Genomic DNA, 116,194 nt, shown 5'->3' on the forward strand with positions numbered 1-116,194 from the left:
TTTCCTTTGCGCGTGGGATAGCTTTCATTTTGAATCATGGGACCTCTTTTGTACAACCATGGAGACAAGGATTAGGGAGAAACATCTCACATCCCATCTCTTTGTCCCCCCCTATAAATTACTGTATATCTCTTACAACATCTTAAAAGATAAAACCTTGAGTATTGATGCAAATTCCCAACTTCCCTACCTCTACTTACGCATAATCATCTTCTTCTTCTTCTTTTTATTGAGAATTAATGTTGAAATAGAATTTTTTCCCCCTCATATTTTTGAGATTTTGAAGATGGTCATGATGGTTACATTGCTAAGTGGTTAAGTACTTAAATTTGAAGCGTTCCAATGGGGTTTAGGGCTTTTGGAGTATTGGTTTAGGTTCTTAACATGTGGTGTAGAGCCACCCATACTATGTGAAAACTGAAATTTTTGACAAGAAAATTTGATGGGCCAAAACTCACAAATTTTATAATGTTAATTTTGACGGCCCATGGCTGTTGAAAATTTTTATAATCCCCAATTCAACGGCTTAGAGCTATCAAATTTCTCTCATCCTTCATTAATTTAACGGTTTCAGTCCGTCGAAAACAATAATTTGACAACGAAAATTTTGACACTTTGGTCCGTCAAATTTTATGAAATTCAATGGCCTTAGACCGTCAAATATAAGCTTTTTTCACGTTGTTCCATGTCTCAAATTCAAGTTATAGAAAAGTCTACTTGGGAGGGTTACGGGATATGAGAAAAAGCCTAAGAAAACCCTCGAGAAGTGCCTCGAGGCCTGAGGATTAACTACAAGTAAACCTGAGAAAATCTATGAGAAGCGTCCGGCCCAAAGTGAAAACCATCATGGACGTTGATTGCAAAGTGTGGTAGTTTGTCACGTGCTTAAGTGGTTGAGGAGTTAAATTTGTTGCATTCCAAGATGCCTAGGACTTTTGGAGAATCGGTTTAGGTTCTTCACAATGACCTTCGAGTGTGCATATAGATTTTTGAATTCAAATATTATTGCATTGCTGATGAAGAATTATTTACATCTTTTGCACCAAGAAAATCGCCTAAATTTAATAAAAGAGCTTATATTATCATACCAATTAATGGAATTACCTATAATCTTTATATTTCGATTTAGGAATAATTTCCAAGTTTAATAAGATAGATTATATTTGCCATACGAAATATTATTAATGACATTTTATCATTATTTGGTTAATAAACCTAACCATGCACAAAATATATAGAATCCACCAAGGCATATAAACACTATATCCTCTACTTTCGATTTTGATTGAGGTGGACGGATTGTGATAGTAGGAGAATTAATTGTATCGTGCTCGATAAAAATTTCCTTCTTTATCCAACTTAGAAAAGTCTTTGCAGTCATTTATCTAGAAAGGTTGTATCCATCCTTCAAAAATTGAATGGTTGAAGTCTTGTTTCGTGCACATTTTTCAAATACACATGCGCTTGTGTGGAATGCTTGGGGAGTGGATGAGTTAGAGAAATGACGGACTCTTAATTGGTTGTTCCTTAAATGGTAATGAGGTTGAGACATCTTTGGGCTGCTTTGAATATGGTTTTCTATGATAGATTAGTTGAAATTTTAAGGGGACTGTCATCCAACTTTGATTCTGATAATTTTTATAAACCATCTAAGTACTTCATATTGATCACTTTGAATTGATTCTTCCATTCCATGTGATGCAACAACTTTAACGAAGTCAATTTCTCCGCTTTTAGTGTGATCCCATCAAAATCTTATCTTTGAAGCTAAAATTTAAAAAAAATTTACTTTAGGAGGTTCACAAAAATCTGTGATTCACTCAACTCAACAGTTGAACAACTTAATTTATTGAAAACCTTGATGTCATTTGAATGGGACTGATTTTATTGTAAACATGTGCAGGATCTGATCGAACTACTTGTTTGGTCCGATTTTTAAAGCATCGGATCCCATGCATCAATCTCCCAAACTTTTTTTTAAAATGACTTATTGCAATGGATATTAATATACATTGTTATCTGTATATATATATATTTTAAATAACATATTGCAACGGATATTAATATGTGCCGCTATATGTATTATATTCTATTTGTTAAAAAATGACTTGTTGCAACGGATATTAATAAGTACCGCTAAAGTATTATAACAACAGAACAAATTATTCGCTGCTACATTTAGTGATTGAGGCAACAACCTCGAATCTCAGTTCCGCTGCTCATTCACCGTAATAACTTTTACCAATGGAAAAGGTACCCTGTAACGACGGATTTTTCCGCCAATGTAGATCAAAAATGTTGTAGTGTCTTTGTTTTGGCGGGAGGCGGTATATCCATTGTGTCTTAACACAAAAATCTCTTAATGCAATGTGATTAACTCCGAAAATTCATAAAATGAATGATCGTACGTATTTCCATAGATTCCTTTCTCTAGGTATTATGCAACGAGTCAAGATATCATGATTTATAATCATCACAATTTTATATAGAATATTTGGGGTCAACTGAATGAATCATATTCCTTTCTTTGAATATTCAATCTTTGTATATGATCATCAGGTTATTAATATTTGTAAATCGATCTACCATAAAATGATAATATGATCCCTTTACCATTACTATAAATATATCATCACAAGGTTAATATCATCAGATTGTTTTTCACGTGTTGTGTGAATCTCGATGCTCCCTCTCTTCAATTACGACATCAAATGCCATATATCATGAATGGTTTTACGACCATGTGGTGGATTAATCTAAACATAAAAGACTTTAAACCCATGACCTCAAAGTAAATCGTGTCGACACCTACAGACTTTACCAAACACATAAAATTTTGGTTTTGCCATCGGTAAGTCTAGTTTAAATGACATCACTAGTTCTAGTGCGGATGGGTCTTAAATTCGCTTTCTTTTGATCATTAATTACTTACGCCTGACTAATGGATTTATACATTTTTCAAATCTCTATAAATATTTTATTAAAATTTATGGAATAATCATCCATGAATCATCATTAAAATTATTTTATAGCACGTATGTATCATGGACCGACTCAAGAATAAATATGATTGTATAAGGTTGATGATGATGATGTTATACTTTATAGAAGAAAAGCTTTGGTTTAGGAACTCGTCAGCATCAAGCCGTGTGTAAAGTGTTTCTTTTGCAAGGTGAGAGTATGAAGTACATTTTTATTTTAGAAGACAAACTTGTGCAGACACATCAAACAAACTTTCTTGTATGGGCATGCTTTTAATATGTGGCAATTAAGGAATTGAATCTATCTTATCTCCACGTGGTACTTTTCATCTCACAAGCCCTCATCTCGAATGGGGAAAAAAAATATATGTTTTTCTTTCATTTTCTCTTTCTCTTTTATTAGTTTTCAGTTGTTAAAATTCTTAGAAATTTAATTGCTTTTATTCATTGGGAAAATGGTGAAACACTTGATATTAAACTTTGGACTCTCAATGAAATAGTTTTATTCAGATTTCTTGTACATAGCTGAAATAGTTTTATATATATATATATATATATATATATATATATATATATATATATATATATATATGTATATATGTGTGTGTGTGTTATAAGTCACAAATATTTGAGATTTTACTTTTATTTTTGTCTCAATATTTATATTATAAGGATAAATTCTTAAATTATTATCAAAAATTTTAAAAATATCATAAGTATTAGATGGTTGACATAATTACTAAGTAATAATGATATAATATTATCAAATTGTCAACATTTCGTTATGATTTTATCAATATTAGTACTATTTCAAAAATATTAAAAACTTTTGTAATTATTTAAAAATTTACCCTTATATTAAATGAGGTAAAATGATTATTACATTCTAATGTTCAAAGTCGGTAATTATTTCAACATAAAATTCAACTCGTCTCAACTCAACATGCACTTTTTCCCATTCTTGCTTTTTTTTTATTATAGACTTCTTAAAGTAAATATCACATTGTATATTCTCATATTCTTGCCGTATATCAATAACTCTATGGCTAACTACAAAGACACCAAATACAAAGACACAAATTAAAGTTAATGGAAAACGAGGTCTTTGGTCAGGAAAATGTTGTAGAGAAGGTTTTGTTGTGGTATCCCAACTCAACTTCAGCAGCTGAAGAAAGGATCACTGGGTGGATCATTGGAACATCAGCATGTATTATTTACACTACTGATATGTAGTATGGTAAGCTGAGGCATGTTAACCATGTTTCAATTATGAAATCAATGAACTTAGAAAATGTATTGCACAGATTTTACATTATTACAAAATAAACATACAAATGTGCGTGTGCGTGTGTGTGTGTGTGTGGGTAGAATCAAAATATACAAGAATGACGCATAAAAATGTATAATGCTGCTTTTGTCTCATTCACAATGATGTATTTGATTTAAGAGAGAATATTTTGAGAGAAAGCACATTCAGATATAAACAGACATTTTATCTCTATTTTTATAACTTCATCCAAATCCACACCATACTGTTCTAAATCAAACACACGACAGTACAATATTGCCCCATAGAAGTAGGGCATAGAGAATCTACAAATACTACTATTTTTCACACTTGGCAGATCAACTCAACTGTATATTTGAATCGGGTGTTCCTCTTATTGAATGTAGCAAACCATCCAAGAAAACTCTTGATTTTCTATTGGAATTCAAAATACAGTCCTGCCATTTAGATCTTTAAAGATTATCTTCTGTTTTCCTCAACTAATGATGAATAATACCAAGATAACTATTCACGAGGGGAGGGATTCTTCTTGAATATGGCATATGCATCACTGTATATGGCCACCATGTTCGACACCACAGCAAGAACAATCATAAAAACAGATAAGATCTTGTCCTTCTTTGTTGCAATGCCGTGAGGATCCCTGAAACAACCAAGTAAGCAAATAAAGAAGTGGATTTAGCACAGTAATTATCGAAGCTTTATTTAATAGATATGCAAAGACTAGCTTTTCTTCAAGTGCCAACAATTTAAATGCATTCAGAAATTCCAAACATGAGGCTAAATTTGAAAATAATAGCAACAACATATCCATCCACCTTCATGCATGCACACAGATTCCTATCCATGACAACTAGGGCAAAGGATGGCCTTATAAACATGTAGGCTACGAAAATAAACCTAAAGCAAGTTGCAACAGATGGACTTACAACCTACTAAAGGCATAGTAGTAATGCATTAATCATAACCACTAGAGTAAACCTCCATATAAACATTGCCTCTGACATTTACCTAAAATAAATATTAAGCCAATGATATCTATTATCTAGGGAAGTTTTGAAATTTATGGAAGCCACATTTATAATCGTCCATTTTTTTTTATATCAGCAAGCCTGTTTTCAATTAGATCAGTAACTCTGTGATGGCAAGAATCAATTGCATGCACAAACAAAGTATATTTGTTTTTTTTTTTTTTTTTCCGAAATTCATAACTAACAATCCATTAGTTGGTTTGCAATAAGAATAGACCATTAGAAAGGTTGCATTGAGATATTTACGACAACCATATTAAATATTCTAATTTGAAAATTATAATCAGATCAATACAAAAGTTTTTTATAGTACCTTATGGCCACAAATGATGCATACCGTGAAATATAGTCACTGAAACTACCCGTTTGGCTTTTAATAAATTTTCAATTACTTTCACCTAAAAAACTCTTTTTACATAGAAAACATCTATTAGTAAAAAGGGAAACTTTGGTCATCAATCAGACAAACAGTGAGAATGTTATTGATGTGCCTCACATGTACTACATGTACAATTGATAATCTTTTTTTGATCGATATGTACAATTGGTAATCTTGTTCGATTGAAACCTTAATTTTCTCTCACAGAAATCACAAGCTAGGAAATCATTTGTAGGCATCACATATTCAAACAAGCATTTTCAGTGTACCATTGCCAAGTGTAGAGTTTTCTGAAAATAAATCATTGCAGTCCCAAACCCTTCCTACAAACTACAAACACAAAGTAGGGAAACTCACCTGAGAGTAATGGCAGCAGGAAAAATGAATCCAATGCACACTGCAGCAGTTGCACCAGTGAACTGGAAAGCATCCCAGATGCTGGGTATGAAATTTGCACCAAGGAAGACGATAGAAATGAGACCAATGCTGATCAAAGCAAACCTCCGGTTATCCGAAGACAAAGACCTTGCCGATGGAAAGGCAAGGCCATCCAAGTTAAGTCGCAGTGCAAAGAAGACGATGGGGAAGACAAGCATTAAGTGGAGGGCATAGCTAACACGAACGGCATCATTAAGCAATGAGCTGTATGGGATCCCGAGGTCAGTGTCAAAGTTCGCAAGCACATCATCGAGTGTTGAATCACCAAATAGGAGGAAGCCAAAGAAGCTAGTCATTATGTACACGGTTGAGCATAGTCCAAGTGAGGTTCGCACAATCATCTGGATCTGGGAGGAATCTTCAAGCTCATTATCTATTGTGTGCACTGCAAAAAGTTGTAGGAAATTGTCAGAAAGAGCAATTTTTTCCTCCATATTTCAATTTGAAAAAAAAAAAGGAGGGAAGTGCCTATGATTAAGAGCAAATTGCCAAGCTGAAAAGAAACGGAAGTGGAACCTTTCAAAATCAGAACATTCATCCACAAATTCCCTTAATTTTCTTCTGATTAGCCTTTGAGCATGCAACAGATGAAACAACCAATCTAGCCAAATTTAGGGGGTCCATGTACTTTTTAAGAACATGAACTTCCAAGTTTCATGAGGATTTCTAAGGCATCCTTCATCAACTTTGGATATCACAAATGTATCCTGGTCTCCTTGGAACGATTAAAATTACAAAATACTTTGAAAGTTAGGAAGCTAAAAATCCTTGTTCGCCAATTCTCACATAAAGACCAAAAAACAAAAAAAACCCTATGGTGAAACTACTTTCATAAAAATGGTACAGTGTTCCAAAGATGATAATCACTGCATGAAACTGTGTTCATAGTAATGAGATGATAGTAATTTTTCATCAATGCATACCATTATAGTGGCAAATGTATGCTGTGACAAGAACAGGGACCACCGTAAAGAGGTTCCAGATTGCTGTCATATCTGTAACGTTGGGAAGCAATCTGGGCATTGCTATGCTTCCATTTATCAATTTGACAATAGTAATTCCCGCAGTAATAACAACAAACACAACCGCCAGAGCAACTGATAAGGCAGATGTGTATTTCAATGAATCTGCAAAAGCATGAAATCCTCTGCATCAGAAAATCACATTATAGCTATGGAAAGCATCTTAAATAAAAGACCCAGTTAAGAAATCTAGCAAAAACCTTAAAGAGAGTAAAAAATAGTCTCTTAAGTTTCTAGCAGCCCATTCATGCGAATGAACAGGCTTAAAGGTTCTAACCAAGTTAAATGCACCACAGCATCCAAATTTATAATTACAATCGAATATATTTCACTGAGATCAGATATAGGGTACATATCACATATAAACTCAGTAAATCATCCAGCAACAGTTGGTATGAGGGGGAAATTACAAAGATTGGAAAAGAAACAAAAAGAATGAATCTAAATGTTCCATGCTTCTACCAAAATATCACACAATTAACATGGGTTACACTTACCAACACGCTTAAAGCTTGCCAATGGAGCGAATATAGCAAGAGTTGTGACAAGTAGCACAAAGAAACGCCCATTCCACCAGTGTACACCAAACCATCCTTCCAAAATACCAGAGTGGTGGACTCCACTTGAAGATGTTCCAGAAAGCACATCACCTTATCACATAAGTGAAACAAATCAATGGATAGTCTTGAGTGATTTAAAAACTATAGGAAAAACAAGTATTGCAAGGCATAAATCTATGGCCTACCTAAATTCTAAAAACAACAAAATGAAACATAGTTGAAGCTAAGCTGCAGAAGAATTGAAGATAAAACAGATGGTTAGATCAGAATATACCAATGATAATCATGTACACGATGAGCACGCCGACGTTGTTGATAACAACACAGAGCTGCAATAACATCCTTCCAATCTTTCCAAAGGCATCTCCCATAACTCCTCCATAAGAAACAGTTTTCCCAGCCCTGCTAAACCTGAGCAACATCTCAATCGAAGCCTCGGTTAGGAACGCCATGAAGATGATCATAACGATTCCAAGGCCAAGCCCTAAAACCTTGATCGTTGCAGGCAAAGCCATAATTCCAGCACCAACAACAGTCGTTGATAGGTTAAACACCGCCCCAGCAAAGGAAGCTCCATTAAACTCGTCAAACCCAACATTCTCATCTCGCTTATTTGGTAACAGCGGGGCTTTCTCATCAACAATCTGTTTATTCTTTCGGGAACTCTTCTCCTTCACCGGTGTAATACTTTTGATAGTCATCTTTTAATGGTTTAAGCCTAAAACCCAAGAATGAATTTTAAGAATTTTAAATGTACAGAAACTTGAAGCTAACTTCAGAGTTGAAAGATCTGAATTATCAAGAAAGGAAGGATCTTGCACTCAAACTTAGCTTTGAGCGTTAAGATTATGAAAGAAGAACCAGATTCCAAGTGATCCAACTCGTAATTGAAAGTTGGTAGAAGCAAGAGCTCGACTCCTAAACTTCAGCTAGGGCAAAGATGGGCCTAGAATTTGTCTGAATCGGTTAACAAATTGGCCTTCTAGGACTTGAATATTAAGATTTAAGAAGAAACTCGAACTAAACGCCCTAAATTTCTAATCATCAAACGAGATAGATCTTAGCAAACTGGTTCCAAATCAATGCTTTATCAATCCCAAATGACAATAATAATAGCAATAATTGTAATAAAAATCAAATGCTCCAAAACAAGGGACCAAATGATCGTTAAATTGCAACACTTTTAACCTAAAAAGACCCACAAACCCTAGAATTGGAAACCAAACCCACGAAAAGGAAGAAATTTTTCTTCAATTCTTCCCCTAAAACTTTTTCTTCCCCTGCAATCTATAAAGAGATGGAAAAGGTTCACGTATCGTTCAAGTCATCCACAGTTCTTATCGCTGATTAGACAGAAATCCCACCTTTCGAGTCCTGAAAAGACCTCAAATTCGTCGTTTATCAATAATTCTCTTTGTTCTCGACTGTAAAACGAGATTTGGAGATCAATTAGGAGATTTACAGCGTTGATTCTAGACAATAGCGTCTCGAATCAGGGTTTGACCTCTACTCGGTTGTAACCCTAGCAAGAAAAGGTTGAAATTTAAACGTCAACTGTGAGATTTACGTCTTTAGGAGAAGAAGCAGAGATGCGGTTGGTATGTATGGGTGAGGAAAATCACATGTCGACTACCTGATATTTATACTAGTGGACAAATTATGACAAAATTACCCTTCTATTAAATATTTTGATGGTTGTTTGACCCGATTACTCAATCGGGGCGAACTAGTTTTTTTACCGTTTCCACAATCAAGCTTGGATCTTACCTTATTGGAAGAATCAGATACGATTATTTATTACAAATCCGATAAGAAGTTTTTTCAAAAAAAATGGTGAAGATCCTATTTGATGGAAGATTAGATCTAATCCTAATCTCTTAGGATTTGATCAAATCTAAAAATATGATTTTGTGCTTCTCAATGTACATTATTATATATTATAATACCCTCCCATAATTGCATATTTCTTAGAATAAGAACAAGAAATTATTTATATTTAATTAACTCTTGACCTCATAATTGAATTTTTTAAGTTGAACTCTTTAAAAAGCATTCGATTGAACTTTTGAAGTTGATTAGCCCTCAATAGAGTTTATAAATGATGAAAATTAGAGTCTTAAGCTAATGGAATTTAAATTGGAGAATGGGAGACAAAGATTATCCATGAATTGCACTTTAAGAAGAAAAAAAAAAAAGATATGAACTAATAAGATTACCCAAAATGTGTTTATCTTTAACGTCTCGTATACATGTTAGACCACCATAGATAAATGGCCAGGGCCGTCTTGATAGAAGTTGAGGCTTAAGGTGAAAGTTTGAGATAAGGGCCTTTTTTTAATCTTTGATATATTATATAAATAATATTAATTAACTTTTTATATAATGATAGTAAAATTTATTTAAAATCTACACTTCTTCTTTTTTGAGATGCGAATATGGATCTTAATTTACTTTTTTTTTTTTTTCAATTCCGTGGTGTGGACTTCCAACATGGCATGTTCCCATGTTTTGATGAATATTAGAGATGTCCCAATGATTTGAAATTGATGATACGCCTCCGTTAACCTCAACCTCTTTAATAATTAATAAAAAAATATGACTCAAATGCAACTCGTCTTTAATATATAACTACAAATGTTTGATTAAAGAGCTTTAAGACAATAGGTTTTGGGAAGAAAAATCAGGGACTTTGACTTGAAATTGAGTACAAGGATATTTAGGTCTTTGTACAAAGATTGAGGTCAAGGAGGCATGTGCAAAACGTAGAAGATTTTTCATTATAAATGTTTTTAATAATTTTGGAGTAAAAGTAGGTCGAATCCCCACTTTTACATTTATAACATTGTGACATCCAAAAACATGATCAATTGCCATAGAATGTAGAGGAATTTTTTTTAATAATTTTAAAAAAGAAAATTAAAAAAAAATAAAATATTATTTTTCACCTTTGAATTTTATTTTTAAATTTGGGAGTTCCATAATCATCCATTTTCAACACCTTGGATGAAGTTAAAAACATTTTTTTTTTCTTTTTGTAATCTGAGTTTTTTCATGAAAGTTAGAAGGCTATGGTGTTGGATTGCCATTGTGATGATCCGAGTGAATGCCAACAACATTTCTTAATAAGAAAATTGCTTTTCTAAACTTAATATAATAAGGACATTTTGATCAAAAACCAAAAAATTGCATCATACAGTTGGTTAGCTTTCAAAATTACTAAAAAAAAAATTATTTTTTTTACAATGCAATCTTCAAAAATCGTTTATTTAATATTTTACGTTACAAATAAGCCCTTTGATAGTATGCATGTGTGTTTGCACATTCCACTTTCTATATTTGGAAAGACTTTGTTTTTTTATCTTTTTGGAAACTTCCAGATTTTGTAGGGAGTAATTTTTTTTTTTTTTTTAAGTCTTCAACTCTCAACATGGAAGAGTCTAAAAAATGATTTATTACGAATTGTTTTGGGACCTTAATCTTGAGCGAGGCCTTAAGCAACCACCTAACTTGCCTTATGCTTGAGTCGGCCTTGGTTATGGGCCATGTGACCTATATGTTTTTAATCATTTTAATTAAATTGAACTCCTAAATAATATAATGTCAATAATTAAGGAAACCCGATTCGTTGGAAATATAAATATACATCATCTTTAAGTCTTGTTAGGAAGCCTTGATGAAATGAATTCTAGTAAGAGAAGAATTTTAGATCATCTACTCTTATCTATAAAAGAAATATTGGCGCCCTTATAAAGAAGACGACCAATACATTGGAGACAATATCTCTTGCAAATTGATTTTTTCAACCGTCAATAATTACATGTCTTACCAATTTTAAAACTAGAGAGAGAGAGAAGATGATGAATCTAGAAATCATGAAACGCAGATCAACTCGATACGTGTGGAAATAAGGGGAATGATTCACTCCGTCAAATTCGTTATCAAATCAAGTTTTGATCTCAATGGCTCAACAAGATTAGTGCCCCCTAATTTTACTTAAACCTATAACGTGATAGGTTCTTGAGATATAGTTGATTTTGAACGATTGGCATAGCTATGATTATTGGGTTAAAATCATGTAAAATTTATAAGATGGTCACAAAGTCCTTCGAATTTTTTTTTCAAGTGCTAATAATATGACTTGCCAAGTAGTATACTCAAATGACTCTATGACGTGGATAAGTTCAGGTACCATAAATATATATGCCTTGGGATATGTGATTGCACTTCCCTATATAAAAAGTGTATCCCAAGGCATATAGATCTACGGTACCAAAACTTATCACGTCATGGAGTCATTTGAGTATGCCACCTGGTGAGTCATATTATCTTGACTCCTTTTTTAAATCATAACTTCCTTCAAATAATAGACTCGCAAATTAAATCTTATATGCCCCTCCACTTAAATGGCTACATTTAAATGCCTAACGTGTGCTAGGGTGGTTGGTATGTGGGGGCCGCCAAAGTGAAAAAAAAAAAAACTCGTAAATTAAATTGACGAACTAATGAATTAGTCGAAAGAGCATAGCATATTAATATTTTCACCCTTCACCCTCATTTTATTTTATTCTACATTTAAATCTCAAGAACAACATAAGATCTTTAACAAGATTGAAGGTAATTGATTTTGGTAAGAAATTCAAAAACATTAGTTGTATATTCTTAGATTCTTTTTAACATAATTTTTATGAATTTATCTTAATTAACCAAATTGAAGCCCCATCAAATATCATTTACTACAATTGGATATGATGTTAAGATGAATATAAGGACAGTGATGAGATGATGATGACAATGATGGTAACGATGGTTATCATGATGATGTGGTGGTGATCCATCCCCTACCTATGTAACTCTTCCTGCGTGCGACCCGCCCATTAGGATAGACGTTTTGTAGTTTTCTTGAAAATTAAGGGTGATAACAGAACATCAGAAACATCCAAGAAAGAGGGTAAGTGTGGAAACAAAATTTTGGAGACCACATTATTAGTGGCAGCCAAAATGGAAAGGGTCCATTATGGTCAGGATCATTAAAATACTATAGAGAAAGTTATTAAATAAATTTTACTTTTATTTTATAGCCGAGCATGCATTCTTATAAACAGCGGATAACAACATCGTATAGACTTTGCCAAGTCTATACGATCATGGTCTTATCCAAAGATTAGTCCTAACGCATATGCAATACTCAAACATCTCACACACCAGATAAGTGAGAGTGAACTCTTGCGGGTGGCTCTTGAGGAATTAATGTTCATATTAGATATGAAATTTATAACATACGGACATCAATCGCTTATCGATTCAAAATGACCGTTGACCAACCCCTTGAATAAAGGGACTTTATTCGTTGAAACCGTTTACAATAAAGGAATAAGCTTGACCATAGCAAAATAACTTTGGATATAAAAAGTCCCCAAATTAAAAAAAAAAAAAAATTTAAGAGTTTTGAAATCAAAACCTTCATCATGGGCTGACGTGTACCCACTTTCCAACTCCAGATGCAATTTAACACCCATGTATGTCATTGGCTGTTTCATTCATCCCACAACTTAGTTACACCTGGTTAAGGACAAAGATAGATTAATGCTGGCTAATAATAAATTCATTTACATAATTTTTATTCATATTATATTTTATAAAACGTGGCCATGGGGATGACACGTTTATAGTGGCTGATGTGTCATGGACATAATCTTGACCATGTAATTAATTAATAAATAGGTGTATGTCTCTCATTAGCATTTTAATAAACATTAATTTATCAAAGCTTACCCCATGAGATAAAATAATGAGCCATAAGTGAATCTGCACCACATGATTTATGTGGTGTGGGGAAAATTTTACTCATGTTACTAGACTAACTTTTTAGGAAAAGGACATATTTGATGGCCATTAGTTGATTAAAAGTAGTATTAGATCAATTGAATTAGTGTCTCAAAAGAGGCCATAAGGAAAGGACAGAGATTTGATGGGGAGAAAAAAAGCAGTTTTGATTATTTGATTAAATTAATTTTCTTTCTTAATTAGTGGTCTCATGCCATCATAAGAATGGAAAAAAAAAAAAAAAAACCTTGAAACGACCATCCCATTTCAAAAATTTGAAGGAATCCTCTTCTTTGAATCACACGTGGCATTTTTAGAGAGGTATTTTAAATATTGACGAAAATGTAGAGATGTAAAATAAATATAGATTATCACGTGTTTTGCAACGAGGAGGGTTCCTTCAAAATTTAGAAGTGGGTTGGCCTTTTCAAAGTTGGACTCCATAAGAACACGAAGGGTTGAATGATTCTTTCTGTTTCTTTTTTTTTTTTTTTTTTTTTTTTTTTTTTTTTTTTTGTGGTAGGTAAGAAGCAACGTACTAGGAGGTGCCAGTTTGCTATAAGTTATTGGTAAGGTGTGAGTGTTAACACACTTTACTTTACACGATGGCTAGGTTGGCTGTCGTCGGCTGTCGCTATTAGATATGTCGTTAAATGTATTAGCAACGGCCACATTCGAAAATACCATCAATAAACCATGTGATAGCAAGTGTTGGGGGGCAGAAGATTACTGTGATCCTTTTAGATGTGAGTTGCAACTTCCATGGTACATAAGTTGGGGGAGAGGGTCTAGGAAATGCAATTCTTGGGAGTTTGGCACTTCACATGTGGTACAGAGTGGGGTTGCAACGGTAATATAAATTATTACAATGTTACCTTGGAATGACTTTCTCAATCGCTCTTCTCTTATTAGTAGATTAGCAAACAGACATGTATTACAAAATTTAGGATTTATATATGATTTTAATTTATTTATAATTACTTTAAAAAATTATTTCAAAAATAAATAGATAATTTAATCATACTTCATCGTTAATATATTATAAGGTCTTTTTTTTGTAATTTAAAATATTAAGTGAGGTGATTTTGAAAATAATCTAATAAAAATATATTTTGTAATTTTAAAAATTAACAATTGAGATTTGAGAAAGTTTATAATTTAAAACATTAAATAAGGGAATTTTGAAGATAGCATGATGATAGGATTTTTCCTTTTTTTTAGTAACTTTTGAAAACTAATTAGCGTGATTTTACAAATCGTGGGACTTTAAGTTCATTTATTTTGATGAAAATGACCTAGATAATGATAAGGTTTAAAAAAATGTGAGAGCATTATAGGTCTTCCAAACTTTGGTATTTCTACTCTGCTTCTCTCATTATAATAGTAAAGATAAAGACTTGGAACTATGTTCGATGTGAATGATCTTGACAACCTAATTTATTTCCTTGGCGTAGAGGTTACTCACATATTTCACCAATGCTCCTAGTTTTAAGCTTTTCTTCAATGGTGAAAAAAAAAAATTCTATTTCCTCAACTTACAAGTTTTCTCCGACGATAGTGACTTAAATAGGGTATTTTAGAAACATCCCCTATAAAATTAGTGAGGTTTACCCCTTTGTAAATGCAAGATTAGGCTTACCCCGTTGATCGTAAGTCAACATTACATTTTTTATGATTTTGGTAAAAATTTTATTTTTAATTTTTTTTCAAAATACTTTTTAAATACTTAAATTACTAAATCAAAATTTCACAATTAAATCATCAAAAAAAACAACGTTGACTTACTGTCGAAGTGGTAAACCTAATCTTGCATTTTGCAAGAGAGTATTTTTAGATGTTGGATTAGATGGTCGGACAATCGTTGATCTAGTTTAAGTGGATGTACCATTCCTATGCCAAACTTGATATCTTGTTTGTCCCAAAAGTGACATATATATATATATAGGGGAGGGATCATGGGACATATGAAAAATGATGTAATAATAATAAAATTTTAAAATATAGGTTAGAGGTTTTGAATTGAGCTGAGGATGATCTTTATAATGAGAAGATCATCTTAAAAACATATCAGTCCAATCTGAAATTTCTAATCCCATCAAAAGTGATTTTGAATGTGAACTGTTGGTTTTTTACCAATAATTTGTAAATAACTTTTGTTGGATTTACGAGTTTCAGATTGAGCTGATTTTTTGTGAGGATGATCTTCTCTTCATAAAGACCATCCTCACAAAAAAATCAGCTCAATCCAAAATATCTAACTCATATTTTGAAAAACCATTGTTTTAACATATGTTTTTACATATATCCGCCCCAGATATGTTTTAACATATATGTTTTAACATTGTTTTAACACATAGTATCTCCATTGGACGCAGATGCTTACTATCGATCTTAGAAGTCTCTACGGCAAATTCACTTAACTTTGAAGTCGGTAACTTTTGTGTGACATTATTATGATCTTTTGTACTTGTGCTCTTGCTCTTTATCACTAGATAATAACACATGGTTGGCTGTCAACACTGTGTTGGGTATCCCTTCTCATTATGTGGTTGATCCCACAAGCATTGACAAAGACAAAATGGTTGTCTCTTGTGTAAGTGGTGTTAGTCGAGGAGAATTCATTATGCTCTCACTCACCCTCTTGTCTCTCCCACATACAAGCAATTTTTTATCTTTTATTTTTGAAAAATGCTGTACTGACTTAGTTGGACATTGCATTCAATACTATGCTGACATGGCAGTGTATGGTGAATCATAATTTTGTTCAATTGTCTCTCGAGGAATGAGATCTATGATTATCTATGCACTGCCACCTCAGTACGATGTTAAATACAGTGTCCAACGAAGTCAGTGTAGCCACACTATTTTTTTAGGGGAGAGGGTTCTTTTGAATTTTTTTTTCAAGAAGAATATTCTCAACAGCAACATTCAACCAAGAAGAATGAGAGAAAAGTCTGATTTTGAGAAGAGGGGGGTGTTCGAAAAAGATTTTTTTAGAGATATTTCTAATCACAATTCTAATAATTTTGTATTCTTGTTGATTGGATTTCATCTTGTTAGTGAAACATTTACTTTGTAATCCAAGATTATTGTATCTTTTGATGATTATATTCTCTAGTTGAGAAAATTATTTGTAACCCATTATTATATATATAGTGGAAGATTATTTGGACTTCAATCCTATGATATTTTCTTTCACTTTAAAGGGTTTTTCATGTAAATTTTGATCTCATAATTGAATGCTTTGTTTATTATATTACTTGATTGTTGTTTATGTTAAGAAAACAGGTGCAATTGAAAAAAGAAAATTAATCTAAAAACAAAAAATAAGAGAAGATATAATCATACAAAGAAACATATAGATTTTACATGATTCCCTCAAAATTGAAGTACATCCACGGATCACACCGATTCCACTATGAAGAGAAAACTCATAATTACAAATTACATCCTTTCATTTGAAAATGAGAAATATAAATACCCCAAGAAACCTATCAGATTACAGCCTTACACTATTTCTCTCAATCTCGACCGACGTGAAGGCTGGCTTAATTTACAGTACCTCCTTGTTGATCAGTACTATTAGGCTCCACAAATCACACAGTATGTAATTTTTTTTTTCCATTTTAAATCACATATAGTGAAAGAATGTGAGGCTTTTCCCAACACCCTACTCTTTAAAACAATCTCCCACTAGCATGTTGAGATTGACTATCAATATGTTCGGGAATACCACATGGATCTTAAGACGTGTTACTTGTGTCAAAGTGCTCATCAATATACCAATTAAAATCGGATAATTCTACCCATCTGATGGGATGGTTTGGACCCCAAATTAATATTGTTGGTTGACTTCAATACCCAATCGGATGCCGATTGGATGATCGTGGTTGATGACACTGTGGACCCATCTTTGATCAGGTTCCAGGACGGCAAATGGGCATTTTCCTAGTTTAAAAAGCACAAGTTTCCTCTATTTTCAAACCTTTTAGGACGGCAATAGAGACCCAAGACTTCCAATACACCTATAAACGAATTTTTTAATAAACCCTCCTCTAATTTCTATTTTTTAAATCTAACAATTCCCTTTCACTCAACAAAACCTGTTTTCTTTCAACCTTGTTAGCTTCTTTCCACCGTCTCTTCTTTGTTTGATAGTTTTTTAATCCTTTGCTTCTAATTGTTGTTGTCTTGTATCACCAATCTTTGTTTTTTTCAGTTTTTTCCTTTCTAGTTCAACAAACCCATAAAAGAAAACAACTGAATTTGGATTTTGTCTTTAAATTTATTTTTTATTGTTACAAGGCTGAATTTTATTTAATTAATCAAACTTTCATAAACACAACCTCAATAATAGTTTTCTTGTTGCAAGCTCCTCAAACAATAAAAAAGTATGTGAAAGGTGCAAAGACCGACACGACAATAAAGGTTCGAAGTCGTTCCCCTGAAAATTCATTGTGACACTCAATTAGGTCGACTATCATGCCATTAAGACCCAAAATGATAATAATAATAATTTGACTAACAATATAAAGGCATTTTGATTTGAGTAGCATAAAATGATCAAATAAATGACTAAGTAGGGAAAATTTCTCAAATCTAATAATTAGAACTCACAAGTTGGTTGTTTGTGTATAGGTCCACCAAAAGATCCCTATAAGGTTAAGAATAATGCTGAAGTGACCTCAGGCTGGAACCTCATATCGCACTTCTTGACGTGAAAGTGCATGGGAACCATAGATGCTTTTCATTGAGATTCGAGTGAAAAGCATCTATGGTTCCTATCCACTTTCACGTCAAGAAGTGTGATATGAGGTTCCCGCTTGAGGTTACTCCAGCACAGCTCTAAGGTTAATAAGCCTAAAAAGCAGAAATTGCACATCAAGCTTTTTTCTCCCCAACTCATTTTGGGGAAAAATTAAACAAACAAACAAACAACACGACAGGAGAAGTGCATTATTGTTAAAACTGTGTTGCAACCCTTTTTATAAAACAAGGTGAGGACGTCGGGACCATAATCTCACACATATCTTCGGCTAGGCACACTGAACCACCATTTCACTTTGTTATGCCTCTGTCCTGCATTAAAAAAAAAAAAAGTTTGCTTTTCAGAGTTTATGAAAAACAAGTTAAATTAGCTTTGTATATTTTTGACTTTTTCACAGTTAGCCTAATATAACTAAATATTGAATGACTTTCCTCTTAAACATTTAAAACTGGCTTGATTTTCAGGATTCAAAGCTTATAATTTCATTACATAATATAAGAGAAACTGATTGGTATTTCTATCGATTTTAGTATCTTTCGTGTAATATAAAGATTAGCTTGAAATTAGGATTGAATTTTCAACATGGAGATGAGACGAAACCAACTATTACATCATTGACAGCGTCGAAAAATAAAAATAAAAAACTACTTTACATAGGATATGGCATCTTTCTGAGACATTTAGATCTTATTCCCTGCTTGCTTGAAACATAAACCAGCCGGCCTGCTTGTTTATCAAGGATTTAAATTTGCAGTTAGGCTTCGGACCCTATATCATATGTTGTTGGATTCAACTGTCTGAATCTTTAAAAAAAAATGGCATCCTTTCTGATAGAGGAGTTTGTGGGGAGTGGAGTTCTGAAAGAACTGGTTCCAAAGCTGTTGGAAGAAGGTTGGGATGATGTACCAACATTGAAGATGATGAATTCAGATGATATGGATGCAATTAACATGACCCAACGACAAAAGGTTGGTTTACTATTACTTACATCAATTGATCATCATCATCATCATCATCAAAGCCTTATCTAAAAAATCTAGAATCTTCTAATGGATATAGAGCTTTTATAGTGAAGTTATTTAGGTGAAATGATTTTCATTTTCTACTTCCTAGAGAAAACTCGTAAGAATGATTACTCGTTATTTTTTGTTCTTCCCTGCTTCTTTTTTGTGTGTGTGTGTGTGGAATCGTTTCTGAATCATAAAGTTGATTTATGCCAATACTTATTCTTAATTTGAATGCTTAAAGATCACAGTCTTCACTAATCAGTTGGTTTCAGTTATTCTAACTTCTTATATAATTATGCCTCAGCTAGGTTTTAATATTTCTTCTATGACATTTTGTCTCGAGGACCAAAAAAGTCACTCCGAGTTGTCAATCTGAAGCTTCATATATCTTTTCCAGTATCCTGAGTTTTCGAAGTATTCGTGTAGAAATAGTTCTCGCTTTCAGCTTCTTATAGCTAAAATTGGTAGCACTAAAAAAGATCAGAAACAAATATATCCAAGGTAGTTATAGAATCCCCCCATCAGCATCCTTGGGTTTCTATTTTTCTTGTGTTCAAGAGTTTCTTCTTTGCAAATTCCATTTTAATTGGGATCTTTGGAAAAGCTAGTGAGTAAAGTGGTGTTTTTTTCGGTGGTTTTTGCCTGTATAATGAAAGATTTGAGAATCCAAGATAATCACAAATATAATTCATGATGATGATCAATATTTCTGAAAAGTGTTCTAAGTTCTCCACCAATTAGAAATACCAAGACTGATCATATCATCTTGCTGCCTATTTAATTTACTTTAGGAGGCACTGGAAATAAGGTCATACCTTCATGACCGTGCCCTGATGCAATATGGAGATAAACTAGAGGCCACGGGGAAGTCTCTGCCTGAATTTCTAAACATAAGCACTCCGGATCTTTCTTCTCAATTTGGTATGAAGAGAGGCCACATTGCCCGTTTCACCGACAGAACAAGTGCATGTGCAGATCCACTGCCCCCCTCCTATGTTCTCCCTGCAAGGAAAAGAACCGCATCACGTTCTATGAGCACAAGTGTTGGTGGAAGTGAGCTTCTCTCTGTGAACTCCAAAAAGATACAAAGTGTAGCAAGAACCCCTACGACAAGCCGCATGAATTCTAATGTTTCACTCAAGAATTCTATTTCGGACATTAAGATCAAAGATGGACACGTCTTTAAGGGTGTTATTGCTGCAGAACCTGCAGATCCTAGAGCATGTGGTTGCATACAACCTCCTCCTATCATTGATGATGTTTCTCCTTACTCGGCTATTGAGAACATCTCGGTACAGAAACTAACTCCGGAGTACAAGATTGGGATGGAGCGCTTGGTGAAAACAAAGACACCTCCAATGAAGGCTTCAGAGTTATGGCGCGATAGACCAGCTGTACTGCTCTGCATTCGACGTCCAGGGTAAATTTTGATCTTTGATATATGCACTTTGCCTCTTTCAGAGTTTTTCTTTTTTATTTGTCTTCCTTTTTCTTTCTTTGTCTGCTAAGCACAGGTTTAGGCTTGCCCCAAGCAAACCATTAATAATAATTAAGATGTTTACAATCTATACTCTATAGTATATGAGAAATCAAAAAAAGTATAAAATAATAATTTGGGGCAAACTGTTAATATAATAGAGATGTTTACGATCTATAGTATATGAGAAAGCAAAGAGTGAAAAGTAATAATTTGGCAAAAAAAGGTCTAGAAATCTAATTATAAATTGGGAAGGTGTTACACACTGACACTACTTAGGGGACTGGAATTCTAAAACTCACTCTCGATAACAGAATTGGCATTCAACACAATGGAACGGAGGAATGGGATATATTTAGCCGACCACAAATCTTGGTGATAATGCTTTGTTGTTGTTGTACTGAAATTCTATGACTAATAGTATATAGAGTTTTAGGCCTAGGAAAGATAAAACATAATTTTTCTAAACTAAAAAAGAAGAAAACAAATCAAACTATGCAGTGAACTAGGAATGTGAAAAAAGAGACTAATTTTTTTTTGATAAGTGTAATATATTAAATGAAGGAAAAATAAGTACAAAGAGGCTGAGGAAGCCTCTAAGAGAGTAATAAGCTAAAAAGAGAACAAAGCATCAAAGACTACATAAAGATTTCCATCTAAAAACAAAATCATCAAAAGTGATCCCCTTGAAATCGATGTTCTGCTTCACCCAAAGATATAATAAGCCCAAGATCTCCAAGAATATGCCGTGAGAGCTTCTCATTCTATTGTTAAACACCCTGTTATTTCTCTCGTTCCACACCCCCCAAGCTATAGCCGAGGGAAGAATAGCCCACAGAAATCTTTTCTTGGAAGAAAAGACATTACTGGCCCACCCTTCTAATAACAGGGAATACTTACAAGGAAGGACCCAATGAATACGGAAAAGACTAAGGAATATTGACCAAATTTGATGAGAGAATGTGCAATGAATTAATAGGTGGTCGACAGACTCCCCATCTTTCATGCAAAGAGGGCAACAATTTGGAGTGATCCACCCTTGAGCAATCAAATTGTCCAATGTAAGAATCTTCCCAAGGGAAGCCAACCAAACAAAAAAGGATATTTTAGCTGGAACGAATTTTGACCAAATGATAGATCTCAAGGGGGATTGCTCGACAAAAGGGTTGAGGCACTTAAAAAATGAGCTGACAGAAAATCTCAAGTCTTTAGCCTTCGATCATTCCCATCTGTCTTGTTCACTGTCATTGAGAGGACACGAATGCAAAAGATCAAGGAAAGATATCACATCTGTTAACTCCCAATCATTAAAGCTTCTCCTAAACCCCAAATCCCAAGTGGAGTTGCTATCGTTGCGAATCAAACACTGCTGAATCGAGCAGTTCTTTTTTGTAGAACAGGCATACAAGGACGAAATTGAACTGCTAGATCAATAAAATTGAACTACAAAAGAGACTAATTTTGAAATTTAAAAAATGTAATAAAATTGGATCAAACACAATTTTCTCCGAATCTGTCATTAAACAGCATTGTTTGGTGTTGGAATTCATGTTACTAAGATATGAATCCTAATCAAATGTTCTGACTGAAATAAAATGAAGTTTCTGAAAAAAATTTATTACTGATGTGATTTTCTCACATAAATGAGATACAGGTGTATCATGTGTAGAGCTGAAGCTCACCAGCTCTATTCAAGGAAACCGATATTTGATGCTTGGGAATTCAGCTAATCGCAGTCCTTCATGAACAAATAGATTCTGAGGTACTTTTCAAACTTTGCCTCAAGTTCTTGTTCTTTCAATGAACTCCTCTTGGTTTGAGTCATCTGTTTTAATGGCTTTAGGTGAAAGATTTTTGGCCGCGCTACTGGGGTGGTGTTGTAGTCCTAGACCGGGCAATGGATTTCTTCAAAGCTCTTGGAGGTGGGAAGCTGCTCAAGGACAAGTTCATAACGGGTTTTGTTTTCAATCCCCGAGCTAGAGCAAATTACAAGCGTGCCAAAGCGATGGGAGTGGAGCAAAATTTCAAGGGGGAGGGTGAAATCAAGGGGGGACTGTATATACTTGGTAGCGGAAAGAGTGGAATCGCTTACCAGTTCATTGAGAGGAATTTTGGTGACTGGGCACCGCTTTCTGAAGTCATTGAGATTTGTACAATGTTACAGGTACTTTTTGTTGGCTTCTGCATTGATGAAAGTCTCCTCTTTGTAGTCCTCCATAAGCTAACCTTTCTTTTATCTTTGTGCAAAAACAGCAGTGAAGTCAACTGGAGTCCATCGAAAAATCGCGTGAAAGCTGAACTTGGTTTCAGTTCATTCTTTGCCTGTTCCTTTCAGAATCCATTGTTTCTTTCAAGTCCAGTAAAGTTTAGTTACTGAAACTTATATTAATCAAGAATTGGCTTGGGTGACTCTGATTTGTAATAAGAGGATTTTAGATCTTACTATCCTTTTTTTTTTCCTCCAATGTCCTTTAGAAGCCTTAAATATTTATCTGCTCTTACTAGATTCCATTTGAGGTTCTAAATTGTGGATTGCTATTTGGACCCTAGACTTTAAAGAGAGTTCCATCAAGGGTCTCTGTCCCCTAAGAAAGAAACAATAGCAAACCCATGTCCAATTGTTTCACAAGCAAAATGGATCTCAATGCTATTAGCAGAAATCCGACTTATAATAAACAAACAAGCAGAACTCTATGGTGATGCAAATTCCTGGCTTTAAGGCTATATACTGAGGTTTCTTTTATGTCTTCAATGGTAGCCTTGACCACTGTCAAGATGAACCTGTTCACCAGAAGTCTCCACATGAACAGGTTCCATCTCTAAACAGATGGAATCGAACAGCATCTCTTACAAGTATCTCTCGTTGGACGATCTTTGAAATGAACTTAGTTGCATTATGACAATCCCCACAGACCCTGAGATTCTTAACAACTCGTATAGGCAAACCAGGAGTTATGAAAATCAACCCAAAAGCAATTGCGAGCTTCTCGCTATGGTGGTTAAGCATTTTTATCTTCTCTGACTCCTCTACATCATGGAGAACAGAACTCATATCAGCAACATATCCTTCATCTATCATTTTAGCATTTAACTTATATAGCTCAGCATATATCTCAACCAAAAAAGGGTTCGATCGGTCATCAGCCGAGAATATGTGGACCTTGTTCTTATACTTGATCCAACTATAACCAGGCTCTTTCCTCACTCCCTTCTCTCTCATACCTTTTCTTAAACAAGCAACCTCATCCCATCTCCCACTAGCAGCATAGATGCTTGACAGCAAGACATAGCTTGCAGGGTTCTGTGGCTCTAATTGTATTAGAGAATCAGCTGCCCATTTCCCAATTTCCATGTTACCATGAAGTCTACACGAACTAAGCAAGGTCGACCATCCAATTGCGTCAGGGTTACAAGGCATTTTCTTTATAAATTTTTTTGCTTCACCTAACCTTCCTGCACGACTGAGAAGATCTATCATGCAAGTGTAGTGATCAAGAATAGGAGTAATTCCATGCTCTTTTACCATGGAGTTGAAATATTGATAACCTTTCTCCACCAGTCCTGCTCTACTGCAAGCTGAAAGAACCCCAATGCATGTAACTCCATCGGGTTTCAAACCATTAGCCAGCATTCTTTCAAACAGGAAAATTGCCTCATCAGCTTTTCCAAACTGTGCATACCCCGAAACCAATGCTGTCCAAGAAACTTCATCCTTGATACGTATTTCATCGAACAACAAGTGAGAGTCTTCAATGCTTCCACATTTACCATACAAGGTAATAAGTGCATTGGACACAGTAATAAATGAAACCAAACCCGAAACTATGGCCTGAGCATGAAACTGTGCACCCTCTTCTAAGCTTGCTAGATTAGCACAGGAACTAATGACACTGCCGAGAGTAAAATCATCAGGCACAACCCCATTTCTTTGCATCTCACAGAAAATCCTCACAGCTTCTTCACTAAACCCGTTCTGACCATAACCCACAAGCATTGCTGTCCAGGACACAATATTCCTTCGGGCCATTCGCTTGAAAACAATTTCTGCATATTTTGTGATACCAGATTTCGAATACATGTCGACAAGGGCACTACCCACAAAGACATTATCTTTATAATCAGTCCTAATTACATAAGCGTGGATTTGCTTGCCTTGTTCCAATGCCAAAAGACCAGAACAAGCCGTCAACACACTTCCAAAGGTAAACTGATCAATATTCAAACCTTCTGATCGCATATCCCTAAACACATCGACAGCTTCTCTCTCCAACCCATTTTGAGTAAGACCCGTAACCATGGTTGTCCACGAAATTGAATCTCTTTCCGGCATTTCACGGAATAAATGCTTTGAATCTTCAATCATTCCACACCTTAACAACCCAGTGATCATGGTATTGTACACAACCAAATTCCGCTCCGACATTTCCTCGAAAACTTGCTTTGCATCGTAAATTAGTCCACCCTTCGAATACATGTCCACCAAAGGACTACCAACAAAAACATAGGATTCAAACCCAAACTTAAATATTTGTCCGTGAATCTGCCTACCCAAAGCAATAGAAGACTGACTTGATGATAAAATCAGCATCGTCGAGAATGTAATCCGACTCAAATTTGCCGGACCATCTTTCAACATCAATTTATACACTTTCACTGAATCGTGTCCCGACCCATAATTTGCATATCCTGAGATAACAGAATTCCAAGAAACGCCATCCCGATTAGGCATTTGGTCAAAGATTTCTTGCATTTTATGAAGCTTGCCAGATTTGGAATAAGCGGAGAGGATGGTGTTCCATGAGAAAAGATTAGGATGAGGAATTTGATCGAACGTTCGGCGCGCATAAGTTAAATTATAGAATTTGTAGTAAACGCTGATGAGATTGTTGGATAGAAAGGTATCTGGGTGTCTCAAGGTTTTGATTATAAGGCAATGGAGCTTCTTTGCTTGGCTATGGTTTTTGGCTTCGCAGCAGAGTTTTAATAATGAAGTGTAATGGTTTGAGAGAGAAGACATTGTTATAAATATCTTTTGCAAGAAAAAGAAATGGCGCGAATTAGAGTTGAACGTTATTTAGACAAGTAGATTTTAGGGGGAAATTACTAAATGAGGGTTAAATATTTTAATATTAAAAAAATTATATTTTTTTGGGGACATATAAATGCAAATCCTCATAAAAGATTTGTATGTATAAATCTCAAGAAAATAAATCTATGATTCTATGTCCGTACCATGTCTTCCATCTGTTAACCCACTAAAGACTTTCTAATTAGAATATCAGCACTTTTATCATAAATTTTTCAGGTTAACATACATTGATTGTCCAGTGTTTTAATGTGTTAAAATACATTAATTTTTCAAAAATACCCTCTAAATGGTTAAAACGCTAGACTGCCTAACAATTTATTTTCCATTTAAAAGGTTAGACAGTCCAACAAATTATTAAAAATCTAAAATGCTGGAATGTTTGGGATTAATTAGTTTTTGGTATTTTTTTAAAAAAAATAGATATTTCTTTTGTAAATATGAAAATATTTTACCCTCTTTCAGTAATTTACCCTAAATTTTAAATTTTGAGCATACATGAAGCTCTTGTATCCTTGATCGCACTAAGTGTGCATTACGCCCACTGATTGTTCCATCTAGACCGTTCAATTGTGTGAGCAAAGACAAGTCACGGGATGCCAAATTTGATTTCATGCGAGTTGTGATAGGTATTTTCTCCACTCAATGAGGGGAGTGGATCTTCTGTAGCGAGTCTCTCTTGTAACTCTCTATAGCTCTTGTTCTACACTACAAAGATAATCACATTGAAGAAATCTAACAATACAATCAAGCTAGATTCTTGGTTTAGATCAGATTTGAAAGAAAAATAACTTTTTTTTCTAACTCAAATCAAGTGTTTGAAATGGACAATGAACTCCTACATTTTAACGATTAGATATAAATGTCTCCATGACATGACACACCCTCAATCTTTGATATGGGTTATTGGGTCCCGTTTAGCAACAAACATTTTGGCAAAACATTTTTCAAAACATGGGTTAGAGGTTTTGAAATGGGCTGATTTTTGGTGAGGATGATCTTCTCTCTCATTTTTGGTGAGGATAATCTTCTCTCTGATTTTTGGTGAGGATGATCTCTACGGTGAGGAAATCATCTTCATCAAAAATCAGCCCATTCCAAAACTTCTAGCCCCATGTTTACAAGTTGAAAAATCGTGGACCGTCCATTTTTTATAAGAAATCATTATCACCAAAAATCGGCCCATTCCAAAACCTCTAACCCATGTTTTGCCAAAATGTTTGTTGTAGAACATTTCCTTGGGTTATTATAGTGGGTCACAGAAGAAAATCACTTCAGAGGATCTTCTCCCCTCAATGAGTACTAGGGCCCAATCTAGATTCATCAATTGGAATCACGATGGGCCAATGGCATGAGGAAATAAGCAAAGAAGAAGATTAAGACGACTTATCCAATGTCTTGGTATCGTCCACCAACAACAACAAAATGGATAAACAAGTCAAACATATCATACGAGATTTAAAATCATGATTCATTTATTTCATTATCGAATGAGACAACTCACAACTCAAAATGTATCGATAAACCCGAGACGAAATGAGAAAACGAGTTTTAAAAACATGTGACATTCTTTCACATTTTAAATAAGCAATATCATTAAAATTTAGAACAACTACAAGGTGTTAACCCTTTTTATTTCTCTCTAACAATTAAGCTTACACAAAGCTTTGACCAGGTCGTCCAAGTCAATAAATGAAGTCCCACCTTTTTTTACAGCACCTAAGGCACCCTTCTTCAACTCCATGGCTCGCACTCTCTCTGAAGTATTTTCACTTACTGATTTCCTAAGTAAACGAGCCAACTCAGCTGCATTTGGAATCGTTTCCTCACCCTCACAAACTCTGGTTGCAACCCCCATTTGATCAACCAAAAGCGTTGCATTCATGTGTTGGTCCGCACCCATCGGCCACGCAAGCATAGGTACCCCTGCAACAATCGCCTCAAGTAACGAGTTCCACCCGCAATGAGTCAAGAACGCACCCACGGCTCGGTGTCCCAATATCAAAACCTGCGGGGCCCATCCTCTAATCACTAGTCCTCTCCCAGCCACACGATCTTCAAACCCAGATGGGATCATACCGTAATCTCCCTCCACGTGTCCTATTGTTGCATCCTTAATTGACCACACAAATCGGACACCACTTTGCTCTAGCCCAGAAGCTAGTTCCTCCATTTGTTTGTTCTTCAGCACAACTTGACTACCAAAGCAAATATAAACAACTGAACTATCACTACACGTGTCAAGCCAAGAAAAAACATCACCAGCTTCACCGGTGCTAGTCCCTCCTCTTTCCGTGGGCCCTGATGATGAGGAGTCGTCGTCATCATCATCATCATCTTTATTAAGTGGAAGCAAGGGCCCCACGGCCCAAACCCGTTCGTGGCCCATCTCCTTCTTCATATGATCTAAATACACCGATTCCAACTCATTGAACGAGTTAAAAACAATTCCCCAACTAGCTACATTCATGAGCATGCCATCTCTTAAAAATTCCGAATCTGGGTCTCCTTCTCTGTAACTACGATAGAGTGGGGAGATCTGCGACCAGGGGTAAATCGGGGAATTTGGAACATGGGGAAACGAAAGTAAGGCATTAGGGTCATTGGGGTCATCTCTCTTAGGTAACTCGCGCCACAAGCAAGCAGAGATGGATAAGGTAAGAGATCCAGATGGAGAGAAAACGATTCGAGGGATGCCGAGTTGAGAAGCGAGTTGTTGGGTCCAACCCAGAAAGAAATCAGACAAGATAGATGTAGGATGGGAAGGATGAGATTTGAACCAGTGAAGGAGAGGATGATAGAGTCCGCCCAAGACACGTATCATAGGGCGGAAGTAGTTGGTGGAGAGGTCTTTAACGTTCTCTATGCCTGGAGGTATAGATGGGTGATTTGGGAAAGGTAAGATTAGGGTTTGAAGGGATGGGTGTTTGGAGAGTAGAGGTTGTATGATGGGGAGGTTTTTGGGGGTGACGAGAATGGTGATGGTTAAGCCGCGAATGATGAGTTGGTGGGCGAGGTCGAGAAGGGGTAACATGTGCCCTTGTGCAGGAAAAGGGAAAACTAGAATATGTGCGCCGGTGGAGTTCGACATGGCTGATGGCCTACTACTCTCTGTTGAGACTTGAGAATGTTGTTGGGTATATATATAAGTAAATAGCATCTACGGTCATGTGTGCGCCACCCCATCATTTGTGTTTCCGTTTGTGTCATTCCAGCATTTATATATATATATATATATAAGGGCATGTACGTGTCTGGAGGCCAAGAAAGCACCAAACGTTCCTATAGGACAAAAAGTTAGATATGAACACTTAAGGCTGGGCTCACACCATGTGGAGCGAAAAAACTTTGAAGCGGTTTCTAAATTTTGAAGAAACCTTCTTAACATAATGACACGTGGTTTTTCAAAAGTATTCTAAATATTTATTAAAAAGTATGGGTTTGAAATAAAACAGACAAAAGCTACGTGTGGTTTCTTCAAAATTTGGAATGGCTTGGTCACTTCATAGTCGGACTCTTCAATATAATTATTAAATACGGATTTTGTTGCCGTGAGCCCTTACGTCACATGTTAAACTGAAATAAATGCACTTTGGAAATTGGAATGTGAAGGTATTTTGGTAAAAAGAAATTTGTTTAGGGGCATTTTCAATACAAAATTTAATTTCGTATCTAGTGCACTGTAATGAGTAGTACGTTCACGTGCTAACACAAGTGGTTTGTATGCATTTGTGGTAGGCGAGGCACAGGAGCATAGATATTTTTCTTCGGGCGGAAAAAAGATTAATGTCACGTCAGCTGCTTGCAGATTGCATATTTGTTCACATCGTTTTTTTATTATTAATCTAAAAATAATAATGATGATGGGCAATGCCCACGTATTATTCCTACGCACATCCACGTCAATAATCTGTGACGCACATCCATGTCAATAATGTGTGAAATAATGTTAACTTCAATGTCACATTGACATTTTTTTTTTTTTAGAGAAAAAGACAAGAATATGTCCAACTCGGCACTAACTTCATCAAAGGATTGGGCACTTGAAGGAGCAAGGCATTGGAATATCAATGGGCTGATTCCAATTTGATTCCCAAAAGGATTCTAAGGCAAGATCATTAAATTCTCAATTCTGATTCTTATTAGTTTTGATTTCCATCCTCAAAATAATGGAACCATAATTAAATTTGTAATAAATTCTCTTTAAATTTTCTTGGTTCTCAGTTCCTTTCCATTCTTATTCTCAATCCGTTCGATTTTTTGGATTGAATTCTACTCAATTAAAATAAAAAGGAATGTAGAATTGAGGCTTTCAATTTCAGTTCTAGTTAGATGGGCACTCCTTTGACACCCATACTTTGAAGGTGCTCATAGGTAAATTATATGTGGAGGATTGTTTATGATCTTGCTACTGCAGGAGCCATGAAGAGGCCTACATACTGCCTATTGCTGCCAAGGAAGCCCACCAACGGGTTTTAAGCTCTATGCTGAGGAATTTGGGTTTTCATTTGTCAGGGAGGGAGGGTTTAATTCCTCAATTCAAATAAGATCAGAATGAACTGCATGGAAACAGAATATCACAAGTAACGATATATATAGAGAGAGAGAGAGAGAACAAGAACACAAGCAAAATTTGTTGACGGGGTTCATCGCAAAATTGCAGACTACATCCCCAGGCTCGTGAGCCAATCCACTAAGGTTCCGATCACAAATTTCACCCTTTCTCCAATTCTTTACATCCAATTTACCTCTCCCTATTCCTCGGTTTTTCCCACCCTCTTTACATCCTCTTTTCCTTTAATATGGAACCAAGAATCACTTCAAAAAAGAGTCCTGCGATTCAAGTAGAAACTCTCCAAATCCTTTATTCTCCATTACCTTCCAATTAGGAGTCCTAATTTGATAATATAAAAAAAAAAATCCCAAATCAAGCATTCTTCGTAAACGAAATTAAGAATGCCAAGTGGCCGGCAGATCTTGCCCCTCCCACTTTAATGTTCTCAATTGAAGCCTTGGTCATTGTAAAGATGACCCCTTCACCAGAAATCTCCACATGAACAGGTTCCATCTCTAAACAGATGGAATCGAACTACATCTCTTACAATTATCTCTCGTCCAGTAATCTTAGAAATGGACTTAACTGCATTATGACAATCCCTACAGACCCTGAGATTCTTAATGACTCGAATGGGCAAAGGAGGAGGTATGAAAATCAACCCAAAAACAATTGCGAGCCTCTCGCTGTGGTGGTTAAGCATCTTTATCTTTTCTGAATCCTCTACATCATGGTGAACATAACTCAAATCAGGCACATATCCTTCATCCAACATTTTAGCATTTAACTTGTCCATCACTGCATAGATTTCGCACAAATACGGGTTCGATTGGTCATCAGCATAGAATATGTGGACCTTGTCCTTATACTTGATCCAACTATAACCAGGCCTCTTCCTCACTCCCTTGTCTCTCATATCCTTTCTTAAACGAGCAACTTCATCCCATCTCCCTTTAGCAGCATAGATGCTTGAGAGCAAGATATAGCTTGCATGGTTCTGTGGATCTAATTGCATTAGAGAATCAGCTGCCCATTCTGCAATGTTAATGTTTCGATGAAGTCTACATGCACTAATCAAGGCCGTCCATCCACTTGTGTTCGGGTTACAAGGCATTTGTTTTATAAAATTTTTTGCTTCGTCTAACCTTCCTGCACGACTGAGAAGATCGATCATGCAAGTGTAATGATCGGGTATAGGAGTAATTCCATGCTCTTGAACCATGGAGTCGAAATATTGATATCCTTTCTCCACTAGTCCTGCTTTACTGCAAGCTGAAAGAACCCCAATGAATGTAACTCCACTGGGTTTTAAACCATTAGCCAACATTCCTTCAAAAAGGGCAATTGCCTCGTTGGTTTTTCCAAACTGTGCATACACCGAAACAAATGCAGTCCAAGAGACTTCATCCTTGATATCCATTTCATCGAACAACTGACGAGAATCTTCAATGCTTCCACATTTACCATATAAGATAATAAGTGCTGTGGAAACAGTAGTAACTGAAACAAAACCCAAAAGTAGGGCTTGAGCATGAAACTGTGCACCCTGTTCTAAGTTTGCAAGATTAGCACAAGAGCTAATGACACTAACTAAAGTAAAATCATCAGGCACAACCCCATTTCTTTGCATCTCACAGTAAATCCTCACAGCTTCTTCGTAAAACCCATTCTGACCATAACCCAAAAGCATTGCTTTCCATGACACAATATTCTTGCAGGCCATTCGCTTGAAAACTGTTTCTGCATATCTTATGTTACCACATTTCGAATACATGTCGACAAAAGCACCACTCACAAAAACATCATCTTTATAATCATCCCTAATTACCTTGGCATGGATCTGCTTACCTTTCTCCACCAGTCCTGCTCTACTGCAAGCTGTAAGAACCTCGATGAATGTAACTCCATCAGGTTTCAGACCATTAGCCAGCATTCTTTCAAATAAAACAATTGCTTCATCAGCTTTTCCAAACTGTGCATACCCCGAAACCAGTGCAGTCCAAGAGACTTCATTCTTGATATCCATTTCATTGAACAACAGATGAGCGTCTTCAATGCTTCCATGTTTACTATACAAGGTAATAAGTGCATTGGAAACAGTGATAAATGAAATCAAACCCAAAACTAGGGCCTGAGCATGAAACTGTGCACCCTCTTCAAAGCTTGCTAGACGAGCATAGGAGCTAATAACATTGCTTAGGGTAAATTCATCGGGCTTATTCCCATTTCTTTGCATCTCACAAAAAAACCTCACAGCTTCTTCGCAAAACCCGTTCTGATCATAACCCCCAAGCATTGCATTCCAAGACACAATATTTCTGTGGGCCATTCGCTTGAAAACTGTTTCTGCGTATCTTATGTTACCACATTTCGAATACATGTCGACAAGAGTGCCACCCACAAAGACATCATCTTTATAATCAGTCCTAATGACATAAGCATGGATCTGTTTACCTTCTTCCACCAGCCCTGCTCTACTGCAAGCTGAAAGAACCCCAATGAATGCAACTCCATCAGGTTTCAGACCATTAGCCAGCAATCTTTCAAACAAAACAATTGCCTTGTCAGCTTTTCCAAACTGTGCATACCCTGAAAACAATGCAGTCCAAGAGACTTCATCTTTGATATGCATCTCATCAAACAACAGATGAGAGTCTTCGATGCTTCCACATTTACCATACAAGGTAATAAGAGCAGTGGAAACACTAGTAACTGAAACCAAACCCAAAACGATGGCCTTAGCATGAAACTGTGCACCCTCTTCTGAGCTTGCTACATGAGCATAGGAGCTAATAACACTGCTAAGAGTAAAATCATTAGGCCTAATCCCATTTCTTTGCATCTCAAAAAAAATCCTCATAGCTTCTTCACAAAACCCATGCTGACCATAACCCACAAGCATTGCTGTCCACGACACAATATTCCTGTGGGCCATTTCCTTGAAAACGGCTTCAGCATATCTTATGTTACCACATTTCGAATACATGTTAACAAGAGCGCCACCCACAAAGACATCATCTTTATAATCAGTCCTCATTACATAAGCGTGGATCTGCTTGCCTTGTTCCAAGGCCAAAAGACCCCCACAAGCCGTCAAGACACTTCCAAAAGTAAATTCATTAATATTCAAACCTTCTGATCGCATATCCCTGAACACATTGACAGCTTCTCTCTCCAACCCATTTTGAGAAAGACCCGTAACCATGGTTGCCCACGAAATTGAATCTCTTTCCGGCATTGAACGGAACAAATGCTTTGAATCTTCAATCATTCCACACCTTAACAACCCAGTGATCATGGTATTGTACACAACCAAATCTCGCTCTGACATTTCCTCAAAAACTCGCTTTGCGTCGTAAATTAGTCCATCTTTCGAGTACATGTCCACCAAAGGACAACCAACGAAAACGTTGGATTCAAACCCAAATTTAAATATCTGTCCATGAATCTGCCGACCCAAAGCAATAAAAGACTGACTTGAAGAAAAAATCAGCATGGTCGACAATGTAATCTGACTCAAATTCGCCGGACTATCTTTCAGCATCAATTTATACATCTTAACTGCATTTTCTACTGAACCATAATTAACGTAACCTGAAATAACACAACTCCAAGAAAAACCATTCCGATTAGGCATTTGGTCAAAGATTTCTCGCATTTTATGAAGCTGTCCATATTTGGAATAAGTGCAGATGATGGCGTTCCATGAGAGAAGATTTTTTTGAGGAATTTGATCGAACGTTCGGTGGGCATAAGTAAAATTGTTGAGTTTAGAGTATACACGAATGAGATTGCTGTATAGAAAGGAATCTGGGTGTCTGAGAGTTTTGATTATAAGGCAATGGACCTTCTTTGCCTGGATTTGGTTTTGGGCTTCGCAGCAAGTTTTAACAACGAAGAGCAATGGTTTGAAATAGAAGACATTGTTATACATCTTTTTCAGGAAAAAATAAGTAAAATTTACGTGAATTAGACAAATGGATTTTGAATTTTGGGGGACACGAACCCAAGAAGGTTTGTTTTTCACCAAACGAAGGAGAAGTTGATTATGTAAAGAAGAAGATTGATTTGAGTTTACAAAGGAGTAATCTTTTTCTTTTTGGGAAATTTACTTAAAGGACCTTACATGGGGACTTATTAGAAATAAGTCCCTCTTTGTACTTTGTAGGGTGTATTAACAAATTTTCCCTTATTTTAGGGAGCTTTGTTGTGAGATATCTAGCATTCTTACTGAGCTTCGACTTCAAGAGGAACCGCAGTATCGTAAGGACCCTTTTTTTCTCCAAAGTGGAGTGGACTCGGCCTAGAGCGAGAGGAAAAGGTTTTAGGTCAAGCAACTCAACTAGGCAATGCAAGGGTTTGGGAGCAATGCTCCCAAGGTGAATTTTTTATATATATATATATATATATATATATATATATATATGTATTTCAAGTAGGATTTCTTTATATTTTTTCCTCTGTGAGGTTTGTCGTAGCAGAGAACAGAGAGGTTGTAATCTTTAACGTTGATAATGGATTTTTATCCCCCTTCCGTGGACTTAAGCAATTTGCTGAATCATATAAATCTTGAGTTCTTTTTCTTATTTATTTTTACTCTTGTTTTGCTTCCACACTACAGCTTATATTAACATATCGACTTTTATTTAAAACACACCAATTAAATGTAGACAATAGTAGAATTTCAAAGGAATTGATGTGTTGTAAAAAAGAGTTGGTGTGCAAGTAGAATCTTTCTATTTTAAATATTCTCATATTTTCACTCTTTGAGGACATGACATGCCTCTTTATGTTTTTGTGAATACTTAAAAGAGCCTTTACATACCTCAATGTTTTCAAGGAGGGACGTGACCCCCTTATGTCAGTCTTCTTTTATAAACTAATATAAAGTGACCTCAATGCCCTCATCATCATCGCAATTGTCCATTATCATCTTGACCATCATCATCATCTTATTCAATAGATTGGAGATGCTTTGTGGGTTTCGTACGACAGTCATAGAAAAGGATTTTTTTTTTCTCTCTTTTTTTTTATAAGTATAATATATTGATGAGATCAGGAAAATCAAAATACAAAGAGACCGAGGAAGCCTCTCAAAGAACTACAGAACAAAGAAAATCTAAAAACATTAATGATTACATAAAGAACTCCATCTAAAAATAAAGTCTTCAAAAGTAATCCCCTCAAACTCTAAATTTTGTTTTGACCAAAGGTACAAGAAGCCCATGATCTCCAAGAACCCGTTATAAGAGCTTCTCATCTTACTATTGAACCCCTGTTATTCCTCTCATTCCACACCCCCAAGCAATAGCCGAGGGAAGTATAGTCCAAAGGAACGTTTTTCTGGAATTGAAACCATTACTGACCCACTCTACCAACAACGAGAGAAGTATAGAAAAGGGTTTATTCCTACATATCCAATGGGAGGGTTGCTTCCCATCACACACACACACATGTGACTGGCGGAGAGTTCAGTTTAGTAACCTTTTGGATCACCAGGACTAACATGTGACAATAGCAATGTGGGGCACATTGGGTCACATGGCTTCTGAGTTTTTGATGACGGCCATTCCTCGGGGTCAGAAATTCAAATGCCATTCACAATGAAACATAATAAACTTGAAAAGACCTAATAAACATATTTGGAAATCCTTTTTACCCACTCAATTCATTTTAATCTTAAATGGGTCCATAATCACAAGTGAAAAAAAGTCGGCAAAATAAAAAATTTCATATGCTTGTCAACAAAGAAACAGGAAGCAACCAAGACCATATCAAGCTTCAGGAAATGGTTCAATTGGCTCTCCTGTGCACCCAGTATGCTCCAAGATGTTTGAAGTTGTTAGAATGTTCGAATGTGACAGATGGGCTGGTTGAGATATGGGATGGTTCTCAGAGAGATGAAGCAACAAAGTGCAGAGCCACCTACGAATTCTCCTTGTCAAACCACAGTCTGATCACAGCAACAACTCTTTATTACTTTTCCCAGCAATGGAGCTCTCTGGCCTGACGTGAATGTCTTCTGGAAAAAAAAAACAGAATTAAAATAAGAAAATCTCAAAAGTTGTTGCATAGTGGTAGTTTATCAGAGCTCCAAAAGGTTGAGCTGTTGAGATAGTAATATTAATGACTCTATAGGTTCTCATTGAAGACCTGTCATTATTAAGAGTAAGTGATCCCAATTCTCAGTTTCTTCCATTAAGTGAAAAATCTTACTGGGGATATCCAATCAGTGCATGATCTGTAAGAATTATGATTTTGACATAGGTCTTGATCTTGTTCCTCAAAATCCAAGCAACGAGAAAGAGCTAAACTAGATGTTAGGAATTATGATCATGGAGTTTTGTGCCCAAGTGAATTTAATTTCCTGCTTTAAGGTTTGTTATTGGAGAACAACGGGAGGAATTCACCTAAAACACAGGGCTTGTGCAACGGATAAGTGATTCAAGCTATCTGAATGCAGGCACAGGTGAAGCAACCTCTAGATACTTGATATATGAGGAAACACATCAAAAACAACAATTGAAGAGCTAGAAACAGTAATATTGTTTGACCGGTGGAGCTGGGAAAGGCTGAAGTCAATGCAAGAGGTGATATAATATAGCCTCAGATTGGAGAATAGGAACAATGACCACATCAGTGTGGTTAAAAAATAACCCACAAAAACACTTGTGGATTCATATATAAATACAATTCATAAACCAATACATGAAGAAATAAGTAAATATGGCTGAGGAATGATCAAAAGCACCAATAATCTTTATGAAGTGAACTATGTCTCAAACATACGTATTGAAGTATATGAGGCTCCAAGTTTGGTAGGCAATATAAGAAGCTAAGCAAAGATAATGGCACAATAAGTTAACATCATATAATTCAGCATGTGACCCAATAGTGCCTCAAAAGGAGATTGTCAACCCAAAATAGGTGTCACTAGTCAAATAGATAGTTGTGCATGTATATTTCTCTACTGATGAAATAGACAGCCATGCAATTTGCTTCAATCCATAAATTAACGATAAATGCAGAAACAATAAATTGAATCCATCCCATCTCAAAGATGTGTCAGTGCTTGCATTCACCTACACCATAGTGGTAGTCTGCAGGAAACGAGTAAAAGAAAAAAAAAAAAAACAACCTTCTGATTTACAAAGCATTGGAGAAATTTAGGAGCATATTATAAAAACAATTAGAAACCCAAAGTGTAAACAAGGAAACAAATTGTTTGAGAAGTATATTAGACTACCTAGTCATGGATGTAAATGATTTCTGCCTCCGAGGAAGCTCTTTTGAATCGTAGCAACTTTATTAACATATCCCATCCTTCCTCGATAACATACATGCAAGGTCTTACACTCATTGTCTTGAGCACTGGTGACTTAGCAAGAACAAATTTGATGAATTCCAATTCATGTGATAAACCCGACATATCTGTCATTTCTACAAATTGGAGTTGCTTGAAGGAGCAATCTAATGCATGTTGCACCTCCCAAAAATTCAAATCATGTGATTCATCAATAGCTTCTGTGTCTATGGAAGCCTACACAAGCCAATGAGATCCAAAACAGGTATATTTTAGCTGAACCCATTACGATATCAAATGTACAAAACAAGAACTAAATGCATTTCACAACATACCGAGATTTGAAGCTGTTGTAAATTAGGAGAATTCATGATCAAGCAAAGAGTTACCGAGATCTCATTCACGCCTTCAAAACCTACTTCATATAGTTCAAGATTCTTCAAATGGTTGTATGTAGTTGGAAGTTTACTTGGTATGTTTCCTCCACTCAAATACTTTAAGCAGAAAATATAATAAATAAATAAATGAGCAATATGATTTGGTTTAATAAGTAAAAAAAAAAAAAAAATTAACAAATTGCAGACTACTAAATTAAGTTACCTTCACAAAATAAGTCTCCGCAACAAGTCTTTCAAGAACAGGTAGGCGGCCAAGAACGTTGGTAAAAGTAGAATCCCTAGTTTGGTGGAGGTGTTCATCAATCTCATAAGACATGTATAAAGAAATGGATAACGTAACTAGAAGTGGGGTATTTTCGAGATATATATCTTTGAATTCACCTTCAAGACGTAAATATTTGAGATTTGGAGCACGGATCCTAAGACTTGAAGTTTCAAAAGATGTCATTGTGAATCTCTCGAGAAGTGGGCAATTGGAAATAAGACTTTCAATTTTGTCATCGGCAAATAAAGATTGTTGGAGAATGAGGCTTTTCAAATTACTAAAGCCTTTGAAAGTAGGAGGGGGTTGAATTTCACATCGAAAGAGCTCCAAATTAGTCAATTTTTGACACGAAAAGAGGCAAGAAGGAACCTTAAACAACTCATCCTCCCCTATTTTGAGACTGAAGTCCTTAATATCATTTCTCGACAGAAAAAGTATCCACTGATCTATGTCAGGACAATTTTGCAAGTAAGGCACAGAGAGCTTGAATTTATGAATTGGGCCTCTATGAAGTAAGAGAACTCGATCAACAAAGTGTACGAATCTATTCTTAATGAGTGCTTGCGAAGAAATTGGGACGCATTTTCGATCGAATACAAGTTGTGGAATGGTAATCCATTTATACCTCCATTTTTTCGATAAGATACTTGTTTTCACAGCATCCCTTATTGGCAAACGCATCAGAATACATTCTATAACATTCCATGGCAAATCACTGATTATATCCGGACCCGAAGCCATTATTTTAAGGCGAAAATTGAGAAGTAAATCTCTCTTTTTTTCCTGAAACACAATTATAATTAGAGGAGAAAAAACCAAAAGAACCAAAATCATCAAGAAAATAAAAATTTGTCACTTTTAAACATTTACAATTCAAACTTCATAAAATCTTCTTCTTTTTTCATAGTAACATGTTAATGATGAATTCATGAGTACCACAGAATTAAGATAAATTTAAGAAATTAATCCAATCTAACTATACACATAAAACTACTGCAAATTAGAACATCAAAGCAGATATTATAATTAACAATCCAAGAAATCCAACAAAACTTATTTAAAATTTAAAAAAAAAAAAAAAAAACATACCCAATTAGCAAATCTATTATCGTTCCGGGACGGGTTGGGTAAATGGAGAGTAGAGAGAGGAGGTTTTTTTTTAAGGTACGTTTCTAGGGCAAGTTCAATTAGACTTAACTGAAAGTAAGTAAAAACATTGTGAGCTTTCGATTTATTTAAAAATAATAAGGGCATATCAGTAGTTAGCATGTTTTTGAAGGTTGATCGTGTAAATAGAAGGTTTTAAAACAAATCCGAGACCCCAAGAACTCAAGCGAGTCATCCCGGTCTATAAGGCAACTGAACGAGATGGTTTACTTGTTTGAGATTTTTTTTTTTTTTTAATATATAATATATTGCAAAGAGGATAAAACGAAAACAAGAAGGCCGAGAAAGCCTCACAAGGAACTACAAGGAAAAGAAACAAACAACACTAGTTTACTTGTTTGAGATTCGAGATGACTGGCTAATATTTTGAAAATATCGACGAATTTATGAAATTAAGCCAATCAACGGGGTCATATTTATTAAGGTAAAAAATTATTAAAACAAGAAATTTTAAGATTAATGCTAAAGTGAATTCAGTGGGGACATCTTAACGTGATGGTGTGCATGTTCATAGATGCATTTTATTCGTATCTTAGAAAAAATGCATTTATGAGAATGTGCATATCACCACGTCAAAATGTTCATCGTGTGTCTTATTGAAGTCACTCCAGCACTAATCTAATTTTAATATTAATATAGTTAAAATAATTGTGATTGTCAAGCCAACCTAAGTCTATTGAAAAGTATCAAAGAAATCCTTACATCCCGTTCTACATTCACAATGTACATGATCCATGGAAAACATTTCTTTAAAAAGCTGTTATTGTCACACCAACTTTTGCTAATGAAACATCAATTCTTACATAAATCATAGATGAATTGCAGACAGGCTGGTGTGGCGATGGTAGCTCTCCTTTTTAATTAGAAAGAATTGGCCAACACCTTTCCTGTCAGCATCAATCCTTTTCTTTTGTATGTGAACCTAAGGAATCGAATCAGATTTTCTTTGGAAAATGAAGTATTGGCTTTTTCTTTTGTCCATTTATTTTCCAGCTTGATTATAAGTTTATGCACAAGGGGCTTATTTCGAAGTACATATGATGATGGTTTGCAGATAACAATTCTAAATTTTTTTAACGACCGACAGCCCTTCCATTTCTTCTTTTGTGGTAAAATAAATGGCGTCTCATGCTCTTTTTTTTAAGAGTGATTTAGACACACGTCTTCGAATATTTCAGATACTTACCTGTGTTTTGAAACTGATAACATACCTTCTTGATAATAATAATAAAAAAACATATTATAAACATCCATGCCTTCAATCTCGACCTCAGTGGTTGAATCATCTATATTGATGGTTTTGATTTTTTTTATTACACTTAATTACCCCAAAACTCCTTCAATGCTTCAGGCTTTTTTTCTTTCTCGTCTCGTTTTCAACATTAAAATTCCTACCTCCTCCAACATTCAAACATTTTGAAAATTTTGGAAAACAGAAGAAGACAGAAAGAAAATCAAGGTTTCTGCTATAGGTTGAACATGAGGGCGATCAAGTCACTTTCTATATCTAAATCACCCCACCATTTTTTTTTTTTTGTCACTTCATGTAAGAAGTAATTGGATTTGGATTTCTACCTGTCTTTTATTCTTCTCTAAAGAGTTCCTCAAGATAAAGATGTCCAACTCTACGGAAAAAAAAAACACTTGAAAACTACACATAAAAAAAAAAAAGGGTTGTGAGAGAGTAAGAACAAATCCTACTGTTCTTGTGGACTTCCAATTTATGTCTCTATTGTGTCAAAATCTCTTAAAAAGAGACAGCAAGTGAAAACTCAAATTTCAAAATATAAGTCCGAAGATGCAATTGGGTTTTTTCTGTTTCAGAACCTTGCTTAGGTCTATAATACTCTATATATCATTCACTGGATGTCTAATAAATAATAAATAAGTAAAATAAATAAAAATAGATTTTACTTGAAAAAAAATGAATCAAAACAAATTCTATATCCCATCAAATTTAACTTAAAAACAAGCAACGTATGATAATTTTTTAGGACATAATCAAGAGTCAAACTGACATAATAAACGACATACCAATAATACTCAAAATAACACACAACTAGGCCTGAAAGCTACTAAAGACCGACATACACTAGTAACTACTCTCCACTTCTCCATCTTCCTCTTCCTCTTCCTCTTCATCTTCATCTTTCCAGCAGCACTTCAGAGTTGACCTTGGTGACCCACCATCACAGTTGCCAGACTTGATGAAACTCTGGTAAATGACAGACCCTCCGTTTTCCAGCAATTGGTGACTCCTCTTCCCAGAACTATATCCCACTACATCAAGATCAGTATCCCATTCAAGTTCCTTAGCAGCAGCAACATCAGCATGTATAGCCATGGAGAACTCCATTGGTTTGAAACATACCAATACCCTCTCAACCAGCTGTTTCAGATCAACAGCTTTGGGGTCATACCCTGATGCTTCAAAACTCGCATAACTGAAGCCATCTTCTGGTGTAACATGAATTGTGGAAATGGCAGGACCTTCAATAGCATTCATAGAGTAACCACATGGATCAAACTCGAAATCATTGATCTCTGAATTTGGCAGAATTTTCCTAATGCCTGAGACAACAGTCATCTCAGCTGCCGAGCTTGATTGGGTCTTGTAGAAGACAGATGCTAGTTTCTTGTCCAAACCAGTCATACACATCTCTAGAGTGTAAGTTTGGTCCATTTCGTTAGCTGTTTCAGCACTAGCAGAGTAAACGTGCCATTTCTGCGATTCAACAAGACTGCCCATCACATATGCATTGCTACCAGAACCAAGCTTGCCAAAATAGCTGTCAAGGATGGCAACTTCCTCTGAAAAGCTACGATGGGGGAATGGTTGAGCTCCCGGAAATGTGAAGCTCCCACGAGTGTAGTTCACTGCTTTAATGGCAAGAGATAGGCTATTTGCCAGTTCAATAATGGGTGGGATCGATAATAGCAGCTTTGTGGTCCCACATGTTTTGATTATAATCTTGTACGAGTAGACAAACAGGCTAGATTCAGAGAGGACGTAGGAATCAACATCAGCATTTGTAAGTGATGCAACTATGGTGCACTCGGCTGGTTTTAGGATCTCATCCAGTTGTGTTTTCGACAGAGATCGAAGGCCCATTCCTTCAGGATCAGCAAAGATGCCAGGCTCAAAGAACGATATCTCAAGCCTCTTCTCATAGCCTTCGAACCCAATTGCAGAGACAGGTAAGGCCATCTCTAACCAGAGGAGAGAGGAAGTAGAAAAAGACAGAAGTAGAAAAGATCACAAAGACAATGGGAGCTAGAAGGGGAAAAAAGAAACTAAAGCAATAGCAAATTATGAACCACAAGAAGTGGTTATGTGTCGACGTGGAGAGAGTCAGGATGGCTTCCGCACGCACTGCAAAAGTGAAACACAAATATGAAAGTCAAAATTAGTATTCGGCAATGCTAGTTGGTAATCATGAATAATTCTATTTAATAATAAAGAGTAGACTTCAACTTTAAGAACGATGATATTGTTGAGACCAAATATTAGAACGTACGTTGGAGTAAGCAGCAGATCTAAATTTCTTGATTCCACCGTGAGGTCGAACGTCTTCAATGCTGTAGCCAAGGGGAGCTTCGTAACATAAGGATTTACTACTACTAGACTTTTTGCCACCTTTTGTCTCCATTAGATCATTCAGTCTGACCTGAATCAGAAACAACTAAAATGTTAGAAATCAGGCAATGAAATCACCAGAGAATAGAAACTATCATTCAATGTTAACCATGAAGTATATTGGGTAATAGATGAACAGCACAAGTTTTATAAAATCAAGTAAATCCCTACAAACCAGACTTATTGAGAATGTTCAATATTTTGTGATGCACAGAATTGCATAAACTAGCAGGAAAGCTATTAGTATCCACACTACTGGTGTGTTGAGTCTTGATTTTTGTGTACATGATCCTCAAAAGTTAAACCTATATTCTTAAACTTCTAAGTTCTACTAGGGCACGAATGGATTAGACCCAGATCAAGCAGCTCATATCTAAATACAAATGCTAGTCAACCCTAAACGGGATCCATAACAAAACATCCCAAACAGATTGTTTTATATTCTCGCATTTAATAAATAATAATAATTGACCTTTCAGCTATAAAATAAAAACAATCACAGGATCTCATTACAAATCATTTACAAACATCTAAATCCTTAATAATGATTTATTTTTATTCATATTAAAAATTACAAGACCATCTATTCCTTCACAATTCCAAGAACATGAATATATCTGTAAACTTGGGCAAGTTTTCAAAATCGGTGGTGTTTCAAAAAAGGAAAAAACGAACCAGTTTAGGTTTTGTAATTGAGGAGGCCGTTTTACAATAATAATAAAAATAATAAACAGGAAGGTCTCCAAGCCAGAGGGGGCTCAAGAACATGAATATACCGGTAAACTTGGGCAAGTTTCAAAATCGGTGAAGCGTTTCAAAAAAAGAAAAATCGAACCAGTTTGGGTTGAGTAATTGAGGAGGCCGTTTTACAATAATAATAAAAATAAAAAACAGGAAGGCCTCCAAGCCAGAGGAGGCTCAAGCTTAAGGCCATCACCAACGGCCCCCCATTTTTTCATACGTTTGAATTGGGAGATGTTCTCCCAAAAAATTTATTATACAAAAAAATAAAATAAAAGCACTCAAATCCATCAGCGTTGGATCAGATTCTTAAAAAAATGGTTAATTTCCAACAAAAAAAAAATGAAAAACAATATCTTGAAATTTTAAAAAATAAATAAATAAATCCACCCATGATTCAATTTAGAATTAAAAATTTTAACCTATTCCATTTAAAGTTTTTTTTTTTTTTTTTTGAAAAACTTGAATCCACCCAAGTTGGATTGGATTTCCAATTTTTTTTTAAATAACATTGACAAACATATATTAGCAAAACTTGAAAATAAAAGCTTAATCAATAATTTTGCATCCAAAATTCAAAAGTAATTTATATCAATATATTAAATATAAAAAATAAAAAACCTCATTTTAAGATTTTGCCTTAGACCTCATCTTGTATTGAGCGGGACCCACTCCAAAGCGGACTCAAACTTGTCCAAGTTTTAAAATCATGCATGGGAACATGGACTCGTCTACATGGTCACCCCACACAACGTGAATATTTCAATCCATACAAGACAATATCATGTAGAATCATCATATAAGATATTCAATCTGTGAATAATAAAATACTTGTTTTTTTCCCTAGATTTGAAGCCAAAAGATTTACATAAGAATTCCCAAAAATACAAATAGAACAGTGATTCATTCAGGGACAATTTATTCAAATAAAGCACATTACTAAACATGTTTCAAACCCTAACCCCATAATAATATTTACAATATTTCTACAACAAATAAAGATCAAACAACGATAAATAAATAAATAAATAACAGAAAAGAGAGATATACGAAACTGCAGATGTGAATAACGAAACAAACATCAATAGGACCGTAAACTTACAGATTTAAAGAATCCTATTAACGAAGATCGATGCTAATGCCCTTATTAGATCTTCCGTGCAAACCCTAGCAATTGCGGAAACAAATTATATTAGAAAACGCGAAAAACAAATCAAAATAAGAAGAAACAAACAATCGAATCGAAAAGAAAGTTCGTACTTACAGATTCAAAGGGGGAGATCGGAACGAAGAACGCCTACCCTAGAAATTCCGGAGTGTTCTCTTTTGGTGTTTTTCTTTGGCCAATTTTGAAAGAAACGTAAATGTGTATATCAACGAAACCCATCGGAAGAGGTCCTTATAAAGAGGAGAGAAATTATATTCCGATATTACCCGCTTATCCCAAATAGAATTACGGTCGAATCCTACGCTTTATTCAAACCCAAGATATGCGGCCCTTAATATTTAGGTGGACTAACATACCCTCCCGCCTAAAATAAATAAAAATTTCTTTAAAAACCTCTTTCCTAATATTTAAATTAAACTCTTGTAAAAAAATAATAATAAATATAAAATTAAATATATATATATTTTACTGTTTTAAAATTTTCTACAATTTAAAAACATCCAAATAAACTTGTTTTCATGTGTTGATAATGAATCTTATATGAAATGTATATGGTTATAAATATATTTTTAATCCTATTGCAGGCATAGAAAATTTTCCCATATCAAAATATATAATTTACAATTTAAATAATTCAATTTAAAAAAAAAAAAAAAAAAAAGAGTTTTAATAATAAGGAAATATGTTCATAAAAATATGCGTGGAAAATTATGAAAGAGGCTAATTTAGTCATTGACATTTAAGCGTGATTTAGACTTTGGGCATTTTTGTAACTTTATTCTCGAGGAACGATTCGTGTGGCCAGCAATGATGTCAGGATTTGTGTGGTGGAGTTTTGACGATAAGAATAAGATGCGTTTCTTCCGCGACGGTTCTGAATTCTGACACGTATCTGAGCTGGACATTTTGGACGGCATGGACCACACAATTTGATGAGTGTGGCATTAGTAAAAGTTGGTGTTACAATAGCATCTCTCTTTTCAACTGGAATAAAACTTTTCTGCATGTGAACGTGTAAAAACAGATGAGTCGTGATAATCTGACTATCCCACGTGTCAAACTCAATCAACTACCTGACGTGACAAATTTGAATGCACTCCTCGGATACACGATTCCTTCAAGATAAACTTTTTTATGAAGAAATGAAGTCTTATATATCCCAAGGAGCATAGATTACAATTTCAAACTTACCACATCAAGTAGTCGATTGAGTTCACCACATGGGGGTAGTTAGATTATCACGATTCAAAATAGGTTTGTTTACCTAATCTAAACAAATCGTGATAATTTGACTTACCCATGTGACATACTCAATCGACACCCTTGACATGACATGATAGACTCAAGAGTTGTTGATCTGTTCTCCTTTATATTCTATCGAGGAGAGTAGATCTACGATTTTAAACTTGTCACATCTTGATTGAGCATGTCATGTGGGTAAGTTAGATTATCAATTTTTAATTTAAGGTCACCTTGCCTTAATTTGTACTTTTTGTAGTGGATGATGAAAATTATTTTCATTATAAAAAAATCTAAGGATTAAAGTTATTTTGAAGACATCTTCATTTGATTTATAATTTCAACATATTTTTTTATTGTTAAAAAAGACTTTGTTCAAGATTTATGTTTATTAGATTTAGTTTATATATACATACATGATGGGGTATATGATGGGGTTCCGGACCTATAAGCCTAACTTGCAAGCGTGAGACAACTAGCCTCTCAGATCACTGTATCTCACTCTAAATCTCTCAGGTACATATAATACCCAATAAATCATATATATATATATATATATATATATATATATATCAGGTAAATAAGGATAAATCCATGTCGATGGGAAACAAGAGAATTTGAACTCAAGACCTCTCTCTTCCTTTTTGAAAGAAATATTGGATGATATAAATTATATGTTACATTATTTACTCAAAACCATATACTAGGGACAAATAATATCTTTAGTGATGTAGGCAAACATTAGGAAGAATTACTTAAAAAAGATCTTGACAGAGGGGTTTCTTTCTAAATAGTCCCTAAGTTTTAGGTGATTTCTAAATAATTTATTTAATTTATAAAAATTGAAAGAAAAAAAATTCCTTAATGGTAACATAGTTTTGAGTATATTAAATTTAGCATTAGTGTAACGTAGGATATATTGATCGCCTCAAGATATAGAATATATTTTACATTATTTATTCAAAACTCTAGATTTATATATACCCATATAATTTTTTTCCATTATGTAATTAAATATTATCTTGTAGATTTCAATAAGGCCAACCTCCTTATTATAAAGTTTATAAAAAATAAAATTAACGTCTTTTTCTTTTTCTATATCTTTTTAGGGAAGAAATCCAAGTTAGTTACCCTCACTAGAGCATATTAGAAACGATAGAATTTACAGTCTAACATGCAGCCAAACTATTAACATCCCTCATCCATAATAGAGAGGATAGATCACCAGCAAACAAACAAAGGATGACATAATCTACCAATTATTTGTTTCTTCAAACACATGGTTTATATACAGAGATTCAAAAGGAATTAATTTCAACTTAATTTTCTTGACCATTCTTCTTTGACTATTCTTCTCACCTTCAAATTCCTTGATGTTTCCTTCAATTAGAAATTAATTTCAGCTTAATGAAACTTTCTAATTTATAATTTCCTTGATGTTTCCTTCATGTGGAAAATAAGTTTTCTAAACACATGTGAACTTCGTAGATATAAACAAATTTCGAAAAGAAACGTCACCTTAGGTAGTAACAAACAATGGCCAATCCAATGAGTCCGACTTTGAAGCAGTGAGGTCGCTTCAAAATTTTGAAGCAACCCTCCTCGCTACAAGACACGTGGCATTTTAAATTTATCCCACTCCCCCACATTTCCATCAAAATATAAATTACCTCCTTGACAATGCTAAGTGTAATACAATGGAGATGGTTTCTTCAAAATTTTGAAGCGGCCCACCGCTTCAAAGTTTTTTTTTCCCCAGTCCAAACTGTGCCTCGCAGTTCATTGCGAACAACCATCCTCCACGTGTACGGCTCACAAATGAAAGCCAATTCCATACGAAAATAGGACACTTCTAAGGCAAGTGATTCACATTCCATAATTGTATGTGGTTATGATGATGATGATGACGATGACAACGAAAACAACCATATATATATATGCATGTATGTAAGCATGAAAGAGATAGACCAACAGTCAAGTGTCACCCATCTCTCTTTAATGTTTGTTGGATGAGATTACCATATCAATGGGAGAATCACAATGAGCTGGTTAGCATTAAAAAACCTTATCTTAGGGTCCTGTTTGGACCACTTTTATTATACAAACAAAAAAGTTTATGTCTCAAAAATAAAAGTGGCTCGTCTAACCATTTCTCTGACAAAGAATTAATTCATTAAAAAAAAGGTTAACAGTTGTCTTTGATGTGAAGAGAGACCTCTCTTTCATTTTACAAGTTAGGCCCTACACTTTGTTTTTCAATGTAAATGCATTTAAAATATAATGGAATTCAAACAGATCTTTAAGCCCACCACATTTTAATGAAGTCAAAAGTAAATGACAAGGAAGCATCTAAGTAACATCCTAATAGGGACCACAATCATTAATTAATAATTAAATAACAATCATTTTAAGCCAAATATTGAAAAAGTAAACAAGAACTTTCCTGCAGAGGGATTCCTTCTTTATCACAAGATGAGTAGATGCCAACTCCACTACCATTGCAACTTTATTTGGATCCCAAACATAGAAAATCTAATACAGATCCTTGTTCTTTAGGTTGTCTTGTTTGATATGTATTTCTAGAAATCACAGAAAGATATTTTTGGACATTGGCAAATTAATCAAATTTCATATTAATGAGTGGTAACAACATATGTGTGCGTCGATTGAAATCATTGTCAAACCATCTGGAATACACTTAATTATTTAAGAGAATTGATTGATGAGTAAAAGAATACAAGAATCGGATCCTGTTCTACGCTTTTGACTATGTGCATTGTGATGTTCATTTCTCTCTTTTGTAAATAAGCATCTTTAATGCCTGACTATCGATTGTTTCTGTTTAAATCTTGGAGCTGCTTCATACTAGATTCTGCAGGTTGAGTCTGGCTTCGCGTTCTTTTCTCGTAATCTTGCTTGAGCTCCTCCAAACGTTTGGATACCTATTAATTAACCAAAAACAAGTGAGTCGTGCTGAAGTAACATTGAAATTGATATCGTTTCACACGTTGGTGTGCACAGAACCATAGATGCTTCTCGCTCGTATCTCAATGAAAAGCATCTATGGTTCTGTACACACATCCAAGTAAAATTGAAATTGACATCATTTCACACATTGGGCGTCATATGACTGCCTAATTCATCCATTGATTTTGGACCATTTCCAGAATAATTTTATTGTCAAAAAGATGGCTCTGGATAGCATTCACCAAATGGACAGTTTTTGGTAGCAACCAAAATCCAGTGGCCTAACATTTGGTCTATCCAGATTGACGATCGTGCCTGCACGGCATATCGTAGTATTACCCGGTTGCGAGGCACAGGTGCCAATTGTGCTAAAGTGACCAAGCACACAACCTCCAAAAAAAAGGGTGACTTGATTCTAATCAATATTCCATTCCAACTATATCTATCCTTACAATCCATAAATAATCAACAAGTAAGCAATTATGCAATTATAAGAAAATTTTGTATGAAGATAATTTAATGTACAGTTTGCTCCCTGGTAAGTAAGAACAAAATATTAAGATAATGAATCTACTATGTGCTTGTTGCCTATCCTTTAAAATGGGGGAAAATAGAAAACTAGAAGACATAGGGAGATGAGAAAGTTTAGTAAGGCATATCAAACTAATATCTTTTCTAGGTGCTGACAATGGGTGCAATCCTGAATCAATTCTTTCCAAAAAAATCCGTCTGTGATGTTTATCTGTGCATTGCCATGTCATATATGTTACACTAAAATGGCATTAACAAGAACTCTATGTTTCATACATACAATACAGAGATACAACAAGCACATACACATTCATGAATAAAGACACTCCTAGTGTCAGGTTTACAAGCAATTTTGGTGTGTACAGGTGTCCATCACTCCACTAGAAACAATAGTTTTTATGTACTAGAACTCAAGATTCTTCCAGGCTTTTATCAAAATGTAGTACCAAATACTAATAGAAAACCAGCGAATCCACTAAAATGTACTCTCAAGCCCAATACATGATAGTAGAGAAGATGTCAAGTTGACAGTTTCAGGCCCAATACATGATAGGAATTCTAGAAAAGTGGAAGAATTGGCTTTTATCAAAATGTAGTACAGAGATTTGGCTTCTCCATAACATCTCAGCCAGCCGTTGCCATGAAAGGCGACTCACTTAGCACCATCAAGTTAATACAAAGAAATAGCTGCAGCTGGGTAAACTCCTTTTTTATTCTTTTATGAAACAGGTACTTATTATGAAGGAAAGATGCCAACAGGAATCTTTGGGATTACAATTATTCAAACACAAGCATGTAATTTATCAAGCTTTAATTCAATTCTTGCGAGAGCAGAAACATAAATGAAAGCAAGGATGCAAAAAGTACGCATATATATTGAAGAAGAAAAAGTAGTGGACAGTGACAGCACGTAAGGAGGGGGAGAGTTAAACCTTGATTGAGTAGGCCATTGGAAGTAGTGTATCTGGGTTCATGGCATCCTCAGGGAAGTTACGCAAAGCATGCATGAGCTTCTCAAAAGGTAATTTTATCTGATCAACCAAATGAAATCTTCAGACAAAGTACAAATTATACCAGTATTTTAGCTCTAAGAGGAATATCAGGGATCAGTTAAACTCACTAAGTCATGGTGGCTATATGCTAATAGGGCCAAACCAACTTTAAAAACAATCTTAACACCCTGTACAAAAATACTCTCAAGTTTTGAGATAAGTATGATAAGCTTAGACCAAAGCAAATAAACAAGTCACCCGTGTATATATATTGTTTCATTGGTAATGGTGCAGCATAAAAATTAGAGAAATAGAATCTGGAAAACATATACAATGTCCAATCTTAGATCACTAACCTCAAAGAGAAAGACATCCCAGATGCGAAGAGTTAAATGAAAAGGGAACGAGTAGGAGAAAACAGTTATGAACCATTGACTCGCATACATGCTTGGATTTAGCATTTCTTTTGAGAAGTGCTCTCCCAGCTTCGGCAATTGGTCTCTCACCAATTGCTCAAACTGAAAGAGGTATTGCTGTACAAGTGGCAATCCCACCTGCTCAACAAGCATAAAGTAACAATTATTAAAAGAGAACAGATGGAAAGGTGAATTATATGGTAGTGAATGGTGCAGAAATGTGTTGGAAAGAATCCAGAACTGTAACTAGATCCACTATTACATACTTCAAATTGAGTAACAAAACTCTAAGACCATTGCCAAATAACTTCAACTAATGGTACATATAAATCGAGATTCCAAGAATAATGTGTTATTTGGAAAGAACAGTTTTGTTGAGCACACGACATTAGGCCCTCTATTACGCAATATCAAACATTCAAATTTTATATTATACAATAACAAGTAATTACAAGTGGATGTAAACTAACATCCTACGAATGAAACCATAGGTACTTAAATAACAAGATTACCAAATATAGTCCTTCCATTGGGGCGTGAACGGCTCCTTTCAACAAAGAAACTAATAGCCAAAATGTATCTTCCTCGCTCATATAAAGAAGTAACAGACCAGCTAAAAATCCCATTCCCTGCATTTCAAAGGCTGAAATTAATTGGATTCGAGAAACTACAAATCAAAGAGTGAACTATGTTGTGACCTAAAACAAAGGGAATTCGACAAATCAGGATGAGTTTTGTTGGAGTCAAACCTGAACATATCCGACATCTCTGTCATACACAGAGTACGCCTTCAGAACGTTGTATAGGGACCTTTGACCTGGTCCATGTCTTTGTTGAAAGAAAACATGTGAAGGGAAAGTACGAGAAATATCTCGTATTATGTCAAGTTCTGAAGTCGATGTCTCGTATATCACTATTTGCTACAGCACAAACACCACTTGATCAGGAGTCAGGGCAGTAAGAAAACAATCAGGTTGCTGAAGAAGAGTATCAACATAAACTAGAACACTAGCCTCAAAAATCCAAAGTACTGCACCCATGATCATAAATAAATAAGGTATGATCCTACTTCAAAGTGCACCTTGACCAGTAGCCAAACAGGCGGGGCCACTGACAAGCTTTATACAAGTACCGTCAACTAGTGATCAACTAAAACACACTCGGTGAAGTTTTACCAACTCGAGAATCAGAGTACATACTACTCTCATCTTACAAAAGATGAGGCCTTGATGGAAACTAACGTTGTTAGAAGAACAGACTAGGGATGAGCACCAACAAAACAAGTACTACACAATTTGGGTCATCATCATCAAAGCCTTACCCCCAAAATTTGGGGTCGACTGGACGAATCTTGTTCTTCCATTCAATTATGTCAGAAATCATATCTTCTGTTAATTATAATGTATCCATATCCACATTCTTTAGATGCTTCACTCTCACTCTTTTAGATGCTTCAACTCATAGTGCATGATTTATCATTAGTCGACCCCTCAGTGTCTAACAGCGCAGGTTCCACATGTAAAGAAAGCCATGCCAGTCCTGTCTTGAGAAGAATCCTGGAGTGTAGCTCTAGAAAACCTGTGCCTTCATATTATATAATTATATGAACTACTTGATGTTGGGACAACCTACATATAATGGTACTAGCTTGAACAAAGGATTAAGGCTAAAAATGGGTAAATTAAGAAGATCTACTGTGCTGAAAATCAAGATTTTAATAGCTGAAAATTAGCATTCAAGGTTAGGGTTTTAGGTAGGATGTATTTTAAGCTATGACTTTATTGAAGCCGATGAGGGCTGTAGAAATTTGAGTTTTTAGGGTCTTAGTAGCTGGGTTTAGTAGTGAAAATAAAGGGAATTGGAGTATAGAAATTGAGTGTCACCACTTAACTTACCTACGCTGATGGAGTCTCAACTTTAGAAGGAACTTGCAATAGCAAAGTAAATTCTTCGTTCAATCTCCTAAAGCAAGAGATTACGGATATTTATGGAGGATCATGGAATGCCATATGCTTTTCTCTTATAACTCACTAAAAGAAGAAATAGAAACTCCTGTCCAAAATAGAACCCTTAAAATAAAACCTAACTAGGAAATGGTTAGGAATGCTCTAGCTGAAAATTCCATTTTTGACATACTAGAATGAAATAGTGCTAATGTGATCTGTAATTCTAACTTTCATTCCAAACACCAAGAACAGATTTCTGTATTTATTTACGAATAAAACTATTTTTTATTGATTTAAAGCCAATGTTGAATGGAGTGGGATTGTAATGCTTGGTAGCACTATCTAATCTCAGCACTAGGTTCAAGTGCTTATGTCCCTTGTGTTGGAAAAAGAACATCATGACTGACATCCAACTTAACAATTAAAATAGATCAGATCTACTTAGTTTGCATACTTTGCAAAACTGAATTGGTTCAAATAAATTTTAGAAATTCAAATGATTATGTTTGGTAATCAATTTTCAACCTTTTGAAGGTGCTAGGTGAAGTGGTAAAGTTTGTGCGTGGTAATACTACATACCCGGGATCAAAACCTCACCTTCACACTTACACCTATCAAAACAAAATCAATTTTCAACCTTTCTATGAAGGATTCAAAACATTAGAAAATATAAAGCATACATGAACAAGATATATATTAAAAAGCCAAGAATTTTGCACAGGCCCCAAGTTTATTGAGCCGAGGAGTAAGAAAAAGTACCTCATAAACCCCAGGGTTCATTAGCAGGAGGTCTCGACTTCCAGATATTAATTGCCAAACAAGACCTCTTAAACAGTCGGGAATTCCCTTTCTTATACGCCTCTTAACTACATGAGGTTTCCTTCTAACATAATGCTTCCAATCACTTCCACCAACCCCAATCATTTTCCTCCACTTTCTAATCCTTCTTTGCTCCCTGAGATGGGTCAGTATTCATAACACCAACACGTGAGTACTAATTATTATTTGAAATATACATACTGTATCAAAGGAATATTCCAAAAGACAAAAACATACTTTAAGTATGTACTTTAACCAGTAACAAATTAGTGATTCAAGTAGTTGAGAGTGGTGATTTACTACATGACTTGGTTTTAAAAAGTGAAAATGAAATGCGAAGGTAAAAAAATATTATTATTATTATTATTTTGCTAACACACATATAGAAAATATATAGTACTAACAAATGTGTGATTTTAGGAAAGAATCTCAAATTTCTCCAAGAACTGACTGAAAATCCCAATTTCTTTTAGATGTTGGTTGAAGCCTGGAATGGAGAAATGTAATTAAAATAAGATGACTGCAGTAATGGGAATCATGGAAGGAATATTTAAAAAGAAGGCAAAGAAAATGGACTTGAGGAGAAAGAAGATATATTTCAGATAATGGTACTCTTCATGTGCTAAGCCCACAATCATTTACTAACAAGCAAAGGTACCATTGTTAATAACCAAGGCACTGCACCATGCAATTGTCATTTATTTGCAAGAAACTGGCTATATAGGATGTTGTCCTCTCTCTGCAAACCGTGCTTCCACATTTTTAACTAGGGAGCTCTTATGACTCATGGTTCTAAGATGACAGAACTGCTAACTTGTGCTGGACAAACTCTGGGCATTAAACATAGATCTTGAAATTATATACTTCTATTTGTATTTCAAAGTTTGAATCTATGCACGCATAAATGATGTAATTGAATCTTTGACATATGACATCAATGATTTCCTTTCTTGACATCGAAGCATTTCCCTTAATCATTAATCATGGGTAGATTTCTTTATCTTTTAGTCATGCCATAGATATACGTTCACCATTTCACCTATATCTCTATATTTTCATTCATCAAAAAAGTTTATATATGCATACACTCTCTTTTCAGAAACAGGAATTTAAGGGAAAATCGTGCAACGAAGACTTGGCAAACCCTGAAAATTTTCTTCTAGTTGTTTATATGATATAAATAACAATTTTACTTGGCGATAAGATTATTATGGGTCATATAGCTAGAAATAAATGCATTTGTAGAAGAAAAAAAATGTAGGACAGACCCCAATAGGTGATAAACTGAGGGAAAGTAGATGAGAAGTATGAGTTGTGCGTAAAAACGACCAATAACAGAACATGCAAGTTGAAGATTTTAAAAAGAGAGAGGGAGACCAAAATGACAACATAAGCTGACCCCAAATTTTGAGATAAGGCTTTAATGATGATAATGTACAAAAATATATGAGCTTGAAATGAATATCCCTATATTTTGCCTTTAAAATCCTTTTACTGAGAGTAGAAAAACTCGTACCCTAGGTTAAGTGTTGGTACAAGTTATTTTCACTTCACAATTATATGACACTCTCCTAAATCATGCATGGTGACCTTTGACAATGTCAATTCAAGCTAAATTAAATCGTTGGCTAATAATCACAGCCAATAGTCCTTAAAGAAAACAATATAAGAACTACCAAAGTGGTCCTAACGGAATTTCTATTATGCTTCTAATATATCTTCGTGGCAGAGACATAACAATTCTTATTAAAAGACCAACTCCAAATATAAAAGTAAAAAAGCATACCAATTTAAAAAATAAAAATAAAAGACATACCTCTCTTGTTCTTTGGCTGACCTACTCTTAGGTAAGCCTTCAGGAGAGTTGTTCAGTTCTTGCTTTACAAATCCAAACCTATCCACTTGTCTTGGAGGCAGAATTGGTCCCGGTTCCAAACCATCTACCCATTTCCTCTCCATTCCACTATCTCACATAACCAATCTCATTCCATAAGGAAAGTGAGAAGATCCTTATTTTCTGGATCACATACGAATGCGAGATCTAAGAAATATGATAGAAGCTTAAAATTTGTAAGTTACACATATAGACTGAATTAATCAAAATAAACAACCAACTAAAGAAAACCCACAATTCAAAAACAATAATAATAAGATTGATGATGAGATTATTCATGATTTGTTAATAGCATCGACTTTGTAAATTCTGAATCGACTTTGTAAGATTGATGATGTGAACTCTTATGAGTGAATCAAACCTGGCTAATTCAAAGTTGTTTGAAAAAAAAAAAAAAAAAACAAATCAAATCAAATCAAATCAAAATTCTGAATAAGATGGGGAGTAGAACCCAATAAAACAGAACAATGAGGGAGAAAAATCCAAAACCCATCCATAAAAGAATATGCTCTTAATGAAACTACAAGACAAATATTTGTAAACAATCAAAAGTGAATTACTATGAGTATTGGCTCTAAGTCCATCAGTAAAAGGAAAGTCATAGAATCATCCCTAGGTCCAGACCATTGGATGGTCTTCGAGATTTGTATCCTCTGAATCACAATTTAGATATAGGGACCATGCCCACGGATGATGGTACAGTACAGGGATGAATCTAACACTCCTATCAGCTGTAATGTACTGCAAATATCCAGAACAGCAAACTATAGTGGTAAACATATAAATAAAAATTAGAAAAAAAAAAAAAAAAACGGTTAAAAACAACAAAGAAAACAATCATTGATTATGTGGAGCTAAGATACCATAATACAAATATAAAGAACAAAAATTCCAGAGTAACATGTAAAAAAATCCACTATACAACATAAAAATAAAAATAAACAAATCCAAACACCCAACTTAAGACAATATCACATAAACAAACAAAACAAAACAATTGAAAGAAACCCAGAATTACATTTTTACAACAGAAAAGAAAAATAATAATAATAATAATACAGGGATCATGTAATGTTTTGATTTTGCAAAGATGTAAGACACTATTGGCGAGAAACCCAATTCAAATAGCAACAAATATCAGTAAAATAGTGTAGAAAACAAACCTGAATTTTGACGTTTAGAGTTTTGGGAGAGGTGGATATTTTATCTTCTGAATCGAAGAAAGGCTCTAAGAACTATTGGCATATGGCTTTGCTCTTTTGGATAAACGCATTAATATACAGTGTCGAACCAGCCAATCAGATCAGACCATAAACAAGCCAAAACAATCAGTCACCAAAAGAGACAAATGATAATAATTATTGATGAGATCATCGTATATGGTTCAGAGATGGGTTGGATATGTTTGAATGGGCCCATTATAATCATAGAAAAAATATTTTAAGTCGAATATCTTAGATGAGTTAAAAGAATGTTGATAGGCGTTTTGTACAAGTGCCAACACGAATCTCGAGTACATCATCAAGGATGTATGTATGCCAACAGAGCACGTAGACATGGTTGTTAAGCACCTACACTAGTGCCAAACACCGGTGGCACCAATATTAGTGGCGCTGACACTAGTACCCATGGTGCTAGCGCCAACACCAATAGCAAGGCCTTCGGATCCATTTGGGACTTTTTACGTTTGAGCATTTACGGGATCCTTCGTCGACACCCAGTTAACTGTCATGCCAGAACCACTTTGTGACTTCATTTGCTCAATGACTTGCATTCTACGCCAACAACGCTCTAGCCAAGCTTTGAATGGCACCTACGGTGATGAACATCTCTAACTATGGGACTTAGACCAAAGTAAGTGAGAGTATTCAAGGCAAGGTTTGGTGGACCTTAGGTAAGAAATTTGAAGATGGCAAGGTGGACAGATGCGTAATACCTGAGCTTTCTACTTCGTGTGACGGAGGTGTCAACACTGTTGAATGTTGATGGACCCCTTTAGCAGACTGTTGAGTGCACTTACCTCTCTTAAGTTGGCTTCTCTATTGACACAAACAGATAAATAAAAAGGGAGTCAAATTAGGACAACCCCTTGTCTTAACTATCCACTTAACACCACTTGGCTTGAGATAAAAGAAGAAAGAGAGATCCTTCTATGAAAACTCAAGCAAGACTCTTAAACGAACAATAGGAATCTTACAAGGGCATCTTTTTTGCATATTCTATTTGTCTCTAAAAACTCTCTCATTTTCCCTCTCTCCACCACCTGGCATTTTATATCCTTCTTGGTTTAGGTCCTATCAGTCCTTTTGTCTTTTCCTCAATCAAACAATGACCACATAGTTAAATATGGACATCAGATCTTAGTCATCCTGCAAATCTAACCATATATTTTAAGTCATTGTCTGCGAACAATCTTTTAGGTGAACATTTGATTCCTTCAAGATATGATTTCAGGTGTGTTTTGAGTGATGCCGCTCTTAAGTGAGAAATTCAAGGACATCTAAAGTAGATATTATATATATATAGAGGGTCCTGTTCAGCAACAAACATTTTGGCAAAACATTTTTCAAAACATGGGTTAGATGATTTGGAATGGGCTGATTTTTGGTGAGGATGATCTCTACGCTGAGGAGATCATCCTCACCAAAAATCAGCCCATTCCAAAACTTCTAGCCCCAATTTACTAGTTGAAAAATCGTGGACCGTCCATTTTTTGTAAACCATTGTTGATGGGGTTAGAAGTTTTGGAATGAGCTGATTTTTGGTGATGATGATCTCCTCACCGTAGAGATCATCCTCACCAAAAATCAGCTCATTCCAAAACCTCTAACCCATGTTTTGAAAAATGTTTTGCCAAAATATTTGTTGCTGAACATTTCCCATATATATATATATATGGGGACGGTTCAAGGGTCATATGAGAAAACATATGAAAAAACTTTCGTTTTTCATAATAAGAGTTAGAGGTTTTGGATTGAGCTGATTTTTTGCAAGGATGGTCACTATGAAGAAAAGATCATCCTCACGAAAAATCAGCTCAATCAGAAACTTCTAAATCCATCAAAAGTGATTTACAAATTAGTGATAAAAATTGGTAAAAAATCGACGGTCCACATTCTAAATCACTTTTAATGGGGTTAGAAGTTTCAGCCCAATTGGGCTGATTTTTTTTTTTTTTTTGATGATCTTCCCATCATAGAGATCATCCTCACAAAAAATCAGCTCAATCCAAAATTTCTAACCCATATTTTAAAATTTTATTAAAAATGAAAGTTTTTACATATGTTTTCTCATATGGCCCTTGAACCTGACCCTATATATATATATATATGGATCCCGTTCGGCACCCTACGCTTTACCAATTGTGTTTTGTCCTACATGGGTTAGAAGTTTTGGAATAAGCTGATTTTTGGTGAGGATGATCTCTATGATAAGGAGATCATCCTCACCAAAAATTAGCCTATTCCAAAACTTTTAACCGCATCAAAAAATGATTTACAAAAAATTGACAATCCACGATTTTTCAACTTGTAAACTTGGGGTTAGAAATTTTAGAATGGGCTGATTTTTTAGTGAGGAGGATCTTCTAACTGTAGAGATCATTCCTACCAAACATCAGCCCATTCCAAAACTTCTAACCCATGTAGGACAAAACACGTAGGGTAAAGCATAGGGTAAAGTGTAGGGTGCCAAACATTTCCCTATATATATATAGGGGACGGTTCGAGGGACGTCTTTGAAATCGAATGAGAAACCCATGTTTCTCATTTGTTAGATTTTGAGAAAACAACGGCTGAGATACGTCTTGATGTTAATTCCAAATTAGAATATAAGTTTTAGAATTTTTAAAAAAACTCCATCGTTTTTTTTTTTTTTTTTGTAAATAAAACTAACTCTCTATTTCTATTAATATTTCTCTTGAGTCTCGACAGAAAACCCAAACCCTTCATCTTGACAGAATGATTGAAAATCCAACCCTTCATTTCTTGATTGACTGAAAACCATATTTCTTTTCTCTCGATCAACAGAAATCACAGGAATAGAGCGAATATCACACACACACTCTCTCTCTCTCTCGATCAAAGCTTCTTCTTCATCTTCTCCTTCTTTTTTTAGCTCTTCTTCTCTGCAATCATTTTTTCTTAAATATGTTAGTTTTTAAATTTCTGTATGGAAGAATGTTTGAAATAAATGTGAAATAGAGTGTGCGTGCACTGAAGTGGCTACTTGGCCGCATTTTGATTTTTGTTGCTGCCTTCATGAATCAATTAGAGATGTTTATTTGCATGGTTTGTAAAAATTTCTTCTGAGTTTTTTAAGGGATTTATTTTTCATGTACAAAGATTCGTTATGTTGTTGAAGTGATCAATTACTTGCTACATTCTCATGGTTTGTAAAAAGGTTTTGGTGTCGTCTAATTGAATCATGTTCTCTCCATTCAATTATGCCAAAAGACACATGTTTTGTTATTGGAAGTGTTCAAGTATGACTTTCTTTGTTCTGTTTCTTAGACATGTCAAAATATTTTTGCCTGTTGATGGCTGACATTTTACATGTCTCAAAATTTCAAATCTTATAGACATCGAACCTGATCAATTATATATGTGTGTGAAGGTTGAGAAGCATGTGCATATTTGCAAGGATGCAGAATGAAGATATGTGGAATCCATGCTCGAGAGAGCATGGAAGACGATTGTTGATCAAACCATGGGGAGATGCAGTTGTAGCCAATCTCTGCCAACGACCCTATGGGCTTCTATTCTGTAAGTCCAACCGAAGCAGTTTGGAATGCTGGTCATAAGTAGTTAAGATAGCAATAACATAGTAAAGAAGAGATAATAGAAGAAGGAGAAGATGAAGAAGAAGCTTTGATTGAGAGAGAGAGATCTCAATAGAAAGAGAGAGAGAGAGAGTGTGTGTGATATTCGTTCTATTCCCTGTGATTTCAGTCGATCAAGAAAGAAGAGAGATGGTTTTCAGTCGATCGAGAAACGAAGGGTTGGGTTTTCTGTTGAGACTCGAGAGAAATATTAATAGAAACAGATAATTAGTTAAAAAAGAAAAAGAAAAAATGAGGGAGTTTTTTTTTTTTAATTCTAAAAACTTACATTCTAATTTGGAATTGACGTCAGAACATGTCTTAGCCGTTGTTTTATCAAAATCTAACGAATGATAAACATGGGTTTCTCATTTGGTTTCAAAGATGTCCCTCGAACCGTCCCCATATATATATATATATATATATATATAGAGAGAGAGAGAGAGAGAGAGAGAGAGAGAGAGAGAGAGAGATTTTATGGAAGTCCAATTTCAATTTATTAGTCCTTTAAAATCTGAAAAATTGGTAATTTACGATCATCAAAATTCAATTTTTTATATTAAACAAATAAATGTTTGGAGCAAATGTTTTGGGAGATATTAATTCAATATTTGTAAAAGACTTGACTTTGATTTAATATTGGAGAGGAGAATGACTCATCTAGTGACTCCAAATCAATATATGTTTTGTATGCTTGTACTAGATTTGCCTCTCGACATTCGTGTTTTCCTATAGATTAATGAAAACTAACTCCAATGCCCTCGTCACCATAATACTCATCATTATGATAATCATCGTCATCGTCTCATTACTTTCATCATTGTTACCATTACTACCTTCATCATCAACATCTCATCATTTTCACCATTTCCAAAAGGTTGCAAATGATTAGTTTTGAGAAGAAAAAGAAAAGGTTTTGAAGTATTTCAAACCCTTTTATTTTTCCTTCAAAATTTAAGTGAATAATGAGGTCAAAGGGCATATCAAGAAAGTGAAAACAAAGGGATATCTGAAAAATTCACAAAAATCTAGAATTAACACGTCATCTGAGGACAACACGTTGAAGATGTTGGATTGAAGACATGGTTGAATAGGTGACATAGTGGAAATGTGTAAATCAATAGATTCAAAAGAAATTAATAGATTATGTTAAATGAAACACACAAAATCAATTTGAATTTGTAAAGTAAATTGATAAATAAGCAATAACTTGAAGAAGATAAAATAAATAACTAGAATATAACTAAGAGATAAAAGATAATTGAATTGATTGAATTTTGTTTCTATATATACATAATTTCATCCTCACCAAAAATCAGCTCATTCCAAAACTTCTAACCCATGTTTTGAAAAATATTTTGCTAAAATGTTTGCTAAAATGTTTGTTGCTGAACATTTCCCCTATAACAAATTACTAATTTTCTAATCTTATTAGAATTCAATTTAGATACCTAAAAGCATTTGTAATTATAATATAGAAACTAAAATTAGACTTCAGAAGTTTCATCCAACGTACCCCAATTACTGATTCAAAAATTCTAAATTTCGATTCTGAAATCCAAAATCGAAAACGAAACAAATAGAAATACGGTTTTTGAAGTCCGAATTTTAAAGATGGATCACCTCCATTCAAATTTTAGAAATGTTATCAAACACACGCTTAGGTAAGATACTTTCTTAATTATTTGGTCATGTAATTTCTATGAATAAGAATTATTTTTCATTTATTTATTTTCAAATTTCAAATAATTATTATTAATTAAAGCTTATTCCTATTAAGAAATTATTTTAGACTATGATATTACCACACCATTACATTATGATTTCACACCCTATAAAATAATATATTGTGACTAACTTCGATTCCCCAATTTAGCTACCTGGCCCCTAAACCCATCGCATCCTCTCCTTGAGTTGGTGCTCAGATTTCCGGCAATCTACGACCTCAAGGTATGCCATATTCCCAACGATAACTCTACATCATCCAAGCTGCCCATGGAACTAAGATCTCCTCAAGATTACGTTTTTCATTGATATATATATTTTTTATTTTTATTTATTTATAATAACTCTACATAGCGTTGTAGACTTGTTGCTCCTATACACAACACAATGCCTAAAATTTCAGTTGGAAGGGACCGTCTCTTCAAAGCACTTGGAAGAACTTACAGTATGTACACAATCAAAAAAAAAAAAAAAAAAAAAAAAAAAAATATATATATATATATATATATATATATATATATATATATATATTATTTTTCAATTTTCGATAGTTTGATTTCTTGAGTTGTTTCCATATTCACTAAAAATCTCAGCACAAGACGAGTTTGATGAGTTATGTTTGGAATTCGGTATTGAGCTCGACGACGTTGTAAGTCAATTTTAATTAAATTTTTTTTTAAAATTCTAATATATATAATTTTAGTTCAATTGTGGGAACAAAGTTAAAATCTAATTGTCACATTTCCCTCAGACAACTGAAAAAGCAATTATCAGAAAAGAGAAGCACTTGGAAGAAGAAGAAGAGTTAACAGAAGATGAAGAAGTTATCTACAAAATCGAGGTTCCAGCAAACAGGTATCTTTTTAGTTGTAAATGAGCGTGTTTATATTTAATTTTCAGTTTAGTTTCACAATTTAGATGATTAAGATGGTTTTCTGGGGGAACAGGTATGATTTGCTTTGTCTTGAAGGGCTAGTGCAAGCCCTCCGCATTTTTATGGGTCTCGACGAGATACCCACATATACAGTGGCCAACATCCCTAGGGAATCCATGCTTAAAATGCATGTAAAACCAGAGGTAGTACTGATTTACTGATCGAATTAAGTGTTTTACGGGTTATTTTAGATGCAATTTAAATATGCGGCTTCTATGCAGACTTCTTTGATTCGGCCTTTTATCGTTTGTGCTGTTTTAAGAGGCATAAGTTTTGACGAAGAGAGATATAAGAGTTTCATTGATCTTCAAGATAAGCTTCATCAGAACATATGCAGGTAAATCTTCTTATGCTGGTTTTGTATCCTCTATGTCGGTGATTGTATTTACTAGCATGTGTGCATGTGCATTTTCCCTTTTTGATGGATTCATTGCATGTTCTTGTAGTTGCTTTGCTCGGGTTGCCCATGTTACCTGTGTTGCTTGTTGTCTTTTAGTTGAATATCTACATCATTTGTTTGGTTAGCACGGGAGGTTTTGCAAAATGTATCATATAATCTTTCTGAGTGAAATGTTAACTTCCAAATTTTGTTTCAGGCGGAGAACCCTTGTTGCTATTGGGACGCACGATTTGGATACAATACAAGGTCCTTTCACATACGAGGTAGACCATAATTCCATAGTTATTCATGGCATATTGCTAATCTTTTTTTTTTTCGATAGGAAGATTTTCATAGCATTTTTGTTTGATCAAGAGGAATTTTCCATTGGTTCCTTGGACTTATCATATATTCATTTATCTGTATTGTTGAACTTTTCTTCCTTGAAAGAAATCGATACTAGTTGACTCTAGATGACTTTACTTGGTGTATGTTTGACTTCCATGGGGTTTGTCGTTTAACTAGTCAAGTAATTCACTAAGTTTCTGCTGGGATGTACCAAAATTTGGCTAATGAAATCATTTTAAAAAGAACTCATTCAACACAAGAAGTTGCTGTGGTATTTGGATGGTATTCTGTTGATTCAAGAAATAACACACGGTCTTGATTGTGTAAACACACCCAATAAGTAAATAAAATAAAATAAAAATTGCTAGACCAACTTTAAATATGTGGATTGCACCTGGCAACCCTTTGGATTCCTGTTGGAATCAAGGAAAGCCGTAGAGCTGGCCAAACAGCCCCCGCTTAAATGGACCTTCTTTTTCATAGTGGTTGACCTGCCCGCTTGCCTCTTTTATTTAGATGTCCAAGGTCAGCGGGTAACGTTTCCTATATTCTTACAAAGCACAATCCTGACTAGATTAAGGATTGAAAGATATCACTATAATGTTAGCACAACGCAGACTGGTTTAAGGATTGAAAGAAATCTTTCTTTTTCTTGCATTATTACTAATGCTGTATTTGTTTATTTACAGGCTTTGCAACCTACGGAGATAAATTTTGTGCCACTGAAACAGGTAAGCATTTAAATTTGGGTTTCTAGCACACCAAAAATCTCTGTGAACTGAAGCTGAATTGTTACAATGACCGTGTCTTTTCCTAATGAAGATTATTCAAGCTTTGAAGTTTTTATTTATTTTTTATTTCATGAATACTTGATCCTTGTCTATTATAGCATTCTGTTTCTCTTTGTCAATATTTTCGTTCTCAACATGGTCAGCCTTGGTCGGTAAAATTCTAACTTCGGATCAGTCTTAGGTCCAAGTTTTTGTTACCTTTATAAGAATGGAGTTGAGATGGTGGACCACATCCTTATTCATTATGATATGGCTCAGGAGGTCTGGTGGAATTTTCTCTCTCTGTTTGGACTGGTTGGTTGCTTTCTTTTGTCTGTTAAGGAGCTCTTTTTCTCATGGCTACAATGTGTGTGAGTGTGAGTGTGAGTGTGTGTGTGTGTGTGTGTGTGTGTGGGGGGGAAGGGGGGTGGGTTGCTTGGTAGGAGAGGACCAGTTGGTTTTATGACAATAAAAAGTACATTGTTCAAGATTGGGGTTCTTGTTCTTTTGGTGTAAGGTGTTTAAGGAGTTTAGTGGTGTGTTTTTTTTGTTGCCGATTTTGTCGGGAGACTGGAATGGATTTGTAATAATTCTTTTCTGTAGTGCTTCTTGTCGAGTTTGTATGCTTTGTTTTCATTGGGTTGGTCTTCTTGAATCTTGACTGCCCTTCGTTTTTCTAATAAGATATATTTTTTTCATTTATCTAAAAATAAAAATAAAAAGAAATATTGGTTCTATATGAATTGACTACATCATTTCTGACATGTACAGTTTCCCTCCTACTATGTCAGGATGCCATTGTGGTTATGATCTTTGTTATATCTTCTTCAACTCCTTGCATTATTTAATAAGTGATTTCTCCGTGTAATTTGCTAATGCTGAATGTGGCTCCTTGTAACTTCGATCTTGTTGTAGGTGAAAAGTTTCAGAGCTGATGAACTCATGAAATTTTACGAAGTGAGTCTTGATGAAATATCTCTTGAATTTGATGACAATTTGCACATGATAATACCGCCTTTTTGGTTTAAGGGGATATTATATTGTTTTAGTACTTTTAACTTGTGGAAGTCATTTTCTTCATTGTTACTGATATATGGTTTACCATCAACCTTTTCGCAGTCGGATTTGAAACTTAAGAAGTTCTTGCACATAATTGAGAATTCACCAGTGTTCCCGGTCATATATGATTGCAACAGGTACAATTTCCTTTTGGTATGAAATCCTACCGTAGTGTTAAATTTCTTACTCATTAATCTACTTCTGCTATTAGTTTCATCTTCGTTTTTTATTGACGATTTCTCTCATTACTTGAGATGTTGAGTTCACTTTTTTTTTTGGCTTTCTTATTTTAGTGCACTTGTTAGGCACCATTGATGTTTGCAGTCGATTTGCTCTTAATAGAGCGAGGTATCATGGGCCATAAAATGGCATGTGGTATACTTGTCAGCCCACGATCCCATAGAATATTTTGTGTTACATTTCATTTTTTCTGTTTTATGTGTAATCAAGTGGAACTCTTTGGAGTTTGGACCCGTTTAGTGGAGTCTGAATTTACTGTTAACAAAAAAAATAAAATAATGTGTATATATTTTAACATGAAAATTGGTTAGCGAAATGAAGAAATTCTTTTGACATCTTGAAGTTTTTATTTGCTTGAATTAATTGAAAATATTTATGCAGAACTGTTTTGTCTTTGCCCCCAATTATCAATGGAGCACATTCAGCAATCAGTTTACAGACAAAGAATGTTTTCATTGAATGCACAGCAACTGATTTGACGAAAGCAAAAATTGTTTTGAACACAATGGTGGGCAGTAAGAAAATTCTGCTGCATTTATTTGCTTGTCAACTTTGTACTATGCCTGGCCGTTGTCTCAGGCAGCCCTAGTAAATAATGACGCCTGTCTTCTCTTAGGTAACCATGTATTCAATGTACTGTAAAAGAAAATTTGAGGTAGAACCAGTCGAAGTGGTTTTCCCCGATGGCAAGTCATGTGTTTATCCTGATCTATCGGACTCCAAAATGGAGGTTCCTTTATCTAAAATCACTGGTAGAATCGGTATCTCTCTAGAGGCAAGCCAGGTATTGCAACTTCTGCTACTATCTTTTACATGTTACTTATTTCTGTTATAAAAGTGTCGTGAAGTGTGCCAATTGTTCAGTGTTGTACTTTGCTCATTGTTTATTTGAATTATCAAAAGTCAACTATTCAAGCATCTCATGCATCTGGTTGTTTGCTTTGTTTGATTTCCCTACGATTGGCACTATAAATGATACTTTCATGACTGCCATTGTAATCATCATCTATGAAAGATTTTTTTTTTTAATTTTTTAATATCTGGGATAAGAAAGCCAGTTAGTGGTTAGTAATTTGTGGATGAAGGATGATTTGAACCCAGGTCACAGTATCAACACACACTGACTTTACCGACTTGGCAAATCATCTATGGAAGAGTTAATGGTGAGATGGTTGACTAGAGCTCTTGAAAGTAGATGTTCTATCTGCTTCTTTTTGTGCTTCACTGATATGAGTGTTTAGAGAGAACCTGTCACATCTACCAAGTCTAAGGAAGTGATTCAGATTTGTTAGAAATCAAGTTCAAGATCTCCAAATGGACCTTGGTTCTTACAAACTTCAAATAAGTTAGAATATCATACTTTGAGCATGGTTGGGTTAAAATTCCTAAGACTTTTCTAGAAGCGACAAAGTTTGTTGCACTGGTTGGAAGAAGGCTACTGTGTGGGGATCAAGCTTAAACTTGATGTCATTTTCTTAGGAACCCTCAAATGGCCTTTTACTTAGTGATACCTATAGAAATGGTAGAGGTATGATTCTGATGGCTGTGTGGAGGTGCTGTCCATAAGCAAAGTTAATATTGGAGACAAGACAGAATCAAAGTGGTGTGATCCATTAAGTAGAAGGAAATAAGAATTATCTTAGCTAACCAACAAATATTAACCTCATGCAAAGACTTGTAGAGATTTTTGTAGAAGCCGAGGTTTTGAATGCCTCTGTTACACTTAAGTGTTGCTTATTATTTGAGGGATGAATGGAAAGTGGCAGTATGGAACCATGTTTTTGATAAAATTTTAATTTGGTTTTGATTAGTCTGGAAGTTGGGTTTTGATATTATACTTTGGCAATGTGAATTATTGTAGTTTTATTTAGTAGATTTTCCCCGATTTTCTCTTTTAGTGAACTTCTTCTATTTATTTGGTTATCTATTTAAAAATGCATGTTGTTGAGGCTTAAGCCTCGATGCTGTGGCTTAAGCCTCAAAGCTGTGGCTAGTTAAACTCCTTGCCTCGCCTCATGATTATCCGGTAAATTTATTACTTTTTTTGTTCAAGGTTTTCTTGTACTAATAGTTAGGATGCCATGTGGTGGTTTAGAAATTATATCTTATGGATCGTGTTAGTACTTGGAACACTTTTGTCAGTACACATCTATCTTTAGCATGAATTAAGAGTGATGCATCTTGAAGAGTTTAGTGTTACTAGTAATTTATTCAAAATCAATCTTCCCTTTCATTTAGGTAGCTGCTTTGTTGACTAAGATGCAATTGCGTGCTGATCAATCTGTATCAAGCGAAGAAAAGTGCAATATCATTGTATCTGTACCTCCAACCAGAAGTGACATTCTTGAAGCTTGTGACGTGGCTGAGGTATTGATTATATTATATCGAGTGATTGTTCTATTTCAGTTTGAGTATTGTTGACTGTTTGTGTTGTCTTCACATGTATTCGCAATAACGAGGCATATGGTTTCTTTTAAGGATTTTGCCATTGCTTATGGTTTTAATAATATCCCAAGAACAAAGCCAGCAATTTCGACACAAGGAAAGCAGCAACCATTGAGCCAAATTAGCGATCTTATCAGATTGGAGGTACAAAAGCAAGACCTGTATTGATATTGTTCTTAATGTTTCTTTCTTTTACAGTTACAGATTATTTGTAGTTTGTTCTGTTGCAAGATTTTTCTTGTTTCTTAAAACAATATTTTATCAGAAGTTGCTTTCTAGTCTGTGTTCTAAAGGATCTTGACCAAAATCTGGTGGTTTTTTCATGATCCTCAACTTTTGCAAATTCGAACCTAGTTTGTCTCCTAGAGCACAGTATCTCTATCATAATCATCATTTGCAATGAAAATAATTTTAATACCTATAATACTATTCTTATTTTTATGAGTGCTGGTAATATGACGGACTTTTGGTGGACAGACTTGACGCATGCTGGCGTAGAAGCACATAACTTATTAAAAAAATTAAAAAGAGAAAAATAGAGTTTCTCTCTCCTGCCCATAGTGTAAAAAAAGAAACTTTCAGATCTGATCACCTTGTGACATTCAAAATCATGATCCGATGAAATGGGGTTGTAGAGGATAAAATTATATGAAGGTTTTTTTTTTTAAAAAGCAGTTATTTTTCACCATTGAATTTTATTTTAAATGTGGGTGCTCGGTAGCTGTCCACTTTATACACCATGGATCAAGCTCGAAAAACAATTGTTTTTAATTTTGGTTTTTTTTAATATGAATATTTTCATGAAATCTAGATGTCTGTGTTGTTGGATTGTCAATTTGATAATCAATGTGGGCCCAACGATCCTTTTTAAGATTGAAATCTAAAAAAAAAATATGTGAGCAGAGAATGGGCAAGAGAGAGAAACTTTTTTTTATGATAAGTTATGTGTTTTCACTTCAGTGCGCGTCAAGTGCGTCCATCAAAAGTTCATCATATTATCAACACTCTATTTTTATTGTTTTGACTGGTAATGAACAACAACCGAATCCTACTATCATGGTAGCACCTATGTTCACCCTCCTTTGTTCCCCCACTCAGGCTATAAGAAGCTTGCACTGCTTCGCTTGTTGGTGGCATCCTTCTCAATATCTTCATCCTCATTTATAATTGAAGCCGAGGTATCGAAAATGGCCACTTTGGGGGTATTTCTTGAACTGTAAATTTTACTGGAGATTCCTTTCCATGGGTGTCACTACTAAATTTGCATCCACATACTCAGTTTTGATTCTACTTATTCAGTTATCCACATATTTTTTTTAGATTCTGGGAAGATTTATGGTGCGGAAATTCATCTCTGTCTACTCAATTTCCTTCCTTGTACGCTTGCTCTTTGAAAAAAAATAACTCCATAAGGCAATGCCTGACTCGGGACGGGAGCACAGATTCTTGGGATCTGGGATTTAGGAGGAACTTCAATGATTGGGAATTGACGGAGGTTACATCTCTTCTAAATCTCCTTAACTCTATCCAAGTCAGAGAAAACGAGCAGGACAGAAGGGAGTGGATCAAGGCAAAGGATAAGAAGTTCTCTGTTAAGTCCTACTACTATTGCTTGTTACCGAGGGGGGATACTTCGTTTGCTCCATCTGTCGTTTGGTCCAATCTTGTTCCTTCTAAGGTGTCTTTTTTTATTTGGCTTGCTTCTTTGGGTAGAATTCTCACGGTGGATAATCTGATCTATCGAGGGTGGATTACTCCAAACTTTTGCTTTCTTTGTTCTAGGGATGGGGAGTTAGTCAATCTCATTCTGATTCATTGTTCGTTTTCCAGAGTTATATGGATGTTTTTCTTATCTCGGTTCCAGATGGATTGGGTTTTTCCTCTATCTTTCTTTGAGCTTCTGGAGGGGTAGAGATTCAATATATTTTTCTCTAGAAAGAGACTTCTTTGGGCTATCCTTCCGTTTGCTATTACTTGGGGCCTTTGGAGAGAGCGCAACAACAGAGTTTTCCAAGGCAAGGAGAGCTCGTCTCATTCAGTGATCTTAGAGATTTTGGGATTACTCTTTCTTTGGTCCAAGTTGAAGAAAGATTTCGAGGGAGTTAGCTTCGAAGATTTTGTTTTTAATTGGGAAATCATGTGTGGCGCTTAGCCCCCCGTTGTTTTTGTGTTTTTTTGCTTTCTTTTTTCTTCGCTTTGTTGTTTCTCCTTTCTTGTTGTTTGGGGGCTACCTCAGCCTCCTTATCTTCTTCTAATTAATACAAGTTATATTTATAAAAAAAAAAGCCCTAGGACTTCAAAGCAGCTCTCCACAATTCTAGTTTTGTGTTGATTCCCCTTGCAATGACTGAAATCAATATTATTTTATGGTTGAAAACTATATTATTTCATCAAACAATATTTTTTAGCTTTCTATAACATTAGCATTAAAATACTTTTGTGTATTATGTCTTTATAACTTTTCCTATTGAGACATTTCATTATTAATATATTGTTCTGTGTGCTCACCTGAGATGCTAATTGAGAACCCAGATTTTAAACCGTCCCCTGCACAGCAGTGATGTGCCATCAATGGAATCTTACTGTGGATGTTTGGACTACAATATCTCTATACTCTTCCTTCTGTTATATTTAATTAAAACTTCTGAAAGTCGAAGCTGTGTTGATGATGTAAAGCTGCATGAGCTTTTAGTTCTTTATATACAAGTTAATTGATGAATGCTTGCTAGTGAATAATCACATTTTCCATTTTCAGTATCTTTTATTTCTCTGTTCGCACTTGTTCCTATTTTTGTCTATGTTTTCTACACCCTTTTGTGGAATTATATTCCATTTAATTTATAAATTCTTTTTATAGATTGCAATGGCTGGTTTTACTGAAGTGTTGACATGGATACTGTGTTCATATAAAGAAAATTTCTCCATGTTGAACCGGAAGGATGATAAATCAACTGCTGTGATCATTGCAAATCCTCGTTCCTCCGATTTTGAGGTCTGTTTCCTTTTCGCTGATTATATGAAATTTAGTGTCAAAATTTAACCTTAATCTTCATTTCATTATGACAATGTGATTTTTATTAGTTCATGTTCTAAGCGATGGTTTTTAGTTCCATAATTTAAGCTTCTTCGTTATTTTTTTCTTTCAATCCTGTAATGTGTTTGGGAACTCTAGCTGCATGTTGACACCCTCTTTCTACACTTCTTTACAAGCATATTTCGTTTATCAAATGATTTTGAAATAAGAAAGAAGCAAACATTTTTTTTATCTAGGATTTTTGAGGAAGCTTAGGAGAAGTTTGTGAGTGGTAATACCACAAATGAGGGATCCAAGCCACACCTCACCTATATACCTATAAAAAAGGAATTAAAAAAAAATATTTGCTTAGAAATAAATTTGTACTGTTTTGGAATTTTCAAAACCGTATAAATTTCTTTTTTAGGAAAAAATTCAAAGCAAAACCATTCCAAGCTTCCATATAGGGCTTAATGTCAGGTTTTCTTTATAGCTTACTATCCCCTCATCAGTGCTACTACTTTGACCAATGATCATAGTTTTATTTTCTGTGATTGATACTTGGAATGCCAACGAGAACATGACCTTTGATTTTTATGGTTCGAAGTGAGAAAAAAAATCAGTAGCTAGAATACCAGAACCTTTTCACTGTACCATATGCTTTTTTCCCAGTATGGGAACTGTGTTTTTTGAAATATTATATTAAAGTTAAGCGTCCCTGGTAAAATGGTTGATGCAACTAATGATGCCCTTATTTAGTTGGTTACCATCATGAATTTTTCTTTTCATGAGTTTGAAGGAAACTTTTATCAGGCAAACAAAAGTTGTAAATATGTAATAATTGATGATCACAACTTGGAAAACTTGTACTTGTACTGGAGGTCTCAGTTCAACTTTCGGACTTTTTGATGATTGATTTGTAATTCATTTGGCACTTCTGCTGGGTTTCTATTTTGTCACAGCCAAGGGTGACAATTTCTATTTCAAGGTGTATCACAATCAACTTGGAAATGGAAGAAATATTTTGATCAATATGGAAAAAATTTAATTTATGTGAACATATTATAAATGTTTCAGAAGTATTCATGGTATATTTTAGTAATGAGAATCATTTTAGGTGAAATCAAATCAATTTGGTTCTATATAAGTGGGTTTGGTATATCTTTGTAAACTTTTGTTAAAAATTTTCATTTGATCATAACATATTTTGACGAAGTAATGCAAATTTTATATTTCTGTTCTGTAAATTTTGAGTGAGATGTATTGCTAATCAAAGTTTCAACTGAAATTAGTGGTGAATAAAATTCATCATGAGAAAGAAAGTGGGTCAATTCCAGGCAAAGCTAAAATATTTCAACCAAAATTTTGAGAAATCGTGAAGTTTTCAATTATGCTCACAATGAACTTCAGTGCACTGCCTTTTGCATGCAAGAGTTACTACTAAACTTGGGGGTTTTAGCTTTAATGGAGCTCTCATTGACGATTGATAAATCAATCATTTTTCCTCTTCTGTTTGGCTACCATTTGATCACATTGAGCTTTAGTCCTGCCAACTGTGTTTTGATGAAGAAACCAATTGCTGAGCAGTTCACATATCTCCGTAATGTGTCTACCTTGAACTATTTAAAGTTTTGTTTTATGATGACCCACACATGACACACCACCAATATCGTATATGTATATATATATTTGCATTGATGGCATAAGCTTGCTTGGAGTTAGTCATGATCTCAACAATGCATTATCTTGATGGTTCACGTGTAAAAGTATGCCAACCATGTAATAGAACTTCAACCAACCTGTTATTTGTGTGATTTTCCTGGTAAATGGTTATGTTTGCAGTCCTTGTAATGAGAATCTTTCATTTTCTAATTCTTTTCTGTGTATTGTGAGTATTGAAGCTTAGTAACCAAGTCCTCAATCTTGGCAGGCTACTAGAACAACTCTCATGCCGGGTATATTGAGAACTGTTCGAGAAAACAATTACCATCCAAAGCCCATAAAGGTATTCTGTGTTTTTTTATGTAAGATTTTATCGTGCTGCCTTTTCTTATTTTTAAGCTTCAGTTCTTTGAGAAAACATCGTTCAAGTAATTTTTTTTGTTCATTTGCCACACATGATGTTGAATAATTTAAGTTCAAACTCTCATGGTTTGTTGGCCTAAATTCATCGGGGACTTCTATTCTATGACACTCCTCGGGTATTGTGCAATGTTTGACTAAACTGATAAGTTATACTCTTGTTAGTTGTTATTATGGTTTTCAATCTCTTTGTTTAGGTTATATCTTCAGTTCATGAGCAGTTTTTTTTTTTTTTTTAATATCTCCATATGAAACCAAATAATCAAGGATTGTACACATTTTGTTTCACGGTGGGATAAGAGTGAATATAATCTGAACAACAAGATTATTTTCTAGAATTTTGAAGGATCTATTACACAGTTATGCCATGTGGTTTTAGTTTCTTTGATAAAAATGTTGCACTTCTTGTACTTATGTCATGCTCCTCCATTTAACTAACACATGCACATGGCCTACTTGTTTGTGTCTAGCTAAATAAAGTCTGCAGATGTTGTTCCCGGTGATGACTTTGGGGGGGTTTGTTAAAGTTCTTTTTCAACATGTTTTGGGAAGAGAATCATACTCTAAATAGGCATCACAATTCAGACCGCGGCCTATAGGTTCAGTTGGATAATGAAAATGAGTGTGCCATCTTGCTTGTTATTGTGGTCAATCCTACTCAGTTAACAGTTTGTATTCGATGCAAATGAATGGGATATTTATATAATATTCAACAATTGAAGCAATAATTGTGATGTTAAAAAAGAAAAGAAACATATCTTCGAATTTTTCTCCAGCCTAGAAACCATTTCTATGTATGGCTATCTTTCTAATCCATATCTTATCTTTCTTATCCCTAATCCCGTGCTGTAGATGTATCATTTTTTTTTTTGTTACATGGTTAATGTTTGTGGTAATAGCATTTCTCTGAATAATTTAACTTCAGAAGTTTTTTTTTTTTTTTTTTCATGAAGTTCACTTTATTTATTCGTTTGGCGGTGTAAGGAGCTGTAGTGTTGAGAGATATGGGACCTGTGGCAGGAGAAACTGGCTCTATAATGTGAAATAAGTCAATGTTGTTTCTTAGTCATACTGTCAATAGCTCTTTTAAATTTTTTTTTTTTTATGCTTGTTTAGCTGGAAAAAATCTTTCTTATGTTTTCTGTATTTGTTCATTATTTGATTCCATTGTCCTTTCTCCCCTTGTACTTGCTTGTGTGAAATTTTGTATTAAATGAAAGGGGCAAGTCTGACTCTTGCACATTCAATTTTTTGTTGTAGATATTTGAACTAGGTGATGTAGTGCTACTGGATGAGACGACAGATGTTGGTGCAAAAAATAGGCGCCATCTTGCAGCACTGTATTCTGGTGAAGAGTCAGGGTTTGAGGTACAACTTTCTAGAAAGTTTTAATCTACTCCCTGCAAAAGTTGGGAGGATGTTTTTGAGAAAGATTAGTTTTGTCCGCTTTTCGTCGTCGTCATTATTTTGTTGGTTTATCTTGTTACTGTATCATGCTTCGAGCAGTAACAGAGAACTGAATTGTTCCATTCATCTAGCAACAATGAGACACTTGTTAATGCTGTCTTGGAAGGGTATCATTGCATTTATAAATGCCTTTAACTTTTCTTTTCATGTTACCTCTGTTTCTCTCATGGTGGCATGTCTGCATTCTGATGTAGTTGGATTTTAGTATAAAAGTTCACAGACCGTTCTTAACCTTCAAAGTTTAATTTCCAGGTAATTCATGGTTTGGTTCTTAGAATCATGGAAATTGTTGGCATTGACGATACAGGTTATTACATAATGGCTTCCAATGTAAGGATTTGTTTGTAACTTAGCTTACTTATTTGTTTCACATTTCGTGGCCTATTCTCTTTTTTTTATTATTTAAACTTATTATTACACTGTACTTATTATCTTAGTTTATTTCTTGAAGGAGCCTGAGGAGACTGAATTTCTTCGGGGTAGACAAGCAAGCATCTTTGTTAAAGGGAAGCATGCCGGAACCTTTGGCATTGTTCATCCAGAGGTAATTCAATTATCATCAGTAAAACGTCGATAATTAGAGAATTGAGTATGTATTTTCTTTCTGCTTGCATCATTGCTCTTACTAATTAATTTACTTATTGATAGAGTCCTGAGGCTATCCTTTGTTCACCATTAATGAGATCTTGTTTACTTAATTCGAGTGTGTTCACATCCATTCCCACTATCTCAATTCACATTTCTTCTCTCTCTCTCTCTCTCTCTCTTTTAGAACCTTTCAACTTTCAGAGTCCTAATTGGTTCTATATACTTATACTTTCATTTCTAATTTTATTGTTCTTAATTTTTTTCCATTCACCCATCTCGGCATCTTGATCTCTGATGTGCTTAAGCTATGATGTTGTTTGTTGATTGCCCAACAGTCACCACAATAAAACATAAGAGATGTTATTGCGTCTTATAATGTTTCCTTTCAGTTTGATTGGGAGCAAGCCGGAAGTACACTTCCAATTTAACCATTTCAGCTCTAATTATGTGGACCACATTCGCCAGGAGTACACTACTTGGATTATTAGTTGAAATTCTGGTAAAAATACATTAGATTCATATAGCAATTTAATCATCATCAAGAAAACTTGTTTGTAATTTTTGTTGGGGTCTGTTGCCCACCATTGACAATTGCTGGTTACCTGCAAAACAAATTATAAAACTCATAACGTCTTTTTCCTAATAAAATTGTTGTATTTTACTTTCTGAATCTCCTTTCTATCATATAACAAAACTATCACGGACTATGTCCCACATTGAAATCTAATTTTGGTAAGAGTTTCTGTAACGAAATAATCTTTTATCCGTTTGATGTTGTTCTTTATGGGTTTGAACAGCTTCCACTATTAGTAACAAGAGATATTTCTGGGCTAAAATTTCAGTCAATATGATGTGATATGCATGTTTGCTATGTTTATCTATTGCAATTTCTTCGATGTTTTACTTTCTGGTAATGTTGCTTCTTGCATTCTTCCTCTTTACATCATGTCTGAAATGGTACTTCATGTTTCTTTAATTGGATGACTTTTACTACTGCCTTTTCATGTCTACTACATCTGTAAAATATACCCATTCTTGAGTTCTTTCCTTGGTGATTATGTATAAAAGGGCAATTGTAATCATATTGTTTCCATCCTGGCTTTCAGGTCTTGAGTAACTTCGACATTTCTTACACATGCTCTTATGTGGAACTTGACGTGGAATTCTTCTTATAGAGTTGAATCTATGGCGGAAAAATGTATCTTTCCCTTTTTCTTTTTTTCTTCTCTGTTTTTTATTTCCTTCTAAAGAAATTAAGTTATAATTTCCTCATCTGGATCAGTCTTTTAGTGGATGTTGCCAAGGAACATTATGTTTTCTTGTTATTTAATATTATCATGAAAGGGATGCACTACACGCATGATTGACAAAATTGTTTGGCATTGCAGCTGGCTTGCCTTTGTGATATGGGAGTCTTAAAGTTACATTTTGATTTGGGTTTTAAATCAACCAAAAGGCATAGTAGGAAAAACAGTTTGAGTTTGGAGGAGAGCAAGGAAATACTTGCATTGGAAACCAGGGCAAAGCCTTCTTCTGATTTTGTTTTCAATATTAATCTTACCTTATTTTTTTCACAACTACATTAGATGGTTTTGTTGATGCTATGTATCACATTAATATAATGATAGAAACACCAGGCCTTGGTTTATTAAAAAAAATCAATATTTCCCCATTCTTACGTTGTGGTTGAGCAAATCTCCTCTGTTCCTTTCCTTTCCCTGTTCAAATTCATTATCTTAATCGGATCATACACAAAAAAGCGAGAGATGTGTGGTCTTGTTCGGCCATGGCATTGAGGGTTTGGGCAGGTGGTTTTGTCTTGTTTAGAAGATGAACCTTGCTGAAAGAGATCTGAGAATTCGGAAATTTATTTTGATTTGTACCGAACAAGGAGAGGTGGGTGATGCTTATGGCTGCAACTCAGGCCTGAGATGCTCGGTCTGAGCCAACTTGTAATCTCTGATTCTCAGTCCGAGCCAAAACCCAAGTACCGAGGCCAACCCAAGCCCATGTTCTGTTTATTTTATTTTCTTCTTACCACTGACGTTTGTGAAGAAAATAATGGGGTGAAATAGCAATCGTCTTAGTATCGTATGTGAATTCAGTCGGTCAAATAGATGATGGATTGGGTCCTTAATAAAATCATATATTTTAATCCATGAATCATACATTAATCCAATCAGATAGTTAATCAACAAATCGAATTGGATCCCTAACATAATTGGGAATAGGTAATCCATGACTGTGCAATAAGATCCTTCAGGTATTAGGAAGGAACTTGGTCGTATGGAGATGTCAAGAGTTGAAAATCTTGACCACCAGTTGTGACATTACCTAGTGAGATAAGGGGAGATGTCTCTTGATACTAACGCAACTGGTACATCTGAAATACCTAGGTGATAGTTTACATAATGTTAATCCCATCTCTTTGGGATTGGAACAGACCACTATGCTTCACAGCCAATGTTTGCAACCTTCCACTCTGATAGTTTTCACTCGTACACTGTTTCCAAACTTTCCAGAAGTTATTTCCTTAGCTGTGTCTTCTATAGCCCCCCCCCCCCCCCCCCCAATGCCCACTTTGTGCTGGCTTTCACTTTATCACCCTTCTTTTTGGACCCCCAAGTAGTCCTTTCCCAAGTTGTTCCTTGTTAAGTATTGAACTTAAGGTGTAGAACTGGCTCTGATGCCAAATCACACGAATCCAACCAATGCACCAAAAAAAACCTAAGAGTTAATAGTGCAGAAAGTAAAAAGTCTATACATCACGTGGTGATATTACTGCTTCCTCTCATCCAACAATATCCATGCTTTCAACACATTGAAAATATGATTCAACGTAAAACCATTCAAGTAACCCATTATAAAATAATCACATAATCCAAACATTTATCTATCCATCCCATAAAGAGTGGTTGGGAACAATGACATTGTAAATAACAAAAGACTAATCATAACTTGCCTAAATGAGTCAATACTATTCTACTAATTTGACTTCTGAAATAAATCAACAAACACACATAACAGAAGCACTGATAGAGAAACAATGCAAACTCATGCATCTTATTGCTTTGAAAACAGAGAACAAACAGAATGAAATGTCAACCAGTTCCTAAGGGAATCACTGAAACTCACAATTTAACTCATGCCGAGTTACAATGTGTTGGTGCTATAATCTGCTCAGAAGAAAGATAACTTTAATCTCAACTTTTCCTATATTGAAGAACAAAAGAAAAGGTCCAATGAGCCTATGTTCACTTATGCTGACTATGGCGCAGTATACCATAAACGTCCACGATTCCAGGAGGAAATACGGGATCAGTCGCAGCTCTGACAGCAACCTTTGCGACTGCAGTTACATTAACCGGAGGTGTAAGTAGTGGGCCCACCAGTGGTACTCGATTGAGTGGTTTAGCATGTTGGAGAACCTGTTTCAATCAAACATAAGAGTTAATAAATAAAGAGAAACAAGTCTGAGGTGATTTGACCCTGATATGCGAATGGGTCATCCTCTGCCCATTTCAGGTTATCATTGAGGTTCACTTTTAGAAATTATGATGGTTAATAACCACAAAACAGTGGGTTCCAACAGTGCACCTCTAAGAAAAGTTGAAATGGATAGTGGATGCCTCACTTGCATGTTCGGGCCAATCAGCCTTTAGCAGATTCATGATAGATTAATCACAAATTCTGCAGCATTTGAATAGCGTCTTAATGGTCGAAATGCAAAAAATAGAACAAAAAGAAAAACTAATATGCAGATATTACCGAGGAACTAAAATAATCTTACCATCTCCAATGGGGCCCCAATAATACCTAGAGGTAACTTTATACTCCCAACTCGGCGGGTGCCGTGTATAAAACCTGGCCTAAGAATAACACCTGAAAAAAAATAATAAAATGTGAAGCATTTTGTTGAATATGTAAATATGCACCAACTTGTTTTGTTATTATGACAATGTCCAATAAAATAGATCTAAAGTAACTTATGGGACAAAGCAGCTTTATATTATTTACAATAGCAAGAGTAGAATGTAACTGTACCATGAAGAAGTTGCCCAGGTATGGGTACAGGTGGCGGGAATGAGTATTGGGTACTAATCTTGGAGTTGAAATTTGCACATTCCCCAAATCTCAGGGAAGAAGAAAATGACCATATTACTAGGGGTGTCAATGGCCTGACTGCAAGTATTCAGACCTATTTATGGGTATATTATAAATAAATTTATAATATGTTATTGAGCCGGGCAAGGCCACCCGAAGAGCCTAGCTCCCAAGCCTGAGCTCAGCCCTAACCGGTCCAACTCCATTACTAAACGGGCCTACCAAACACTACCCAAACCTGGTCCATGACAAGCCTGGCAGGGCCATTGACAGACCTACATAGTGATTATTTTAATATTTTCATTTAAATAACAGTAATAGCATATTATTTGTCATGCATTTTACAATTTATTTAAAAATATTTTTATACACATGCCAACATTGGGTACTGCAGGGGCAAAGGGAATAACATAATAGAGTGGCCCATTAATAGCTTCACCCCATGTCTTATGGTTCAGTTTCTTTGACCAAGTGTGGAAATACTCATTCCCATTCCCCACAAAGATGTTCAAGAAATCATAATTGTAAAAACCAAGTTCAGTTTTAAACATATTTTGTATCTGCCTGGGTGAAAAGGAAATTGAAAAATGAAACTTCCAAGCAAACATGACAAGGCTGTTTAATTGAACCAAAGTGCACACAGTAACTAGTTGCAAGATTAAGGAGAAAGACAGTTACAATAGGTTTCTCCACACATGATTCTTGAATGTTCTAGTCACTAGAGATATGTTGAATTTATTTCCAACAAAAAAAATCAAAGTAAAATCCCCCGAAAAAGCAAATCAAAGTCATCATTTAATTGAAAATCATTTGCACAACTGCACGTCCCAAGAAGAATTGCAGGAGTTGAGCGTATCAGTTATTTATAGGTTCTTTTGAAAACAAATTTCTTCCTTGCAGCTTCTGGGGAAAAAAAAAATTGTTTTCTTGCCTCAAGATGGGAAAAGTCATCAACTTAATGAGTTCACAGCTTCAAGTGGGTTTCCTAGCCTCCTTGCCTAGTAGTTAGCTTTTAAAGGTGGGTATTCTGCCGTGTGTTCAGTAAAATGTTTATGTAATTGTGTAGATGACTAACCTCCATATGGGAATTTTGTCAATAGCTCCGTTTCAGCAGCTTTCTGCATCATACAATTCATAGAGTATAAAAAACCTATATATGAATAAAAGGAAAGAAATAATCATCAAGCATCCAAGAAATAAGGAAGTCTTCATGAACTGAAATGGGTTATCATGAATAAAGCTTGATTGCACTAATTCACAATCTGAGACTGATTGATTCCATGCTCGGGTAAATTATTTTAGCACACTTTTTTTTTATGAGGTCCTTTTTTTTTTCGGGTTGGGGGGGGGAAGCATGGGGTAGTCCCTGTGGTTGTACTATGATAGCAATTTTTGGTAGTATGTATCTTTCCATTTAAGGAGGTAATGTTATTCTCAATCCACGTGATGAAGTCTCATTAGAATGAAATTTCCATGTGGAAGGATGTTGAGGTGGCAAATTTACGGCCACCTCCTAAGAAAATTTGTTAACTGTAGCTCCAGCACTGTCTCATGTGCTTTGAATACGACGGTGCATGAAAACTTCATTCTAATAAGACTTCATTACGTGGAAATTTTCATTCTAGTAAAAGACTTCATCAGTGATTTGGCAGCAAGGTTTACAGTTAAATAATTTATATAATGATGGAATGGGATAATTATGGGTCCCACATGGAGACCAGTCACAGATTGATTTTTATTGAATGACTTTCAAATTGTGGAGGTCATCCTCACCAAAATTATCCCATTCTATCATTTATAGCCTTGTAAAATGTAGATTACAAGTTGAACAACTATGGATTGCTCATTTAACTATTAACTTGAACCCCACATTAGATAGAAGCTTCTTCAAGTGGGCCAAATGAACATGTGTAATTTTAGATGTCAACATTCCAGACATCCAGAGATAGTCAGGATCCTGGAATGTTGATTTCTAAGAAGACAATCTCATAGGACCCACATGGTGATGAATCACAAAATGGTCTTTGATACAAAATGACTTCATGTTGAGGAGATCATCCTCAAAAAAAAAGAAAAACAACCCTATCCCAACATTTCTAGCTCTGTAGATCACTCATTTAACTATGAACTTGAACTTGACATCTTATAGGTTAAAAGTTTCAAAAGGGACTGATTTTATGAGAATCCCACCACCTCTAGCCATAATTTTAGTTTTTGCAATGATTCCCTTTCTAATCTCATCATTTAATACCATGTTGAAGTTACAAAATGTTTTTTTCCTTATATATTCCACTATGAATATATATAATCAGTAATAAGTACTAAAATGACTTCAGAAATAGGTAGTATTTTCTACTATGAACATTTCCCCTTTTATGAAGTAAGTTCCAGAACTATGAAGAAAACAAACTTAAGGGGAAGTTATCCCTGTGGCTTAAACTAAAGCCTTTTCAATCTCTCCTTAAAATCCATAGTTCTTTTATACACAATGAATGGCTATCAAGAGGCTGCCCCAAGAAAGTACCTTCCCCTCATAATATCCTTGAAGTATATAATTCACTAAACCAAAGTCAGCAGCAGAGACATATACAAATCTTTTTACACCTGCATACAGAATTAAAATTAGTAGCCAAACTTGAGATAATTTGTCCTGGAAAAAATAAGTCATCGAAAGGGGGAGAATAAATAAAAATGCCACATAACCAAATTGATCATCATAAACCATATTTCACCTTAAAGGGCTAAACTCAGCAAAGGGAGCAGGCCAAACAACAAAGATCAGACCAGCAGATCAACTGGGTTGACCCAGCCACATCAGTTGATATAGCAAATAATTCAATTAAACTGCTAAAATGAAAGATGAGAATGCATTCTATGCAGAAAAGAGGGATAGGGAGAGTATGACACAACCAACTCCTACTCCGTCCACCTTAATGGTTCCCCTACAGTTTCCTTATATTCCTCTTGTTCCTTACATCAAGTAAACCACTTTCTCTGTATTTGTTTATCCTTATAAATGGAGGGCCTCTCATTTGCTTAAGAATATCATTGGCAGATACAGTTATACTTCCCTTAAACCGCTTGCTATGGGCCATCCATCTCACCTTTTGTCAATCAATCATGTCCTCTTTTCCCAAGCTGACCAAAATTTAGCACTCAAAATGATAACACTCATGAATTTTTTTTGGTCAGCAAGCCATTTCAAGTAAATCTACTCTTTACATTCATCTTTAATTTAGTCATACCTTGTTCTGCAGCAGCTCTAATTGCATTGATGTTTGCAGTCCCATTGATTTTATACATATGTGAGTTTGAACCAAAACCTCCAACACAAGATATCTACAAAAAAAATTGCAAGGACTTAAAAGTCATAATGCTTTCTAGAGTATAGGAAAACAAAATAAACTGAAACAGAAGTATCTTGCCTTACAAAAACAACATATGTAAAATTCTAAAAGAATGAATAGTGTCCGTGCGGATACAAGTAACAACTAACAAAAATATAGCTCCCTTTTTCTTCTTTTTTCAGTAGGAAGCTAACATTCATAGATGAAAGAACCTTGCTGCCTTCCTGTCTATAAGACTAAAGATTTTGATTGCCACTCTACCCGAAAATGGCACAACCTGAAAGTGATCATTGTGAGAGTTTCTCTGACCAGTACAAGCTTCAGAATAGGACCAGAAGAAATAGGCCAAATTTTTATACTTTGGATAAGTAATAGTACCAACAATTATCATTGGAATTCATTAGAAACATATTATCACATTTTTTTGCCTTCTAGCTGAAGTACGGATCACACCATCTTCTCTCTATCGAAGAGCAAAACCAAATAAGCTAAATTTATTCCTAAAGACATGCAAAGTATTTTAACTGATAAATGGTTAACGTATCCTGCCTCACAATGTCTTATTCTTCCCTCCCTCCTCACCCTTCCCTTTCTAATAGATTCAGCCAAAACATTCAGTACAACATGGAATTGAATATCATGTTCATAATACGAGTATTCCAATATTTATACATCGAAGGTACATAGTAAAGCAAAAGAAAGATCTAGGAAAAAAAGAAAAAGGTCTATGAAACAACAATATCTATGATTCCTAACTAAAAGTAGTCCCATCGGTTAGTCTTTTTGCTGGATTTCATATTGCCTCTTGCACAATTAGCATTTACCACAGCAATAGGCAACAGTGAGGATCTAATTACGGGACTACATACCACAGAAGTCACCCCATTCAGTGCATCCTTCAGGGAATCCGGTGAAAGAAGGTTTCCTGTGAAGAAGGAAAAAATGGAATGCTCTTAAAATCTTCTCTAAAGGTAAGGCGGTTAGAAATATAAGTAGCAAGACAAAAAGAAAAGAAAAAGAGAAACAGTAAACCTTGCTGCCAAATCACTCTGTTAGCCCAAGAATCTTGTATAGATGACCTTCCAGACCTGACAGAAAAAAAAAGTTAGCTAACAGTTCGAAACAAAATAAAATGGGAGGCGTTTTGTTTCTCTTATATGGGTCTTGTATTGCTTACACCACCTAAGGAAGGAATACCATACCTGCTAAGGCTAGAGACGGACAAACCACGATCTAAAGCTTCTTTGCAAACATGTGAACCAACAAATCCATTTCCACCCAACACAAGTAGCTGAATCAAAGGAAAGTAAGAGAGTCAATAAATCATATTTCTGAAGGAGTACATCCCAAATATAAAACCAGCTCATAGTCTGGACTGCTAAGTACCTTCTCTGTTGGAGGTGGTGGCACATCTACCGTCTCCGCTTCCTCAACTTTGAAGGGCTCTTCTACCTTATTAGAATCTGTCGTCAGTAATCTCCCATTTCTGAATACAGCCGTTGTACTGTTTCGGTGGCAACAAAGAAACAAGTAAATTAAAAAAGAAGAAGAAAGTATTCTTATAAAATCATAACAAACAAAAGCTAACCTCTCTTACCGCTTACTAGATCCCACCTAAGCAAAAAATACTCAAAAGAAAAGCCTCTAAAATTCATAAATTGCTTACACCAATTTAAAATAAAACCTAGAACACTAAAGATGACTTCCTGAAGAGACTGCTCCTTCCCATCAAAGATTCTCCTGTTCCTTCCCTTCCAAAGACCCCAGCATACCGTGAAAGAAGCAATATTCCAAAGACACCTCTTTGCAAGACATATCTGAGTGCCTCTAGCTTTGGAAAACAAGAAGAACTGACCTAGTGACACACCAAGACACATGACACGAGGAGAAGACAAAAGACCACATAGAACGAGCAAAGTCATAATGCTGGAGCAAATGGTCCACCGATTCCCCAGAAGATTTGCAAAGGTAGCAAATGTTTACCAAATTAACTCCCCTACCTCTAAGCATGTCCAAAGTGGGGAATTTTTAGCCAAGGAAGCACTCCACGCAAAAAAGGAGACTTTAGATGGAATGATGGGACACCAAATTGCTTTAGAAGGAAAAAATAATGGTTGGCTATGCTTATTGAGATCAAAATCACGACTACCAGAAAATCAATTAAAAACATCATATCTTTTGATATGTTGAATGTGAAGCACATTAACCATCCAACAAAAAGGTTCTGAAGTCCAATAAGATGTTAATTTTGCAACTATATCCATCCAATAATACGAGAAATCCCCTCCAACCATGATATGATTGTGTACGATCACTCAATGCATCACAAACACCATGTAGTAGAACAACAAGTATGGAAAGGTTTACAAGAGGTTCTTGTTGAGGTGATTCATTGATTCATCCCAAGGAAGTCCAATTATTGATCCTTATTTTCTATCACATGGTATTGCTTCACCGTCTTGTCCTGAGATTTAGGCTGATTATCAGATACTACTTTGGTCTTTTGTATCTCCATATTGGAAACTCACTATGGCAGATTTACAGTGGGGGCACTTGCCCCCACAAGAATTTTCAAATCTACTAAGGGTAACTGAGCTATTGCAACAGATAACAATGGCGGATAAAGAAATCCGCCACTATTTCTCCCACAAAAAAAATTCTTCTTAATTGCTCCCACATGGGTAAAATCCTGACTCCACCCTTGAAGTCACTACGTGGCTCCATTTCCTAGTGTTAGGTTCAACCCCACTACCAGTTCACTATTTTTGTTTGTTATTCCGAGTCCATTTTTTTCTCTTAATTGATGGACTGTGCCACTGTGGTTCTTTATCTACATAAAGACTCCCTTCTTTTCAACCAAGAGATGATTTATCTATTTATTTGATAAGCACTGTGAACTAAAAAATAAGTCTACCATAAATAACACCATACAACATGGTTTTAACACTCGTTTTGACGTCTTGTCTCATACATGAACAAGACCGAATCGTCTTGGACGACTTTTCCGATATGTTTGAGTTTTCTTGTTCAAAATGAGACAAATGAACCATGGTTTTAAATCTCGTCCCATACATTTGACTTGTCTATCCATCTTGTTGGTGGACAATACCGAGACGCATCGGACGACATTTTAAAACCATGCCATACAAGCACTGTAATATGAAAAAAAAAAAAAAAAAGGGTAAATTTTTGACTTGTCTATCCATCTTGTTGGTGGACGATACCGAGATGCATCCGACGACATTTTAAAACCATGCCATACAAGCACTGTAATATGAAAAACAAAAAAAAAGGGTAAATTATTTTTCATCGTTGCTCTTTATGTCAATTACCTCCAAATTTCATGCATCTGCCCAACTTGTTTATCAATGTAAAAGGACCCCATGATACAAAAACATTTATAGACAAAATAATCATGGATAAAAAAATTTACCAAATACTTAGATAACAACATGATCGTAAATATAACAAAAAAATAAGAAATGACATTGAAATTCGAAATGGGTAATCAAATAACATGGTGGAAACTAAAAAACTAGATTTAAAAAAAAAAAAAAAAAGGATAGAAGGGCTTACTAAAGTTTGGAGAGTGAGGATTGTGAGAGTAGCAAGCGCGACATGATCGTCTTCATTTGGAATTTTGAGGCAATTGTTAAATTGGGGTTTGTAGTTTGAGTGTTGTGGCAGAAATCACACAAAATTTTCTTTTATTTTTAATGATTTTTGGACCGCTTTATGTTCACGGAACGAATATGATTTGTAAAAATATTTATACCTGTTCGAGAAGAGAGCGAGAGGGAGAGAGCACATACACGGCGCGTAATACTGACAAGTCTCCTGTCATAAGTGGAACGACATCAAACTAGTTAAGCTAATGCAATAGCAAATTCAAACCTCCCATCAAGTTTTGATCTCCGCTGACTTGGTATCACGTGGCAGATGCGAGGAGCTTGCATTAAAATCAGACGCGTGGCTCACAGTCTAACAATGGAAATTCTAGTTTCTAGCGTCGTTGGACACCTAGGGCCTGTTTGGATACCAGGAGCAGAACTACTCTTCCAAAGAATAGGAGCTGAAATACTCTATGGAGGAGCTGGAAAAATAATTCTGTGCAGAAAGGGCGTTTGGCAATCAACTCTGTGAAGTACTGGCAGAAGTACTTTTGTGCTGGAAGTCTGTTTGGGAACCATACTGACTTCTCATGACTTCTAGAAAAAGATCAGAATATCCTTATATTATACCAGTTACTGTTTTTTATCTTTTAGTGTCATAATATGCCTTCAAACTATACTGTTTTTGATATTTTAACTATAAATATTAATATAATATAATAAATATTAATATAATATAATATAATATTTTAAATATTAAATATTAATATAATATGTTTAAATCCATTATATTCAAAATTTTTAAAAAAAATTGACAGACTGTTTTTGACATAATATTAAAAAAAAAATTTGACAGACTGTCTTTTAGTGTCATAATATGCCTTCAAACTATACTGTTTTTGACATTTTAACTATAAATATTAATATAATATAATGTAATAAATATTAATATAATGTATTTAAATCCATTATACTCAAAATTTAAAAAAAAAAATTAACAGACTGTCTTTTAGTGTCATAATATGCCTTCAAACTATATTGTTTTTGATATTTTAACTATAAATATTAATATAATATAATATAATAAATATTAATATAATATAATATAATATTTTAAATATTAAAAATTAATATAATGTGTTTAACTATAAATATTAATATAATATAATATAATATAATATAATATTTTAAATATTAAATATTAATATAATGTGTTTAAATCCATTATACTCAAAATTTAATTTTTTTTTTTAATATTAATAAATGTTTCTTTCATTTGATTTAAGGGCAAATGAATTAGGAATATTTTCATAGAAAATTAATAAAGTTAATGGTATTTTGGTAAAATGAACCGTTAGATTTTGACTCCCCGCAAGATGAGTTTTGAGAAATAGGTTTTCTCGACTTCTTCACAAAGAGTAATTTCTTGCTCTTGCGCGGAGTAACTCTTCGAAGGAGTTGTTCATCCAAACGCATCCAAACGACTTCTAACTCCCCGCAAGAGTCAGAAGTTGCCAAGGAGTCCTATCCAAACGCCTACCTAGTGTCCACTGTGAATTTTGACTCGGTCCATTAACAGCTCAAATCAATCGCGATTCGCATCTGATATCAAGTTTATAATAGATTCATGTTAAATAAAAAAGAAAGTTTTTGTTTTTATAGCCCCTTTGGGTTTTGGGATGCAACACCGACTTATGAAAAGGCTTGACTAATCTAAAACAAGAGGATGTCGAACGAATCATCTCTTTGTGGGTGAATCTAGAAACTTCAATCCTTAAAAAGATTATAAATAATAAAAAAGCCCCAAATTCAATTCAGATTTGTGGTCTTTTTTCGCAGTACAAAAGGGCCCTATTACGTGAGAAGAAATAACATTTTAGTGTCTTAGCCTGAAGTGAACAGTAGCTGAGTAACAATAGCAACAGCGCACGTTAGCATGACGAAGAGCTCTCCAATTCAGGCTCTTTACGACATCTGCAAGAAGACGTTTACGCCTTCAGGAACTCCTCTTGCTTCTTCTCAAGCAATTCATAAGCTCCACTCTCTTCTCGGTATATAACCTTAATCTTCTCCTTATATTTTTAATCTAAAATTCCAATTTTTTTCCCCTACTTTCGTTTGTTGTTTTATGTGAGTATAATTCAATTGTGCTTATGGGGTTTGTGAATTATGTGAAATTAAACAATGGGTTAGCCTTGAAATTTGAAGAACTGAATCCTGTAAGTCATTTGGTGAGGTTTTAGACCTTAATGGATTTATTTTTCAATTTTTTCCTTAGATATGTGTGCCCACTGGCCTTGTTCTTGAAGGGGAATGTGTGTTGTTTTAGCTTTAATTTCACATTTATTGTATTTTATTTATTTGTTAGTTTTCAGTCATTGTTTCAAATATTCTTGGAGACGATTTAGTAACTTGGAGTATTTTATGTTTCATTATTTTCTTCTATCTCTGGTTAATAGGTCACAGAACAGTTTGATTTTACATTATGAAGTTTAGAAAGTAAAAAAAAAAAAACAACCGAAGTCACTAAACTTTTTATAGGAAATAAACTTACGTTTATTTATGGACACTAAGATACCTACTTAGCGTTATTTGATGACTTGATGTGGTTTATTAAAGAATTAATTGGGTGTGAAAAAAGGGGGTCACAAGTTTTAATGGTGCTGGCATCTTGAATGTAATGCCGCTTTTCATCATTATAAGTGTGGTGCTTAAAGGTTTACTTGTCATCAACTGGGCTGGTATCTTGAATAACGCTGTTTTTCCATCACTAGGTCTTAAAAAAAAATTCTTGTTGTATACCAGGGCTTGAGAAAAACACTCTTGTACCTTGTCACCTCTTAGGGTTTTGAGAACAAAACATGGTAGTACCTCTACTTGACAACATTTTCTGAGGTGGGACTTGTTCACTATCTTAATCATTCATCATGTATCATAATTGTCGCTATCTATTAGGGTTTGTGACTATATAGTCTTTGTAACAACTCTGCCTTTGTAGTGGTTCCTTCACACTACATTGTTGGTTTCAAGCTCGTAAAAAGGAGGATTGTCAACGATGCCTTATCTCTATTATTTTGGGTTGAAGATGAATCCATTTTTTCCACTTTTCTTCTTAGTTTTGGGTGCTATCATTGGTTGTTGTTGCTCATTACCTAACCATCTTAATTGAATTTCCTTTGATTTATATCCTATTAGGTCTATTCGTATATTCACCCTAAAGTGCTCATTCATAATTTTTTTTTTTTTTTTGTTGTATTTCCAATCATCCGGTTGAATATCTACATCTTTACTAACACTTACGTTATTAATATTTAGTTAAAATAGATTAGGTCGTATTGCTGTCTTGTAAGGTCTGCTTGATTGGAGCAAAGTGGTAACAGTACACTTATGGAAGTGTGTATCCATTTAAGCTACCCAACATTTATTTAATGACTTCATTTTTAGGTGGGACCGTATCAGATTTTGTAGCATGTTGTTTCTTTGTTTTTTTTTTTTTTGGCTTAGCCTTTCTTGATCACCAATTTTACTGTTATAGTTCTCTGGTATGATGAATTAGCCGGAGGATTGAGAACTAAGTGAGGGTTAATCTAAATTTAGGGTTAATAGGTCTTAAATAAGGATTAAAAGAGCTTGGATTGAATAATTTGATCTTTGTTTCGAGAGAAAATTCTAAGAACATTGCATCAATACCTATTGGGTTCAAAGTTCAAGATCATGATAGATAATGTGGTAACAGGCTATAGTCAGACCGGACAAGCTCGATGGTGAGATTTCATTGAACAAGTTTTGAGGTTCTAATTGAATGCATTGAACAAATTTCTTTTGGTAAATCAACTTGCATGTATGTGTATGATATGTTTATGGTGATGGATAATCAAATTTGGTGACACAAAGGCAAGGGTTTCACATGTGGCGGGGCTGAGTTGACGTAGCCTAATGGGTACCACCTCACCCTTTTTCATATGGAAGTAACGAGTAATTTCAAAGTTCCACGGCTGTCATTCATAGAGGATAAGTAATACACTTGGCAGGGTATATGGCCTGCATGGGTGTGATGTAGCAAGAAACCTCGATTTAACAGGGTATAAGGTCTAAGGGTGGCAACCAGGATATGTATTTGATATGCTCTTCATAGTACTTGAGTTCTATAACCATGCTTTTGCTGCTTACTATGATTCAGATGTTTGTCTAATATGTGGTATGGTAATTCTTTTTCCACAGATACCATAGGTCCTGCTGATGTTGGTCTCAAAGAGGATAATGTGGAGGATGACAGGGGACATGGTTTTTTTGGACTCAACCAGTTCAACAGGGCGGCTAGATGGGCTCAACCAATAACATTCATGGACATATATGAATGTGATAGTTTTACGGCAAGTTACAACAATGTCTTGCTTAATTGTCAAAGTAGACAATTTATAAGTAATTCGTTTTGAATCTTAAGAAGACCTGACTATATTAGGAGCGTTGAAAATTGTCTTGTCCCCTTAATTATGATATTTATGTATTTTTGCACGTTTGTGTTTGTGCATGTGTGAATAAGGACGTATAGCGTGCGTACCAAAGTATAATACAAGAGTAATGCCTATGGGTAATGAACATGCAGCTGGAATTCAAATAAGCTTGTATTTATCGTAATATGTATTGGTTTGATGTTTCTCTCTCAAAACCATAAAATATGGTCAAGTATCATATTTAAGTGTCCAGCCATATATACATAAAGAATAATCAGATGCAATTTTTCCAATTTTTATGAATGTTGGAAAAGTAATAATATATCTAATTTTGCTTCTTGCTCCCGAGTCCCTTGAATCAACAGGACTAGATGAATCTGGTTGATATGGATCATATATTTCTAACAATGCCAATCACTGTAACATGCGGAATGGTTGGTTTGGAAAATGATTTTAAGAAGTTAGAAGTGAATTCATTCTTGCATTATAAATTGGAAAGTATTTGGAGTTTCCATGGTGCTCATGATTTATGAGATGAGCCACAAAATCAGTACGTATTTACTGAATTTAAGAGCATTTATTATTCTCTCTGGTATGGCAAGCCATGAGAAAGTTTGCACTTGCTAATCAAGGTAGCTAATGTTTTGTAGATGTGTATATTCTGCTTGCCAACTTCGTCAGTAATTCCGCTACACGATCATCCCGGAATGTCTGTCTTCAGCAAAGTACTTTATGGCTCCATGCATGTGAAGGCCTATGATTGGGTTGAACCTCCCTGCATAAAGAAAGCTGGTGGTTTTTCAGGTTGTTTCTAAACTCATTGTAAACCATTATGTGACAACTTCTAGAAGTTTCTCTTAAAATATAAAAAATGAAAGTGCATTTTTGTTTCTCATAGATCAATGGAACCAAATATTTGTGGATAGAGATGATAAATGCCTCATACAGGATCCTCTCCTGGAATCTAGAGAGCCTGTTATCTATCACAGCCACATAGAAAGCTCATGGTTTCCTCCCAAACTTGATAGATATAGGTAGTCTTGAGTAAACTTGTGCTTTTATTGGCAGTCAGGTTAGCGAAGTTAGTCGTGGACACAGTTCTAACAGCGCCATGTGGGACCTCTGCGTTGTACCCCAAGAGTGGGGGTAATCTACATTGCTTCACCGCAATCACTCCATGCGCAGTGCTTGACATCCTTGCTCCTCCCTACCGGGAAGCTGTTGGGCGAAAGTGTACTTACTACCATGACTACCTCTATTCCAGTTTCTGTAAGTATCTCTTTTGCTCAAAAGATGAAGCAATTCAACTTTTCTCAAATTCCATGTTATAATGCAGTAAGAGTATATGAATTTTTCTAGTTGGGATCATTATCTACTTCACTTGCAGCGACAGGAAATGGAGTTGAGATTGGTGACAGCGGGAAGAAGGAAGAAGATTATGCATGGCTCAAGGAGATAGACACACCTGATGATCTCTATATGCGCCATGGAGAATATGCTGGCCCAGTTATTCAAGTCTAGAGTTACACCAGTTCAATTCAGTGATTCAAGTTGTCTTCCAAGTGAAAGTTTGGGTTGAGCTCTGAACATTGGTGGAAATTTTGGTTTTTGCATTCGAGCATGCAATAGCTTTATGTGCTGTGGAGACAGTATTGATAAGTCAAAGTAACTAATACCCATACCGAGTTGTACTTCATAGTTCAATCAATGGCCCTCCTGTAGAACTAGTGATGAAGAATTTTTCTTCTTATTTTGAAGTCTTAATACATGCATGCATACAGTAAGTTGTTTGTACAAATAAAATTTACTGCTAATGCGAATTATTTAAACAGCTACTTTCGATCCTTGGGTATTGCATGATTTGAAATAATCTAATCTTTGAAACAAATTGGTGGTGGTGAATTGAACACGAGCGCACGATATACAAAATGGAAATTGAATGGTAGGGGTTTCTCCATTTACTCATGATATGTAACCCATTGACATTCATCTGGAGGATAAATCTAAATATATTTATTTCCACATTTTACAGGTTGAGTTGAGACTTGAGACAAAAAAAAAAAAAACTTTTAAAAAGAAAAAGAACTAGGAAGCTTCACTGAATTGGTACTGACGTGTCAGCAGAGAAGCGTGGCACCACATGGCAGATGTGCGTATGCCATCGAGAATGATTTATATTCCCATATCCCGAAAGAACACTAATGTATCTTTCTTTTTCTTTTATTCTCGTTGCAAAGCCCATATCACAGTAAAAATTACCGAAGGAACCTCAAATCATCTGAAAACTCCTCAGCAACCCACTTGTAGAAATTACTCCAATAATTTACAAATCACCCCTCTTGAATTGGTTAATATTTGAGATACTCTTGCGAATGGAAAACTGGTTTGGAATTCAAATTTCGTAGATTTTTATTTTTTAATCATGTATCAGGGTGCATCATGATTTTAAAACTCGGTTCTGCGTCTCGTTCGAGTTGTCTCGTTTCGAGATTGAGATAATGATTTTTAATCATTTAAAAATTTTGAAAAATCAAATGAAAAAGATAAAGTTTTTCACCCCATTTGGATCCAAATCCTTTGTTCTTTGATTTTTCTTATTCACTTGATTGAGAAGAGAAGTAAAACTTGGTTTGGGGTTGAAAATGATAGGATTTCAATTATGAAAATTGGTAACATTCGTTCGTCTCGGATATCTCAGATGAAAATTTTTATATCTTAATCGAAACGTATCGTTCATCTTGCGAGATTCCACTAAACCGAAAAATCTTGTCCATCCGCCTCGTCCATGCCTGATACCAAGAGGACTAAGGAGATACGTCTCGGTCTCAGATGAGTTTTGAAACCATGGGGTGTATCAGTCCAGACTCAACAACAATTAAGGGTTAACATGTCATCAATTTTAAAATAAAGGGGTATATCTCACATATTCGCCAAAACCTGGAGGATTATGTGAAAGTTTCCTAATTTTTCTTTGCAACTGGCCTCGTCCATCTGTTTTCGTATCAAATGAAAGAAAGGTTTGCTTTTTCTTCTGTGTGCGCGCAAAACGAACACCCATCGTCATCATCAGGTATCACCTCGGTTTAAGATTTTTTATTTTCTAACTAAATCGTAACTTGATTATTACTTGATCTATAAGTACTACAGATCTTTAATGGTTGTTTATCCTCAGTTTAGCTACCTGTTTTCCCCATTTTCTCTGCAACTTGACTGCGTAAAGTTTACCCATTTTTATCCTCAAGTGCTTCCTGATGAGATTTTGTGAGATGGGCTTTTGAAAAATCTAAGTGGTGGTTAAAGAGATTGAATTACTGAGATCGCTCAAAATGAGTCCAAAATTGATTTTTGGTTACTTTTTTTTTTTTTTTTCCCCTTTCCATCAACACTATTTCTTAGGGTTGATTGGTAATAAAAATGCAATCTTTTGCTTTAATGTTTTTATTTATTTATTTATTATTATTATCTGATTGTAGACTCAAGATGCATGGTTTGTGCACAATTGATCTTTGTATATATATATATATATATTTCAATTTGATCTGTTCGAGGACAATCATATATTTTTTCCCAACACATCAATCAGAGAAGCAGAAATTCAAAATGAGATTGTTTTAACTTCTATGAACTGGGTTGTATCTTTTTTCTTTTTTAAATATATCTAAATTTGAGTTTTCTTGATTGATGTTCATTCTTTGGTTTGGTAGAATTGTTTAGGATTCTGTGATGGACTTACAAGATAAGAAGTCAAATAATTTGAATGACAGAGATATGATAATTTGAAGTAGGACAGTGTGAGAGGAAAAGAGAGAATTGTTTAGAATTATGTGATGGACTTCCAATGCAATCTTATTTCCATTTTCATAAACTCAAAATTGATGATTCTATTTTGCACATTTAAAAAATGTTTAGTTAATTTGGCAAAAAATATATTTAGGGAAGTGTATAGATTGTAAAAAATAGCTTATGGGTGTTTGCATTTTCCTTTTGAACCAAGCAATTGTAAAATTTTGCATTGTTTTCTAGAGGTGATACCAAGCATATGAGCTGTAAATGGTAGTAAAAGACTGTAATTACGAAATGCTGTAAGTGCAAAGTTTTACATTTTACAATCTTTTACGATGAACTGAGCAGGGCCTAGTTTTTTATCCCCTCTGCTCACGGACTCATTCAGTATGAGAATTTTTATCTTTTGGGAATTTGGGTTTGAACATATCCTTAGATTGATTAATGTATGAGATTTGAATAATAGTTCAATTTGATTTTTGGTTTTCTTTAATGCTCTCGGACCAGAAACCTCACCCCTAATTTCAATAGATATTTAAGCTTGAATTTGTTTTAGGATGCTATGTCACATTTGGTAGGATGGAGAGAATTTCGTTTTAGGTTTCTTGGGTAGGATAGATGCCAAGTTCTATTTCATCTAGATACTTTCATTGTAATGTAGTTATTACTTGTAAGAATAGGATATGCTATGTGGGTAATTTTATTTATTTGTTTTTAACTTTTAAGTAATGCAATGGAACCCTTAGTTTGAATATTTATGGTGAATTTTCTTTGGATAAAACTGAGTTCTTCTTTAAGGGAGAAAATATACCTTTGGTTATTGTTTTATTGGATGGCTCTGGTAACTTTAGCGTTCAGATGGTAAGAAAAATGAAGCTATCTGCAATTTGGTTATTCACATTGTAATTATGTTATTGGATGTCTATGGTAAGGTTTTCAAACTTGGTTTTCTATTTTAAGGGATATCAAATTGATGCAGGCTTAGTGTAAGTGGCTTCCATAAAAAGAAACTTGTCTTTAATGCCATTTACATCTTAAATAAGCATTGGCGTTGGAACTGAGATCGTTGAGACAGTGGAGGGTGGAGGATTGAGACAAAGAAGGAACAAATAAAAGAATCTAAACCTTGGTTGAGAGGTGTAGTTGATCACTTGGCGCAAAGTGACTGCATGGGGACACTTAAGGGGAGAATTTGTAAACAAAATTTTCAGATTTTCACTAGTTTTTTTTTATATATAAATTCACATTGCTTTTTTGAGGCGAAAACAATAAGAAGAATCATACAAAGGATTAGTCCCATAGCTAAGTTGGTTTGACAAATTGCAAGACAACTTTGGGGTCGTGGGTTCACCAGCTTACCCATAAATAAAGTCGTACAACATTTAGAGGTATTGTTCCATTATTGTTTGAAGTCCTTAAAAATCATTTTTTCCCACTTTAGTTTCTTCTAGTTGCTACAAGTGGAAAATCAGATTTCTTTGCCTTCGAAATCATATGAGAGATTTATCAATAATAAAAAAAAAAATATTCATGTGAGAGATTTGAAGTTTCATAGGTTACCATGAACAGATTGAGGGGGGATGTTAAAGTCTTTATTAGTTCCTCTATTTTAGGCTTTAATTCCTTCCATAGTTGGTTTCATTTCCACTGAGAGAACCCCATCTGAAAGTGTTGGTGAATTCATAAAGAAAGTGAAAATAGGTGACACTCTTAATGTTTTGTATTCTTGGATAATTTTCATTGTTTGTGTGAATGAGAAGATGTTGAAATCTGTTGTTTTTTTCTCTCTTTTTTAGACTCTAAGGCTTTCCATCGCCGGTTTGTTTTCAACTGAGAGAAACCCATGTGAGAATTTTGGTGAATTCCCAATGAAAACGAGATTTGTTGTTGCTCTAAATGTTTTGTTCTTGTGGTTCATTTTCATTTTTATTTTTATGGTTAATGTGATTTTGTAGATATTTCTGCACTATCTTCTTGTGCAATTAAATGAAAAAACTGTTTTCCTATTATGTAAGAGAGTTATCATCGTCATCATGATCATTATTATTAGTTATCAAAGTTTTTTTTCTAAAGAAGAATTTTTGTTTCTTACAGGCTTTGGATGATTGCAGATCGAAAACTTCACAGTAATCCATACAATTTTTGTACATTAACATCACCTTTCAAGGAAGAGAAAAATAGAAATAAGCATGGGTATTCATGAGCAGCCCAAGCAGAGAGTGGCATTTGTGCTGATTGATGGGTTGGGTGATGTGTCATTGCCAAGGTTTGGATATCGCACTCCTCTGCAAGTAGCAAAAATACCCAATTTGGATGCCATTGCCATGGCTGGAGTTAATGGGCTGATGGATCCTGTGGAAGCAGGCCTGGGTTGTGGGAGCGACACAGCCCACCTCTCTTTGTTGGGTTATGACCCAAGAGTATATTACCGAGGTCGAGGTGCATTCGAGTCCATGGGTGCTGGATTGGCAATGTCCCCTGGAGATATTGCATTCAAGGTCTGTTTTTCTTTTTGTTTCTCAAGTTTTTCTATTTTTTTTTCCTTGTAATATATAAATTATGTAAGATTCAATGTCTGAGAATCAAATAATATAGCAGAAGAATAAATATAGTTGCATTTTTTTTAAACTAAGTTCTCTAACTTTAAGCATAATTAATTGAAAATGTGGAGAATAATTACACTCAAGTACCTTTTTTGTTTCTATTAGGAAAAACCTATTCATGAAGGTTAAGTTCTTCCTAAAGGGGAAGGTTATCTAAATTGGATCTCTTAGAACTGATATGATGTCAAGCCTTCCTGAAAGATGCACAAATCTAGGCATGTACAAACATATCAAATGCTGCACTCCCACAAACTTTTTAGCAATAAATGTATTTTCCAATTAATGTTTCCTTTCATAATCAGAGTTATTAACTAATTTAGTAGGATATGCAAAGTATTTTCAGACATCTCAATCTTGATTATTTGTTATTGACAATTAATTGCTGAAGATTGTTAAGTAAATAACATTCAACTGAATCATTGTTTTTTCATAGAAAAATTGCACTACAACCTTATGTTTGTATTTCTGGTTTTTAGAAAGAAATTTGGGGTTTTATCTAAATTGTTGGATTTTTACCCTAAATTTCCAAAAAATAACAAATAAATCATGTGTAAAAGTGTTATAGATCCATTTATATGACGCGCTTAGACTTTTGTATCACTGTAGTTTAAATGTATGACATGGACACGAAATTATAGAAAAAATGGTTTTATCAAAGAACAGCTTTTAAAATGCACAACTATATGGGCATTGATCTTCATTTCAACTCCTATAATTATTTTTAACTTGAAGACCTTCAATAGTGTGATTGTTTTTAAACCAAGAACTCCCCAAAATTAGTTGGATTTGAAATGTTTATTCATTTAAAAGTTCTGGTATTGGTAAAACTCTAAAATATTAAAGGTGAACTTCACTTTGCCAGGACATAAATTATTTAGATTCGACGGAAGTCTCAAAAAACTCTGCTAATTTACTTTGGTTACCTATATCAAATAAGAAGTTTTCTTAATATAAGTTTCAGTCTCCCATGGGTTATGCATTTCTTGAGTTTTCTCTTGCTTTGAGATTTAGCTAGTGGGGAAGCAGAACATTGCTAATTTGGTTCTTATAGTCAGCCTTCATATTCTGTGATGTGATTGTCAGCCTTTGTAATTGTTACTTGTTTCACATTATGCCAACATTGTTTTATCTTCAGTCGAACTTTGCAACATTGGATGTGGAAACTGGAATTGTAACCAGCAGAAGGGCTGACAGGCACTTTGAGGAAGAGGGGCCCATCCTCTCTGCTGCACTGGATGGAATGAAGCTGCCATCTTTTCCCAAATATGAAGTCAGAGTCAGGTGCAGATTCTTGTAATGAGGATGACTGAAAGTAATTCTAAAGAAGAAAATAGGAAATTATAGTTCTTTTTTCTTCCTCCTTTGGATTTGAATTTGAATTTCTTTTCTGGACTAACCATCGAGTTCGAGTCAAGGAGATAGTATTTTTCAGAATATAGGTTTGGGAAACAAAAGTCAGGAATTCCTGTTGCACTGGGACGCATCTATGTGTACTTCAAATGGTTTAGTGTTCAAATACCACTGTCATAGGATGGCATACCACCACCTTGCATAGCTTATTTGATAAATTGTCAATAATTTATTCATTTAAGTTTTATGGAATTTTTCGTATTCCAGTGATTGTTATAAAATGTCAACACGAATTTTGGATTATTTTAAAAAGATCAAGATTCATGGTGGCTGGCTCAACTCAACTGCTTCTATACTGCAGTTTCAGTTATCAAGTCTATCTTTGAAGATAAATGAGTCATTTTATATATGTTCAACCAAGGTTTCAATCAAATTTTATGAATAAAGGATAGTGAGAAGTTTAACAAGCATCTTTTCCTACAGATATGCAACGGAACACAGATGTGGAGTGGTTGTTAAAGGGCCAAAGTTGAGTGGAAATATATCAGGAACTGACCCTTTGAAAGATAACCGTGTGCTTTTGAAAGCTGAAGCTCTGGATGACACTGACGAAGCAAAGCACACAGCTGCAGTTGTGAATGAAGTATCCAAGGAGATATCGCGAATTCTGATTTCTCACCCATTGAATGCAAAACGTGCGGCAGAAGGGAAGAACATTGCAAATATTGTCCTTTTACGAGGTTGTGGTATTCGAATTGAGGTCAGTATTCTCGAGCTTATAGTTTAATATATCATCTTTCTTTTTGAATGAAATTTGGTGGTGCAGCATTTAGTGAATCTGCATTTGATATAATTATCTTTCACACAACTTGATCTGTTGCGTGTTTGCTCATGTGTGACATGGGACCATCTAATATATTTGGTTTTGCTTAGTTTTGGAATTAACGCTTCATCACCAAAAATTTCTTTGTTTTTATTTGCCATGTAATACAACAGGTTCCTCCATTTGAAAAGAAGCATGACTTGTGGCCATGCATGGTAGCTCCCACCAAAATCATAGCAGGGCTGGGCATGTCACTGGGAATTGATATCCTAGAAGCTCCTGGAGCAACGGGAGACTATCGAACGATCCTAACTTCCAAAGCAACTGCCATAGCTAACGCACTCTCGGCCCCTCTGCAGCCATGCCCCAATGTTTTTGTGCCAGGAGAGGATGAACACAAACCTGGACGAGCCGATGGTTATGACTTTGGGTTCCTCCACATCAAGGTGGTAACCTTCACAAATCTTTGAGGCTTGTAAAATCTCTTTTCCTTAAAATAGAAAAGATCAATTTGCTGAAATTATATTCCCTTCCTTCCTCGATGTTAATTCTCTCTGTGGTGTCTATCACAGGCAATAGATGACGCAGGTCATGATAAGGCGAGCATTTTCAAGGTCAAAGGATTGGAAGCCGTTGACCGAGCAATAGGTCAGCTGGCCAAGCTACTATGGCAAGCAGAATTGACAGGAAGCTACAAATACTCACTTTGTGTCACTGGAGACCACTCTACTCCAGTTGAGTATGGAGATCACAGCTTTGAACCAGTTCCATTTACAATATGCCGGTTAGAAGACTTTGTTGGTGCGGTTGGAGGCGAAGCTATCGTTATGGGAACCTCTCTCGATCCTTTTCCTCTTCCAACTGTTGAAGATGGTGAAGACTTACGCGAAGAAATGGGGTCTCAAGAGGGAAAGGAAGAGAGAAGAGCTATTAGCGGCGATTCAGTCAGTGAATTCAACGAGCTAGCAGCAGCACGGGGGTGCCTTGGACGATTTCCTGGAGGTGAGATGATGGGAATAATAAAGACATTCCTCAAACTCAAGGTATGATCATTTATTTATTTATGATACTAATAAATAAATTATGGGTTTTGTCTGACTGTGGTACTAACTTAAGGGAGAGGAGATGCGTCACTGGTTGAATGAAAATGATAGTTATTAATAAAATTGACTGAATTTCCTCGACACTGAACTATGTTACATCAACATTGTAATCTTTTTCTTTCAATTAACATATCAGATTTTAGGATTTTTTTTCCTTATTGGTACCTAATTTTGAGTAAATCCTTGAACACAGGAGGACTCCATTCTTAGGGCTTCATTTTGAGATGCAGTAGAAATGGATGGGAAATGAATTACTGTTTAAAATGTGGTGTTACCATGTTTAGTTCTTAACCATCAATCATATTTTCATGAGGGACACACTTCACAGCCTTTTCTTTTCTTTTCTTTTTGGTCTTTTTGAGATGAAAGTTATTTTTATTATATTTTCTGAAATATGTTTCAAAAGTTGTTGAAACATCATTATTTTATGATTTTTGAAAATTACGATTGTTAGAACTGTTTTAGATTCCAGACTTGATGTTGAAGTCTAAATAGAATCATTCTGACATATTTTTAGCATCAACTTTGGCACTTTCCCCCTCATAATTTAAAATAATAAAATAAAAACAAGAATAAGAACAATTTCCTTGACTCTCAAAACCTCTTCACCCAGTTCACAATCTCCACTAACCACTCAATTCAAGCTTTCCAATTACCCAAAAAACAATAATTTTGCAATTCTTTTAAGATAAACATGAAGAGCTGCTATTGGCATGCCAAATTTGACTTATTACCCCCCCAATTTCTTAAAGTATTTATCACACCCAATTAAAGATACCATTCAAACATTATAAAGGTTTGTCCCAAATTATTATTATTTTTTTAGGAACTGGATAGCCATATAAATAACAGACTTTTGCCCATGGGTTTTTTTCCATTAGTCCTGAGGCACGTGCAATGCCCGCACATCACACACACCAGGTTTGTCCCAAATTATTATCTATGCATTACAAAACATTATAGCGCCTTACGTGGGTCGGTCTCCGGTGGCTACGTCTGCTTTCTACCTTCATTCTATTCTTTTGGATGGCGGCTCGACTCGACTGACAATCGAATCCCTTTCATCTCATCGCGTGACGCTCAATTGAATTGACTCGACTGGTACTGAGATGGAAGAGACTCGATTACTGTACTGAGATGGAAGAGCAGCCGCTAATCGCGTGACGCTTCTCTTGACTCGCTTGACGCTCAATTGAATTGACTCGCTGTTAAAACAATTTCAACAGTCAGTTTATAATTATAATTTAGGCTAGTATAAAATCTTAAACCCATAAAAAAGAAATCTAGGAAAAAAAACAGAGAGCTCTTCTATTGGTACCCAAACTTTTACTTATTGTCAATCTTTTAATTTTATTTTTAATTTTTAATTGAGGTGTAATAAGTAGAAGTTGGTGTGCAATAGCAGCTCTCTAAACAAAGGGCAATGACATTAGAACTTTACAACACCTTTATGGTATGAATAAACGTCATAAGTGATATTATTATATGATGTGATTTTACAATAAAATCACTACTATTATTTTCTAAGGTTTTAAGTGCACCCCTAAAAGCACCCATGATTATCAATGGAACGTATGCAAATTCAATGGCGAGAAATTATTAATCAAAGAGTCGTGATTATATGACTTGCCAGGTGGCATGTTAAAATGACTATGACGTGACAAGTTCGGGTACCGCAGATATGTACGTCTCGGGATGCATCATTGCACATCATAAACAATTGTATCTCGAGACATACCGATTTACGACTTCCGAACTTGTTCACGTCATGGAGTCATTTGAATATGCCACCTGTCAAATCATATTATTAGGACTTTTAATCAAACTTATTTTGATGTATAGGAGCATCAGGGATCTCAAACATATTTGATTTTGACAAATATGGGATTGCATCTTCTTCATTGGTGTTAGATTACATAACTAAAAAATGTTTCTCTCAACGTTAGCATGGTGTATGACCCATTGGATAAATCTTGAGAGGACATTCAATGGGGTTGACACCATGATTTTAAAACTCGTTTTGATGTCTCATCTCATCCATGAATGAGATCATATCGTCTTAGATAAGTTTTTTAATTTATTCCCATCCTCTGACAATCATAGCGGATGATATTAAGACAAATTGGATGAGTTGTCTCGGTCTCAAAGGAGTTTTAAAACCATGGCCAATACCCACACATTAAGAGGGATTGATGGCACGATTGCATGAAGTGTATATCGTCACAAAATCTTATCTCAAGGATTTTGGATTGAGTAAGCGAATTTTGTTCTTCCATTTATAAGGTCATTATTGAAAATGTCTTCGTATCCATTTCATTACTCATATATATATATTTTTAAATTAATGTAAATCTCGAGGATATGTAATGATCAAGATCTTGATGGTTGTTACTATAATTTTCAATAACGTTAATGTGGGAGTCATCATTAAAACCAGCTCTAGAGCTTAATCCTTAGGGGACCATCAATGATGAACTTTAGGCACGTAGGTCTCCCATCTTTGTCTCTGCTTTCTCTCTCTCACATTAAAATAAAATAATCAAAGATGCATGCATGCGTGCGTGCTACACCTGCCTCGCCCAAGAACATATGTAGTAGGATGTGTAGCTGTCCAGCCAGGTAGTGAGATTTCGAAAATTCATGTGAATTGACCTTTGTACCCCTCCCTCATCTCCCTCTGTTCCTGCCCTCTTCACCAATCAACCCAAAATTCGACAAACCCATCTTTTCCGAGGGTTTCGTAGCTTGTACAAAGAGGAGAGAGATTAGTCCTGGTTAGACACTGCGACACGTTTTGCCCATGTCCGTATCAAAATTTTGATAACGACGCCTTCCTCTAAAGAAATCCCACCTGGATTTTGGTTTGTCAATGAATCAGGGTACCGATTTGTCCATGCTCTATGATAGTATGATACAGCTACCCTCAACTTGTAATTTGAATAAAGTTGCAAAATATTTCATAGAATCAGGATTATATCATGGTTTTAAAACTCGTTCTGACATCTCGTCTATGAATAAGATCGAATCATCTCGAATGAGTATACTAAGACATTTGAGACATCTTTTTCAATAATGAGAAAAATGAATGTGTTTTAAATCTCATTCGATACATCAACTTGTTAATCTGTCTTGTTGCTAGACGATATCAAGACGACTTGAATAATACGTCTCGATCTGGGACAAATTTTGAAATCATAGATCACATATGGTATCTTGTTCCTATTTTGTATAAACATTGTCTGTGGCATGCATTTGTGAAGTTCAAATCACTTCAAACTCTAATTTTGCCGATTTTTTAGTCATATGAAATCCAATGTATTAATGAAAATATGTCATGTAGACACCGTAAATTGTTATAAGAACGGGATACCTTTTTGGATGGACTTCATTTTATAGAATTCCCTTAACCCCACTAAATAAGGATTTCACCCTTATTAAAAATCTTTGGAATCCTCTCTTGGCATCCACAAACGTGATCCGCTTTAAGGTTGTAGAGGATGAAATTTTATGAATTTTAAATATTTTCATTTTAAAATAAAATATATATATATATATATATATATATATATATATAGGGAGAGGTTCGGCAACCCTAAAGTTTGTTAAGTTTTGTGTCAAACATTTTTTGTAAATCACTTTTGATGGGGTTAGAAGTTTTGGAGTAGGCTGAGTTTTTGTGAGGATGATTTCTACGGCGAAGAGATCATCATCACAAAAAATTAACTCATTTTGAAAATTCTAATCCTAATTTACAAATTAAAGTATCGTGGACCGTCCAATTTTTATAAATCACTTTTGATGGGATTATAAGTTTTGGAATAGGCTGATTTTTGGTGAGGATGATCTCTTCTTCATAGAGATCATCCTCACAAAAAAATCAGCTCATTCCAAAGTTTCTAATCCATATTTTGAAAAATATTTGACATTAAATTTGATAAACTTTAAGACTGCTAACTGTATATATAGGGTCAGGTTCAAACGACAACCATTTCAACACACATATAGACAACGTGTTTTGTCTTATATGGGCAAAAATGTTTGGAATGGGCTGAGTTTTTGTGAGGATGATCTCCTTGCCAAAAATCAGCTCATTATGAAACTTCTAGACCGTCCAATTTTTGTAAATCAATTTTGATGGGGTTACAAGTTTTGGAATGGGATGATTTTTTGTGAGGATGATCCCCTCATCACAGAGATCATCCTCACAAAAAATCAGCCCATTCCAAATATTTTTGCCCGTATAAGACAAACACGTTGTCTATATGTGTGTCGTAATGTGTGTTGCAGGAACCCAACCCATATATATATATATATATATATATATATATATATATATATATATATATATATATATAGGGAAATGTTCAGCACCCTAAGTTTTACCACACACTTTAACAAACGTTTTTTGTCCTACATGGGTTAGAAGTTTTGGAATGAGTTGATTTTTGGTGAGGATGATCTCTATGATTAGAAGATCATCCTCCCCAAAAATCAGCCCATTCCGAAATGTTTAGTCCCATGTTTACACGTTGAAAAATCGTGGACCGTCCATTTTTTGTAAATCAATTTTGATGGGGTTAGAAGTTTTGGAATGAGCTGATTTTGGTGAGGATGATCTCCTCACCATAGAGATCATCCTCACCAAAAATCAGCTCATTCCGAAACTTCTAACCCATGTAAGACAAAACGCGTTTGTTAAAGTATGTGGTAAAACTAAGGGTGGCGAACGGGACCCATATATATATATATATATATATATATATATATATATATAATTTTTACTGTTAAGTTTCATTTTTAGGCATGGAAGTTCGGTAGTCATTTATTTTCAAAATCTTTGAACCTTAAAAAAGAAAAAAAAAAAAAAATAATGATTGTGAGATTGAATTTCTGATGTGATAGCCTTAGCTCAAAATCTTAGTCTCACTTTTATAAAAATGCGCCCTCAGGGACATGTTAACAAAACCTGTGCAAAAATAGTTAAAATCTCACGAGTCAGTAGCCATGGGTCCAATGATCTAAGAGAAAACGACTTGAAATCTTTAATGGCTATTAAGATGTGGACAGATGAACGTGGTTGTCATGTTCTAGGCATATTTATTTTAGAAAATACAAGACGGAATAATCATCAATGTCATTACCCTTTGAGGAGCCAAAAGCCAATAGAATCATGACGTACGGCTAGTGTAGAGAGGGTTTAGGGGAGAGGACAATAGGTACCAAATCACAGAGAAAAGACATTATGATGATCTATATGGGTTATTGTGTCTGGTTCCGGTGATTATTTGATGGAACTTGGCTTGGTGTCAAGTCCTACCCATTGATCTAAGAACCCAATACAAAAATGTAACCAAATGTTCATCTTTAGAAGAGGAATCGTGGCTAAAGTTTGGTTCATTTGTTCTAAGGAATCCTAATGCTATTAGGATTTAGTGATAATCTCTCACTATTTAATTATTTATCTTTTTCTAGTTATTACCATAGAATGATAGAATTAAGAGTTTAGTTGTATAAATATGAGAGATGTTATTGGCACACCAATTTCTTTTCTATACATATCACCAAAGAATTGCATATAGTTACTCTGTATAAAATACTGTAGAAAGTACAATGAAAAAATCAAAAAAGAAAAAAAGATGTTTTAATTAATTGATCAATCAATAAAATAGAAATAGGGAGAGATTTATTTTTGATGACAGGGGTGACGCAACTAACCGCTTAAAGTATCATATCTCACCTAAATCTTCATGGTATATGCAAAACCCTCATAAATCACACATACAAGATAAGTTGTGATAAATCCTTTTGAGTGATAATTGAGGGAGTTTGAATTTAAAATCCCTCTTTTTTTAAAGAGGCTCTAGTCACTATGCCAACACTCGTTGATTGATGATCTGGTCACTATGCACTATTAAGGAGTGAGAGAGATTAGTTAATGTTCTAAAATTATTTAAAACTTGTATTATGTATAGTGTCTTTAGAATGGGAAAATGGTAATATTTATAAGTTTTTGCAACTAATTAACAAGGAGTAAAACTTGACATAGATGCAATACTATCCAGGCAAGTCTCAAAAGAACCGTAATCATGGATAGTCTCTTCATTCTCCAATTGATGGTTACAAGCTAAACACATATTAGTAAATGATTTTGAATATGGTGGAATGACTTATAGTAGAATTTTCTAGCATAGAAATGAACTTCAGGCACACCATCTTTATCTTGTAACATATGTCATTAAACTAAATATATGGATTTCAAAGATGTGTGAATAATCTTTTTCTAAATTTTCTTCATAACATCCCATTCATTTTTTCTTTAATCAAAATTATAAACTTGAACTTCACTTTCATTTTGAAATCCAAAATTCATCCATAAAAAATCCTAGCAGTTAAGATTACTCATTTACCATACTAACTTGCGCATAATCCACAACTTCCTCTAATTCTTCAATTATTAATTTTTTTATTAATATCAATGACCCAAAAATGATTAAGATTAGCATTTGACTTGTTTGAAGAAAATGAGGATTTGATAGAATATTTATTTAAGATGTGGAGAGGAGTATGTTTTGATGGATTTGAAAGGTTGGGAGGGAATAGAATAGTTGAATTATTGATTGGCCTCTTTTGGATTTTCTAGAGACACAAAGAGAACCTATTGAGGATTTGTTTATGACCATAAAAGAGTAATATAAGATAGGAGAGGAAGACAGGGATATAGAGAGGTGAAGAGAGAGAGAGAGAGAGAGAGAGAGAGACCAGACTTGCATGTGGTTAGCATGGCTCTTATTCTTACTCAACTTTATCTGTAACTTGGGGAGACATCTATTATAAATCTCATGATTTCGTTTTTCTTGAGCAACGTGGAAGTAAAGAAAATTAAAGAGAAGATGAAAACATTAACATTAAAATAAACTTTTGAGAGATTGTCTTTTATTAAGTTATATTTCACAGAAACAGTCAGAAAAATAATAAAATTTTTCCCAAAGTAGAGGTCCCACTACCTCCATGAAATGGAATTGAGATCCATAATTAAAGAAATAAAAATAAAAAGTGCTAAATTGATGAAATGGCAATGACATGATATCATGCATGTATATTGAAAAATTACCCAATTAAGTAATTGAGAGAAAATTCCGGAGAAGATGCGGGTCTATTTGGAGACCAGCATTTTGGAGACAGCAAGAAACCTATATTGCAATTGACTCATGGGTGTTGAAGGCATTTTCATTTTTTTTTTTTAATATAAAAGAGCCGTTCTAAATTGACTTTCCTAAACATTGCTTCAACACCGCAACAACATTGCAATGTTATTGAGATACAAGATAAAAAATTATGATTCTCCATACACTGTCACATCAACACATTGTTGAACGTAGCGTCATGGAAGTCAGTTTAACATTTCCTTAAAATAAATAACCCATAGAATGCCTTTGATACCATGGTTTTTAAACTTGGTATCGCGTCTCGTCTCATTCAACTCCAATACCGAGTCATCTAGGATGAGTTTTCCAATACGTTTGAGACGTCTCATGAGATAATTCAAAAAATATAACGTGAGACATAAAACTCGGTCAAAAAAATGATTTTGTGAGTTGGTCTCGTTCAGCTCTAATACCGAGTTAACTCTGGCAATACGTCTCGGTCTTGGATGAGTTTAAAAATCATATTTGATTCAAAATATGAATTTTCTTACCATCTCCAAAATAGAAGTTATTTGGATTTATCAGCTTAACCCAATTTTGTTTTTTTAACTTCAAATTTGCACCCATTACATAGGTCCATTGATAACACATAAAACAGAAAAAAAGGGATGTGACCTTTAAAAAAAAAAAGAATATTGTATGGGATCGTGGGCCAACATGTACATCACATGACCCATGATCGATCGCTCGCTCAATTTGTTTACAGACAAACATTATATATATGTGATCTGTACACACTCTTCATCAATCATCAGTGCCTTTTGGCTGGAAGCGTAAAGTTGACTCTCTCTCTCTCTCTACCAAGTTATTTGATTGTTTCTATCTTCATCTTTCAATATCCACTGAAGTTTTCTCATCTTCTCAAATTTCTCTACCACTCTCACAAGTCAGAAACCCAACAACACAATAATAGAAGAGAAGAGAAGAGAAGAGAAGAGAAGAGAAACAAGAGTCATGAAAGATAGAGGGAAAGCAGTTGCAGTTTCTAACAATAACTGCTTCTCAGATTACAACTACTACTCATCTTCTTCATCAGATCTTCCTTGTAAAAAACATCCATCTTCATCTACTGTAGGAATCTGTGCTTTCTGTCTTAAAGACAGACTCATCAAGCTTGTCTGCTCCGACTGTGGAGAGCAACGTCTCTCTTCTTGCTCTTGCTCTGACATCTCCTCTTCCTACCCCAATTCCTGCTCTGTCGAGATTGGCAGTGTTGGTAGGATCTCATTCCTCATTGAGAACGATAAGGAAGAGATCCCACATTCCAACACAAACCCACTCTCAGTCTCAGAAGAAAAATCAGAATCGAATGTTCTCCTCAAAAGGAGCAATAGCAGCTCTTTTGATGTCAAGAGAGGTGGGTTTTGGAGCTTTGGGAGATTTTTTAGGAAAAAAAGAGACAAGGGTTTTGGATTTTCAGGGGTGAATGTTGGTGGGGATGTTGAGAAAGGTGAGACGTGGGTTGTCAAAAACATCGGTGTTTCTAGATCCAGATCTGTAGGTTGTTTCAGGGGTGGTTTTGATAATTCAGAAGATGGTTTTACTGTATCAGATAGTGGTTTCAAGGGTATTAAAAAAAGTGGGTTTATTGACCTTGATGATGGTGGATTTACTGGTGTTGGGGATTCAGGTTTTATTGATTTAAAACTTGATTCTTCCTTAGAATCAAATCCTGAGTTCTCTAGTGTGAAAAGTGGTGATTTCTTAGAGTCAGAATCTGGTTTCAGAGTTTCCAAAGATAGTCATTTATCAGAACATGAATCTCATTCACTTAATAAGTATCTACGAGGTAAGATTTCTAGTAATGGAAGTTCATGCAGGATTACAGTAAATGATGAAGAGATGAAGAAGTGTAAGAAAAGGTTGAAAGTTTGGAAATGGATGTTAAAGCATCATCATCATCATCATCATCATCATTCAAGTGGTGGAAGCACAACATGGAACAAAGATAAAGGCCATGCCTGCAAATCCTGAATGGGTTTTTTGTTTGGGTCTCAAAGTAAGATTTTTTTTCTTTTTTCCAAAGATGTGAGTGCTACATTGAGATTCAGTGTTGCTCCTTCCATCATCATTTTAGGTTTCTTCTAAGAGGGTAAAGGCATGTATGGTTTTGTAAATAAATGGAGTTCTTTTTCATTTTCTCGACTGTGTTCTTGTCTCTATTGTCTCTCTCTATTCTTTTATTCTCTTTAAAAAAGGATGATCTGTTACTCCAGTACTATAGAGTATGTTACAATCACAGAAACAGAAGACTTTGGTGATGAGGAACCATCATTCAATGGGGGTCCCACCCTTGGGTGATTTCAAATTAGTCAAGTTTCAAGGATGAGATGTTTGAAAATTTTAAATCTCTGCTTCAATTATTATTAGAAGGAAAGAGAAGAGACCAAGAAGAAGAAAATCCATCTTACAAGACAAATGAATCCACTTATAATCAATTTGTTGGTTTGAGAAGGGAGACAATGTTAGGATGCTCTTCTTGTCCTGTACAAATCAGACACAGTAATGAACCTCAAGCATGCCCAACCCAATGTTGGAAGTGTTCCACAATTTCATTGAACTTGATTGATATTATATGGCAGTCCATTAGACAAGAAATTCAAAAAGATCTTATATTGTTGGTATAAGATCTTTCTTAGTTGCAAATTATTCACATCAGAGGTCAACTCATGAGTCTGTAATGTATACATTGTCTCTAATTTATTTTGAATGAAAAAAAAAAAGTATTTCTTTCTTTTTTATATCTAGAGACCGTTGGAGAAAATTTCTCTAAGGTCTGTCTCACGCGTTCAGAAAAAGGGGAGTGAGGAGGCTCAACAACAGTTCCTTGCTACCTGTCACGTGCCTCAGCGAAAATCATTTAAGTTTTTCTTTAATCTAATTTAAAATTATTAATCTTGGTTTAATCCAGATTATTAATTTTGGTTGAGAAATCTTATTCAAGATTTTCTTTTTAAAATATTAGGATTTTTTTTTAATGAGTTGTAATAATCTGACTATCCCATGTGGCAAATTTAATCAACTACTTGACGTGATAAGTTTAGGAACCGTAGATTTGCATTCGTAGGGAAATATTATTCTCTTGAGATACACTTTTTTATGAGGAAGTGTAGCCATGTATCCCATTAAGCGTAGATCTACAGTTCTCGAACTTGTCATGTCAAGATAGTCGATTGAATTTGCCACGTGAAGTAGTCAGATTATCACGATTCTTTTTTTATTTTCTAAAATGAGGGAGAGGATCCTCTGTAGTGTGTCTTCCCTGTAGTTCCTTATAGTGCCTTTTAATTAGTAGAGATTGAAATCTTGAAAACAAAATTAGTCAGATTATTATGATTCCTTTTTCATTTTTTTATTTTCTAGAATGAGGGAGAGGATCTTTTCTAGTGCGTCTTCCCCTATAGTGCCTTTTAATTTGTAGAGATTGAAATCGTGTAAACAAAATCAAACAACTCAGCATTGTCTGGATATGGTGTAAATCAGAATTGATTTAAAAAAAAAAAAAATAGAATTCTTGCAGTCCGATTAAGGCTTTGAAGATTGACAGTCCATGACCTCCCATTTTTTAATGAAATAGATTTTGTAGCTATGTGATGTAGCTATCTTTCAATCGTCTAATATCACTACAGGATACTGCAGGGAAAACTTGCTATAGAGGATCCATTCCCCTAAAATGAATCCAAATTCGAAACTTTTTAATTTTAATTTTTATTTAAAATTTTCAAAAGTAAAAAAAAAAATTACTTTTTAAGTGGATCGAACGGGCTCTTAGTTTAATTGTATTACATACGTGATACGTCTATACTTGATCAGGGTAAATTGTTGTTAGATTTGATATTGTTTGACAACATTGATTAAGAGACATGATTACATCTCTTAATCCAAATTTTATGGCTAAACTTACCACAATTTATTTATAAATGAAACAACCATAACTAACTTGGTATTAACTGATAAATTTAGTGAGGCAATCAATACAAAAACCAAATTCTAGAAAGCTACTTTGAAGTTAGGGATTTTAAAAAATATGATAGAAAATAAGGGTTATTTACAAAAACATGCACTGAAATTTGAAAAATTATCAAAACAGCACACTGTTCATTTTAATTCCAAAATCGGCAATTTATCATTTTTGGAATTAAAATATTTTGTTAAAATAGGGGAAAATTCACTATTTTATAAAATAATTTTTTTAAAAAAATTGTTTTACTAAAACTAATTAAAACAAGGAAAATATTTATTGTTTTATAGAATAAGAAAAAAAAATTAATTTACCATTTTGGTAAAAAAATCAATTCCAGAAATGGTAATATACCGTTTTTTGAATTAAAATGAATTGTACTCCATTTTGGTTTACTTTACACTTTGATCATTCTCCCAAAAAATGAACTTGAAAAAATGATACCCTATTAAGACAAACAGCTTATAGAAGTTGATTGCAAAAAAATCCAAAAGAAATTATTTTCATTTCTTTGATTGTATTATCCGTAGGGATGGAGAGATTAAAAAGTACGTCGTCTAAAAATTAAATTATGGTGGGGATTGGAGTAGAGTTCTTCTAAAATGGTAAGTGATTTTGACATCCCAAATAAAATCGAGGGAGGAAGCATATTATAAAAAATGAAAACGAATATTGGGTACATGTACATGGATTTACGACGGCAAAGACGAATGAGAAAATAAATTAATAATATTAAATTAGTAACTGATTTAGAGCTGGACTGAGAATTAAAATTTTGACTTAGCTGATTCGTTATTGTGGTATACTAGATATGCCTCCTGGGATTAAAAAAAGATCTAGAATAGCTTCCCATGGTCTTTCATTTTGACAAATTATCCAATAGTATTCAATGCGCACAAATTTGCATCCAAATTGATACCAGGAAAAAATAGTAAAAAGGGCGAGGTTCTGGTAATGGATAAGAGAAAATGGACAGAGAATTTTTATAGAAATTTGCTATCTAGAAGACATTCAGAATTTAATAAGAAATTATTCATAATCCAACATCTATACAGACTCTAATTATTTAAATCATAGATAGACTTACTTCTAGTAACAAAATTATTATCATATGCTTCCAAACTACCCGAGTTTTAACTAAAACACTTAAATGTCAATCTTTATGTGGAAAAATAATCTATTCGATAACTGGACTTCTTGTTATGATCTGTAGAGCCTGATAGTATTGGTTAATAAAGAGGCACTGTAAATCAAGTCACACCTTCACGTTGGTCGAGCTTTTCTTCATAGTGAAATCGGTGTGATATGTGGACGTACCTCAATCGAGATGGAATCACGTAAAATCTCTGTGTTTCTTTGTGTGATTGCATCTTATGTTTGATTTTTTTTCTTGTTTCGATTGCGTTTGTTTTCTTAACACTTCTCTTTAGAAAGAACTGCTATCTTGGCCATCCAATGCCATGTAGAACAGATTGGGATGGAGAGAGGGATTGGAGTCATTCTATTTATAGGCAATATGGTTCGTAACTTATTATAGGAACCATTTAATGAAGACTTAAAGTTTAAATGAAAGATTCATATAGCAATACTTATAATAATTACTAAGGGCAAATACATTGCCTCAATTCATGGGAAGATGAACCACATTCATTGGATTGAAATTATTGAGTGCATGATATATATGAATATATAGTTAATGGATTCATAGAACAAGTAAATTCGTTGAATGCATGAACATTCAAATGTTTGTGTGCAATGCATGCAAAGAATGATACATACATTGAATTTCAATGTTTGATTAATGAAATTTATATGCAACGAATTCCAACCCATGCCATGTTAATACATTTAATGCATTCGTTGAATTCTAACATCTGATGAACGTATTTATAAAATTCGAGCATTAAGCGCACCCTTCCTACCATAAACACTTTTATCTCCGTCTCTAAGCTCCAAAGCCTAGTAGAATCCGATTGAAGCTCCACTAGGGGCCTCAGATCGGTAGAGATCATGTGTCACGAGATCAACCTCAATCGTAGGATTGCCGTTGCTATATATGATCTGCTTCGCCTTCACTGATTTCACAGGGAACTCCTCCTCAACCTTCACTGCTGAAGGAACCATTCCAAAATGAAAGGCTTTGAGAGGAAAATGTTGTGTTTGGTCAATGGTCATGGAGGGAGAAAAAGAAAAGACAAGAGTAGAAGAAGAAGCTTTGAAAGTTGGTGTGCACGTAGTATGTTTGTTCGTGGGCATCACCTTGGACTGGGCTTGAGTAAAAACAGTTGGATCGTTAATAATTTGGGCTGGACCATGCCATTTAATTAGATAGTGAGCTTGGGCCAAGGAGGGGCCACATCATATAAACTGGCCCTACTGCACGCAGGGTCGGCTTGGATTCATTAATTTTTAAGGGGATATACATGGACTAGGTTGTATTAGATTTATTAAAGGCAGATTTACCAAAACCCAACCCATTGATACCTCTAACACTAATAAACAAACCTCTTATCATGGGGGACACAAAGGAGAGCATGTGATATGGGTGGACTCCAGTCGACCTTAGGTCTGGCTTGGGCTAGCATTTTTAAGCTTGGGTTGAGCTAGACCCAATAAGCGTATGCCACATACATACGTGATTTTAATTCTTTTAAGCTTTTTTTGAACCTCAAATAAAATATCAAAATTATAAAAAATAAAAAATAAAATAATCCTAGAACTTTCAGATTGAAAATAAGCGTGCAAAAGCAGGTAAGCATATCTTTTTGAGTAAAATAGATGAGCCGTGATCTTTTGATGAAAATTTTCACTCGGTCTACGTGGTAAGGGCACAGGAGCATAGATCTTTTCTTTTGGTTACACGAGGAAAAAGAAATGCACTTGCCCTGTCAACCGAGTGAAATTTTTCGAGTCAGAAAATCATTAGTGAAAATAATTTATTTGTATGAATTTGAAAACCGAAACAACAAAAGTAATTTGAGTTTAAGTGTTAACATGGTAGATAGTTGTTTCTTGTTATTATTATTATTTTTTTACCAAAATGGTATGTAACCCTTTTTACAAACACTAATGCTGAAGTGACTGGAAAATTCAATGCGTTTCACACTGTGTTGACATGGATGTGAGTATGGAACAATAGATGTTTTTCATCGAGATATGAGTGAAAAATATCTATGATTATGTGAGACACTCCATGCCAACACAATGTGAAGCACAATGAATTTCGCATTCAGTCTAGCACAACTCTTCTACAAATATTTCTATGAGGCCGTTGAGCTAGTAATTTTCCCAAAATGCTAGGTGTATTGGTGAAACAACCATTTAATCTTCATCATTTGAATGCCAAGATCATTAAATACACCTCTAAAATTTATTTTACTACTTAAAATGCTCTTAACATTTTATCATATCAAAAATACCCTCAAATGCTTATTACCTTGGTCTTTATATATATATATATTTAAAACACCCACTTGCATGAGGCGTTCTAAACTTACTACATTGGACATTGTGCTAACGTGGTACTATCTCCTGAACCATAAATTTTTTTCCTTGAGATACAATGCGAAAAGTCTATGGTTTTGGAGACACTGCCATGTAAGCACATTATTGAGAGCATTGTCCAACACAGTCAGTTCATAATTTTCCTTTTCATATTTATACTAGAGTTCGCCCGTGTCTATGACATAGGCATCTTCTTTGGGGTTAAAAAAGGAAGGATAGTAAAGTTAGAGGTGTATTTGTTAAAAAAGGGGAAGGAAACAATAAAATTGAAGTGGGAAAAGAAGAAAGGTGGGATTGTGTGGATCCCACAAAAGTGTAGTTGAGTGGGATGTTTATACCTTACAAAATTGTAGTAGTATGGGATCCACCAATGTATTTTATTATGTAGATTAAAGTTCTTCCAAGCATTCTCTTTAGAGGTAAAAGAGAAAAAATAATGAAATTGGAAGGATATTATTAAAAAAAAATCTTTGGGGTTAAAAGAGGAAAACTAGTAGTTAGAGGAGTATTATTGAAAAAAACAATGATGAATAAATAGAGGCAGTGAATAGAATCATAGATCTTTTTCTTCATAATACA

At 34.8% G+C, this 116,194-nt stretch overlaps 10 protein-coding genes, 1 long non-coding RNA gene and 2 pseudogenes across 23 annotated transcripts; 5 read left to right on the top strand and 8 right to left on the bottom strand.

The window, feature by feature from the left end:
• Positions 1-4,453: 4,453 nt before the first annotated feature.
• Positions 4,454-9,308, bottom strand: LOC147399269 (amino acid transporter AVT6A-like). Its single transcript, XM_086448762.1, has 5 exons — positions 7,974-9,308; positions 7,637-7,789; positions 7,041-7,244; positions 6,037-6,502; positions 4,454-4,912 (listed from the first exon to the last, which is right to left on the bottom strand). The coding sequence occupies exons 1-5, from the start codon at positions 8,398-8,400 to the stop codon at positions 4,774-4,776; spliced, it is 1,389 nt and encodes a 462-aa protein (XP_086304888.1). The 5' UTR covers positions 8,401-9,308; the 3' UTR covers positions 4,454-4,773.
• A 9,440-nt stretch (positions 9,309-18,748) lies between these two features.
• Positions 18,749-23,259, top strand: LOC147399270 (uncharacterized). 3 transcript variants are annotated; one of them, XR_015180114.1, is made up of 5 exons: positions 18,749-19,258; positions 20,089-20,717; positions 22,429-22,536; positions 22,618-22,938; positions 23,028-23,259. XR_015180114.1 is itself a non-coding variant. In XM_086448765.1 (4 exons), exons 1-3 carry the CDS (start codon positions 19,106-19,108, stop codon positions 22,502-22,504), a joined length of 858 nt encoding a protein of 285 aa, XP_086304891.1. In that variant the 5' UTR covers positions 18,749-19,105; the 3' UTR covers positions 22,505-22,536; positions 22,618-23,259. The 3 variants fall into 3 exon arrangements, 1 of the variants encoding a protein (XP_086304891.1); XR_015180115.1 differs by having other exon boundaries at positions 23,031-23,259; XM_086448765.1 differs by having other exon boundaries at positions 22,618-23,259.
• Positions 23,260-23,397: 138 nt separating this feature from the next.
• On the bottom strand, positions 23,398-25,998 carry LOC147399271 (pentatricopeptide (PPR) repeat-containing protein). Its single transcript, XM_086448763.1, has one exon. The coding sequence runs from the start codon at positions 25,789-25,791 to the stop codon at positions 23,560-23,562; it is 2,232 nt and encodes a 743-aa protein (XP_086304889.1). The 5' UTR covers positions 25,792-25,998; the 3' UTR covers positions 23,398-23,559.
• A 1,315-nt stretch (positions 25,999-27,313) lies between these two features.
• On the bottom strand, positions 27,314-29,046 carry LOC147399272 (UDP-glycosyltransferase 89B2 pseudogene; annotated as a pseudogene).
• A 1,424-nt stretch (positions 29,047-30,470) lies between these two features.
• LOC147399273 (pentatricopeptide repeat-containing protein At4g14850 pseudogene) lies at positions 30,471-34,681 on the bottom strand (annotated as a pseudogene).
• A 1,360-nt stretch (positions 34,682-36,041) lies between these two features.
• On the bottom strand, positions 36,042-39,604 carry LOC147399274 (F-box/RNI-like superfamily protein). 2 transcript variants are annotated; one of them, XM_086448767.1, is made up of 5 exons: positions 39,471-39,604; positions 38,319-39,164; positions 38,054-38,212; positions 37,662-37,955; positions 36,042-36,434 (listed from the first exon to the last, which is right to left on the bottom strand). In XM_086448767.1, exons 2-4 carry the CDS (start codon positions 39,120-39,122, stop codon positions 37,662-37,664), a joined length of 1,257 nt encoding a protein of 418 aa, XP_086304893.1. In that variant the 5' UTR covers positions 39,123-39,164; positions 39,471-39,604; the 3' UTR covers positions 36,042-36,434. The 2 variants fall into 2 exon arrangements, with proteins under 2 accessions (XP_086304893.1, XP_086304892.1); XM_086448766.1 differs by having other exon boundaries at positions 36,042-36,437.
• A 1,869-nt stretch (positions 39,605-41,473) lies between these two features.
• LOC147399275 (S-adenosylmethionine decarboxylase proenzyme-like) lies at positions 41,474-42,904 on the bottom strand. Its single transcript, XM_086448768.1, has one exon. The coding sequence runs from the start codon at positions 42,754-42,756 to the stop codon at positions 41,641-41,643; it is 1,116 nt and encodes a 371-aa protein (XP_086304894.1). The 5' UTR covers positions 42,757-42,904; the 3' UTR covers positions 41,474-41,640.
• A 6,046-nt stretch (positions 42,905-48,950) lies between these two features.
• Positions 48,951-57,250, bottom strand: LOC147399276 (uncharacterized). Of its 4 annotated transcripts, none has more exons than XM_086448774.1 (9): positions 57,062-57,250; positions 55,821-56,045; positions 53,945-54,140; positions 51,989-52,159; positions 51,752-51,868; positions 51,180-51,377; positions 50,952-51,011; positions 50,764-50,862; positions 48,951-49,275 (listed from the first exon to the last, which is right to left on the bottom strand). In XM_086448774.1, exons 2-9 carry the CDS (start codon positions 55,961-55,963, stop codon positions 49,159-49,161), a joined length of 1,101 nt encoding a protein of 366 aa, XP_086304900.1. In that variant the 5' UTR covers positions 55,964-56,045; positions 57,062-57,250; the 3' UTR covers positions 48,951-49,158. The 4 variants fall into 4 exon arrangements, with proteins under 4 accessions (XP_086304900.1, XP_086304899.1, XP_086304901.1 ...); XM_086448773.1 differs by having other exon boundaries at positions 55,821-56,021; positions 57,062-57,249; XM_086448775.1 differs by lacking the exon at positions 57,062-57,250 and adding an exon at positions 56,134-56,319 and having other exon boundaries at positions 55,821-56,021.
• LOC147399277 (uncharacterized) lies at positions 49,160-54,896 on the top strand. 2 transcript variants are annotated; one of them, XR_015180117.1, is made up of 3 exons: positions 49,160-49,296; positions 50,561-50,852; positions 54,478-54,896. It is a non-coding gene; the product is annotated as an uncharacterized LOC147399277 (long non-coding RNA). The 2 variants fall into 2 exon arrangements; XR_015180118.1 differs by having other exon boundaries at positions 49,274-49,704.
• A 5,282-nt stretch (positions 57,251-62,532) lies between the features above and the next one.
• On the top strand, positions 62,533-77,439 carry LOC147399278 (phenylalanine--tRNA ligase beta subunit, cytoplasmic-like). 3 transcript variants are annotated; one of them, XM_086448769.1, is made up of 21 exons: positions 62,533-62,667; positions 62,805-62,887; positions 63,036-63,091; positions 63,194-63,297; positions 63,390-63,519; positions 63,598-63,713; positions 63,973-64,039; positions 64,793-64,834; positions 65,789-65,830; positions 65,993-66,069; positions 66,554-66,680; positions 66,789-66,956; positions 68,411-68,539; positions 68,615-68,761; positions 71,475-71,609; positions 73,561-73,635; positions 74,973-75,080; positions 75,432-75,509; positions 75,631-75,723; positions 76,874-76,965; positions 77,156-77,439. In XM_086448769.1, the coding sequence occupies exons 2-20, from the start codon at positions 62,830-62,832 to the stop codon at positions 76,940-76,942; spliced, it is 1,821 nt and encodes a 606-aa protein (XP_086304895.1). In that variant the 5' UTR covers positions 62,533-62,667; positions 62,805-62,829; the 3' UTR covers positions 76,943-76,965; positions 77,156-77,439. The 3 variants fall into 3 exon arrangements, with proteins under 3 accessions (XP_086304895.1, XP_086304897.1, XP_086304896.1); XM_086448771.1 differs by having other exon boundaries at positions 62,534-62,667; positions 68,651-68,761; XM_086448770.1 differs by having other exon boundaries at positions 62,570-62,667; positions 62,797-62,887.
• A 1,361-nt stretch (positions 77,440-78,800) lies between these two features.
• On the bottom strand, positions 78,801-88,507 carry LOC147399279 (uncharacterized protein At1g32220, chloroplastic-like). Of its 2 annotated transcripts, XM_086448777.1 has the most exons (11): positions 88,370-88,507; positions 86,994-87,238; positions 84,605-84,722; positions 84,421-84,509; positions 84,251-84,306; positions 84,088-84,143; positions 83,117-83,210; positions 82,396-82,475; positions 80,947-80,989; positions 79,558-79,649; positions 78,801-79,195 (listed from the first exon to the last, which is right to left on the bottom strand). In XM_086448777.1, the coding sequence occupies exons 2-11, from the start codon at positions 87,026-87,028 to the stop codon at positions 79,022-79,024; spliced, it is 837 nt and encodes a 278-aa protein (XP_086304903.1). In that variant the 5' UTR covers positions 87,029-87,238; positions 88,370-88,507; the 3' UTR covers positions 78,801-79,021. The 2 variants fall into 2 exon arrangements, with proteins under 2 accessions (XP_086304903.1, XP_086304902.1); XM_086448776.1 differs by lacking the exons at positions 86,994-87,238; positions 88,370-88,507 and adding an exon at positions 86,795-86,972.
• Positions 88,508-88,602: 95 nt separating this feature from the next.
• On the top strand, positions 88,603-93,127 carry LOC147399280 (plant cysteine oxidase 3-like). Its single transcript, XM_086448778.1, has 5 exons — positions 88,603-88,880; positions 91,051-91,202; positions 91,934-92,087; positions 92,352-92,552; positions 92,671-93,127. The coding sequence occupies exons 1-5, from the start codon at positions 88,766-88,768 to the stop codon at positions 92,802-92,804; spliced, it is 756 nt and encodes a 251-aa protein (XP_086304904.1). The 5' UTR covers positions 88,603-88,765; the 3' UTR covers positions 92,805-93,127.
• Positions 93,128-93,985: 858 nt separating this feature from the next.
• Positions 93,986-101,272, top strand: LOC147399281 (uncharacterized). 3 transcript variants are annotated; one of them, XM_086448780.1, is made up of 7 exons: positions 93,986-94,353; positions 97,178-97,564; positions 98,805-98,950; positions 99,503-99,779; positions 100,016-100,288; positions 100,415-100,885; positions 101,139-101,272. In XM_086448780.1, exons 2-7 carry the CDS (start codon positions 97,256-97,258, stop codon positions 101,166-101,168), a joined length of 1,506 nt encoding a protein of 501 aa, XP_086304906.1. In that variant the 5' UTR covers positions 93,986-94,353; positions 97,178-97,255; the 3' UTR covers positions 101,169-101,272. The 3 variants fall into 3 exon arrangements, with proteins under 3 accessions (XP_086304906.1, XP_086304905.1, XP_086304907.1); XM_086448779.1 differs by having other exon boundaries at positions 93,988-94,353; positions 97,161-97,564; XM_086448781.1 differs by lacking the exon at positions 101,139-101,272 and having other exon boundaries at positions 93,992-94,353; positions 97,161-97,564; positions 100,415-101,103.
• The last annotated feature ends 14,922 nt before the right edge of the window (positions 101,273-116,194 follow it).

Source organism: Akebia trifoliata, chromosome 7 (genome assembly GCF_017979445.1).
Source record: "Akebia trifoliata isolate Shusen 1 chromosome 7, ASM1797944v1, whole genome shotgun sequence".
In the NCBI taxonomy this organism is placed as follows: Eukaryota; Viridiplantae; Streptophyta; class Magnoliopsida; order Ranunculales; family Lardizabalaceae; genus Akebia; species Akebia trifoliata.

What these genes read in the sequence shown, in the direction of transcription:
- LOC147399269 (XM_086448762.1), bottom strand. Translation starts at nt 8,400, where the DNA reads ATGACTATCAAAAGTATTACACCGGTGAAGGAGAAGAGTTCCCGAAAG. An exon ending in CGTGTACATGATTATCATTG is followed by an intron (nt 7,790 to 7,973) that starts GTATATTCTGAT and finishes TTATGTGATAAG; the next exon opens with GTGATGTGCTTTCTGGAACA. An exon ending in ATACATTTGCCACTATAATG is followed by an intron (nt 6,503 to 7,040) that starts GTATGCATTGAT and finishes AACTTTTTGCAG; the next exon opens with TGCACACAATAGATAATGAG.
- LOC147399270 (XM_086448765.1), top strand. Translation starts at nt 19,106, where the DNA reads ATGGCATCCTTTCTGATAGAGGAGTTTGTGGGGAGTGGAGTTCTGAAA. An exon ending in ACATGACCCAACGACAAAAG is followed by an intron (nt 19,259 to 20,088) that starts GTTGGTTTACTA and finishes AATTTACTTTAG; the next exon opens with GAGGCACTGGAAATAAGGTC. An exon ending in CTCTGCATTCGACGTCCAGG is followed by an intron (nt 20,718 to 22,428) that starts GTAAATTTTGAT and finishes AATGAGATACAG; the next exon opens with GTGTATCATGTGTAGAGCTG.
- LOC147399271 (XM_086448763.1), bottom strand. Translation starts at nt 25,791, where the DNA reads ATGTCTTCTCTCTCAAACCATTACACTTCATTATTAAAACTCTGCTGC.
- LOC147399274 (XM_086448767.1), bottom strand. Translation starts at nt 39,122, where the DNA reads ATGGCTTCGGGTCCGGATATAATCAGTGATTTGCCATGGAATGTTATA. An exon ending in CGGAGACTTATTTTGTGAAG is followed by an intron (nt 38,213 to 38,318) that starts GTAACTTAATTT and finishes TTCTGCTTAAAG; the next exon opens with TATTTGAGTGGAGGAAACAT. An exon ending in TACAACAGCTTCAAATCTCG is followed by an intron (nt 37,956 to 38,053) that starts GTATGTTGTGAA and finishes TGGCTTGTGTAG; the next exon opens with GCTTCCATAGACACAGAAGC.
- LOC147399275 (XM_086448768.1), bottom strand. Translation starts at nt 42,756, where the DNA reads ATGGCCTTACCTGTCTCTGCAATTGGGTTCGAAGGCTATGAGAAGAGG.
- LOC147399276 (XM_086448774.1), bottom strand. Translation starts at nt 55,963, where the DNA reads ATGGAGAGGAAATGGGTAGATGGTTTGGAACCGGGACCAATTCTGCCT. An exon ending in GGGATGTCTTTCTCTTTGAG is followed by an intron (nt 51,012 to 51,179) that starts GTTAGTGATCTA and finishes ATTTTTGTACAG; the next exon opens with GGTGTTAAGATTGTTTTTAA. An exon ending in CATATAGCCACCATGACTTA is followed by an intron (nt 50,863 to 50,951) that starts GTGAGTTTAACT and finishes TTGGTTGATCAG; the next exon opens with ATAAAATTACCTTTTGAGAA.
- LOC147399278 (XM_086448769.1), top strand. Translation starts at nt 62,830, where the DNA reads ATGCCTAAAATTTCAGTTGGAAGGGACCGTCTCTTCAAAGCACTTGGA. An exon ending in ATTTTGTGCCACTGAAACAG is followed by an intron (nt 64,835 to 65,788) that starts GTAAGCATTTAA and finishes ATCTTGTTGTAG; the next exon opens with GTGAAAAGTTTCAGAGCTGA. An exon ending in ATTACATAATGGCTTCCAAT is followed by an intron (nt 75,510 to 75,630) that starts GTAAGGATTTGT and finishes TATTTCTTGAAG; the next exon opens with GAGCCTGAGGAGACTGAATT.
- LOC147399279 (XM_086448776.1), bottom strand. Translation starts at nt 86,850, where the DNA reads ATGAAGACGATCATGTCGCGCTTGCTACTCTCACAATCCTCACTCTCC. An exon ending in AAGGATATTATGAGGGGAAG is followed by an intron (nt 80,990 to 82,395) that starts GTACTTTCTTGG and finishes TGTATGATGCAG; the next exon opens with AAAGCTGCTGAAACGGAGCT. An exon ending in GACAAAATTCCCATATGGAG is followed by an intron (nt 79,650 to 80,946) that starts GTTAGTCATCTA and finishes ATTTTTTTTCAG; the next exon opens with GTGTTATTCTTAGGCCAGGT.
- LOC147399280 (XM_086448778.1), top strand. Translation starts at nt 88,766, where the DNA reads ATGACGAAGAGCTCTCCAATTCAGGCTCTTTACGACATCTGCAAGAAG. An exon ending in TAAGCTCCACTCTCTTCTCG is followed by an intron (nt 88,881 to 91,050) that starts GTATATAACCTT and finishes CTTTTTCCACAG; the next exon opens with ATACCATAGGTCCTGCTGAT. An exon ending in CTACCTCTATTCCAGTTTCT is followed by an intron (nt 92,553 to 92,670) that starts GTAAGTATCTCT and finishes CTTCACTTGCAG; the next exon opens with CGACAGGAAATGGAGTTGAG.
- LOC147399281 (XM_086448780.1), top strand. Translation starts at nt 97,256, where the DNA reads ATGGGTATTCATGAGCAGCCCAAGCAGAGAGTGGCATTTGTGCTGATT. An exon ending in GTTGTGGTATTCGAATTGAG is followed by an intron (nt 99,780 to 100,015) that starts GTCAGTATTCTC and finishes GTAATACAACAG; the next exon opens with GTTCCTCCATTTGAAAAGAA. An exon ending in AGACATTCCTCAAACTCAAG is followed by an intron (nt 100,886 to 101,138) that starts GTATGATCATTT and finishes CCTTGAACACAG; the next exon opens with GAGGACTCCATTCTTAGGGC.